The sequence below is a fragment of the Hyperolius riggenbachi genome, chromosome 1, assembly GCF_040937935.1.
Source record: "Hyperolius riggenbachi isolate aHypRig1 chromosome 1, aHypRig1.pri, whole genome shotgun sequence".
Classification (NCBI taxonomy): Eukaryota; Metazoa; Chordata; class Amphibia; order Anura; family Hyperoliidae; genus Hyperolius; species Hyperolius riggenbachi.
The window spans coordinates 130,047,997-130,192,175 of NC_090646.1; the positions used below are offsets into that span (position 1 = coordinate 130,047,997).

At 44.0% G+C, this 144,179-nt stretch overlaps 2 protein-coding genes and 1 long non-coding RNA gene across 3 annotated transcripts; 2 read left to right on the plus strand and 1 right to left on the minus strand.

Annotated features, from left to right (window-relative positions):
• Nucleotides 1-824: 824 nt before the first annotated feature.
• On the plus strand, nucleotides 825-58,669 carry SLAIN2 (SLAIN motif family member 2). Its single transcript, XM_068268290.1, has 9 exons — nucleotides 825-1,261; nucleotides 29,341-29,489; nucleotides 29,782-29,946; nucleotides 34,703-34,867; nucleotides 36,333-36,692; nucleotides 41,623-41,760; nucleotides 48,264-48,335; nucleotides 56,630-56,906; nucleotides 58,171-58,669. The coding sequence occupies exons 1-9, from the start codon at nucleotides 921-923 to the stop codon at nucleotides 58,235-58,237; spliced, it is 1,734 nt and encodes a 577-aa protein (XP_068124391.1). The 5' UTR covers nucleotides 825-920; the 3' UTR covers nucleotides 58,238-58,669.
• LOC137546188 (uncharacterized) lies at nucleotides 41,749-44,672 on the minus strand. Its single transcript, XR_011026194.1, has 3 exons — nucleotides 44,602-44,672; nucleotides 42,911-43,005; nucleotides 41,749-41,969 (listed from the first exon to the last, which is right to left on the minus strand). It is a non-coding gene; the product is annotated as an uncharacterized lncRNA (long non-coding RNA).
• A 42,963-nt stretch (nucleotides 58,670-101,632) lies between the features above and the next one.
• On the plus strand, nucleotides 101,633-142,891 carry SLC10A4 (solute carrier family 10 member 4). Its single transcript, XM_068268311.1, has 3 exons — nucleotides 101,633-102,246; nucleotides 121,978-122,188; nucleotides 141,012-142,891. The coding sequence occupies exons 1-3, from the start codon at nucleotides 101,744-101,746 to the stop codon at nucleotides 141,525-141,527; spliced, it is 1,230 nt and encodes a 409-aa protein (XP_068124412.1). The 5' UTR covers nucleotides 101,633-101,743; the 3' UTR covers nucleotides 141,528-142,891.
• The last annotated feature ends 1,288 nt before the right edge of the window (nucleotides 142,892-144,179 follow it).

The following is a 144,179-nucleotide window of genomic DNA, read 5'->3' on the forward strand; positions in this document are numbered from 1 at the left end:
TTTAGCAAGACAGCCAGTCTAGAATTGTTTAAAGTAGTTATCCGGGCATTATAAAGAAAATAAAGGCTACTTACCGGGGGCTTCCTCCAGCCCCAAGCTCCCAGGACCTCCTTCGCCGCACCTCTGCGCGCAGCCGTTCGCCGGAGTTCCGTCCCGGTCCCCGGCGATGACGTCAGAGCGACCTCCAGGTCGCTCTGTACTGCGCCAGTGGCGCTGTCAATCACCGCCACGTGGGCCGGAGCGGATTGCGCCTCCATATCCCCCTTACGTCAGTTTTATCTTGGATTGGTGCCCAGACCTTCTTCTCTGTGATTTGAGATTACCTGGTTTGCAAAGAGCACATCCCTACACCTGCATACCGTTTCTCACCTGTCAATCATGGCATATAGTGCCAGCTAACCTATCTCTGGCTTCTATTATCATCGTTATGATAATTATTCACAGCATTTTGGAGCAGCTATGAATATGAGTCCCCACTCTGGAAGACTACCACCATTTTGCAGCGCTATAGACTATATATTTGACTTCACCCCGTCTACAAACGCTACATGTCTGACATCTAAACTTCTCTTTCATGACGTCAGAAAAAGTGTCACATTTTCATCCAATCACAGTATCCCATGTTGCCCATAACAAATATGGCACTACTGGCCTCCCCAGCCTGTCGTAATGTGAATGGTTGGGAGGCTATGCCACGTTCCACCACTACGCAGCGGTCACCAGGCGGAGTCCGACAATAGCGCAGAAGGGGATTGGCGGAGGGGATCTCTGAGGCGTACGCTTGTGTGGCTGGCGTCACCGGAGCTGGCGTCTGGGCGTGGTTTGCTGGCACGGAGCGGCAGTTGGTGGAAGTAAGCTAGCTATGAGCAGCGGCCGGGGCTGAGGAGTTACGGAGTGCCAGGAGGATCATACCGGCCGCTATGGAGGACGTGAACTCTAACGTGAGCGCCGACCAGGAGGTGCGGAAGCTGCAGGAGCTGGTGAAGAAGCTGGAGAAGCAGAATGAACAGCTGCGCTCCCGCTCCACTCTGGTGACCAACTCTCCCCGAACTCCTACACTGCCTCCCCTGCCTGTCCAGCACCCTGCCCCCGCCCGCCTGCCGAGCCCGGGGCTGCAGGACGCCGCCTGGGAAGAGTTCCTGGAGGCTGTGTCTGAGGAGAGGAGAAGGGAGGTGGATAGCGGGATCCTGCTGGACCAGGTGCTGCCGCTCCGGCCTGAGGACATGGACAGCATGGTGGACTTTACAGAGGAGGAGAGCTGGTAACTTCCTTTCCAATGCTTCATACTCACCTGTGTCTCCAGCCGTCCTTCCTTCCTCGTGGTATCATGTACCTGCACTGCTGACAGCCTGCCTCAGATCATACCTCAGCCAACAAGTCTGCTGCTGTACCGGTGCCTTGTTTACATGTGATGTCATGCTGCTGTGTGTATCCCCTTGCATGAACTCACACAGCAGTCTGAGCCTATGAAGTCATCACTCAGTTATCTGTGCCTTGTGTACATGTGTTGCCACCCTGCTTTATGTGTGATGCTGACAGCCTCCATTGAGAGTCCAATGCAGACTGTGCCTGTGATGTCATCAATTTTGCTCTTGGTGCCTTGTTTACATGTGATGTCAATTTTCTGTGTGTATCTCCTTGCATGAGCTCACAAAGCAGCCCGTGATTTCATCACTCAGTTCTCTATGCCTTGTGGTACGCCCACATTATTTGGCCAATCACAATGCTTTGTGCTGCATAATAGTACTTTGATTGGAGTACCGTTCTCAATGAGATTTCCTGCTGGGTCCTCCTAAAGTCGACTAGCACCCAGTTCTCTAATCATAGCACCCACTTACAGCACAAAGTGTTGTGATTGGCTGAATAGTGTGGGTGTAGTTTACTACAAGCTACTGAGAAACCTAGAGTGCCATCCACCCAATCACGTTAGCAAAATTTCCCTATGAGGTTCCCTGCTTGGTCCCCTAAGTAGACTAGTGCTGCTTTGTGTACAGTGGCTTGCAAACGTATTCAGCCCCCTTGAAGTTTTCCACATTTTGTCACATTACTGCCACAAACATGAATCAATTTTATTGGAATTCCTCCTGAAAGATTAATACAAAGTGGTGTACACGTGAGAAGTTGAACGAAAATCATACATCATTCCATTTTTTGCAAATAACTTCAAAGTGGAGTGTGCGTAATTATTCAGCCCCCTGAGTCAATACTTTGTAGAACCACCTTTTGCTGCAATTACAGCTGCCAATCTGTTAGAGTATGTCTCTACCAGCTTTGCACATCTAGAGACTGAAATCCTTGCCCATTCTTTTTTACAAAACAGCTCCAGCTCAGTCAGACTAGATGGACAGCGTTTGTGGACAGCAGTTGTCAAATCTTGCCACAGATTCTCGATCGGATTTAGATCTGGACTTTGACTGGGCCATTCTAACACATGGATATGTTTTGTTTTAAACCATTCCATTGTTGCCCTGGCTTTATGTTTAGGATCGTTGTCCTGCTGGAAGGTGAACCTCCGCCCCAATTTCAAGTCTTTTGCAGACTCCAAGAGGTTTTCTTCTAAGATTGCCCTGTATTTGGCTCCATCCATCTTCCCATCAACTCTGACCAGCTTCCCTGTCCCTGCTGAAGAGAAGCACCCCCAGAGTATGATGCTGCCACCACCACCATATTTGACAGTGGGGATGGTGTGTTCAGAGTGATGTGCAGTGTTAGTTTTCCGCCACACATAGCGTTTTGCATTTTGGCCAAAAAGTTCAATTTTGGTCTCATCTGACCAGAGCACCTTCTATCACATGTTTGCTGTGTCCCCCACTTGGCTTGTGTCAAACTGCAAACAGGACTTCTTATGCTTTTCTGTTAACAATGGCTTTCTTCTTGCCACTCTTCCATAAAGGCCAACTTTGTGCAGTGCACGACTAATAGTTGTCCTATGGACAGATTCCCCCACCTAAACTGTAGATCTCTGCAGCTCGTCCAGAGTCACCATGGGCCTCTTGACTGCATTTCTGATCAGCGCTCTTTGTTCGGCTTGTGAGTTTAGGTGGATGGCCTTGTCTTTGTGGGTTTACAGTTGTGCCATACTCCTTCCATTTCTGAATGATCGCTTAAACAGTGCTCCGCGGGATGTTCAAGGCTTTGGAAAGCTTTTCGTAGCATAAGCTTGCTTTAAATTTCTCAATAACTTGATCCCTGACCTGTCTGGTGTGTTCTTTAGACTTCATGGTGTTGTTGCTCCCAATATTCTCTTAGACAACCTCTGAGGCCGTCACAGAACAGTTGTATTTGTACTGACATTAGATTACACACAGGTGCACTCTATTCAGTCATTAGCACTCATCAGGCAACGTCTATGGGCAACTGACTGCACTCAGACCAAAGGGGGCTGAATAATTACGCACACCCCACTTTGCAGTTATTTGTAAAAAATGTTTGGAATCATGTATGATTTTCGTTCCACTTCTCCCGTGTACACTACTTTGTATTGGTCTTTGACGTGGAATTCCAATAAAATTGATTCATGTTTGTGGCAGTAATGTGACAAAATGTGGAAAACTTCAAGGGGGCCGAATACTTTTGCAAGCCACTGTATATGTGTTATTAAGCTGGGTCTAGACATTGCGATCCGGCAGCTCGACTAGCCGCCAGATCGCCTCTTCCGCGTACCCGCCGCGTCCCCGCTCGCCCACGCGTGCGTCGGATTCGATCCCCCCTCGTCCCCGCCAGCGCCGCTTATCTTCCGCTCGATTCCCTGCCATTGTCCGCTCGTGCGGAACGAGCAGGGAATCGGCGGCAGCGAGATCGGACCTGTCGGATCTTATAAATCGAGCCGCATCAGCGGCTCGATTGATAAGACAAATCTTCACGTGTAGACCCAGCTTAATCCTGCTTTGTGTGCTGCTGACAGCCTCCTATGTGATCCAAACTCAGTCTGTGCCTGTTGGGATGTAATTGCTCTACCTGTGGCTTGTTTACACATCATTTTATCCTGCTTTGTTTACCTGTGCTGCTGTCAGCCTGCTATAAACTCATTATATAGGCCTTACCTGTGATATTATCAGGTCTGCACTAACTTTACCTTGCTTTTGTGTGATGTCATATTGCTGCGGGTGCTTCCTGTTATGAGCTCCCATTCCACTCTGCTCTGATGTCATGACACAGATTTACCCGTACATGTGATCTCATCCCATTGTGTTTACTTGTGATGACTAATGGCCTCAATTCACTAAGATCATGCTAGAGATAATAAGGCAAGAGAAAACTTACCTCCACACGTGAGAGTTATCTTACTTCTTCATTCCTTAAGTTACCTCCTCTGTAGTTAATTTACCTCCTCTGTAGTTATTTTCACATGCAGCTAATTAACAGCCTGTCTTTAACTCTAGAGTTATTTTAAGAATTGGAGAGTTAATTTAAAGACAGAAGAGTTAACTTTAGGCTTGCCTGAGGTAAAATGTTTCCTGAATACTACATGCCTTTTCACAATGGTAACAACTCTAGAAGAGTTATTAAAGACAGGAGATAAGTTTAGTGAATTGAGGCCATTAATGTGCTCTAAGTTGCTACGTTTACGAGCGATGTCATGATTGCTAAAATTAGATTGTGTGTTTAGGAAGCCTGAAGTGAGAGCAGTGTGGAATAAAAGGGAAAGTATACATTTCCAAAGAGTTCACAGGAACCCCCTCCCCCCACTTTACATAAAATATAAATTGTTAAACAAAACTGTGTATGGGAATCCATGGAGGGAGCAATTCTTAAATTATTTATTTTTTTGGAAGAGTCCTATAGTACTGCTTACCTTACTGTTGTGCTTAGTCTAACTTAAAGGGAACCTAAAGTGAGGTTTCCATATTTCATTTTAATCAATACCAGTTGCCTGGCTATCCTGCTGATCTCTTTAGCTGCAGTCATGTCTGAATCACACACCTGAAACACGCATGCAGCTAATCCAGTCAGACTTAATGCTAGGTACACACTATACAATTTTCCGGCAGATTTACTGTCAGATCGATTATTTCCAACAGGTCCAATCAAATTTCTGTTTACTACTATGGGAAATCAGATCGGACCTGTCGGAAATAATCTATCTGACAATAAATCTGTCGGAAAATTGTATCGTGTGTACCAGGCATAAGTCAGAGCACCTTATCTGCATGCCTGTTCAGGATCTATGGCTGAAAATATTAAAGTCAGAGGAACAGCAGGACAGCCAGGTAATATGCATTGTTTAAAAAGAAATAATTATGGCAGCCTATAAATCCCTCTTGCTTCACATTTAAATTTAAACCCTTATATATTGGACACTTATACTGTTCTCCTCTGCTGCAGTCTGATAGCTGTGAGGTCCCTTGCTCACCAGTGTTCACTTCCAACATGCATAGTCAAGATCTGTGCAGGGTTAAAGGGCTTGTTTGTACTACATGCAACTGTCAGTTTTTTTCTACATGCAAAAACGCATTAGAGCTGACAGCCAATGTTGACCAATGGGTTGGTTCCCATCAGAAGTGCTGTACACATCCCAGATGAAGCTCTGCCAAGGCTGCTGCTAATGACCACCACTGCCGATAATCCAGTGTGTGTACAGCAGCTTGCGACCCCTCTCAGCCACTTGGGCAGCGATCGAAACTAGTGGATCACTTTGGCCAAGAGCATGTTTTTCCCACTTACCCCACCATCCGCATCACGTCAGCTCCCCACCGCATAGAAAAGAACGCATTGCACGCTTACAAGTTGCACAGCCTCGGCACTGCAATTTCACCTGATGGATCTGGTCCCGATCCACGTCAGACAACATTGATTAAGCGTGTCTACATGACTTGATGCATTTTTTTTTTTCATGCATCAAAAATGAATAAAAGTCAACCTGTTGCTCTTTTGTTTTTCCAGTGTCCATGCAAGAAAAAGCAAGGTACTTTTCCGTTAGCCGGGCGCATCCACTAGGTGGTGACTCCACCAGAATTACATCTTTCCCTACTATCCATGGCGGCCTGGAGGGGGAATAGTAAATAACGCCACCTAGTGGATGCGCCCGGCTAACGGAAAAGTACCAAGAGCAATATATTTGACATTATGCTGCAGCTCATGGCTGTTATAACTTAAGCTGTATTTTGTGTACTTGAGGATCTGTCAGCTCTCAGGCTCTGTAGTTCAGGTAGTGCAAATACACTGATCTTTATCCTAATGTGATTATTTTAACTGATGGCGTTTTTACTTCACCTCCTAAATAAGTTCCCCCACTGGCTGTATACCTGTACAGGCTTGTGAGTCGATCAGCATGACATTTGTTAGCATTTTTTTTACATAGCAAAAAAGCAACCTCCAAATTTTAATTTTTTACTTGAAATCAGTATGCACCTGAAGTTTGTCTTTACTTTGAGTCAGTGGAAAGGATCAAAGTAACAACCAAGTACAAATGGTAGCTGTCAGTTGGATAGTAGTAGACAGCTCCCTGTCAGCTGGACAGTCGTAGACAGCTCGCTGTCAGTTGTATAGTAGTAGTAGACAGCTGTCAGTTGTATGGCAGTTATATCAGTTGGATAGCAGTAGACAGCTCTGTCTGTTGTATGGAAGACAGCTATGTCATTTGGACAGTCGTAGACAGCTCTGTCAGTTGCATCATAGTAGACAGTTCTCTGTCAGTTAGATAGCAGTAGACAGCTGTCAGTTGTATGGTAGACAGCTATGTAAGTTTGATAGTAGACAGCTCTCTGTCTGTTGGATGATAGTAGACAGCTCTCTGTCTGTTGGATGATAGTAGACAGCTCTCTGTCTGTTGGATGACAGTAGACAGCTCTCTGTCTGTTGGATGACAGTAGACAGCTCTCTGTCTGTTGGATGACAGTAGACAGCTCTCTGTCTGTTGGATGACAGTAGACAGCTCTCTGTCTGTTGGATGACAGTAGACAGCTCTCTGTCTGTTGGATGACAGTAGACAGCTCTCTGTCTGTTGGATGACAGTAGACAGCTCTCTGTCTGTTGGATGACAGTAGACAGCTCTCTGTCTGTTGGATGACAGTAGACAGCTCTCTGTCTGTTGGATAGTGGTAGTTGGACGGAAGACAGCTATGTCAGTTGGACTGTCGTAGACAGCTCTCTGTCAGTTGTATAGTAGTATTAGACAGCTGTCAGTTGTATGGCAGGTAGTTGTCAATTGGATAGCAGTAGATAGCTCTCTGTCATTTGGACAGTCGTAGACAGCTCTCTGTCAGTTGTATCGTATACAGCTGTGTAAGATGGATAGTAGACAGTTCTCTGTCAGTTAAATAGCAGTAGACAGCTGTCAGTTGGATAGTAGTAGACACCTCTCCAGTGTTGTCCCCAGGCTCTTTTAGTCAGGTGCTTCACCCAGCTAATTTTGGTAAGCACCCGGCTGACATTGGCTGTCTTCCGACTCCTCCGTTTATAAAACCTCCGACTCAGAGTACCTAAAATGGCTCGGACTCCTCGACTCCGACTCCTTAGTCTAATACTTACCAGGGCTGTAGATTTTGTTCAAAAATCATCTGACTCCAATTCCTCAGTTTATAAAATCACCAGCTCCGACTCCGCGTATCCAAAATTGCTCTGACTCCTCGACTCCAACTCCACAGCCCTGGTTTAAACTATACAGTTTCTCCAGTGAGCCATCCGTAGTTTTCATTAGCACTGCTAGAAGTGGTGTGCTAGGGGCACACAGTGTATGTATTTCATCATGTATTGTTATTTTGTTGGAATGTAGTAGTTTTAACCTATAGCTGTGATTTGAGTTGCATTTGGCTTCTTACCCATAATTGTAATAATCCAGTGGTCTATTGGTATACCTTTTTCCTTTAACTTCTTTGGAAATTTGTGGTTCGAAGCATGTTCTGCTGCCTAATAGCAATGTGTGTTCAGGTTTGGTGCTCTTCTGTAACCAGCAATTTTTCTCAATTTCAGTCTAATGCTGGGAATACACAATGAGGGTTTTTTTGGCAGATGGATGGCTCAATAGAAAATTTCCGACAGGTCCGATCTGATATAAATCGGTTTCTGGTTGATTTTTTCATAGAAGTGAATGGAAAGCGATCAGCTAGTAAATCTGCCCAAAACAAAACCTCATCATGTATTCCCAGCTTAACGTGCCACAGTGATATTTGGGGATTGTTTAAGTCTAGAGGGGCCCATACACTGGTCGATTTCAGCCATCGATTCTATGGAATTCTTTCAAATCGATTTGTGGCCGAATTTGGTGGATTTGATCTATCTGACAGGATGGAAGATCTAGGTCCATCTGCTGCTGGTAGCAGATTGATGGCCCATAGCAGATTGATGGCCCATAGAGTTGCATTGTGCTTATGGGAAATCTGTTCCTAGTGTGTGGCACACATCAGATAGATTGGACTTGACAGGCATCTTGACAGGCCAGAAATCTATCTGATGGTCGAATCTGCTGCAAATCTATAAGTGTATGGCCAACTTTACTCATTGCATAATTGTCTTCCTTTTGTATAGTTTATAGGGCATTCCTCAAGCCAAATTTTTTTTTTTTTGTAATTCTCTAATTCCCTATAAACTAGCCTCACCCACAGCTTCTCCAGTGCCTTGGCACTTTGAGACAGATGTAGCAAGGGCTTATGGGAGCTCAGTCTGGGCAAGAAGAGGAGGAGGAGGTGCTACTAGCCAGAGATTTCAGAGGGGGGGGGAGAGGGTAGTGAAGTTTTTACAGGCTGAGGCCTGGAGATGCACAGCCGCTTACCTGTGTGTAATGTGTCAAACAAAACATGGCCACTCTCGTATCACAGGAAGAAATAATCCTTTACTGTTGAAGCTGTTTGCTGTTTGCAGCTAGATTTGCTTTTTAACCACTTTGTCCTCCTTGACGTATTTATACGTCGAGGACATGCGCGCGGCCGATCGCGCGTGTGCACGCGCGATCCCGGACGCGGATTTGGTAGCCCAGAAATCAGTGAATCGGGCTATGGTGCCCGATCACTGATTGCTCTCCCCTGCAGAAAAAGCGACAGCTTCTCTCGGAAGCTTCGCATTTTCTGAATCCTATGTCCCTCTAAGCGTACATTGTACGCTTAGAGTGACGCAATGTAAACTGCCGAAAATGTTTTTTTTTTTTCAGCTTTTTTCTTATTCTTCCTGTTAAAATGCATTTACAGTAAAGTGGCTCTTAGCAAAATGTACCCCCCAAAGAAAGCCTAATTGGTGGCGGAAAAAACAAGATATAGATCAGTTCATTGTGATAAGTAGTGATGAAGTTATAGGCTAATGAATGGGAGGTGAACATTGCTCGGATGCATGAAGTGAAAACGACTGAAGGCTGAAGTGGTTAAACTTCAAATAAGATATATAGACAAGTTACTTGTTATAGTTAGCTTTTCATCTTGGATCCACTTTAAGTCCATAGTCTAAAGAAGGGGTCAGGAACCTTTTTGGCTGAGAGCCATAAACGCCACAGATTTTAAAATGTAATTACCTGATAGCCATACAATATGATAAATACTGGGACAGTGCGCATGTGCACCAGAGGGCTCATGTCCCTGTTGCCATGTTGGTATGCATACAGTTGATCCACCAGGCAGCGGAAGCGTTACACGTCTTCAGCTCTCTTCTCTTGGCTTTTGGCAACATCAGCAATTTCCCCGAGAGCCAGACAGGATAAATACCGACTAACAGCTTGTACAATTAGCTATCTGACTTGGGAATGGATTCACTTTGTAGGACAAGATCCCCCAATTAGGCCCAATAGGCTGCTTGTCAAGTGGGAGAGCGTGAGTAAATTAATAGTGCATGCTACAGCAGTAGCGTGCCTACTTTGAAAATGTTACTTGCACTGTCAAACTAAGCTGTGCTGCTTGATCAGAGTAGCTTAGTGAATCAACGCCTACTGTGAGCCAGATGCAGCTATCAAAAGAGCCATCTGGCTCCCGAGCCACAGGGTTCCCTACCCCTGGTCTAAAGCCTTATGTGCAGGCACCAGGACTTTCACCGACCACATATGACAGTCTGGGGCCCGGTACTGTACAAACATGTCGTTAACCTGCAGCCTAGGGACTCGTCCATTGCATTTGGGGGGGGGGGGGGGGGTCTGAGGGACAATAACCTCCAGGTATTCTGCCATTGCTGTGTTTTTCCATTAAAAAAAATTCATGACTCTGCATAGTGTGTAAAGGTGGACATACATTGCTTTTGTTTTGGGTTTTTTTGCTCCTTTTATCTGGTTGATTCAATCATTTTAGAAACTGATGCAGCAAGCTATTTATCAAATGTTCAAAATTGGTCAAGATCTTGCTTGATGAGCAGGAGCGCGTTTGTAACAACCAACGTAGCAGCAGGGCTAAAGGTAGCCATACACTGGTCGATTTGCCATCAGATCGACCAACAGATAGATCCCTCTCTGATCGAATCTGATCAGAGAGGGATCTTATGGCTGCCTTTACTGCAAACAGATTGTGAATCGATTTCAGCATGAAACCGATCACAATCTGTGGTGGTGGTGCTGCCTCTTACCGACCCCCCCCACCCCCCACCCAGCATGCCCACATACATTACCTAATCCGCCAGCGCGACTCCCCCGGTCTCCGCTGTCTTCTTCTCCGCACTGGTCTCCGGGTCCGGCAGGCTTCACTTCTTCCTGCCTGGGGGAAGTTTAAACAGTAGAGCGCCCTATACTGTTTAAACTTCCTGCCGGGACAGGAAGAAGTGAAGCCTGCCGGACCCAGAGACCAGTGCTGAGAAGAAGACAGCGGAGACCGGGGGAGTCGCGCCGGCGGAGCAGGTAATGTATTGCGTCTGTTGTCGGGCATTTGAACGCCGCTATCGACGCACTCCCGACCCGCCGGCGATCGAGAATAATCTTCCGCATGGACGGATCGACGGGAACAATTGATTTTGGATGGAAACCGATCGTTCTGTCAGTGTTTGCGCAACGATTTCACAGCAGATTCGATCACAGTGATTGAATCTGCTGTATATCGGCGGCAAAATCGTTAGGTATATGGGCCACTTTACTGTTATGTCTGCAGGCACATCTACTCTCCACTGCTGGGCTTTCCTTTCTGTCTCCTCTCTCCTAGAAGTAGAGGCTGGTGGTGGAAAGAAGATGCATTGGGGGGGGGGAGGGGGGAGACAGGTGATTTGCTGGCTACTCCTGCATGGCCTGGGGAAGGGAGGGACCGGGAGACATGCAGACCTGCCAGGCATTGCACACATTTTTTTTTTTTACTATAATTTGTGCTGAAATCTATTGAAAATGTGTGTACTGTGTGGAGGGTTTCAATCAGTTAGATCCCTCTCATCAGATAATGATCTAAGCGGGATCTATCTGATGTCAACCAGTGTATGGCCAGCTTAAAGAGAAACTCCAACCTAGAATTGAACTTTATCCCAATCAGTAGCTGATACCCCCTTTTACATGAGAAATATAATGATTTTCACAAACAGACCATCAGGGGGCGATGTATGACTGATTTTGTGCTGAAACCCATACCACAAGAAGCTCTGAGTACCGCGGTACTCTGGGCAAACTGCCACAATGTAACAATGTTCACAGACAGGAATTAGCTGTTGACAGCTTTCTCTAACAGCCAAAACAGCTAGGAGCAGCTACATAACCTGCCCACAGTAACAATGTCACCATGTAATACATGTCAGAATGTGAATCTGGGAGAGGAAAGATTTTACTATGAGCAAACACTGACTAAATCATTTATACTTAATTATGGTAAAAAATGAAGCACGTTTTTTTACTACATTATTTTCACTGGAGTTCCTCTTTAACTTAGCTGCATTTAAATGTGCCATTTTATTTGTAAATGGGTACAAAACCTGCTAACTATAAAATGGAAATGAAAATGATGGATTGATTATTTTTTTTTCCTGTGGTTATTCCATTCTGAAATGCATTGCATGCCAGTAGGCACAGAAATGGACATTTGTGCAACTTTCTTATGCTTTTCCATTGATATACGCTGTACATGTGTTCACTACAAACTGCGTCTAGCAGAGGTGAATTATTGAACAATTCGCATCACTAAGGACTTGTCCACTTTAACAGCTAACAGGCACTCAGGCAAGGACCACACTTATGTTCTATTTTCCTGTTAGATTTGTTCCTTGTAAAGTAAAAGTAGTGGAGTAGTTTGTGTTATGAAATTTAAGGTGCGTACACACGCCGGACTGGAGGCAACGACGGGTCCGTCGTTACCTCCCGCTGGGTGGGCGTGCCAACGACAGTCCGGCGTGTGTACGCACTGTCGGCGGACTGATACGGCTGCTTCTGAGCGATCTGCCCTGGTTAAGCAATGTAGCCTATTTTATACAGTAGCTAATGATAGAAGAAAAGCTGTTAAATCTTCTGCCATCAGGGGGCCAAGTCAGACTAATGGTTTCTGATCCTGACTAGCGGATTAGAAACGTACATGAGGTAAAGGATAATATAGGTTTGATTACCAGCGTATGGTACATGTACCTTGTACTACACCCCAGTTACAAGGCATCATGTCATCTATGAACACATAGATATTCTATATTGGCTGTGCAAAGCACTAAATGAGATGCAATTTTTTTTATACTGTTCTGTTAGCTTTGAATTGAGGGATTATCTCCTTGGGGATGAAATTGTATGCATATTTTGATTTCTATACTGTAACTAAGAGATTTTGCATTACTCAGAGATTGCTGTAAATGGTGCTTGTACTCCATTAACATAACATTTACGGAATGAGATATTACTTCAGCTAGCTAAGATATGAGATGCATTTGCATTAACTGAAGCTCAGCAATTTCAGAGAGGGTGTAGTTCTCAGTGATGTATGGTACGTTGCATGCGTTATTTATGAGCCATTGGAAGTGTCTGGTAAATTACATTGATGCACTAGTGTTTAACACTTTAGCAACCAATTTATTTGAGCACATTTCTTTATTTGTTAAATTTTCTTTGCTTCTAATTAGTACTGCTGCAATGTGTATTTATGGTCACTTGGGGGCAGTGTGGGACAATAACAGAGGACTTCTGCTTTGTTTCTATATTTTCTGCTAGTAAGAGAGAGATCAAAGCATTCCAAGAATTAACGGCACAACGAGCTCTGCCGACTGAGGTAAAAAGCGATGCACTTAGCTCAAACGAGAAGTATTGAGCCGCTAATGGGTTAAAGGTACCTTTACGTTACTCTATTTACTATTGAGCGCATTGACTTTTTTTAGGCAATCAACTACAGTTTGGTTGATCAAAAATCAATCGACTAGTGTCCCACACACTACGAGTTAGATCCTATGCGATTCTCCTTCACCAATATATGAATTGGTGCAAAAGGTATTTTCCTTTTTGCAAGAATGAAAACCTTTTTTATGAAGTGCATAAAAGAAAATTGCCTAAACTGTGATAACTAATAAAATGGAGCTCATTTCCTCAATTACATGTCCGTATGAGGTGCCAGGGCTGAGGAGTCGGAGTTGGAGCAATTTTGGCTACTTGGAGTCTGAGTATGTGGTTTCAATAAACTGGAGTCTGAGTCGGATGATTTTCCATAGCCTTTGTAAGAGTTAGACTAAGGAGTTGGAGCAATCTTGGCTACCTGGAGTCTGTGTTTTCATAAACTGAGGAGTAGGAGTCGGATGATTTTTGTACCGACTACACAGCCCTGTAAAGTGCTTTGGTTTTGATATAAAGCACTGTTCTTACTGGTACCTATTACAGACAGTTCCATTATGGGAGATTGTAAGTTTAAATTTTATTATTATTATTTATTGTATTTATAAAGCACCAACATATTACGCAGCGCTGAACATGAGTTTCGGTTACAGACAATATTTATGGGTGACATACAGCAAAATGACAATACATGAATACAAGAAATACCCGATCAGGCAGCACAGTAGGAGTACAAGGTAATGCTTAGTCAGTCACTGGAGGGGAGCATGGAGAATAGGCAAGTTAGGTTCACTCAGATGCATAGCATGGGTTCACAGTAATGGGGGTGCATGATCAGGTAGGACGCAAAAGGAGGAGGACCCTGCTCACAGGCTTACAATCAAGAGGGAGAGGTAAGGACACAAAAGGTAGGGGACCAGAGTTCAGCTGTGGGTTTAGAGCACTTGTGAGGGGTAGTAGGCCAGAGTGAAAAGGTGAGTTTTGAGGGCCTTCTTGAAGATGTTGGAGGGGGCTGCCCTAATGGGTGGAGGTAGGGAGTTCCATAGTGTTGGAGCAGCTCTTGAGAAGTCCTGGAGGCGTGCATGGGACTGGGTGATGCGGGGGGGGGGGGGGGGGTCAAGCGAAGTTCATTGGAAGAGCTGAGCGGCTAGGTGTGTACCTCTGAGTAAGATCAGAAATGTAGGTTGGACAGGTTTTGTGGAGAGATTTGTAGGTCAGACACAGTATCTTGAATCTGATTCTGGACTGGATAGGAAGCCAGTGGAGAGATTCACAGAGGGGAGCAGCCGTGGTGGAGCGATGGGAGAAGTGGATAATTCTAGCTGCCGCATTCATGATGGACTGCAGTGGGGCTGTTCGGGTCATAGGGAGACCAGACAGCAGGGCATTGCAGTAGTCAAGGCGGGAAATTATTAGTTGAGTACAGTGTTAAACATAGATTTACGTTCAGACAATTCTAGAGTTGGACATATAGTATGAACTTGTTTTGGTTGGTTTTCAATGTGCTTACTACTAACAGTTTATACAATAATGTAAGATTTAACAACTATTTAGTCAATAAACAGTATTAGATATTTTGGTTATGAAGACAGCTTTCTTTGAGTCTCTGAAACGTAACGTGAGCTGTTTGTAAGTAGGGGACTATCTGTACGTAAATATACAGTATACCTTGTATGTCAACTAATCCTTGACTTCCTGTTACTCAGACCAGAGACCTATTCTAGATCCTATTTTGGGGACAGTCTTGACAAAGTGTGTTAGGATTACAGTATTACGTGCTGTTAGTCAGCAGGATTATTTAGCCCCACTCTCTCAAGCGCGGTGATAATTAATATTGATGAGGTTGGCTGCAGCAGCGTGAGTGTAAATAAATATTCTGTATATCTGCTGAAGTCACATCAGAGATATAAAAAAAATTGCATTGCACATAATTGTCAGTATACTTTACAACTGTGATCAGCAAATAGTTTAGTTTTTTTTGTTTGTTTGTTTTTACCACCACTTTTTTATTTAGGGTAAATGCTTTTGCACAAAATATTTTTCTTTTGTCTCTGGTAAGGGGTCTACGCGGGCTGCTCCTGATTTGTATACGCAGTTACCATAGGAAACAATGTAGCTGTGGATTACTGCCACTTACAGGCAGTGCAGGGAAATAACGGAACAAAGCAAGGGGACCCGATATGAGATTTATGGATCCCAAAATTGGATTATCACATAAAAACAGCACAGTTCTTATGTGGCAGTGGCTAATTACTAATTCCAGGCTATTTGTTCAACTAAGGCCCCTTCCACACTTGCGTGCATCAGGAAACCCTAGTGGCATCGCAAAGTACGGCACTTGTGCTTCTAAGTGATTCTTCCTGATGCGGTTGTGATTTCCATACATTAGTGAATGGAAATTGAAATGCACTTGTAGGATTTTGTAGGGATGGCAATACTTGGAACTCATGGAGATGCATGTGGTCAGTTTGATCAGCTGATCGATACAGAAGGTTCTGATGTGTTTTGATGACTTCTTAGTTTAACACTTGATCATGACCAGCAAATCCGAGTCTTACAAATCTATCAGCTGGTCAAACTGATTACATGCTTCTCCATGAGTTCTCCTAAGCATGGTCATCCGTAATGGATGAGGACATCAGACAGTAAAGTCAATGCACGTCACTTCTGATATCCCTGCAGCTTGCGTTACAAAGTTGCATTACTAAAATCGTTGTTTTTCGTTTTTTTTAATGGGGGGGTTGTATTTGAAAGGAAAGAAAGGTCACTCAAGCCTATTTAACCCATTCTCCCCAATTGCCCCCATTATTACAGTAGCATCTCATTGTAGTGAACTCTGATATAGTAAACCCCTGGATATAGTAAATCCGTTCTCAGGTCCCAGCAAATGCATCTGTGTAAATGTACAATGAATGAACAATTCTGATATAGTAAACTACTTTTCCTGGTCCCTTGTAGTTTACTATAAAGAGATTATACTGTACCAGAATGCATGAGATGGACAGCATGGAGATCCACCAAGTAAACGATACCAACCCCCCATGATTCATGGTGATATGGTGGAGGCATAAATCTTTTCCTTCTTTTACAAAGCTATGTTATAGCACAGCGTACCATAGGCCTCAGTCTCGTGTGTAATAATTTGTACTGTATGTCCCCCCCCAACTTGCAGCAGGTAGACTCAGGCCTTCAAACACTTGGAGTGTTTAGGATGTTTATTGACATCAATTCAGCATGGAGTACATCTTGGTTGCATAAAGGAAGCCAAGCTAAGCATAGAATATATACTGGCGTAAGCTTTCTTACAGACTAGCAATCTTTGAGACACAGCAATAATTAGTCACATCCCATTGTAGGTGGGTTGTGGGTAGATTAATAGGTATTAAGCCCCATCTACACGATACGATTCTTTGTGCAATTCGATTACCATTCTATTTACGATCTGATTAAGTCCAACAGGTCCGATTTGCCACTATTTTGCAATGGCAAATCTAATTGAATCGAATCCCGATCGGACATGTCGGATTTAATCGGATCGTAAATAGTCGTAATCGAATCGCACAAAGAATCTTATCGTGTAGATTGGGCTTTAGCTATATTAATTGTCCATTAGATCATGCGATTGACATCAGATCCCCAACCTCGCTTTTGGGTTGTATTGACACCACCAGATCAGATTAATTGTACTTATTTAAAGAGATTCTGTAACAAAAAAAGTTCCCCTGGGGTGTATTCACCTCAGTAGGGGCAGCAGGGGGAAGCCTCTAGACCCTATCGAGGCTTCCTCCGTCCTCCTGTATCCTACGGCAGTCTCGCTGCAGCCCACGGAACGCACAGCCGACAATTTGTCAGGCTTTGCAATATTTACCTTTTCTGGCTCCAGCGGGGGCGCTGTTGCGGCTCTTCCCACGGAGATGGGTGAAAATAGCCGATCTCATTCGGGTCTGCTCTACTGCGCAGGCGACTTCCACCTATCTCCGAGCGGAGAGCCGATACTACGCCTGCGCTGGAGCCGGGAAAGTAAATATTTACATCCTCGCTGTTCGGGGAGCTTTATCTCCGCCGCCGTGGGACACAGAAGGACGGGGCAGCCTCGATAGGATCCGGAGGCTTCCCCCACCCGAGCTGAGTACCCCACAGGGGAACTTTTTTTCGTTATGGATTTTCTTTAAAGTGAAGTCCTGGAATGTGCCTGGCTTCTTATAATCCAGACTAAACCCGGTTGCAGTCAGGTAACCTTCAGCTGAAATATGAATTCATTTTTTTTTTTTTTATTCTGTTATAGATATCTTAAAGGAGAACTCTGGATAATAGTCATGTTGAAATAATGGTTCTAAATTGATGATGCTTTTTTACATTGCAAGAATCTCACAGATTCTTATTACATGCAATTATTAAACAAAACCCAAGGGGAAATTTCCATGATATATTTTTTCTATTTACTCTTGATCTTTAATATTATACCAATGGTTTATAATTCTGTTATTGGAAATTTGATGGCCTTCAGTTTTGGCAGCTTCTTTTCCTTTTCCTTTTACCAAGTTTATCTGTACTCTCCCTTAAAGTAAACCTGAAATGAGTTAACTTCCGCTTTGATACTTAAGTAAAGGGAAGGCACTGGATAGCCAAGATCCTTCCCAGTCCTCCGTCCAGCCCATCGTTCCAGTGCTGTCCCCGGTATAGCTATTCAACCCCCCCCCCCCCCTAAAGCTCTGCCTCTTTCAGGAAATGGCGGCCAGATTGCCCCCCGGGGATTTGGCGGGTCTAAAGGCGCTCGTTTAGCGGCGGGGATGCGGCGGTTTACTTGTGCTAAGAGTACTGAAGCGAATTACAGGTAAAAAGGGCAGAATTAATTCGCTTCAGTCTCTCTTTAATTCTACGTGGCATTGGTTCAACAAGGTGCTGAAAGCATTCTTTAGAAATGTTGGCCCATATTGATAAGATAGCATCTTGCAGTTGATGGGAGATTTGTGGGATGCACATCCAAGGCACGAAGCTCTCATCAAATCCCAAAGATGCTCTATTGGGCTAAGACCTGGTGACTGTGGAGGCCATTTTAGTACAGTGAACTCATTGTCATGTTCAAGAAACCAATTTGAAATGATTCAAGCTTTGTGACATGGTGTATTATCCTGTTGGAAGTAGCCATCAGAGGATGGGTACATGGTGGTCATGAAGGGATGGACATAGTAAGAAACAATGCTCAGGTAGCCTGTGGCATTTAAACGATGCCCAATTGGCACTAAGAGGCGTAAAGTGTGCCAAGAAAACATCCCCCACACCATTACACCACCAGCCTGTACAGTGGTAACAAGGCATGATGGATCCATGTTCTTATTCTGTTTACGCCAAATTCTGACTATCGATATTTATCAGACCAGGCAACATTTTTCCAGTCTTCAACTGTCCAATTTTGGTGAGTTCGTGCAAATTGTAGCCTCTTTTTCCCATTTGTAGTGGAGATGAGTGGTACCCGGTGGGGTCTTCTGCTCAAGGTTGTGAGTGTTGTGGCTTCATAAATGCTTTGCTGCATACCACGGTTGTAACAAGTGGTTATTTCAGTCAGTGTTGGTCTTCTATCAGCTTTAATTAGTCGGCCCATTCTCCTCTGACCTCTAGCATCAACGAGGCATTTTCGCCCACAGGACTACCGCATACTGGATGTTTTTCCCTTTTCACACTATTCTTTGTAAACACTAGAAATGTTTGTGCGTGAAAATCCCAGTAACTGAGCAGATTGTGAAATGCTCAGACCGGCCCGTCTGGCACCAACAACCATGCCACGCTCAAAATAGCGTAAATCACCTTTCTTTCCCATTCTTACATTCAGTTTGGTGTTTAGGAGATTGTCTTGAACAGGACCACACCCCTAAATGCATTGAAGCAACTGCCATGTGATTGGTTGATTAGATAACTGCATTCATGAGAAATTGAACAAGTGTTCTTAATAATCCTTTAGGTGAAGTTAGAGCCTTCCCTCTACTTAGGTAAGTAAGGCTTGCTGTACACTGCTAATGGTGTGTGTTGTTCCAGCTGCTTGATGTACTTCAACACCAAGACAGTCTGTTTCTACAGAGCTCTGCTTTATGTTTCTTTTCTGTCACTAAAAATGGATGCTGTCATCCTCTACAGAAAGTCTGTATTTGTCAGGTTATGCCACATGCAGCTGTAGTGAGGCTGCAGTTTATTATGTGACAGTTGCTTCAGTCTATTTCAGCATGCCAACAATATGAACATTTTGTAATCCATTGTTGTCAGTGTAAACAGTAACTTGGCAGCACAAATGAGCAGCCTTTTCCATTTGTTAGATGTCTGATGAATGCGGTCAGCATAAAGAGCACACTGAATTTCATTCTTCTCTGCTCCACAAAATGTACTTGCGGATTCCTGCTTGCCCAGCTGATGTCATTGTACTTCACTGTGAGACCAGCTAAATGAGGGCTTGTTTCCAACCTCCTTCACCTCATATGGAAATGTGTAGCTCATAGGCTAATTTATCAAGCTGAAGTGAGATGAACATGGTGGCTCCCATCTTCATTCTCTAATATACAATGGGCACAATTCACTAAACTTTTATCCTGTTTTTTTTTTTTTTTTCCATTTAAAACCTGAAGTATAAAAAAAAAAAAAAAAGTAGTAGCATTAAAGTATTGAACTGTTAGCCTTCAGTAAAAGTAAGAAGTGAGTGAGCAAGCTTTTGACTGTCCAGCTTTCGTCAGACTTAAAGGATACCAGAGCCGAAATCAAAATGAGAAACGGGGGAGCAGGCATGTATGGTGAGCTGTCCTGATGGTCACTGCTCCCCCCCCCCCCCCCCAATTCTCCATTCTGCCCCTCCACTGCCTCTAAATGCCCTCCAGCACCCTCTTCTGGGTTGCCTGGGTCGGGCATCACTGCGCCTGTGCTGGCCTGGCTGCGTGCATCCTACAGTGGCTGACCACGGCTGAGAGCGCTATGCGCATGACGTCACCCGATGTAGGACCCGTGCAGCCAGGCTAGCGCAAACGCAGTGGTGACCGGAAGAAAGGTGCCTTAGGGCAGAGTTCCCCCAACCCTGTCCTCAAGGCCCACCAACAGTGCATGTTTTGCAGGAAACCACAAACATACACAGGTGAGGTAATTAGTGTTGCAGCGATAATTAACCACCGCTGTGGATTTCCACAAAACATGCACGGTTGGTGGGCCCTGAGGACAGGGTTGAGGAACACTGCCTTAGGGCATTTAGAGGCAACGAAGGGGCAGAATGGGGGGAGCGGTTAGCATCAGGACAGCTCACCATATATGCCCCCTCCCCCCGGTTTTTATATTGATTTTGGCACTGGTATCCTTTAAATCCTGTTTTCTTACGGGCTGTTGGAACAAACAGCATAGGGAAAAAGTCACTTATTTCGGGCTTCTGCCAGCCACCCTGTGCCTGCGGTGTTACTAAATGATCCTCCTGTCCCCCGCGGTGGCTCAGTTTTGTTTTCGCTGACTTACAAGTTGACGTTCGTTGCACCTGCGCGCCGTGCACTTCCTCGTTCGTTGTCCTGCACAGGCGCAGTAGAGATCTTCTTGTACTGTCTGCACAGGATGCAAACGAGGACGCATGTGGCCAGGGCCACACAGGCCCAGTGGATGGCAACTGAAGACAGCAAAAGTGAGCTGCGGCGGGGGACCAAAGCCACTAAGAGATAACGGCCCACATGTAATTAACTTGTTATCTGCTAGGACACAATTTTCATATTCCTCTTTAAAATAACATTTAGACATTTTACAATTGAAATAGTATCTAGAAGTTACTGAAAAAGTACTATCAAAATTATTTTGCGTATTTTCTTGCTTGCTGGGAGTTTAAAGGGCATTTTTTTTTACAAGGTATGAAAATATCACCTAGGAGAAAACTCAGGAGAAAAAGTGAATTGCAAATGGGCCTATGTGTTTAAATGGAAAAAACACACACACACCCACACACCAACACCAGCTGTCTTTAATGTTGGCTTTATACCATACAATTTTCTGTTAGATTTACCTGCCAGATAGATAAAGTTCAACATGTTGGAAATGTATCTATCTAAAGGGGCCCATACACCTAACGATTTTCCTGCCGATATACAGCCGATCCGATCACAGTGATCGAATCGGCTGTGGAATTGCTGCACACACCGCTGACAGAACGATCGATTTCCGTCTGAAATCGATCTTTCCCGTCGAGCCGTCCATGCGGAAGATTTTCGAGCCGTCCATGCGGAAGATTTTTCTTGATCGCCGGCGGGTCGGGAGTGCGTCGATAGCGGGGTTCGAATGCCCGACGACCGACCCAATACAGCGGGTATACATTACCCCCAATACAGCGGGTATACATTACCTGTTCCGGCCGGCGCGAGTCCCCTGGTCCCCGCTGTCTTCTTTCCGCGCTGGGTTCCGGATCGCTGCAGCTACACAGACCTTCCTGTCCCGGCAGGAAGATTAAACAGTAGAGCACCCTCTGTTTAAACTTCCCCTGGACAGGAAGTTTAGTAGCTGCAGGAGCGGTCCGGAGCCCGGAGCGGAGAAGAAGACAGCGGGGACCAGGTCTGTTTGCAGTAAAGGTGGCCATACGATGCCTCTGATTAGATTTTGATCAGAGAGGGATCTATCTGTTGGTCGAATCTGATGGCAAATCGACCAGTGTATGGCCACTCTAACGATCTACCTGCCGAGCAATTAGGCATTGTTCTACTCAGCAGGCGATAAACAGAAGACAATGCACCAGAGATAATGACCATTCTCTACAGAAAATAATCTAATTATGCAATCTAACAGAAAATTGTATGGTGTAAACCCAGCATAATGGTGGGAATATGCGGTGCGTTTATGCGCCAGTATCGAGGCAGCGACTCGATGGCGGCGCGTCTCCACGCGGATCGATTCCCGCTCGTCCCCATGGGCACTTTCTTATCTGCACTTCGTTTCTCCCATTGTCCGCCTGCGGGGATCGAGCGCGGTATCGACCCGCCGCGGTGATCGGACAGGTTGAATATTATCAATCGAGCCATCAGCGGCTCGATTGATAATCTAAAACGAGCTGTGTATGCCCAGCATAAAGGTCCATACACACGTCAGATTTTTTTAAACGACCCGTCGCCAGGCGGATCGCTCAAGACCAGTCTTATCAGCTTAACGACGGACTGTACACACGCCCGATTTGACGTCCGGACGACTGAACGACGGGACGTCCAAACGACGGGTCGTTTAAAAAAATCCGACTTGTGTATGGACCTTTAAGCTGGCCATACAATGGCCCGATTTGCCGCCGTTTCGACAGCAGATTCGATCACTGGGATCGAATCTGCTGCCAATCGTTCACGCTACACGCCGAATTTCGATCCATTTCGTCCGATCCCGTCGATCGCTCCGTGCGGAAAAAATTACCGGCGATCGCCCGCGGGTAGGGAGCGCGTCGCTAGCGGCGTTCGAGTGCCCTGACGACCGACGCAATAGAGCCGCATACATTACCTGCTCCGCCGGCACGACTACCCCTGGTCACCGCTGCTCCGTGTCCGCGCTGGCATGCTTCAGTTCCTCCTGCCCGGCAGGAAGTTTAAACAGTAGAGGGCGCTCTACTGTTTAAACTTCCTGCCGGGCAGGAAGAAGTAAAGCATGCTGGACCTGGAGACCAGAGCGGAGAAGACAGCGGAGACCTGGGGACTGGAGTCGCGCCGGCAGAGCAGGTAATGTATGCGGCGGGGGGAGCGGCGGCAGCACCACCACCACCACAACGGATTGTGAACGGTTTCAGGCTGAAATCGGTTCACAATCTGTTTGCAGTAAAGGTAGCCATACAATCCCTCTCTGATCAGATTCGATCAGAGAGGGATCTATCTGTTGGTCGAATCTGATGGCAAATCGACCAGTGTATGTTAAGGCTCTCACAACTTTTCTTGTGAAACACCTTAAAAAAAAATCTCTTGCTATTCAAGCAGCTGATAAGACCGATAAGAAAGTCAATTCAACATTTGGATTGACTTCTTATCAGTCTTATCAGCTACTTGAACAATAAAATAGATTTTATTTTTTTTAGGTGTTTCACAAGAAAAGTTGTGAGAGCCTAAAAGACTGCTGTTGAGTGTGTGTATGGTGCATAAAGGGGCCTATACACCTAACGATTTTCCCGCCGAAATACGGCCGATTCGATCAGTGATCGAATTGGCTGTGAAATCACTGCGCTCACCGCTGACAGAACGATTTTCCGTCCGAAATCGATCATCCCCCCCCCCCCCCCGGGCGGGAACAGCGGCTGCTCCACAGATTGATCGAATCTGATGGCAGATCGACAAGTGTATGGCCACCTTAAAGGGAACCTAAACTGAGGATGTGGATTTTTCCTTTTAAAATAATACCAGTTGCCTGACTCTCCTGCTGATTCTGTGTCTTTAATCCTTTCAGCTGCAGCCCCTGAACAAGCATGAAGATCAGGTGCTCTGACTGAAGTCAGACTGGATTAGCTGCATGCTTGTCTCAGGTGTGTGATTCAGCCACTACTGCAGCTAAAGGCATCAGCAGGGCTATCAGGCAACTGGTATTGTTTAAAAGGAAACATCCATATCCCTCTCAGTTTAGGTTCCCTTTAAGATGCAAGACTGACCAGTCAGTATTTGCTCATCCAATCACTGAATGACTCATAACCCCCCCCCCCCCCCCCCCCTATTTTCCCTATCAGTTGACAGTCCAGTCTTTATGATTAGAATGTTGAGTTTTCTGTGAATATTGCATGGAGTGCACTAGACCTAACATTAGCCTGGCAAAGAAACCTGGAAGCTGAGGTTGATTGTAGGTCACCAGCTGGTTTATAAAGCATAATACAGAGCTTGCTAGAATATGCTTTAGGCTGTGCTATCCCATGATCAAGATACTAAAATGAGAAGAGACAATGCATATTCACAGAGAGGGACAGATACAGCCATGTATTTATCCAGGACAACTGGGCAACTTCTAATCGCTCATAACTATTCATGTATGTTATTAGTGTAGATCTTTTCTTCTGAGGTAGAGACGAGTGCTCTGGTTTTATGTTTTACAGATGTAGGTCATTCATTTTGAATCCTCATCCTTTGTTTGATATCATTTAACACAGCAAACCTTTTCAGTGTATATTCTTGTGATCCAGATTTATTTTTTAAGACTGTAGTTACTCTAAAATGTACTTGACCACTTCGACTTAATATATATTGTACTGATGTTTTTAAAATTCATGGGCTTATTTTGCTAAAAAGCAGCTCCACCCAAAATATAAATTGTATTCTTGACAGAGTAGGGGCTGGTTCACACGGGCGCCTGCCCTGCTTTCTGTGGCGTTGCATTTGGTGGCATTGCGGCAGCGATGCGTTTGGGCTTTCAGCGGCCTTCCGTAGCTTTCAGATGCGGTCAGCGGTTTTCTTCCCCTAAGGGAACATTACCTGTAGAGGTTGACTGCCCCAGGAGGCTACATGTAGCGCCCACGTTCGCCTTGAACGCCAGGGAAAATCGGGACCCGAACGCCGCGTTTGCGCAAGCGCTGGTAAAAGCCCGGTAGAAACGCTCCCATTCACTTGAATGGGAGCGTTTAACGCGGAGTCCCGAACGCCGGCGGTAAATGCGGGGCAGACGCCCGTGTGAACCAGCCCTAGGTTAGGATTCTAACCACTGTCAGTTTTTTTTACTGTGTTTGCACCCATTAAGGAATGTTCCTTGTTTTCTTTTTTTTTTTCTGTGACACAAAATAAATAGGAAATCAATGAAATTTGAAAAATGGGGTGACAGCAGTAAAAGTGGACTATAAGTATGGTTCTGTAATCTGGGAGGAAACCAAAGTGCTCAGAAGATCTCCACACAAACCAATGGAGAACATAGTGGCCTAATTTGAACCTGGTACTTCGGCTAGCCTCATTGCCCCCATTATGAGTATTTTATACTACCTTCAGTACCTTTTTTATTTACAAAAGCAAACCCTTAAAAGGATCTATACAAAGATGCTGACTGGTTTCCATACTCCCACTATTTTGGCAGTTGGATTGAACTGCTGTTTAGTAAGTATTTTTGTAAATAAATACTGTACCTGATAATCCTCAAATAAGGAGACGGACTAGACCAAAGCCTTTCAGATTTTCACTAGGGAGTAGGGGTTTTTTTTACTCTGGGTGAAAACTACTTTTTTATATGTATGCATTTTAAATTTTACATTTTTTTTTACAATCGTTATCTTTTAATTGTGAAGGGTGACATTGATTGAATGTGTGTATGAGGCTGTACACATGGATTGAGGACCGCTTCACACTTGCAATTGAAAACTTTTTTTAGCAATTGTACAGCAATTGCTCTTTGCGATTTAGTTCTGCAAACGTGAATCACATTGTGATTGGAGAAAAATGCAATGTAGAATTTCCAAAGCAACTTTCATCGCTGAAGTGTGACTAGTTTAATTGAAGTATATTTCCTTGACACTTTGCTTATCGGCGAAGCGCTGACAAAATGCTCCAGTGTGAATGGGGCTTAAACAATGGTCTGTCTCCCTCTGATTCCTACATAGTAAGAAGCAAACATGCGTATTACTACAATGAGTCACTCAGAATTGCTCATCTGATTATTAAATGCTGGAAGCCGTACAAGGCATTTATGAGTTGCCTTGCACTCTCACAGAATACAAATGCAGCTGCTAGCTGTTTGCCTTGAAGCTATTCACATCATTGTGCTCACACCTCATGTGAAGGTAAATAGTGATAAATGCAGCCTTGCATACCTTTACACACATAAACTGATTTACAGTGTGGTGTGACTTGGTTTGGTGGACAGGTGTGTGCTTTTTATGTGACTTGCATGAGGCAAATCTTTCAGAATACAGACAGTCATAAAGCATCTAGAAGCAACTATCAAAAGTCTGAAAGGCATTTTTAACTTGGAATAAAAAAAATATATAATCCAGCTTAGTTTAGAGAAGGAAAACAAGTCTGCTTTCTTAAAACAGAATGTATTCGTAGTTCTTCTAGGAGTTATGGTTGACCATGAGCTTGCTGGGTAGTCGGTAACTTTAGATGAGGAAGAAAGTGACTCTTGAAATGAAAAAAAAAAATGCTCAAGGCTTTGTTCACATTAGAGGCGTTTTTATAAAAATGTAAGCGCGGGCGTTTTTTCAAAAACTCAGAAAGCGGTTACACCATGTTGTGCTGTGGTGTAGTTCAGACTAAAGCGTTCCGTGCGCAGTCAGGTTTCAAAAGCGGTGCTTGAGCCATTTTAGGGCGTTTTTGCTATAATGGGAGGTATAGGAAAAATGCAAAACTCTCACAAAACCGCTTTGTGGAGCGATTGTGTACGCGTTTTTAAAAGTAAACACACTGTATTCTTTTCCCGGATCAAAGAGTTCAATTCCTGACTTGCGTCAGGCAGTGAATTACCAAAACACTCAGGAAAAACACGTTGGAAACCGCTAACCCCCCCCCCCCCACTCCCCCAAAAAAAGACCCGCCCACCCAAATGCCGGGAATCGGGGGGGGGGGGGGGGGGAAGCCTCAAAATAGGGCCACCGCGGACGGAAACGCAATGTGAACAAAGCCTAAGTGGAATAAATGCCATCTAAATGGAATTAGTGCTATATGTACACGTGTATCTAATTGTGTCACTTTTCAGTTCAGGTACTCTTTAACTAGGTACTGTGTAAAACTAAAGTAACAAAGTAAGAGTGCATGATTTTAGCACTTTTAGCTAGCTTTTAAATAAAATAATGAAACTTCTAATTGACACAAGTTTTTAGACTCTTTACTTTGGATTGGACCTTATTGATGGGGAACGTTGCACCTCAGTTGACATTCTGTATCGCGTCAAAAACAAAGCCATGAGGTTGAAGGAATTGCCTAAGGGCCCTTTTCCATGAGCAGTTGATAGGCACTGAAAAGACTCTTGCCCTCTCACAGCTGCTTGATGCTGCCTAGCAACCGCTTAACTAAAAAGAGGAAAGCCTTTGGATACCTTAAAACCTTCCCGTCCTCTCTGTGTCCCCTCATTCCACCTCAAGCACCCATTGCAGTGATCTGACTTTAATGTCAAAGAAGCCTTTAGTTCTCCACTGAAGGCTTCGGAAGTAGTTGGGTCTCTGAGTACATCTGAAGAAGAGTGGGTCCCAACTGTGAATGCAGAATCTTGCTCAGTACAGAGCCACTCGTAGATATAAACCTTCAGCGCTAATCATGTGAAAAGCTGCCAAAGTCCAACACTTCAGTGTAGCGTCCTTGTCAATTGTAGATATAAACCTTTAGCGCTAATCATATATTTCCACCACCAGGAACACCATAAAAATAGATGCGCTAACCAGATTGTTACCGACCTTAATTACAGGGTCTGTAACATAGCATCATAAGGTCAGCGGCAGGTATCTTCCCAGCTGGCCTCCTCTCCATATGCGAATGACCACAATGGTTCAGGTTCTTAATGCAGTATTTCAGCAGATTATGCACGAATGTCATTCGCATATGGAGAGGAGGCCAGCTGGGAAGATACCTGCCGCTGACCTTATGATGCTATGTTACAGACCCTGTAATTAAGGTCTGTAACAATCTGGTAAGCGCATCTATTTTTATGGTGTTCCTGGTGGTGGAAATATATGATTAGCGCTAAAGGTTTATATCTACAATTGACAAGGACGCTACACTGAAGTGTTGGACTTTGGCAGCTTTTCACATGATATATTTTGTTTCTCTGATTCATTTTATATGGTTGCGCTGATATTATTTATCATTGTAACGGAGCCACTCGGGTTTGTAGTACATGGGGACCTGGGTACTTCCGAAGCCTTCCAAGAAGACTCGACAGAGGGAAATTTAAACTGGGGACAGTAGGGGGACAAGGTGACCGAGAGGACTGGGAAGGCTCTATAGGATCCAGAGCCTTTCCTCCCTCTTCTTGGGCGAGAATGCAGCCTCCTCTTTTTTTTTTTTTTTTTTTTTTTTTTGGGCTACAGGTATCCTTTAGGGCCCTTTCACACTAGGCAAGATTTTGACAATTTTGTGCGATTTCCAAGGTGAAACGAAAGTCCATAGACTTTTACCTTTCACATCAAGCAATGCGTTAGTATGCATTGCGATGTAACGCCTCTGGGAACATTTTATCACATGGTGCAAGCGATTTCCCATCAGGTTAATTAGTACTAGTGCCACTGATTCGCACTGAAACACAACTTCCTGCTGTGCATGCCATGCTTCATAACGTGTGCACAAAATATGGTTCGTGCTGTGAAAAGACCCTTAATGCGTTTCCAAGAGAACTGCAATGTCAAATCAACTCGACCAAACCGCAGTTTCTATGTACTGTTGTGGAGCAATGTAAGGTGCTTTTGGGCAGCCTTCTTACTAATATACTGCAAAAATTGCGCATGTGCAGGACGCTTACGGTGATAGCTCCCTTTAAAAATATAGCAACATTTTCTACAGTGCAGCTCAGTATGGATTGAGTCAATTTATTGTGCCGAGGCCTCAGTTTAAGTTGTGTATCTGTGTTTGCCACTGGAATTGGAAGGGAAAAGGAAGACATTTTGAACATCAACTACATTAATACTTGTGCTGGAGCTGATGAGTAACAGTGTGTGTTATGTATGGGTTTAGGATTATTTTATGAAGTTTCCGGATTGTGATTTGAGCTTTGTATTTGTTATCCGTGGCATCTTGTCAGATTCTGTTTTCTTGTCCCTCATTGGATGAAGTACATGAAAGGGACAGTTGATTGGCTGCTCTAGGCAACAGGAAGAGGTCTGCTTCAGAAACCGTTCTGCAGCCAGAGTAATCACATTTTCCTCATTCTCTCAAAGCTTTTACTCTGAAACGATCTTCAGCTTCAGTAAATAAATGTATTATACTGACACTGCAACAACAAAAGGCTCCATCAGTGAATGAAGTTGTGCTGCTTAACGTCAATGAGTGTATCACTTGTCAATCTGAGCATCATAGTTCTAATCGCTATTTCTTTGTCAAATGTAATGAATGAACTTTTAATGAACAGGTAATGTGTACATGTGACTTGTCACTGCTGCTCACTGTGCCTTATGGGACCGGATTGCCTTCAGGATCCTCTCTCATATATTCTGTATTTAGTCCAGCACTTTAAGCGGCAGTATTCTTCCTGCTTGCCATAGAGGCATTTAGGACAGTATTTTAAGCCCACCTCCCATGTTTTCCCAGTTTACATTTTGTTTTCCTCAGTATGATATCTGTATGGTTGTATTAAATCGTTTTTACATGTTTCAGGTTGTATACTTCACCAAAGAAAAAGTTATCCTCATCACAGGAATCGGTCAGTCCCCTGATTTGGTGTCGGCAAGTTTTCGACAGTCCCACGCCTGATCTGGAGTGCGCAAAGAAATCTCTTATCCATAGGCTTGAGCAAACAATGTCAGGTGAGTGCTCTGGGTTTCATCTCAGGAGTAATGTACAGAAAGAGCTGGCGTGCGACCAGCAAGTATAGGCTTTATGCTTGGACTGAGAATGTGCAGAGCTTCAAATGGCTCATGCTTCTGAAATTCTGATAGTGGGTTCCATCCCTTAGAGTTACTATTCTCCGCTTGCTGCTGACTCCTGTACTATAGGGGCTCAGGCAGTGCAGGGGACCGCAAATGAAATGTGCATAGCATCAGTTCTGAGCATGCTCGGTCTTCATCATGTTCATGTAAGCACTTCTTTGTTTTCCAGCCAAGAGGCAGAGCATGTACAGCATTCCTTATAGTTCCTCCAGCTACACAAACTCTTACAGTCCCAACCCTAATGGAAGCCCATACAACAGTGGCCTGAGCTCCCCATCCTCCACCCTAGTGAAGCCTCCAGTAATACGGCAGCTGGTTCTGCCTAGCAGCACAGGTGAGTCAATATTACTATGTACATGGCTAGAAATCATGGTTTCATATTAATGTCTTCTTTAAACGGTTTTGTTTTTTTTGTTGTAAAAAATATTTTTATGATGTCCCACCCTCCGATCCACCTCTAAAATGAAGTGGTTCAGATCTTACAGTATGCAGAGAGCTTTGTCATGTTTGTAAATAGAAGGAAGCCCTGAATTATTACAGCAAGATGGTTACCTGTTTGTTGTTTTGAGAGGCGTAATCTGTAACCAAATAAGGGAAACCTTAGCTGGCTTTTCTCTAGTGCAGGTAGCCAGCTGTGCAAGAGGCTTTACAGTGTAATGGTGTGTGCACTTGCTTTGGTTTGTGCATTTAACACATCACAAAATATAAATAAGCTAATAATGCTGCAAAAAGCCAAGAGTTTGCATCATCATTTAAATTGATATATTTGTACCTAACAAGTCCCTGGCTTTGCAGGTACCCACAAGAGTCCCTTTACTTGACTAAGTTGAGCTAAGCACTTTTTGTAGGCATGGAAAAGTCCAGTGGCAGAACCTACATGAACAACCAAGGTGCATTGCTGGAGTTTCCTGGTCTGAAGCCAGTGGCGTAGCTAAGAAGCTGTGGGCCCCGATGCAAGTTTTACAATGGGGCCCCCCAGGCACTCTATACATAACAATTGATACGGCGCACCAAAACCTGCCAATGGCAACTACAGTGTCAGAGGTGCAAGAAGGGGATGGGGAAGAGCTTGTTAATAATTACCACTACTCAATGTATATATAGAAGTGATTATTATGAGCACAGGACCAATAGAGAACTAATACTGTAGTTGAGGGAGGGCCCTTCGGGGCCCCTCTGGCCCAAGGGCCCCGATGCGGTCGCTACCGCTGCACCCCCTATTGCTACGCCCCTGCTTGTAGCAAATCAAATGTAGAAGACACTGGGGCCGTTGTATAAAACATCAGATCTGACAAGGTTGTCTGCCTTCTTCTTTCTGGTGTTATTTAGATACTTATGTAGCCAAATAGATCAACAGGGCTGCCAGGCAACTGGTATTGATTAAAGAAAATAATTATGGCAGCCTCCACATCCCTTTCACGCCAGATTTATAATGGAGCAATCAGATTTTTTTCACTGCTATGGATGACATGCTGTAATTGCTCTTGAAAGCTTGAATGAAGTAATGGATCTCCATCCACAATGGTTACTGACCTCTATTGACTTTCATTGCAGCCACGTACTGCTACTTCTGAATATGGGGATCCATGATAAACTGACGAGCAGGGTGTTTAAAATACATACATGTAAAAAGGGTATCGGAGAGAGTTGATCGTAGAATATTGGTAAAATGATCTATATTCAACTACTGTAGTTATAGTAAAAAATCGATAATCTTTATTTATTTTACTATGACCTAACCTTACCCTAACACTAGCCCTTCCTCTCAATGCATAACATTAACTGACCCATACGCCCAGTGCTGCCTAATATTAAAACCTCCGCTGGTGCTGCCTAAGCCGAAAAACCTCCCTGGTGCTGCCTAACCATGAAAACCTCCTGGTGGTGGGCTATTAAAGTATTCCTGAACTGTAAATTGTTTAGCTTTTAATGATTTACGTACAGTGCTGTGATATGTCACTGCACCATTCGCACTCTCTACCGCCGCCTGTGGCCCCCACTCTGCTTAGCTGTATTTTTTGGCTGATTAGCAGAACGTCAATTATGGGCGGGGAGAAAGTGGCAGTTAATCTCCTAGTCTGTCCCTAGGAACACCCCAGTGATGATTCCCCATATACCTATAATTAACTGTAACCGCACACAGCGCAGGAGAGCTGCGATGTGTGTGGGCTTGGGGAGATTAAGCGCAGAATGATAGTATGCTATTATTTCCCATAGCACTGCCATTTTTGCCACAGTACCTCTGGCACCCTTTTTACCTGTTTAGGTTTGAAAATAACACCTCGAGTCTCCATTGTTCCTTATGGCATTCTTTACTTTGGAAGTGGTAAATACTGTTTGGCAATCAGTGATGTGGCGATGAGCCTGATCACCACCTTAATATGGGGATTGCAGAAAAAGGAATAGATTATTTAAGTCATGGACAAGCTGAAAGTAGCAATGTTCTCATCTGATCACCACTCTGCTAAATTTAAAGCAGAGAAAAATGTAATTGTTTCCACAGAAAGAACTCCCATTTGTCTGACAAACGGGCTATTATTCATTTTATAAATGGGCTCCACTGAAGCTTGACTTGTACTTAGCAGAGGAAAAACCTCAAAGTTTTATTAGAGGCAGAACATAATGGTTCTAACTTATCCATTCATTATTTGTTGTAACTGTTTGCACAGCTACCTATAAGAGCGGACTCACACACCCTCTGTGATTACATAGAATCCTATATGAGCTTGTGTTCAATAGACTGAGCTCTCAGATAGTAATGTGCGGCCTATGCGATGGCTGCTGATGGAATACGCCAGACATATTGTCTTAGATACTTGGATGTATTATGACTTGCTTGGTCTGTTTCCTGAGTGACATTTCCTAAACAAAAGTATATTTTTGGCTTGGCATGTTCCACAACACGGGCATCAGAGGGTTCTTTAGATGACTTCAGTGACTTTACATATTTAGTGAATCTATACATATGCTGTGCCATATTTAAAGGCAGTGCGTGCCTTATCTAATATTTAATTATTTTGGTGATTAACCCTTAGACTGCCGTGAACATCTAGAAGTGTCCTGTGTTTTTGCATCTATACGCCACAGACTTTTAAAGGCATTTTAGTATGAAACTACTTTCACCCACTGTGGATGTCGATGGGCGTCTTTGTTTTCCTATATTCCTTTGCCACTAAAAGACGTTTAGTGCAAAGTTTTGGCTCAGTGCAAACTTTCTACTTTATTTGAAATATGCTAATAATTCTAAGATGATGCAGCATTATGCAAATGTTACTGGAAATTTATGCCACTTGATATTATACTTTCCTTTACCCCTTCTACTCTGTACGGCTCCATAGTGCACTGCACCACCATTCCCTCACAACAACAAAACTCATTCCTAGCCTCTAGGCTACTGACACACCTACACAGAACTAGGCCCTGAACTGCCGCCCAAGTAATTGAGTCCCAATCCCTATGGGCAACAGAAATTGTGTGTGTGCACGCCTTAAGACTTGACAGCAGAGTGCTATTCTTCTACGGCTTAGGTATTTATACTGCGTATGCCAATGAGAACATTTTTATTTGTTTATATGGTGTTTGCGTGATGTTTTAAATGTTACTGTGGTTCTTTATTAGTCTCCAAACCTATGAACATTTCCGTACAGCTGCACCCCTCCCAGATCTACACATCACTATCGAAAATACTACCATCCACCCTACCTCCCAAGCCTGTTGTCTAGGTGTTACCCTGGACTCTGCACTTTTCTTTACACCCCACATCCAAAGTATTGCCTGATCCTGCAACTTCCATCTCCAGGATCCGCTCCTACCTGTCCCCTGACAACCCTAAACTCCTTATCCATGCCCTTGTCATCTCCCGCCCAGACTACTGCAATTCTCTTTTGTCTGGCCTCCCCTCTAACCGTACTGCCCCACTTCAATCGGTAATGAATGCGGCAGCCAGACTGATGCATTCTTCTCATCACAGCGCCTCTACGACTCCGCTCTGTAAAGTCCTACACTGGCTCCCCATCCGCTTTAGGATCAATTTCAAAGTCCTGTTCTTGGCCTACAAATCAGTGCACAAGACCTGCCCAACCTACATCTCTGATCTGGTCCACAAGCACATACCAGCCGGCCCCCTCCGATCCTCCAATGACCTGCACCTAGTCGCACCACGCATACCTCAGTCCCATGCACGATTGCAGGACTTCACTAGGCCCACCCCCACGCTCCCACCAGCCATCAGACTCACCCCCACCTTTAATACCTTCAAACAAGCTCTCAAGACTCACCTTTTCATGCTCGCATACCCCTCTACACCAGCACCATAATACGTTCTGTTAGACACCCTCTCAACAGACGCACCTATTGTCTCCACCCCCACCCTTTAGATTGTAAGCCTCTGCCAGGGCCCTCCTCCCTATTGTTTCCAGCTTGATTATGCAATCTTACTGTCAATCACCCCTCTTGCGGACTACAACACTTTCTATTTTGACCTATGACACCCTACTGTTATCAAATCATTTGCATGATCTTGTTTTGTTGTAAGTTTCCTGTATGTCCTACCTTGTATGTTACCTATTTATTGTGCAGCGCTGCGTAATATATTGGCGCTTTACAAATACAATTAATAATAATAATACTAAAAAGCTAAGCATATATATACTCTAGTATAGGCCGAGTTTTTGGGACCAAAAAAGTGGTCCCAAAGTGGGGGTCTCGGGTTATACTCGAGAGAGTATATGTGGCCAGGCATACCTCCCCCGCAGGCAGTTCGCCCCCGCTTCCCCTGCAGCACCTATGGCTGGCTACCTATACTGCAGACATTTACACCTGGCTACCTATAGTGGAGCACCTATGTCTGGCTAACCTATACTGGATATACCTCTGCTTATACTCGGGTCAATAATTTTCCCTGTTTTTTAGGGTATAAGTTGGGGAGTCTGCTTATACTCGAGTCGGCTTACACTCGAGTATATACTGTACCTTATGTAACAGCCAGTTGTTTGCCAGCTTGATTTTTGTATCCTCTTACTGTAGATGCCTTTTGTAACCTGAATAAGATTTTGTCTTAACCTGTGTAATATTGGTATATTATTCTCTAGCACACTATAAAAGCTCCTCTGAGAGGAACCCTCCCCCTGTCAGCCCCCAGTCCTCCGTGGACAGTGAGCTCAGTACGTCTGAGATGGATGAGGACTCGGTAGGTTCCAGTTACAAGTTAAATGATGTCACTGATGTCCAGATTCTAGCCCGGATGCAGGAAGAGAGTGAGTATGGGACATTTCATTACATGTATAGCCAAGAATTGTTGATGCAAGTCTCTCAAGACTAACATTCTTGTGGGAAGCAAGCCTTGTTGATAATGAGCCTTCAATGTATATGTTACTTCTCTGGGAAAAAGTCTTGTATTTCACATTTCCATGAACAACTTCAGACACAGAGTTTTTTTTCTGTTTATTGACATGGTGAGAGTGAGCAAGGGTTCTCTGTTTACCTCTGTTATTTGTATGTTTACCTATTCTAGACATTTCCATTTACTTCCTGTGATGTCACTAAAATAAGGAAACAAAGGAAATCTCTCCAATTAGAACACTAATAGCAATAAAAGATCCAGCGGTTCTGTTAACCCTTCCACTCCATTTTCAAATGTTAAAAGCACTTGTGACATTTTGTGTACTGACAGGATTGCTCCAGCTCACTCCATCAGTAATTGAACTTACCCTGAGGATGGGCTGCCTCTTATTTACTTGCCGCCTTTAGCCAGCTCATCCACCATGTGTTTTGTATGCAGTAGCATCATGTTACTATCAGTGTTGTTTTTACTGGTTATTGGATGGAATGGGGGCAGGTAAAAGGGTGTGCCAAGTTATTTATTGCCCCTATTTTGTAAATATTTCCACTATAGTTCAGTTTACAATAATGTACTTTTTTTATTTTTTTATTTTAGCACTTCATTTTCATGAACTGTAGTTCTCTCCATCTAAACTGCATGCTACAAAGCCACCTATAAAGCTGTCCACTAGATTACTGACCCCAGTCTACAGAAATGTACTGCTTTGTGATGTCACATTTCAGCACAGTGCACTAATGGGGATTCTGCTTCTATGCATTCCAGTGGTTCTGGAGGCGTGGCTAGCTTACAGGGACAGCAAAGGATGATTTGCATTTTCAGCAGTGATGCATCATGGGAAACATCATATTCTCACTCCAATCTGAATAATTCGCAAATACCTTCTGTTTTAGGAAGGCAAACTTTTGACTTTTGTTATACTGTGCACTTGCATATTAGAAGCCCTCTGTAAGGGCTCAGCCACATTGTAAGCGCTTTTCCGGACGCTCTGCGATTGATTAGTGCTTTCTGAGTGCTTTTTAAAAATTGCTTCCATTCCCATTTAATTAAAATCGCAGTAAAAATCACCGCAATTGCGTGCGTGAAAAATCGCTAATCAATCACAGGCGCTTAGAAAGGCACTTATAGTGTGGCTGAGCCCTAAATGAGCCCTTTAGGGTTTTTTCCAGACATTTAGTATTTACAAAAGGGTAGTTGCAAGAATAACTGACACAACACAGTACAGTTATCATGAAATGCAGGTTATGTAGAATTTATTTTTCATTAGCAAATTAAAAGTAATGTTGAAAGTCAAATATGATATGGACTATAATGGCCATTTTAGAGTGTAATTAATGCATGCTGACTTGCATAATAACTGGCCTTTTTCTTCATCTATGAAGGTCTTCGACAAGAATATGCAGCTTCCGCTTCCCGACGCAGCTCTGGTTCCTCGTGTCACTCCATGAGGAGAGGGACGTACAGTGACCAGGAGCTGGATGCTCACAGCTTAGAAGATGAAGAGGAAGGTACTTCTCATTCAGCTCACTTGTCTGTGAGCAGATACTCCCCCTCACCACGCCACTCACCTCGTCCCTCTCCAAGACACTCTCCAAGAAACTCTCCACGCTCCAGATCTCCAGCACGCAGCCTGGAGTATAGAGGCTCCTCACCCCAGCCTATGCTCAGCCGCCTTCAGCAGCCACGCCTATCACTTCAAGGGCAAGCCACGGACATACAGACAAATGTGGTAAAAAATGAAGGTAACGTGCTGCTTATTGAAATGCTTATAAAGCAAACCTGTTATTTTAGCTAGTACCTGACATCAGCACTGTGTAAGCCTGAGTGTTTAATGCTATTCTATCATTAGAAAGCTATGAAGGCAGCCATCATTCCTAGTTTTGTTTTTGTTTTTTTTAAATCAGGTTGATACCATTTATTAGCTAACTTAAAGTTAGCTTGGGAGATCCTAATGTAAAAAGTGTAGTTACTTACCTCGCGAGAAAGAAGTCATGGCGCTCACCCGCACTGTGTAGGTGCAAACTGCTTGCACCTGCCCACTAGTATGAAGCCACTGCTTGGTAAAAAAATAAATCGGAGCCAGTTTGACTCCATGCTTAGTGGGCAGGTGTGGTCTGTCTGCGCACTGCGGACAGTGCTTATCAATAGTGTTGAAGGGGTCTCGGCACTAGAACAGCGAGGCAGAGGGCAACAGGGGAGCTAAGTGCCCAAATTGGGGGGGGGAGGTTTCCACCTTTAGTAAGCTAATAAGCCCGCCTTCAGACACTTTTCCTGTAGACAAATGGCTAACAGGGTGCAATACTCTACTGCTATAACACTTGCTGATTAGGATAATCAGAAAAAAATCAGAACAGCAGTACTTGCTTCTTATGAGCAGTTTATAAAGTGTTCTGATCCCAGGATCAGCATTACAACTGGGAAACTGCAAATTTTTAAGAGGTTAGGTGGCAGCTGCCATAATTCTCTGACAGGTGTACTTCAAAGAATACCTGAAAGCAATACTGAAGTAAATATTAAAACAAAAGTCCCTCAGTAGTGAGAAGGCTCTGTATAGTCCAGATGCTTGCCAGGTCTTTAAGTGCCACTGCTCCAGTGTTGGTTCTCTCTTTTCCCATTTGACCCAGCAAGAACAGAAATGTAGGTTAGAACTCTAAAATGGATACTTGTATACAACAATAAAACACTTTCTTTTAGTTGAATGAGGTTTTTTATTACTGTGAAATTCAGGCCTGATGTTGAACTGGTCATCCTGACTGCTCTTTGATTCACATTAGACATGGCAGCATCACCTCATGCCTGGCATTTAAAATACATTTGTAACGCAATTACCTTTATTTTAACCTGCTAGAATGGTCCAAATAACTGCTTACTAGTTTACTGTTGTGGCCCTAATGTGTTTTCTCATCTAATGCAATAGCCTCTCACTGTTATATTTTTTGTATTAATGACCTAACCTTAGATTCAGGAAAATGTCAGTTCTGCTTCCATGTAAAAGAAGTAGAAAGGTTGGTCAGCACACCAGCTTCTCAATAAGCAAAATGTAATGTATCATATGTCAACACTACGGTTAACAATTGTTTCGGGGCCACAGAGGGTCCCCCTTCATTAGAACAGTGCAGACAAAACAAAGGTTTTGTCTGCACTGTTCTGATGAAGGGGACCCTCTGTGGCCCCGAAACAATTGTTAACCGTAGTGTTGACATATGATACATTAAATTTTGCTTATTGAGAAGCTGGTGTGCTGACCAACCTTTCTACTTCTTGGATATCACTTGGGATGATGCTTAGCGTCCCAGGTCAAGCACCCGAAAAACACTAGGACAAGTGTGCCGCTCTGCACCCTCTCACCTTACTTGACTGCTTCCATGTAAAGGTACATATACACGTCCAACAGAGTGCACAGCCCACTCCACAAACATGTATATATATCTTGTATTTTCCATGCACTGACCAACTGAACTACCAACTTTCTTGCATACTGCCAGCGAAACGACAGACCTCCTCATTTAAAACAAGTATATAGTTCAGACAACGTCGTACACACGTGGCCAACTGCACAATATCAGCCCAACAGTCGTGTGAGTTAATCCACCAGATGGATTGATCAAACCGCCTGTTATCAGTCGCTCGTCATCTAGTCATTTGCCGCGTGTACAAAGGCATTATTATTGTCCAACAGACCAAAATCAGACAACAATCAGGCAGTTTGGTTGAGTGAGTGTATGGGGGCTTGATACAACTTCATCTTGGATACGAGGATTTAACTATTTCATGTCATTGTGAAAGTTCTTCTTTTGGTGTTTCAACCACCTCAACAAAATATCAGAGGTCTATCTAGTCAATCACAATGGTGGCTTCACTCTTTGGGGCCCTTAGCTTTCTCAGTTAAGGCAATATGCTGAATAGTTGTGGCATTTCCTAGGCTGAAAGCGATGCTGCTTTGGATGAGCTGGATCCTCTTCCTGCCAGCAGCAGCGCTCCCAGGACTGTCATCTTCTGGGAAAAGGCTTCCCCTCACGCGCCCCTCATATGGCTCAGTAATTTCCTGAGCAGAGCTCTGATGCTACGATGATAGATGAAGTGCAAAACAGAACTGTGATTGATGGCAGCTCTCATCAGTATTCCAAGCAAAATGTATGCAAAGTGCTGAAGGTGAAACTAAAGATTGAGATAGTACTGTTAAATATGAGATGTGAATGTTCCTTCGTGAGAAATGCCTGAGGTGCTCTTATCCTTAAGCTAACTCTACAATTCAGCACTTTTAATTGATTACAGATATAATTAAATAAAAGCATTAAATGGAATGAAAAATCTATTGGAAAAAATCCCCTCAGATTAATTTTTGATGGTGAATGTCTGTCCTCCTTAAATCGAGAATGTGAGGAGAGCAGCAGCGCAACATTTCACATTGCTTTCTGTTTACATGCAAACTTAGAAATTCACACTTTTCTTGAATTTGATTAGAATTACACTATCATTGTCCCGGGGATGTCGGTCGTTTAGCTGATTTGCTAGTGCTAGTGTTTGGCCACCTTAAAGTGGACCTGAGCTCAGAACCTCCTCTCTACTCTAAAAGATAAGCAACTGCATAATAACCTTCACAGAAAAACATTTCCTTGTTACAGCTTATAGAACTCCTTAAGTGATGCTGCAGTGTAGTTACTTCCTGGTTTGCTGTCGGAGCACAAAAAAGGGTTAAACTCCTGCTTTTACATATTAGCTCTCAACTAGGCTGACTTGGCAGATATCTGGAAGCTCAAATAACACTAGTTCATTACTTGCTGAGAAGAGAGAATTAGACAGGCTATTCTCTATAAACACAGTGTGGATTTCTCTGTGTCCTTCTTCTGCTGTGCATGCGTTCAGGTCCGCTTTAATGAGACATTGAAGTGGGGGAAAAAATTGTGATATAATGAATTGGTTTTGTAGTACGGATAATTACTAGAACATTAGCAGCAAAAAAAATATTCTCATCTTTATTTTCAGTTATACAGCTTTTTTTTTTTTTTTTTTTTTTTTTTATACCATTGCACCATTCTCTAATAATTGCAGTTTACACACTACTCCGCATTCTAAATGTTTTTTTACAGAACACTCAGTGAACTTTTGTTTTGACCTGTCCTGAACTGTTCTCTGCAAAAGAAAAAACAATACAGTTAAGATCACAGCCTTCAGAACACAGAGCTCTCTGCGACTTTGAAAGTCGTGGATACAAATGGCAATTTGCACAGATAACTGGAGTTTCTTAACTCTCCTTGTACTGAAAACAACATTAGACTTGTGTCTCTGCTCCTAATGCTTTATTTCTTAGCTGTGCTACACATACAAATCATTATGTCATAATTTTTCGCTTCAGTGTCTCTTTTAAGGTGGCCACTAACGGTACAATTTCTAGCGAAAAATCGTTCGAGCAATCAGAAATTCTGATCGGACGAAAAATCGTTCACTACACCATCAACTAACTAACCTTTGCTTCCTATCTATCACGACCACCAAGAAAATTCAAATTTTCGTTCGACGTTTCTTCACTCGTTCATAATCTATTGTGTCCACCAATGGAGATTATTTACAACCAATCTGATCAGAATTTCTGATCGCTCGAACGATTTTTCGCTAGAAATTGGACTGTTAGTGGCCACCTTAAGGAGCACCAGGAGTGGTGGTTATCTTATACTAGTGCATAGGCTAATCCACACATAAGCCCCCCACTTTTTTGGACCCAAAAAAAGGGTCAAATTCAGGACCCGCCTTGCGCGTGGCGCCTGCCAGTAAATGCAGAGTATGACATAGAACATGCTGATGAATGCATAGGTGCCTCTCATCTCTTCAGGTTGCACCTTGTCCTGTAACCACAGTGGGTCTCGAGCTCTAGCAGCTGGTTTAGAAGCTGCTCAGCACACAGGAAGATCCAAGCTGAAGGGAGGAGAGGTAGGTATGCATTTATCACGTTTTAATGTGGGCTCTTCATAGGGGAGTCCCACACCTATACAGTGCTGCCCATAGTTCATACCCCTGGCAAATTTTGACTTTGAGAACCCGAGGTGGGTTTCTGCCATCAATATTAGGACACAGCGCACGTTTTGCATACTATCTCCAGCCTCTGTGTCCTTATAGAATGCCTTCAGCCGCCCCCCGTTCTCTGCTGTCCCCCCTTGAAAAACCGCCAGGCTAGTGACACACAGATTGTTGCTAGTCGGCTGTACACTTTTTGCTCAAATGTAAATAAAAGCTGAGAAATGGTTTTTTTCCACACGAATTCCTCTTATACATAGTCTTATTCTCTTTTGGGAGACACCTGTGTGATTTCCCGTCAAAAATGACTTGCTGTTTGAATAAAAGTAACTAAGTCAAGATTTGCCCGGGGTATAAATAATTATGGGCAGCACTGTATATCACCTGCACATAAGCGGACACACAGACTTCACATCCAAAATTGGGGTGTAATAAAGTCTGCTTATCCACTATGATATACAGTATTACTGTAAATTGCTTTTATTGGTACTAAATACTTTGCTTTCTTCTTTTAGATATTGATATTTCAGCCATATATGATGTAGAACAATTGGTGTTTCCCAATAGATTTTCATTCATTGTATGCCTATATTTATAGAGAGATATATGGCCCTGTCATATGGAAACGCATTGAATTTACCTGTGTATTTTTTATCACAGAGAAATTGAGGCGGAGTCTTCCAAACCTGTCCAGAGCTACAGGTATTCAGACCATGGAGACAGTAACGAACAGCAGAAGCTGTGAGTCAAATTTACAGGTGCCAAATGGAGGATCCTCGCGAGCACTGAGCACTTCTAGTGAGTGAACCTTCACACACCACTTTATATTATATTTTTCTGTACTGGACAATAATACAAGCTTATTTACAAATTTTGTGCAGATTTTCTGAAATGTGAAGGGGGGCTTAGCACAGCTGGTGTGTAGGTCCTTTGTTGTGCCTCTTCTTCCCATGATCAGGTTGCACATCTCCATCCAATCCTTCACCACCACCCAAGCTTGTGGCATCCTATTATTAAAATACACAGCTTTGTATATTAGTAAAAGGTATAGCAAGTGGAAGTATAGCAAGTGGCAGACATCAAACCAACAAACGTTTGATTCCGATGATACCATGACTAACTGATACGGTTCTGTATAATGCCTGAAGAAGAAACGTAACATTTCAAAAGCTTGCAATTATTAATGTACAGTTAGTCATTAAAAGGTATTACTGGAATCGGGGGGGGGGGGGGGGGGGGGCACTGTCACACAGCAAACATATAGCAAACCTTGCTTGTCAGCACTAGTAACCAGGATGTGTGAGAGGTGTGCTCACGGTTTAATTAGGAAAAAGTATGCAAAAGTGGTTTGTACAATAATGTCCAGACCGGGCATTGTCTTCTCGGTGTGTTTATTTCCATGCAGTATCACCAACAGTATAAGGACCGTTACACACAGTGCTAAATCAAACTTGGTGCTGTCTTATGTGCTCGGGTGGAAAGAAGTGGTAATACCAGGGAGAAGCAGGACTGGCACTACAGCCATTTTGTGCTGTCTCAGCGCTTGGTCACCTGCACACCTGGACAAGCATGTGACCAAGTGCTGTGACTGCACAAAATGGCTGTAGTGCCCGTCCTGCTTTTCGCTGGCTTTACCACCTTTCCACCCAAACACGAGGCAGCACCAGGTTTGATTTAACCATGTGTATCTGTTCTTCTACTGTTGGCGTTACTGCATGGAAATAAACACAAGGAGACAGTGCCCGGTCAGGACCTGTACAAGTGTCAAAGTATATTACTGTACTTTTAAAAAATTAAAGATGCCTCCGATGAAATTTCGAGATATCTGCTAGTTGCTTGGATGTCATAGTAATTTTAAGTGTATCTGCGGTTAATAACATATAAGCTCTCCTGTTTACTGTGTAAGATAAGCATAGTATATCTCAGGAAAGAAATTTGTCAGAATCACCATTATGGAGCTCATGAAAACGTATATATGCAGGGATCCTCATTCTTCTCCAGTTCTTCAGAATCTCCACTCACTCCCCATTTTTTCATTCTGTCCTATTCAGAAGATTATTATATAAACAACATTAAAGGCGATATTACATTATCAAGATATAAACACACTCAAAGAAGCAAGTGTGTGTTCACTTGACTAGTCCCATTCAGAAGTTATGCATACAGTAATCAGGTTCAGAGTGATGAGAACAGGTCATTAGGAAGAAAATTACGTAACTTAATTCTCTGATTAGCTGCAACAGTTTTTTAGTCAGACAACACTGAAGCGATAGCACACTCTTTCTGTACCCAGAGCTATACTTCAGTTTGTCTGAATTCCTGTCATTATTATAGTAACTACTGTAATTGGATCACTCCTTCAGCTAGCACATTTTATTTGAAGCAGGGATTATCTTTTTCAAATGTGATGGCATCATTACCTGCTGGTGAAAGCTGATGCCACAAACCAGCCTTTGAAATAAAATTGAAAAACAAACCTGCTGCATCTCGGAAAAGAAACACTTATTGCAGAAATGAGATTCCTTGCTGTCCGTGAAAGAGCTGGGAAAAGTAGTCCCTGTAGAATGGTGTCCAGCCCCTATCAATGTTTTGTCAGTCGTGAGACCTTATTGTTTACTTAGAACAGGGGTCTCAAACTCGCGGCCCGCGGGCCATTTGCGGCCCTTGGTACAATATTTTGTGGCCCGCGCTGGCAAAAGCAAAAGAGACACTGAAGCGAACTATTTTTGCCTATTTTACCTTATAGTTCGCTTCAGTGCTCCCAAGTAATCCGCCGTGTCCCCACCGCTAAACGAGGGCTGCAGAGCCCCCAAATCCCCCGGGCAAACATCCACGGCCAACTTGTTCGTCGTGGCTTTTGCTGTGCTCTGGGGCAGAGCTTCCAGCTGTAGTTCTGCCCCTCCTGACGTCAATCGCCGCACGGATCGCCGGCTCTCCCCACCCCTCTCTGTGAAGGAAGAGTGAGAGGGGCGGGTAGAGGCGGCAATCCGCCACGATTGACGTCAGGAGGGGCAGAGCTGAAGCTGAAAGCTCATCCCCTTCCAGGAAATGCCGGCAGTTTTGGGGGCTCTGCAGCCCTCGTTTTGCGGCGGGGACACGGCGGATTACTTGTAATGAGAGCACTGAAGCCAACTATAAGGTAAAATAGGCTAAATAGTTTGCTTCAGTTAATGACATTTGAGGACTTTTTTTGTGAAATCCCTTATGCGCCCCAGCCTCATCCTGACTTTGCCACCTGCGGCCCCCAGGTAAATTGAGTTTGAGACCCCTGACTTAGAATGTCTCGTGTATCAAAATTAATTCATTACACATGTAATATTTATTATATAGATATGTGATTGTTGTTTAATTTTTTTTTGTAGAAATTGAAATTGTATTTGCTCTGCATAATTTTGTTTCAGAAAGTTTATCATTCTGTTGCATGTGGGGCATGCAGTGGTGGCACATATACGTGATGTATTGTTTGGTGTGCATGTCTGTCATCCGCTCAGATGCATGTGCTCAGTAATGTTCTTCGCTACACCTGAATCTTCTCATATGGATCAGAACTGAGCAGGGAACACCCTTCTTAAACTTATCACAACACCATGACTTAATAAGTCACTTTCTGCATGATGTAATGTATTTGTTTATATGTACCGTACGTGTCTTGCTGTGGCCAGGAATTACTACAGTTTCTCACTCTTTAGCTGTTGAACTGTAAGGTATTCAGCACCAACTACTACGGTGTGAGGATAAAGTTGCATCATGGGAAGAGAAAGGCACAATAATGCAATGCAGCATAACATTTTTACCTGAGAGGGCTGTATTTAGTCATGTGATTAGAGCCTTTTATGGTTGGGCTGTATGGTGGCTTTTATTTGTACACACTTCTGTGTCAATGCTACAGCAGCCTCATGTGTAGAAAGTCCCCTTTGTGCTTATCTAGGTGTAATATGATGACAGAGGTTTCTCAGTTTTAAGTGGTCCACTCAGAGAGATTTACTCATTTCCTAAATCAGTTAGGAATATATCAGAAAAGGTTTTATCTTCCACCACAATTTCCCTTAAATGACAACTGTAGTGAGAAGAATATGGAGGCTGCCAAATTTACTTCATTCTAAACCATACCAGTTGTCTGGCAGCCCTGCTTGTCTATTTGGCTGCAGTACTGTCTATATCACACAAGCATGCAGCTAATCTTGTCAGATCTGCATGCTTGTTCAGTGTCTATGGCTAAAGGTATTAGAGGCAGAGGATCAGCAGGATAGCCAGGTAACTGGTATTGCTTAAAGTTACATAAATATGGCATTGGAATTGGTTAAAAGGTAATAAATATGGGAACCTCTGTATCACTCTCACTACCAGGTCACGTTCACTCCACTATATTTCTTCATATGATACTGAAGCATTTTTATTCCATTTTGGGCAAAAACTCTCCTCTTAATTATCAAACCACAATAGCATCCATGACTTCATCCTCTTTTCCAAAACTGTCACTGCAAGGGAGCATTCAGTCTTAGGAAGAGGTAATCGCCAGGTCTGGTGAGTAACTTGGTCATGAGCTTCTCCAAACCAGACTTCTTTAATGGCAGCCAAAGCAACAAACATGCCCAGAAGCATTGTCCTGGCTGGTGAGGACTTGTGAATGCAACTTGCCTCACTCCTCCTAGTTTGCTTTCCAAAGTCTTCCAATCAGGTTGGCACAGTAGTCCCCTGTGATGGTCTGTTGGGCTATAGAATGTTATTGTCATCAATACTCCCTCACAGGGGCGTTGCTAGCCCCAAAGATCAGTTGCACGTGCCCCGGATCTATTCTTGGGTGCTCTGGATGTCCCCAGGAAGTGGGCGGCAGTAATCACTCCTACCGCTTGGTCTCCAGATTCTGCAGACAACTTCTCTTTGTACTTCTTCTGCAGGGATGGTATGGGTCCTGTGGTAGTTGGCTGGCTCCTGGAGCTTCTCTTCCTGTTGAGACAACAATGCAATTGTACTGGACAGAATGTTATCCACACTTTCCCCCAACCATCATTACTTACATGTGTAGGTACCCGGTTAGGCGACAGCAGCCAGACTCTTCTTTGAACAGAAATAATCTTATCGCATCTACCTCCTCCCTCTAATGATTGATTAAAGAAAGTCAAACACTAGTCGATTTCTTTATCGATATCCGGTCGATTTGATAGATTCTGCTAGATATTGATGACTCAAACGAATCCTGAACATTTGATTTTCAGCAAAAATCAATTGATTCCATTAATCCCACCTGATTGTAAATGTTGACTTTGAGCGGAAATCATCTAATTTCATCCACCTCCTCTCACTAATGAGAGCGGTATATATAAGCAAGCTATACACGGATTTATTTATTTTTTATATAAATAACGGGCGATTGGAAAATTTGATCGATTCCAACAGATATCGATGACTTGCTGGCCTGCAGTCTGCTGATTTGGGTATTGAAATCTATGGCTATCTTTAGACAGTTTCCATGGAGATTGCACTGCATTGTATATGTGCTTGTCTATAGATGGTACTTTTTGGCATTTCATCTGCATCCTAAAGTACATCTGTGGCCAGAACCACAATTCCCCTTTTCATTTGGGGAAAAAAAAAGATAGATAGATAGATAGATAGATAGATAGATAGATAGATAGATAGATAGATAGATAGATACACACACTGCATAGGGTTTTTTTTTTTAACTTAATTTTATTAAAATGTATTTTTCCAGTTCAGTCTTCAACCAGCCCTGCCTTTCTTGACATGCTGAATAAAAGTGCCTTGGTACCCATAGCAACAGCTAGTGGTTTGGTTGACATAACATTTCTAGTTGTTCATTTTTACTATTTTACATTTTTATATTGTGATTATTGCAGGTTAACTGTTCACAGATAGTTATTTTAGTGTAACAAAGATCTGTTCACAGCCTATGTTCACAGCCTATGTGCCGCCACACCCAGCGTAGTTCCTTTAGTAACACCAGATTGTTATTGAAAGGGAGCAGAGGAAAAGAAGTAAGCCACATTTAAAAAATGCTGCTGAAATATGTCCTATCTATAGCTGTCCTGGGGGATATGTTTTTTTTTTTTCTCTAACAAAAGTGAAGTTTCACTTTCAGCTAAAAGGATAGAAGACATTACACAAGATGAGTGATGGTGCACAATTGTGGTGCAGAACTTCTTATGCAATTAGAAGACTCTGACTGTCTCCTGTTGGTGTTTGTTTAGAACAAGTTTTATTAAAGATCTCCTACAAGGGTTTTTTTTCGTTACTGAAAATGTAATGCTATCTATGGGTAGCATGGAGGATGGCTTTTGCCTCTCCTCACTGCTTGCTGGTCATGATAAACCATGTCACCTCATTGGTTTTTCTATGTGACATTGGTTATCTAGCTTTTTTTTTCTTCTGCTCTGACGTTGTTATAAGTATGTAATGGTAATCTGATTAGCTGAATTTGCGGACCTTGTTTGCCCTTCTGATTGAATTAGCTGTCTGCAGTCTACTCTGGCAGGTAGTATTTGGTTATTTATTTGTGGCCACCATTGCTACTGAAAACTAGGAGAAGTTAAGGACTACTACTTAATAGGGGAAATCTTTAGCAGCTTCTTTAAAGAACTCACGAGGTGAAAATAAACTTCGGAGAAAAACAATTATAACTATCCTACTTCTCCTAAAAATGACTTTTTTAGATATCCCACAGTTTTATTTTATATTTAAATCTAGTTTTTAAGTTTTTACTGTTTCATTGTCTCTGCTCAATGACACATTCATTGCAGTATGCCAGAGCTCAAATCTATGATTTATTGACCCCTTTTATCTCTTTCCTGCTCTTAAAAGCCATTTACTGACAGAAAAATGTTTTATGGCTGTAATTACTTATCAGTGAGAGTTATGCTATAGTCTGACCCAGTCCGACCAGGTCCCGACCCAGACAGAAACTGTCACTTTCATACCTGATTTTTAACTTTTTCAGGCAGAGAAAGAAAAAAAGGAACACAGCATAGTTATTTGTGCGCTTGGCACTATACATACACATGTCTAGCTCATCATGTCACATGTCACCTCGTAAGTCCTTTAACCTTTTTTTTTTTAATTTTTTTATTTATTTTTTTATTTGTATGTTTTTTTCTTTATTACTGCCATGCTTCTGTACACGCACCTTTTTATTTAGGCTGCACTGTGCACTGCCTTTATCACCCCTACTATGATTAATCCTAACGTTTTATGTTATGCATTCCTACTCTTTTTTACTTATTCACCTAGGTAACTTTAATGTTTGATGGTTGAGAAACATGTAATATTTCCTTGTGTTCCAACAGCATCAAAAAGGCAGATAAAAATGCCACGTACAGCCCAGAAAGCAAAACAGTCTGTTGCAGGTCCTAAAGGAGGTAATGTTCAGCCATCCCCTCGTACCCAAATCTGTTCTGAGTAGCCGAGCTTTGAACAAGTGGTGATGGGCTATGGAACGACACTGGGTGGACCAGTGCTTAAAGAAAATACAGTAGCTTTAACTGAACACTCTTTTGTGGGTGGGAAGATGTTTCTGCACTCCTGCATAATACTGATCTTCAGTGGTGACAGTACCTGTGTGTACGAGTCTTTTTGTGTGTACTGACTCCACAATGTCTAGGCAAACCTGATTAAACAGAACTGTAATGTTAATGATAAATTGTGTCAAAAGGCCATTTCCCTTTTAACTGTAAAAAATAAGGAAGTGCTCCTTGTGTTTAAAAACATAAAATAGATCCTCGCCTCTATGCAGACAGCGGTTCGCCTTATTAGATAGCTGAAAATGCCAGTATCAACAGTTAAACATACAAGCGTATCAGGGGATAAACCACTGTTGTTCTGTCCTTGATCATCCCATCTCGGAAGCACTGTACAGGAATCCAATATGGAAGCCGTTGAAGCTCTCTAGATGAGTCCTCAGCTGGATTGGCATATTGGTAAATCACGGGCTATTTGCACCAATAGGTAACAAACATTTAAGCCTCATTCACACCTACAATTCAAAATGCATGCGTTTTGTGTTTTTGTGTGCTTTTTTCCTCCCTCTCAGCGCTCCACTGCATACTGCGTTTCTGGTAAGCGCTTTTCTAGAGCGACTTTGTTATTCACTCCCTGAAGCAAGTCAGGAAGTGAACTCTTTGACCCGAAAAAGAATAAATACAATGTATTCTAAAAAAAAACTGCAATTGCCGCATAAAGCGGTTTTGTGAGCGTTTAGCGCACTTTCTATACCTTCCATTATAGCAAAAATGCCCCCAAAATGGTACAGGCACGGCTTTGCTCAACGCACGAACCGCGCTGATATGAACCTTCTCATAGATTCATTGTACAAGCGGTTTGTGGCCGTTTTTTAAATTGCCTGCGCTTGAAAAAAGGCCGAAAACGCCTAATGTGAACGAGCCCTCATTGGACAAAAAAAAAATACATGCAGTAGCCTGATGCGCTTCTCAAGGATCATCCTTGTTTCATCAGAGGCAGTTTGGCAGTGATTATTTTGTACATTGGATGGACAGCTGCATACGTGTGTTTTAAACCTTGAAACTATTTACACTGTTTGCCAAGTGGTTCCCCCCCATCCCTTTTTAGGAACTGTTGTTTCAGATTGAACTAAATCACCAAGCGGTATGGAAGAATAGATTGTGATGTGCCCATAAAAGACGCCTCTTTCACCCTTGTGGCCCACCCTTGTATCCTATTTACCTCCTTCTCTGCCTCTCAGATCTTGCACATTTGCGCCTGCGCCACTTCACTACAGTCCTCAGAAGCGAGATCTGAGAGGCGGTAACAGGATGGAGCATATCACCTGGCATCAATGACACCCGGCGCATAAGATGACCCCCAACTTTTCAGAAGATTTTCAAGGGTTAAAAAGTAATCTTATACGCAGGAATATACTGTACTTAAACATTTGTACAGCAATTTTCTCCTGTTGGATTCAAAGTGCTTTAGATCTGCAGCCACTAACTGCGCTCAGTGGGCCACTTTGCAATGTTAGGGGAGTCTCTTACTGAATAGGTGCTGGCTTACTGAACAGGAAGAGCTGAGATTTGAACCCTCGTCTCCTGTGTCAGAGCCCTTAAAGTGTACAAAAGTAGTTGCTTACCTAAAGAAGATCCTTTTGAGTCTTCTCTCTCTCTCTCTCTCTCTCTCTCTCTCTCTCTCTCTCTCTCTCTCCTTCCTAGTGAGATAGCACTGGCTGCGCTGTAGACACTTGAACTCTCATGCGCAGTAGCACAGAGCCGTGAGCTCTGTCCCATTGCATATGCGCGGTTGTGCTCACCCGTCTATTGCGCCGCCAAGGACGAGCTGCGCGGGGGAGCGTGCTCATCAATGGGGGGCTGCTGCCGACCGAGGGAAGCTTCAACAGGATCCTGAGGCTTCTCTCTTTTTAAAGGTAATATATATAATAGCAAACCCATTACACTATCCAGCCACTGAGCCACTTGGAGATTGCATGGTTTCACCAATGTACAAATCTTTGCTTAAGTAGGTTACCTCACCTGTGTTTAGGTGTTGGATCCTTAGCATGGACAAACATCAGCCTCTGTTTTTGGATGTGAATGTGATGTTTAAAGATCCTCCTGCGTTTCAGTCCAGCCATATACAAAATATATATGTAGCTCTGCTATTTTGGCTTATTTATAAGAAAAAGGTGTCCAGTTGAAGCTACTTTAAAATATAGATATCATTATCTGGATAAATAAGAACCTTCACAATAGTATTGGATGAAGGGCTATCTTACTGTACTGTGCAATATCTACAATTACCTGATATCCGATGACATTTGGGCTCTCATATATGTGAGCGTACAAGCTGATTTCAGATTGTTTTTGGTGGGATGATATACTTGGTGCAGTGCTATTGCTGGTTTTAAGTCATTGTGGGCTTGTAGCATTCTGTGCTCAGAGCATTATGTCCCTTTGCCTTGAGGAACATTTAAAATCCTACAACAAGGAGGCCTGTTTGACTCCTGCTGCTAAAAATGCATTGGTGTAAATATACTTCAGTCACAGCCTTGTGTAATCATCACATGTGATATTACACAGCACTCACTGGCTTCCACTATATTATTACCTTTGTTATAAGAGTTTGTAACTCAGTGAAATAAGAATTCCTTTGACCTCTTTAGAATAGACTTTGTTTGCCCTTCACAATGCCTTATTTAAATCTAAACAGTTGGCAGACGCCTAAATATACAGATGACATGAACATGTGAAATGTCTGCCAAAAGCCTTGTAATTCTATCCAGCCAGTGACAGTCAGCATTTTCTGTTCTGTTCCTCCGTCTTTCTACTTCTGTAGCTTAAAAACAAACCTAGAGAGTCATTCATACAACTGCTGATTGGACAAAGCAGGCCAACAGCCAAAGGAGCTCATCATTCCATTATTAAAGTGGATACGAGATGAATTTTTTCTCATTGCATAATTGTGTTCCTTTCCTTTTGTTTATAGGGCATTCCTCAAGCCAAATACTTTTTTTTGTTTTTGTTTTAATACTCTAAATTCCCTGTAAACTAAAGAAGCCACGCCCACAGGTTTTCAGAGAGCCAAGGCACTTTCAGACAGTAGCAAGGGCTCATGGGAGCTCAGTCTGGGCAGGAGGAGGGGGAGGTGTTACTAGCCAGAGATTTCAGAGGCAGAGAGGGGGGGATTAGATTTTTTTGCTCAAGATGCAGATAAGCCTGCCTCTGTTTAATGTTTACAAACATGGCTGCTATCATTGTATCACAGGAATAATCAATCATATTCTATTAAAGCTGTTTGCAGCTAGATTTGCTGTATAAACTATCTAAACTATCTAACCTATATAGACAAGTTACTTGTTATAGTTAGTTTTTCATCTCGGATACGCTTTAAACTCATACTGTTACAAAGTGTGACTGTACTTTCACAAAGTAGATCACAACTATCAGCAGGCCTGTAAAAAGATGGGAGTTCTCAGTCATGCAGTCTACTACCCATACATGAAATATTCTCTTTACTTTCAATGAACTATCATTCATGAACTATCATTAAACTACCTCTCTTATGCCGGATACACACGGTTCGTTCCCGCACTCGATTCCCATCAATGCGCCGCTCGATTCCCGTCGATTCGTTTATTTCCGACATGTCCGATTCGCGGTTCGATGGATCGTTAGGTCGATTTGCCATACTTTACATGGCAATCGACCTAAAAATCATCGAAATGCGCTCGGAAATGTTCGGGAATAATTGATTCGTCGGGAATCGAGCGGCGCATTCGATGCGGGAACGAACCGTGTGTATCCAGCATAACATACCGGTTTTTAGTGGTGGGCAGTCAGCAGTAAAGAGTAGCTGCAAGGTAAGTTGTGTGGGAAAAGTGTATTGCTTTGTGAAGAGAGATAAGTTGACTTGCATTGCTGTGTAAAATGTTGATTTTTATAAACCGTAAGGGTTTGTTCTCATTATGCACAACATACAGTGTCCAATAAGTAGCAATATGAGATACTGCATAAAAAGACTAATATGAGAGACTGCACAACTGAAGTCCTTTTATTCCATTTCCATCTGCTGGCTCATTCAGAGCAGTTGAATATAACCAGCATTGCACCAGAGATGGCCATGCATTTCAGTGTAATGGATGCCCCTGTTGTGAATGAGCTCTAACAATGTCTGCCGCCAAAGAAAAAACACTTTAAGCTAAAGTATTTTTCTTTGTGTGTTGGGTAGAGCAGAAAACAATTAGTAACTTTGTTGGAATATTGTCCTGTCTGCCTTCTGTTTAGGAAGATGCCCCAGTAACATGGTTACAATGAGAAGGGTGAGGAATGATGTTGCAGTGTGGATATTGTGTAACCTAGCCTAAGGCTCATGCCTTACATGCTACTTGGTGGCTGGATGCAGAGGGTAGAGGTAACACCTGATGTTTGGTGCCAATAATAACTATTCACATTGGAGTCGTGGAGATTCTTTTTAGAATTTTAATTTCAAACCTCAGGACCACTTTCAGCCATGCAGTAGACTACTGTACCTCAAACTGGAGGTAAGGTAGCATTCTGTGTAGTTTTCCTGACTTTCAGTGGCGTAACTACAAATCATGGGGCCCCCCATTGTTCATATTCCTTCCCTTGCTTCCCCATGTTGCCCTTCATGGCCTTGGGGCCCATCTCACGGTCACCAAACATGTGTTGCCATCCCAATCTCCACACCCATAACTAGTGTAGCTACAAAACCACCTGATCTGAAGTATCAGAATCATTTATCTCGCCAAACATGAACTGGGTCATGTCCGGAATTGTTTTTGGCACAATACATATAGCTCAGGAAGAGTACATAGATAGAGACATAGCTAGATAGCAGCGAACAACAGAGACATCAGATTAAACATTACATTGTAATATACATCACATTCCCCAGTGTGACACTGAGATGTCTAACAGTTAGACTTGTGGCCTGGTTGACTGGTCTGTCGTAGCGCAGCCGGCCCCGCAACTCGTTGGAGCTTGCTTTGATGGTAGAATGTGGAGGGAATTTAGGAGGCTGACTGCCGAGGGGAAGAACGAGTACCTATGTCTCGTGGTCTTTGTGGAGATTGCTCGTAGCCTCCGGCCCAAAGGCAGCAGGCTGAAGTAGCAGTGGCCAGGGTGTGAGGGATCATTTGCGATCCTCAGTGCCCTGGATTTAAGTCTTTTGTTGTGTAGTAGGGCAAGTGAGGGGAGGGGGCACCCAATGATCCTCTCCGCTGACTTGATGACCCTCTGTAGTTTGTCCTTATCACTGGCTGTGGCGCCAGCATACCACACCAAGATGGAAGAGCAGAGGATCGACTCAATGATGGCGGAGTAAAAGCTGGTTAGAATTTCTGTCATGCCGAACTTTCTCAGCTGGCGGAGGAAGAAGTCTCTGCTGGGCTTTCCGTTGGGTGGCAGTGATGTTGGGCTTCCAGCTGAGGTCGCTGGAGATGTACTCTTGTTACCTCACCCTGTATCAGCTGCGTCTGATCTGTGCCATTGTTCTGTGCTAATATGTAAACACTGGAGGTTAACCCTTTCTGTGCTCCATGATACCAGAAAGTAAACTTTTCTTTAAAGGTTATGCTGTTGCTTAATTTTTAGAACAGAGAGGAAGTTCTGAGTTTAGGTCTGCTTTAAGAACAGCCGATCAAGACGCATATTATTGACTGAAGCAAGGAGTCTAAATAGTTGCTCTGGGCATCTGTGACACTTTTGCTTTGCTTCTTCGCGCCTGTCTTGATCAGTCTAATTGATATCTGTTACATATCTCAAAGGCACATTATAGCCGCATCCAGTATTGCAATTGGAGTTTTGTTTTTCACAACAGTTGTCTTTTATGCCAACTCAATTGTGTGTTTTCTGCTTCAGAGCACTATTTTTTTTCCCACCATCATAATTCCTTTACATTATTTTTTAAGTTAAAGGCTATTGATCTTTTATAGAACTATGCTATTTCAAAGTAAATCAGTGTAATGTCTGTAAATATGAGCACAGTCATACAGCAAAACACAGAATAACACTTTGCTGCTGAGGCAGTGGCGTAGGCCTGAACGGTTTTAGGAAAAAATTCAATTGAGCGATTTCTGTCCGAAATTGCGATTTCGATTCACGATTTCCTTCAAATCAAGCCTTGTTCCCCCTCTGTCCCCCTGTCTTTTTGTGCCCCCATTGCCTCTTTATGCCTCCTCTGGGTCTCTCTTGCCCCCTCTGTGTTTCCTGTGTCTCTCTCTATGGCTCTGCCTCTCTGTGTGCCTCCTCCGTCCCAAGCTGCATCAGTTCTGGACATACCCCGGTAGCTTCCAGCACGAGTCCAGCGATGCCTGTCTATCCACTTCTTCTCCTGCAGGCTCTAATGCATGGCATACTAACTGTATGTCATGTGACATACAGGAACCTGGAATTTTGCCACGCACAAGAGTCGGCAGACGGCGTTAGAGGACGGGACAGTGTTGGACTCGTGCGGAAGGTATGTCCTGACTTTGGGGAAGTTTGAAGCTGTTTCTTCAAACTTCCCACATGTGGAAATGACGTGATCAGGATAATCGCCGCTTTGACTATTCTGATATTTTGATCTTGGTGATCGCGATTTTGGTTTAAATTAGATTTATCTTTCAGGCTATAGTGGCATACATTATACCGTATACAGTACCGAGGTGTTTATAGTACTAACACAAGTGACAGTGATTATTGACTCAGTCTTTGCTTATTGCCTCTCTGAAGACCCTGTATCCGCCACACTGTGCTCATGAGTTCTGACTAGCTCTACAAAGGGCATCACCTTCTTGGTCACTTTTATTGCCACTAGGCAGTTTTGTGTAAAATCTGTTTACCTTGAGGCTGCTCTGACACGTTTTTGATTTTTTTTTTCTAAACTCTGCTTAATAGTTTGGATGTTGCCTATTCATGGAAAAGCAATCTCGATTCTTTAAAGGACCTCCGTCATGAAAATCCTAAAATTTAAAATACATGTAAACATACACAAATAAGTACCGGTACGTTTCTTCCAGAGTAAAATGAGCCATAAATTACTTTTCTCCTATGTTGCTGTCACTTACTGTAAGTAGTAGAAATCTGACATTACATTTTTTATTAGGGGTTTCTCAGGGTTTTCTTTATTTTTAAAAGCACTTAGTGAATGACAGTTGCTCCGTCCAACTGCCAAAAAAGTGTGCAGGGAGGCTGGCCAGTATCTTTGTATACATATTTTCCAGAGAATGTCTTCATAAAGAATAAAGGCCATGCTGAGAATCCCCCAGAAGAGATGGACTAACCAAAAACCTGTCGGGAAGGTTAGATTTCTACTACCTACTGTAAGTGTGTCTGACCTACAAATCTGTCCACAAAACCTGTCCAACCTACATTTCCGATCTTACTCAGAGGTACACACCTAGCCGCCCACTCCGCTCTACCAATGAACTTTGCCTAGCCGCCCCCCGCATCACTCAGTCCCATGCACGCCTCCAGGACTTCTCAAGAGCTGCTCCAACACTATGGAACTCCCTACCTTCACCCATTCCCTACCTCAACCCATTAGGGCAGCCCCCTCCTTCAACATCTTCAAGAAGGCCCTCAAAACTCACCTTTTCACTCTGGCCTACCACCCATCAGAAGTGCTCTAAACCCACAGCTGAACTCTGGTCCCCTACCTTTCATGTCCTTACCTCATCCTCTAGATTGTAAGCCTTTGGGCAGGGTCCTCCTCCTTTTTTGTCCTACCTGATCATGCACCTCCATTACTGTGAACCCATGCTATGCATCTGAGTGAACCTAACTTGCTAATCTCCACGCTCCCATCCAGTGACTGACTAAGCATTACCTTGTACTCATACTGTGCTGTGTGATCTGGTCTTTCTTGTATTCCTGTATTGTCATTTTGCTGTATATTACCCCTAAATATTGTCTGTAACCTAAACTAATGTCCAGCGCTGCGTAATATGTTGGCGCTTCATAAGTACAATAAATAAATGACAGCAACATAGGAGAAAAGTAATGTATGGCTCATTTTACTCTGGAAGAAATGTACGTATTTGTGTTTTTTACATTTTAAGATTTTCGTCACAGTTCCTCCGTTAAGTAGGTATACTCTGCTTATAATTGCTTGAGACTGATCATAATAGTTTTCACTGTTTAGAAGAGTCTGCTGTAACGGTCATTATAAATGTGACACTGATCATTTTTATCCCCTTCCCCTACAGTACCTTCCCCATGCAAGATCCGCTCTCCTGCAGCACCCTCTCCTTTAGCGTTACGGCAGCCAATGAAGGCTTTATCTAACCATCAGTTTGCACAAGAAGCGGCCCCTGTTGCACAGAATATGCCTCCTGCAGGGCCGCCTCCAAGCCAACAGAGTGGCTCTTCAAGTCCTGGTGCACGAGCCAGCCCACCTGTGAGGAGTGGACTGCCAAGACCTAGCACACCTTCAGGAGGAAGTATACCAGTGCCTCGCAGCAAACTTGCACAGCCTGTCCGTAGGTATGTAAATACACAATCAATGCTTCATCACCAGGATTAACAAGTAGGGATGGTCAGTGAAATGCAATGTTGATACAGGGTTATTAAAATTGTAGATGCAAAGTTATTCACCTTGAAAATGGACCGATTGAATCCCGTCAAGGTAGACTTTGGTCCATTTTCAAGCTGCATAAATTTGTATACATAATTGTGCATAATCCTGAATCAAATTGAAATGATTTGCCCATTGATCTCATTGACCATCCCTATGAACAAGTAGAATTTAAGTTTTCCCTTAAAGCTAATGGGAACTGACCTAAAAAAAAATAGTCAGATACTCACCTAAGGAGAAGGAAGGCTCTGTCCTAATGAGACTTCCCTCTCCTCTCCCAGTGCCTGGTCCCGCTCAGGATCCCCCGTAGCAGTATTCGACCGTTTCGGTCAAATACTGTCACTTCTGCTGCCGAAGAGAGGTTTCGGGAGCACTCGGGCTCCCGAAGACGTGCCGCTGCATACTGCGCATGCGGGAATGCCCTCTGTCGCACTCGCGTGTGTCTGACGCACGTGCGCAGTATGGAGCTGCCGGTGTTCGGGAGCCCGAGTGCTCCCGAAGACTTCCGAAGTCCCCGCGGCAGCGGATTTGAACGAAGGATCCACCCGGCATCGGGAGAGGATAGGCTCATTAGGACTCAGAGCCATCCCTCTCCTTAGGTGAGTATCTAACTTTTTTTATTTTACGTGGGGTTACATTAGCTTTAAAGTTTTGCTATACTTATATTTAATTGTTTAAAGAAACTTAAAATGAAGCCAATAATAATAAAATGTACATGCTTTGTTTTACAATATTGTAAAATACAGGCATGTTAACCCCAGAATATACAGTATATTTCATTACAATACCAATAGTAAACAAGCTGCAGTTTGTGCTACTCTCTGCTTGAATAATGCACTTTGAAGTTATCCCTGCTGCTTCTAAAAGATTAAGGCTGATAATATCTACAGATACGAAGTATGGATGTATAAGCTGCTTCTGGTTAATTTTTTATCATGTAAACCTTGTTAATGATCAGCTTGTATGTAAAGGGACTTTGAGCACTAAATAAAATCAAAATCTGAACTTACCTGGGGCTTTCTCCAGCCCACCGTAGGTCGGGAGTCCCTCTGCGTCCTTCTGGCTCTTCTCCCAGGCCCTGCTCAGAAATGGCCCCTGGGTAGGGTAGGGGCAGTATGACAGAAAGCTCTGGCTCCTACATTACACAACCTTTGTTAATTGTGCTTCTTGTAGATCATTGCCAGCTCCCAAGACTCATGGTGCCATGAAGGATGACAGCTGGAAAGAAGGTTGCTACTGACTTCCTCCCCAGAATCCTTTACCGCTCAATGGACTCCGCGTCATCCACACTGTGACCACAGAGCAACCCATCCTGGTGGAACGTGTTGGGATTTTGCTGTTTGATCCCAGGGCCCTCTGTCCGTATCTAGCACAAGCGGGAGAGGTTACAATAAGGAGCACTTTATTGACACTGACCATCAAAAGTTTTACTCATGTATCGCCCCATTATGGTGTTACCCATAACTTATTTTTGCTATCTCTATTCTTAACCTTTTATAATCCAGAAGCACCACGTTTCATCTAGCCTCTCAGCAAATGACTAATTGCAAAATAACAACATAACGTGCTAACTTTTTCTTTTGCAGAATATCTGGTTAATGCCAAAGAACAATCCTGAAAGGTTTTCTTTTCTACACATCTATATATATAAAATATATATCTAAACACATGATATCTTAAAGAGCTTATTATGCATTTGAGCACTAACACTGCAAAGGTCTACAAGGGTAAATCATTTGGTAGACAGTTTTATACAAAGAAGTGGTTCCGTTGCCTTTTCTTATAATGTAATGGCTGTTCTGGCCTTTCACAGCAATCACTGGGTCTTCTGACAGTGAAAGAGGCATTACTCATTCAGCCAAAAAGCGCCAAGGTCCCTCAATTCTTTGAGAAGGCAATATCTTAGAATTAGCACAATTTGTGAGGGATGAGAAGGTATTTATTCTGAGGTTTGGATTTAGTTATACATACACTGGGAACCATTGGAAAGTTGCTGGATATCAGCATGTGACAGTAGAAAGTGTTTGAGAGTTTAGAGCATAGCTCTAGGCAGACAGACATCTGTTTTACCTGCAAAGGAATTTGTGTGTCGTACGCCCTCGTCACACACCTTGTCCCATCCATAAAGTGACCCTAGAACCTGCTATCTTGGGACTTAAAGAAGCACTATGGCGAAAAATTGTAAAATTTAAAATATGTGCAAGCATAAACAAATAAGTACGTTTTTTTTGCCAGAGTAAAACAAGCCATAAATTACTTTTCTCCTATGTTAATGTCACTTACAGTAGGTAGTAGAAATCTGACAGAAGCGACAGGTTTTGGACTAGTCCATCTCTTTATAGGGGATTCTCAGCAAGGCTTTTATTCTTTATAAAGATATTCCCTAAAAAGGATTTAAACAATGATGCTGGCCAACCTCACTGCTCGTTGCACAGTTTTTTGTCAGTTGGACAGAGCAACTGCCATTCATTAAATGTTTTTGAAAATAGGGCCTAGTGCACACCAGAGCGGTTCGGCTGCGGTTTGCAACCCGCTTGCGGGTGCGGATCCGCTAGGGTAATGTATTTCAATGGGCTGGTGCACACCAGAGCGGGAGGCGTTTTGCAGAAACTCATACTCCCGGGCTGCTGCAGATTTTGGATTGCGGATGCGTTTCTGCCTCAATGTTAAGTATAGGAAAAACGCAAACCGCTCTGAAAAACGGCAGTTCAGAGCGGTTTGCCAGGCGGTTTTTGTTACAGTAGCTGTTCAGTAACAGCTTTACTGTAACAATACATGACATCTACTACACCAAAAACGCTTCTCAAAACCGCAAAATGCCAGCTGAAACGCTACAGAAAAAAAAGAAAAAGCATTTCAAAATCTGCTAGCATTTTGCGGATCTGCTAGCGGGTTTTGGTGTGCACGAGGCCTGAATCCCTGAGAATCCCCTATGAAGAGATGGACTAGTCCAAAACCTGTCGCTTCTGTCAGATTTCTACTACCTACTGTAAGTGACAGCAAAAAAGGAGAAAAGTAATTTATGGCTCATTTTACTCTGGAAAAAAATTTACTTATTTATATATGTTTGCACAGATTTTAAATTTTAAAATTTTTCGCCGTAGTGCCCCTTTAAACTTGGTACTTTGGACTTCTGTCAGCCTAATTTATTTGTACAGGTTTTTTCAGGTGTCCGGTTTTAAGAGATTGCTGTAGTTATGCTGTTCTGCTCCAAGCCAAGCGGCATGTACTGCAGTGTGGAGAGGGGAGGGGCACTATGCTGTGACAGCTTACTTTCTGAAGTAAGTTCACACAAGGAGATCCATCTTGGAGGATCGCTGAAGAGGAGAGCATCAGCATTAGGAACTCCTGTACACATTTTACATTTCTGGCATAAACAATTATAAACTATTTGTTCCTTTCAGCTGAGGAAAAATCTAAAATGTGTACTTTACAGACCTGGGCTTTAGTTGCAGTGTGTATCACAACAAACAAGTCCTTTGGCAGGTAAACCAGTTTACTAGTATATTTTTCAGCAGCACATTTAGTACACAAAGCAGTCCCATAATGCAGCCCTGTATACAGTTTGAAGAATAAAGTTTAGTGTAAGGGCTTATCCACACCATTGCAAGCCAGACTTTTCTATGCAGATGTATATGAGCTGCTTAGGCAGGGTGGTGCACTATGGGATGTCCAGTCAATAGTATTTTAGTGTTTGTTACTTTACGGAAAGGACCTAATATTTGCAAAAAAGAGGAACTGGAATGCAATCTTGTGGTACAAAAACTTCTTTAGAAAAACTTTATTAACATATATAGCAAAAAACGGTAAACCGGTTTCTTCTATTCCACATTATCAGTCTTCATTCAATCAATGGTATATCAAGACACCAATAGCTTAGGACTGACAAATACTATATTCTGGCTTGGCTTGATTAGTTGCAACCTTTAATAGGTGTGTGTTTTAGAGGCAACGACACATGTTCATTTAAGGCTTTTTTACATAATGTATGTGCCCTTCATCAGGCCGTAATACACAATTCTAGAGAAATAGACAATAAAAAAAACATTAAAATCACAATTCTGTTCAAAACATCTCAGAGTCTCAAGTCCAGAGGAAGAAGACCCACCGAGGTGATCAATTAATGGTATGTATTGCACCAGGTTCAATTAAATTCTATGAACCAACATAGCAGAGAAATGTGGTAAGATACAGCTTTCAAACGATAAGAGACCAGAAAGTCTGCATCAGATGTCGCGAGAACTCTCCACCAAAAGATTGGAGAAAAAAGTGTCTAAAGAGCTCTCCACCAAAGATAAGAAAGGAGAAAAATAGAATTACCCCACATTCAAGAAAAAGGCATGCATCATGGGCTAGTAAATATCAGCCCATGTATCCATATACATGCCTAAAAGTGTGTTCCACAAACCAAGAGATAAATAGGATCCTTAGTAACATAGAGAAAAAGACACTGAAGTTCCAAAGCATTAAGTATAGAGCAGTACTTATTTAATAGACATAAGTTATAGTATGAAATACAAAAGCACAAACCTGTATGCCTCAACTAAAAAGCATAAAGGCCAGAAACCTATAGATAAAAAAAGTGGGATGGGCATCTGAACCCACCAGATGCACACTGTGGCCTAGAAAAAATATACAAAAACAGAGTATAAGACCATAAAATATAATACCATGCCTCAACATATCTCCAATCCAAGATTGCTCCAATCTTTTGGTGGAGAGTTCTTGCGACATCTGATGCATAAACTTTCTGGTCTCTTATCGTTTGAAAGCTGTATCTTAACACATTTCTCTGCTATGTTGGTTCATAGAATTTAATTGAACCTGGTGCAATACATACCATTAATTGATCACCTCGGTGGGTCTTCTTCCTCTGGACTTGAGACTTTTTTTCTTTTTAGATGTTTTGAACAGAATTGTGATTTTAATGTATTTTTTATTGTCTATTTCTCTAGAATTGTGTATTACGGCCTGATGAAGGGCACATACATTATGTAAAAAAGCCCGAAACTAAAATGTGTCGTTGCCTCTAAAACACACGCCTATTAAAGGTTGCAACTAATCATCAAGCCAAGCCAGAATATAGTATTTGTCAGTCCTAAGCTATTGGTGTCTTGATATACCGTTGATTGTATGAAGACTGATAATGTGGAATTGAAGAAACCGGTTTAACGTTTTTGCTATTTTTTTCTATATGTGTTAATAAAGTTTTTCTAAAGAAGTTTTTGTACCACAAGATTGCATTCCAGTTCGAGTCCTTTCTGTAAAGTAACAAAGGTTCATGCAGGCAAGGTAGATTGCCCTCTAAAAAGGACTGTTTTTGATCCTTCACTATATAAAGGACTGTACCCAATAATATCCTTATAGTAATAGTATTTTAGTGTACAGGATGTACTTCCCCATTCAGTTGTATGAAATTGGACCTCACTGGTGCTGTATTGTGACTATAGGAGGTTTCAGGATGGTGCTTCTTAGTTTTAGGTAGAGAAGATGGTGGAGGGGAAGGAATAGAGAAAATAACAAGTGTAGGTTAGCTCTAAATGGCTTCCTCAGCTGCTTAGAAGTAACACTATATCATGCTAAAAGCTTACAGGCACTGCAGGGAGTCATTAGGAGACTGGTGAGAGAACTACACCCTTGCATTCTGCTTGTTGCGCACTATCCTGCCACACATCCTATACTACAGGTCACTATACTTTACGTTCAGGTTTCTCTAATGGGTCTAAAATGTATAAGCAGTTTATCTAAATTGTAAAAAATGAAGGCCTGTATACCTTGGAAGCAGCACAAAGTTGTAAGCCGCATCTACACGAGTAGATGCGGCCACGATGCTCCTTATCAATCGAGCCGCTGATGAGACAGGACGGATCTCCGCACCGCCGATTCCCTGCTTGATCCCCGCGAGCGGACAATGGCAGGGAATCGTGCGGGAGATAAGCGGCGCTGGCGGGGACGAGCGGGCACGAGCAGGGAATCGAATGCGGCGCGCGAGCGGGGACGTAGCGGGCACGTGGAAGAGGCGATCCGGCGGCTAATCGAGCCGCCGGATCGCTGCAATGTCCCATGGTGTAGATGGGGCTGTAGGCTAATTATGGAGAGTGGATGCTGAATTTTTGGGTATCTGGGGCTTCAGTTGTGAGAGTTTCCACTTCTGCCTATCAGCCTTTTCCATTATATTGTGTAACCAGGGCTGTGGAGTCGGTACAAAAATCCACCGACTCCTCAGTTTAGGATTCCACTGACTCCTCGACTCCGACTCCTCTAATTTGCATATTACAATCTTGTTGAAAGTCTGTAACATGAAATTCGTCTCTTAACTGCCAACGCTTAGGAATTTTAAAAGACAACTGAAGTGAAAGAAGGATATGGAGACTGCCATATTTATTCCCTTTAGTCATAGACTAAAACTAGTCCTTGGTAAGCGTACTTGTAAAAGGTACAGACCGAACAAAGAACATCTATCAGGCCCTAGGCAATGTAACTGTGGGTACATGTAAGAGTGATGTGCAGGTACTCTGCAGGGGAATAAGGAGATTCTTCCTCTATTACACATTCTTCATGCACAATCTGAACCAGGTTTATGGATGATAGACAACACCTCTGTGTTCAATGTGCACAACATTCTCATTGGATTCCCTACAGCTCTGTGGGGAGTGCATATGTATGTACAACTGTGTAACAAAGTAAATCTGAGACAGATGAAATTAACGTTTTATACAAACCTGGGGCTTCCTCCAGCGCCTCTTCAGGCTAATCAGTCCCTCGCTGTCCTCCTTCGCCACTTGGATCTTCTGCTATGAGTCCAGGTACTTGAGCCAGTCTGGCATAGTGCATGCACGCACTCTGGCGCCGGGAGCGTACTACGCCTGCGCAGCACTATTGCGCAAGTGCAGAACGCTCCTGGCTGTGGAAGCAGCATGCGGCCTGACTGGCTGAATTACCAGAACTCCTAGCAGAAGATCCAGGTGGTGGAGGACGACAGCGAGGGACTTATTAGCCTGAAAGGGGCTGGAAGAAGCCCCAGGTATGTATAAAACTTTTTTCATCCTTCTCGGGTACCATTTATTTCGTAGTCACCAAACCAAATTTTAACATCATATCAAATTATTTGATTTCATGAGCAAAGAGAGTGCATACATTTGCATAAATCAGAATCAACGCAGAATTATATCAATCTCATTAAACATCTCTATTAGTGATACGGCTACACATCAGGCTTTATTCTTACAGCATAGATGTTTAGTATATATAAGAGATTCCTGTGTACACATCATATATACAGTCACAATCAGATGTGTATATCTGACTTTAAAAATACGGGGACTGCTTTATTGAAGCAGCGCAAGTAACTAATTTTGAGTCGGTGCATTTTTTTCCCGACTCCAGGCACCCAAAATTGCCCCAACTCCACGACTCCGACTCCACAGCCCTGTGTGTAACGCTCCCTGCTAAGTTCTCAAGTTCTCTATAATGTACAATAAGCATATGAATCCTGGTACAGACTTGTTTGATACATGAGTAAAGTGTGATCTGACAAGCCCCAGAAAACATTGGTGTATAATGCTGGGAATACGCCACAAGTTTTTTTGACAGATAGATAATGTCCGACAGGTCCGATCTGATTTTGATCGTTTTTCTGATTAATTTTCTCATAGAAGTGAATGAAAATCGATCTGAAAAAGATCAGAAAAATCGATCAGCCAGTACATTTGCTGAACAAACTCATTGTGTATTCCCAGCATAAAAACACTGGCTGGATGTTTACTCTTGTGGGGAGGGGAGCTCCCAGGAACAACCAATCAGATTGAGCAATGATCACTGTATAGCTGTGATGGTGACACCTTTATCATTCTCCCCTTGGGCATAAGTATTACACCACTGCACGGAAATCTCATCTTTGGGAAATCTCCTCGTGATTGTGGGAAAGTTCTCATCTGACTGCTGCTCAATATACCCATATAAAGAGACTGTAGACTTGTCTAGTGGCTACGTAGCCCTTTCACTGTCAGACACCATGTGACGTGGGAACCTCTGTGCCAAGTAGGCAGACAGCTGTTTGCGCTGTAATTTTGCAATCATTTTCTGTGCTGATGAGGTTATATACTATTTACAAGCTCCATCCTGTTCATTGCAAACCATTTACGCTTTTTTTTTCTTCTTTAGTTTTACATAACGTGTATTTAAAATGTAAATAACTATCTTTTGGGCGCCTTTCAGTATTGCAGTTACGTACTTTGCCTTACGTATCCCTTATTTAACATGATATATGCCAGCATTTCTGTCATTACTGACCTGTTTACAGTCTAAAGGTTACCGCACATATGAACTATTTTATTACGTCCTATTATTACCCTTTATATTATTCTCAAAACATTCACCCATCACCAAATACAAGTGTTTTTTTTACAAGACTGCATTGTGTCATCTTACATGTCAACAAAACAATCTCCCCAACTTCTCCTAAATGTTATAAATTGTGTGTTTTGCTTATTATCCCCCAAGTTGTGGATCACCTCAGCCATAAAACGAGTCCCCTGTCCAAAAGTGTGACTTGACTTTGAATGGAAGGTGATGGAAGCAGGCAGAGGGTGTAAGGGCTTATTAATATGGGTGGAATGCCTCCTGGGCTTCACACCCACATCTCTCTGCCTGTCTGACAGCTGTAATTGGACACAATGGTTCTCCTATAAATAGTAGCTAATACCCAGTTAAATTTTAGTCACCCAAAACAATAATTTGTGATAATCTCAGCCAGAGATGTGAGAAATGTGTGCTGAAGTAGTTGTTGATACGCCTGTTGCTCTTATGGGAGCACATATGGAGCACCTTTTGGTTTTCAAACACCCCTGTCCACCATAGATTGGAAGAGGCAGATTGCTAGGCAGCATGTGTTTACAATGATAGTTGCTAAACTGTACCTCATTACAGTGGCTGAGGAATCGTAGCTAGATGCAGACTGAAATGCAAAGGTCATTTTTAATGGCATTAAAGCGGAACTGACATATTCTATATATAAACAAACATTCACTTAGGGCTTCTGCCAGCCCCCTGCAGCTTCCCTGTGCCCTCGCTGTCTCTTAACGATTCTCCGTTCCTCCGCAGCGGCTCTGTTTCTTGACTGCCGACTTACAAGTCAACGGCCACTGTGCCTACGCAGCCCTGGCTGCGAGCGTCCTCATACATGCTCCCGTCACCGAGAAACCTTGTACTGCGCAGGACGCTTCCAGTGGGAGGAACGCAAATGAGGACACGCGTGGCAGGGCCCCACAGGTGCAATGGACGGCAACTTGTGGTCAAGAACCTCAGTCGCGGCAGGGGGCCGAAGGATCGTTCAGAGACGGCACAGGGAGGCTGCAGGGTGCTAGCAGCAGCCCCAAGTTTTTTATCATATTTCAGTTCTGCTTTAAATTTGCGAAATGGGTTGTGCAACCCTGACCTCTTGTATACATTTGTAATGGAAATGTAGTATGTTACACAGAGGTGCAGTTATATACACACTGTATCACATTGGCAAGCACGCAATGCTGTTGTCCACCTTAGCAACTGCTTAACAGGTAGGACTTACCTACGTTTTCTTCTGTGTTCCAGTACTGGTCTTGTAACAATATGTCGCATTCTTGGCTTTTGTGCATGCACAATATCCATAGAAAGTCAGGCGATTAAAGTTTTGGATTTTTTGAATGCAGCCCTTTTGGTATGCTTGCTTTAATGATTTATTTCTGTTGCAAGGCTCCATATAACAGGAGGATTATGGACTATTTTTAATATTTTCTTAATAACATGAAGTTGGTATTTTAAGTGGAACCACTATGTATACACTGGAACTATAGACCTCTTGATTATCTGGCTTGGTTACCATAGACTGGAAACACACATTGGCTTATAGTGGTGGTTGGTATGAATGATGGTGAAGTCTATGAGATGACTCTAGTGTCTGCAGGTGGTGAATATGCTTGGCAGCCACCATCCTCCTATACATTATCCAATGTACACTGTGGCTCATACACTTGAGATTGCAGTTGGAGGGACTCCATAGGGGAGAAGGGGACACTCTTGTCAGATCTCATCAGTAAAGCCACAGTGTAATGCACCATCTTTTTAAAGACTTTTTAGATCATGAGACAATATTAAAGGAGGCTTCCAGATTTTCAGGCAAATACTGGAGTTAACTGTAAGTTAATATTATTATATAAGTTATTGTGTGCTGGAAGATGTTTGGGACATATTTCCCTCCTCATCAGTGTTGCAGTAAGTGACATAGATTCTCAAAAGACAATCAGCATAGGCATGAATGCCACACTGTAGAAATTAACCCTCAGTCAGGTTACATGGGGCAAATCAATTCACAATCAAGCCTAAAGCACATGTGGCGGAAATCCGGCTATCACAAATGTTTTCCTCTGGGTTGCACTTTTACTACAGGTTTTCTAATAACTTTATATCAGAAAAGGAAACCACTTTTAATCGGACAAAATTATCTTTTAGCTTTCTAACTTAAACTATCTGGATTTGATTTTTTCAGTGCATTCTGGGAGATATTCTGTTAAAACTGACCTAATCCCACCCTATAACAGGATTCCATAAATCTAGCTCTTATTTGTTTTCAAAGTCCATGAAAATATGTTTTAGGTAATAGAGCTTTCTTGTATGCTTTGTTCAAACTTCTATTGTTTTTTGGATGTTATTTTGCCCAGAGATTACCTTCATGGGACAGAATCCACATGTCTGTGACATCATTTGGTGGTCAGCTGTTTCTGTAGCAGGTGCAGTGCTGCACCCTACAGGCTGGAACTGTAAATAAGAATGCAGATGTGCTGAAAGATGGATGTATACACCTGATCCCCACATCTCACTCTTGTGCATTTTACATATCTTGGGCTACTGTATGCCATATGTGTAAGTTATGTAGCGACCACAGTGACAGCAGCAGTCCCAGCTTGGTTGTTGAATAGGGCTTGTTAGTTTTCACATGCATTTGATAGAACATCATTTAAAATGAAAAGGCCTGTCCAGACAAGACACTGGACCGCCTCTTCCATGACATCCTCTCACTGACACAGTAATGTTCACAATGCAGGCTGTGTGGTGTGGTGCTGTGCCTTGGAAAAAAAATGCATAAAGGTGCACTTCCACACATTTGAGCTGGTCAGCCCCATTGCGCCTCACTGCTTCCGCACAGCCAGATACTTGACTGGCTGATATTTCACACATCATTGCTCTGTGTGAGAGAGTAAAGTATATAAACTGCTCCTGAGACCTGACTGTGCAGGAAATTACATCCTTAGACAAAATCTATCCCATTTTCTATGCAATGATTCATATGGACCTGGTACATTTATGAATGCTAAAACAGAAGTTGTTGTTGATATGGAAATTGTGACTATCACCCATGTACAGTGGAAGCAGGCATTCTCGTTATGACATATTAAGCTATTAACTCACACACAGCTTGAAACATCCCAATAGTGCCAGCATTACATGTTATGGATCCTTGTGCATTCATAACCTGTATTCTGTGGCATAATGACCAGCCTGTATAATGCCACCTCCACTGTATGTGGACAGCAAAGGTGTTCAGCCTATCCCTCCACAACAAATATAGTTGCATCCCTTTGAAGGTTTGTCCCCACTTTCCCTGTATCTGCAAATCAGTCCACACTGGTGGCTGTATTGCTCGTGTTGCCTTAATACTGATAATACAAGAGGCAGAGAGTGGAAGCAAGACACAGGAGTCAGATGTGGAGAATGGGATCACAGGGAGGCCACAGAAATACCCTGAACCCGATTTCTATGCCACTGGCAGAGGATCTCCTCATACTTACCATGGCTTTCCTTTATTTGCTGGAACGTTCATCCACAATGTGCAGACTTGCTTTAATTGGACGTCCTCATATGTGGTACCTCTATTCCTAAACCTTTGAAAGAAGACCTACCTGATCTATTTTACTGTGTCAGGAACTGAGTTGACTATCTATACTTTAAGATATTGTTGAGAGAAGTGTGGATATGATAAATAGTGCCTATGATTTATTTATGTTTTTGTGTATTAAAAAGGATCTTTTTGAATGTGGATTATTTTTGTGCCAATGCATCTGAATTGTCATTTGTATGTAAGCAAGCAGATGTGTAATTTACTGCTTCCAAAGTTATTTAAATTTTTTGTAAGTGTGTTATTAAAATGTACAAATGTAAAATACAGATTTATTCTTAACAAGAAACTGATCACTTGCTTTATTTCATATTCATGATCGAGGCAGGTGCTTTGATTTGGTTTCTAAACTTTTCTAATAAACTCCCTCCCTCTTTCTCACTCCATCCCTCTTCCAATCTCTGAGGAAAGTCATGTGATCACCGGGAAGATTGGAAGGAGGAAGAGGGTGGGGCTTTTACCTCAGGAACCAGAAGATGATTGACAATTCACTCCTGCAAATTTGTATCTGTTATGTAGGTATGTAGTACAGTATACTCTGCATATTGCAGAAGTTGTTTGTTGAAGGAAGTGACAGTGCTGTAACCGTTTCCATGCTAGAAGGCTCTGGCCCATTGGAATGAATACTCGGGCAGGAATAAAGGCTCCAAGCAGGGCATAGATTTCAGTTACTTACATCTACAACAATTTAAAGGACACCTGATGTGAGAGGACTATGGTGGCTGACATATTTATTCACTTATAAACAACGGAATTGCCTGGCTGTTCTGCTGGGTTTTGACTCTAAAACTTTTAGCCGATGTCCCTGAACAAGCAGATCAGGTGTTTCTAACTGAAGTCTGACTGGATTAGCTCCATTATTTTTTAGGTGTGTGATTCAGACATTACTGCAGCCTGAAAGATCAGCAAGACAGCCAGGCCACTGGTATTATTTAAAAGGAAACAAATATGGCAGCCTCCATATCCCTCTCACTTCAGGTGTCATTGAAAAACTATCTTGTAAGCAAAAACAGGATTTTCCCAGCCATTTATCAGAGAGGTTGGTTGCAGGGAAGCATCAGTAGTTGGCATGTACAGAATATTGTAGTGTATGCTGCCAGGGTTAGTTGCCTAGTATTTTTATATTGTTTGTTTATATTGCAGCTTTTCAGTAATAATGAACCTTTCTGTGAGCAGATTGTTTTGCACCAAATCTAGGGATTATAACACTGAGGCAAGACATGGGGCAACTATTAGATCGAAGCATCATGTATAATGTTTTTCACTTAGGCTTTTGGGCATATAGGTTCACCTTTATGTAAGTAAATATCTGAGTGTAGGACAGAGGGACATGCTTGGGCTTGTTACTGTGGTGCAGCGGATTCTTATCTATGTGCTTGGAGGGTTTAATCAGGTATTCAATAAGCAAGCTGCTTTGCTTTTCATGCCTGGTTTTCCTGTTCTGTCTGTACACAACCATCCTGTGAAAAACTACGCTAGAATTCATATAAAGTGGTGATCATAGTGAAAATGACAATTATTACATGACAAAGGAATTTCTGCCTACTGAAGTGGTGTAATGACAGCTGTAATCAGTAACTCCCTAATTTCAGCCTCTCTGCTTGCAATAAAATTAGCCTGAAAAACTGGTCTGGGCTCGCCAGTATGAACGCTTGGCTGCCACTGCCGGAGCGTTTATGGAGTACATACAATACAGCTGAATCTGTACAAGGTGCACCATAAAATCAATGTGTTCTATCGGTTACAGTATATCTGAGGTATTCCAGCTTTATGGCACTGCAAATGGGCACCCCTGTGTTTATTGTGAAAGAGTAAAGGTGCCCAATGCTGCTACCTGGCTGCCTAGATCAGCATGCTGGAAAGTTCTCATTTGCAAGGGTCCGGTGCGCAGCAGTAGTGGCGTTTTATTTTCAATGGACCCACATCGGTCTTCTCCCATGTATAATCTATTGCTGAAATGAATTGGAAATCTGCACTACACTAGCAGCAAGATCCCTCTCTGATCAGATTCAATCAAAGAGAGGGATCTGATGGTCGAATCTGCTGACAAAATGCCAGTGTCTGGGCATCTTAGAGTGGATACGAGAAACTTTTATTCATTGCATAATTGTGTTCCTTTCATATAGTTTATAGGGCATTCCTCAAGCCAAATACTTTTTTTGTTTTAATAATCTAATTCCCTATAAACTAAACAAGCCTCGCCCACAACTTCTCCAGAGTGCCTTGGCACTCAGTCCCAGGTAGCAGGGGCTTATGGGAGCTCAGTCTGGACAGGAGGAGGGGGAGGTGTTACTAGTTATTGATTTCAGAGGCAGAGGGGAGGAGGGAGGAGAGAGGGATGAATTTACACACAGGCAAGCTGATAGCATCTCCAGCCCTCAGCCTGTGACAATGTGACAAATAGAACATGGCTGCCCTCATTGTATCACAGCAATAAATAATCAAACTTTTAAAGCTGTTTACAGCTAGATTTGCTGTGTAAACTATCTAAACTTTAGATAAGATCTATAGACCAGTTATTTGTTATAGTTACTTTTTCATCTGGGATACGTTTTAAAGGACACTGAGGCGAGAGGGTTATGGAGGCTGCCATATTTCTTTCCTTTCAAACAATACTAGTTGCCTGGAAGTTCTGCTGATTTTTCATGCATCAGTAGCGTTTAATTCATACACTTAAAACCAGCGTGTAGCAAATCCAGTCAAACCTCTGATGTGCATGCTTGTTTAGGGGCTGTGGCTAAAAGTATTAGAGGCAGAGGATTAGCAGGGCAGCCAGGCAATGTGCATTGTTTAAAGGTGTGTACACACGCCAGATTCCTGCAAACGGCGGGTCGTCAGACCTGCCCGTGGGGTGGCCGCTCTGCCGACAGTTTGCCAGTGTGTACAGTCTGTCGGCAGGCTGATGAGGCTGGTTTTGACAGATCCGCCGAGTGGATCAGTCAAAACCAGCCTTATCAGCCTGCCGACAGACTGTACACACTGGCAAACTGTCGGCAGAACCACCGCCCCGCGGGCAGGTCTGACGGCCCGTCGTTTGCCAGAATTCCATGTGTGTACTCGTCTACAAGGAAATAAATATGGCAGCCTCCATATCCCTCTCACCTCAGGTGGCCTTTTAAGTCACGAGTCACGCTCGAGAGGAACAAACTCAATGCGTTTTTCATAAAGTGGTTAAAGGATGCTGTTGATCTCCATAGCCTGGCCTGCTGTAGTTGCCATCCTCTGGTCTTGGAAAGGCGACTAAAAGGACACAGAGTACCCGAAAAGTCTATGTGCCTCGTGCAGGCCAATAGTTACCACATTTTTGAGATCTGAGGATGTCATCAGCCCAATGAAAGGTTAGAGAGCACAAAATATTACTATTCTTTCTTCAACCTAGAATTAGAGTAGTAGTATATTTTCCACTCCAGTTTCCTGATCCCAAAAACAAGCAAATAAGTTAAGTGGTTCCCTCCAAAATTGGCCCCAATCTATGACCAGCACTGTGATGGAGCTTAAATTGTGAGAGACAATTATGTACTATGTACAGCACTGCAGTGTAAGAACCCATACGTTGGTTGCTATTGGCAACAGCACAACACACCTTTTACTCTGGCAACAGCAACTCATTAGAGCTGCAACTCACAGTGACAGCATACAGGAGATAGAGCGGAGACAGCCACCTTCACCTTTAAGGGGTTTATTCAGCAATCAGTTATACAAGTATTCCACCAGGCATCTTTTGTTACATGTTGATTTCTTCAGAGTATAAACAGTCTTTCCTATGTCCTATGTGCATCACATATATTTACAGCATACAGACATGAAGCTATTATTCTAACTAGGAAGCGTAGAGAGCAGGATAGCATGCAGAAGAAGCAGTCATCCCCTCTGCCATCCCGCCTCTTACTTTTATATGAACATCAGTTAAATTCTGACATCACCTGAGCCATACCCCCAAGCCTACAATTGGCAGACATGGGCATGTAACCCACCTCATCTAATGCGCCACTGCTTTATGCCTTATATGCACGGAATGCAATGTTTTCCAAATATCCGCTCTGTTTACCTTTTTGTACTCTTGAATTTAGACCTTATAACCCATTATGTGTCCTAGAGGAACATGCTTCTTGTAAATGACTTCATAATTTCTCTCCGAGAAACTATGCTTAGAGACCCTGCATCTCAAGTCTTTACTAGACTTTAGTACCTGAGGCCTAGAATTCAAGTATACTTACATTCTAACATGCAGAATTGGTAAGTGCTATATAAATAAGCAATAATAATTAGTAAGTAAAAAAAAAAAATACTGAATACCTCGGTAATAAAGTCTCTGATGCCTTATCTCTGACTGCTAGATAAAAGCACTAGAATTTGTCTCAGGAGTTAGGCCCCATTCCCACTAGCAGAAAAAAACTGAAAACTGACCATTTCAGCATCGGCAAAATGGACATGTTCATCATGGATACTATTTTCTTTATAGCATAGCTCCCCAACTCTGTCCTCAAGGCCCACCAGCAGTCCATGTGCTGCTGGAAACCACAAACATACACAGGTCAGATAATTAGTGCTGCAGCAGAACGAATTAACTACCTCCACAAAATTCTACAAAAAATGCACTGTTGGCGGCCTTGAGGACATGATTGGGGAACATCCATTTGATCGATTGCGGTGAGCGGAATGCAAATTTGGAACCTGTACAATAATTTGCATAATGCTGACGGAATTAATGCAAGCCTATAGGAACGGGGGTGTCCATTCTCACTAGGCTTGCAGCCGCATACATTCCTGCTCTACACACCTGTCTTCTGTGTCTACGAGCATCTCGGGTGTCACACCACTTGGCTCCATGGCACAGGACACTTGGTCGCTATATAGATTGGAACCTGGGCAGAAGCAGGCTCCCAAAAAATCTATAAATCTTGCTTGGCAGAGAGGATTTTCAGTGGTGGACCAATGAGAATCCTCACTTTTGCTAGGCAGGATTCTCACTGCAATCCAATGAGAGCCTGCTTCTGCCTGGACTTCTGTCTATAAACTGGCCAATTGTCCCGTGCAGTCGAGCCAAACTATGGTGGCAGTGGAAGCAGGGACCCAAATTGCGGGGATGACATCAACAGTGAGTAGTGGGAACTTGGCGATGGACATGCGTCAGGATATGCTGTGTGAACCCATTATTGTGCATCTGGTGTACTGGGAACCTACACTCGAAGAACAGCCCATCCCATCCCATATGAGGCTTCTCACACAGGTACTTTGCTTTGTAGCAGGGTCCCATTAAAGGCAGAGCTGATAGAGATCTGATTATTTACTTAAATCTTAAATATTACTGAACGAAATAATAAAATATTAATATATCTAGGAGCTGTCTATTAACGAGCAGCCGTGACAGTATATCTATACTCCACGGGAGTAATCTTCCCATCCCTGGTGTGTAGATAGTAGACTCTAATCCAAGAACACGGTGTACCTGCCGGCCTCAGAGGGATCATTAATCACACGGGGAGTCCAATGCGGTCAGAGGCCCATCACACCTCACCATAAAGTCCATATAACAGCAACAATCCACAAGGACTCGACCCTCCAGGAGTGTAATACAGCAAAATATTTATTTTTATACAGCGGTGTTACAGCACACTAAAAAGCACAACGTTTCGGGCAGAGGCCCTTTCTCAAGTGCTCAAGTACTCTGGTCACACATTACAATTATATAGTAAATTTAAAATACACGCCACACCCAAATCAATTAGGGGGGCGGGCACATGCTTGCTATTACATTAACCCTTCAATAAACAGAGAGCGGCCAAAAAAACTTACAAGAAGCATCTGAGGCTTTTTAGTGTGCTGTAACACCGCTGTATAAAAATAAATATTTTGCTGTATTACACTCCTGGAGGGTCGAGTCCTTGTGGATTGTTGCTGTTATATAGATAGTAGACTCTGGCTTTTCATGCGCCGTGCATGCATGCGCACCCGTGCTCGCACCCATGACCGGCAGTTACAGGACAGATTGGTCAATGGAAACATATTCCCATTCACCAGTCTAAGTGCGGTATTTATGAATAATCTCTGCTGTAACAAACAGCAGAGACCATTCATTGAAAAACTAAAAAATAAAAAACACTTTGGTTTGGTATAGTATAGGAAGCTGTAATTCAGCTTTCTGTGCTTGACAGCATCATCTAGTGGACAAATAGAATAGTGTACTTAACTATTGTTTTGTCCACACAATAATAAAAAAAAAAAACACAAAAACTCTATTAACCCCCTTTCTGTCCCCATAGTTACTATAATAAAAAATACTTGTGAAAAAAAAGAGCCACAGTGACAGAATACATAAATTGTTACGTTAGGGACTTAGCTTTTTAAATATGTATGTTATTTATTGATTATCCGAAAATTGCTATTGTACTGTTAGCATGCCAAGCTGCTTGTCACTAAGTTATTTTATTAGTTTTCAGCTTTCCCTGTAATGAGTGTCTGTATTTCATCCTGATGTGTTGAATGCCTCTGGCTAAATGATGTATGTTATCTCTATACACTATAGGGTGTCACCTGTATTTTGTACTTTTTTCTGCTGCTGAATTCTAAATAAACTTGGCGTGTTTTAAATATAAAAAAAAATATGTATGTCTTGAGGGTATATACAGTATTATTGTGGGGGTTGCAAATTAGGAATTGTAATTTAAAAAAAAAAATACAAAATGGAAAAAAATACACCTTTATTTCCAAATGAAATATTGTCACCATGCATTGTACTAGGGACAGAATTTAAATGTGCTAATAACCAGGACAAATGGGCAAATGTGTGGGATTTTTTTACAGTCACATATTTAATTTTAAAACAATGTCTGAAAACTGAGAAATAATGGATTTTTTTTTTCAATGTATTTATTATTTCTGTTAAAATGAATAAAAAATAAAATAGTTCTTAGCGAAAAATACCACTCAAAGTAAGCCCAATTTGTGGCTAAAAAAATGTATAGATCATTTTGGTGTGATAAGTAGTGATACAGTTATTGGCAAATGAATGGGAGAAGCGCTGAAATGTGAAAATTGCTCTGGTCCATAAGCTGCTGTTCATGCTCAGTAGTCCCCGACTGGCTCAGTCAGGGACTTTACCGGGGCTGACTGCGGTAGAACAGACTGCATCGTACAGACAACGGTGGAGCCCATGGACTACGGGGGGTTGGCAGAATCCTTTTGTTGTTGCTCTCTGTGGCATGTGTAATTATACAGTCTTCATACCACTAAATGTGCACTTTAAGTTGCCCTCAACCTTCTGTGACTTTTTCTTGTCAGAAAAAAAGGGAATGATGAAGCTGAGTAAATTGGGGTAAAGTAGAAGCTGAGTTTGAAGCATTATAAAGCACAACTTCAATGCTTTTGTTTAAAAAAAAAAACAAAAAAAAAAAAACCTCTTTTAAAAATCATTTGGAAACTCTTGAAAAACAATTTTTTTAACCTCTTCTTTAACATCTAGATGGCAGTGTTGTAGTGGAAACAGCATAGATGTGAATGAGCTGGGTTTTTTGTTTTTTTTTATGTAACTTTTTATTGACACTTGTTAGAAGACAATTACAACAGTATCGAGGTTGCGATACTTCACATCTCCTGGTAGATGCAAGGAGTGCCTGTAAGTAGGAAGGAGCGGGCGTAATTTAGGAGCGCACTACTGCATATAGCGTGTGTACACTGTATTTAACTCGCGCTGGTGGCTTTTAACTCTTGATTAATCAAGCTAATTTTGAGTTAATAATTAAGGGGCAGCACTGTGGCGTAGTGGTTTGCACTCTCGCCTTGCAGCGCTGGGTCCCTGGTTTGCGCCATCTGCATGGAGTTTGTATGTTCTTCCCATGTCTGCATTGGTTTCTTCTGGACACTCAAGTTTTCTTATACAGATAAGTTAATTGTCTTCCCCTAAATTGGCCCTAGACTATGATACATATATTACACGATACATACATCGATATGACTATGGTAGGGATTAGATTGTGAGCTCCTCTGAGGGCAGTTAAGTAACAAGACAGTATACTCTGTACAGTGCTGTGAAATTATGTCAGCGCTATATAAATACTAAATTATATTAATTCAACTGAAATGCTTTGTAAATCAGCCTCATTGTCTCTATTCTTTTCCATGTCCAAACGTTTCACTTTGGGTCTCACAGAGGAAGCTGCTTCTCTTGGCTCAGGAGAATTCTGCCTCTCTCTTCCTGGCATTCTGCAGCCTCTCTCTCTGCCTGGCATTCTGCAGCCTCTCCCTCAGTCTGGCATTCTACAGTCTCTCTCTAACTCAGCCTGGCATTCTGCAGCCTCTCTCTCTGCCTGGCATTCTGCAGCCTCTCTCTCAGCCTGACATTCTGCAGCCTCTCTACAGTCTCTCTCTGACTCAGCCTGGCATTATGCAGCCTCTCTCTCTGCCTGGCATTATGCAGCCTCTCTCTCTGCCTGGCATTATGCAGCCTCTCTCTCAGCCTGACATTCTGCAGCCTCTCTACAGTCTCTCTCTGACTCAGCCTGGCATGCTGCAGCCTCTCTCTCTGCCTGGCATTATGCAGCCTCTCTCTCTGCCTGGCATTATGCAGCCTCTCACTCAGCCTGGCATTCTGCAGCCTCTCTCTCAGCCTGGCACTGTGCAGCCTCTCAGCCTGGCATTCTGCAGCCTCTCTCTTTGCCTGGTAGTCTGCAGCCGCTCTCTCTGCCTGGCATTCTACAGCCGCTCTCTCTGCCTGGCATTCTGCAGCCGCTCTCTCTGCCTGGCATTCTGCAGCCGCTCTCTCTGCCTGGCATTCTGCAGCCGCTCTCTCTGCCTGGCATTCTGCAGCCTCTCTCTCTGCCTGGCATTCTGCAGCCTCTCCCTCAGTCTGGCATTCTGCAGCCTCTCTACAGTCTCTCTCTAACTCAGCCTGGCATTCTGCAGCCTCTCTCTCTGCCTGGCATTCTGCAGCCTCTCTCTCAGCCTGACATTCTGCAGCCTCTCTACAGTCTCTCTCTGACTCAGCCTGGCATGCTGCAGCCTCTCTCTCAGCCTGGCATGCTGCAGCCTCTCTCTGCCTGGCATTATGCAGCCTCTCTCTCTGCCTGGCATTATGCAGCCTCTCTCTGCCTGGCATTATGCAGCCTCTCACTCAGCCTGGCATTCTGCAGCCTCTCTCTCAGCCTGGCACTGTGCAGCCTCTCAGCCTGGCATTCTGCAGCCTCTCTCTTTGCCTGGTAGTCTGCAGCCGCTCTCTCTGCCTGGCATTCTGCAGCCGCTCTCTCTGCCTGGCATTCTGCAGCCGCTCTCTCTGCCTGGCATTCTGCAGCCGCTCTCTCTGCCTGGCATTCTGCAGCCGCTCTCTCTGCCTGGCATTCTGTAGCCTCTCTCTCAGCCTGGCATTCTGCAGCCGCTCTCTCTGCCTGGCATTCTGCAGCCTCTCTCTCAGCCTGGCATTCTGCAGCCTCTCAATCAGCCCGGCATTCTTCTCTCTCTCTCAGCCTGGCAATCTGCAGCCTCTCTCTCAGCCCGGCATTCTTCTCTCTCAGCCTGGCATTCTTCTCTCTCAGCCTCTCATTCTGCAGCCTCTCACTCAGCCCGGCATTCTTCTCTCTCTCAGCCTGGCAATCTGCAGCCTCTCTCTCAGCCCGGCATTCTTCTCTCTCAGCCTGGCATTCTTCTCTTTCAGCCTCTCATTCTGCAGCCTCTCACTCAACCCGGCATTCTTCTCTCTCTCAGCCTGGCAGTACTCCACAGCCTCTCTCTCAGCCCAGCATTGTTCTCTCTCACAGCCTGGCATTCTGCAGCCTCTCACTCAGCCCGGCATTCTTCTCTCTCTCAGCCTGGCAATCTGCAGCCTGACATTCTTCAGCTACTCTTTCAGCCTTGCATTCTTCAGCTGCTCTCTGTCTGGCATTCTGCTGCTTCTCTCTCAGCCTGTCAATTTGAAGCATCTTTCTCATCATTTTGTTGGTGTGAGTGGTGTACTGGTTAAGGCCACTGCCTCTGACATAAACCAGAGTGTGAATCCTGGTTTAAATCAGTACCTATTCGGTTAGGAGTCCTTGGGCAATACTCCCTAACACTGCAGGTAGTCCTGGTGTTCAGTGGCACGCCCTTAGTGGCTACAGTTCACAAGTGCCTTGAGTCTGACATGTATAGTAACCCTTTTCTTTCATGTGTACCTTACCTGCCCAGCAGGTTTTTTTTATTCCATGTGTTCATACATCCCAACTTTTTGAGATGAGAAAGAGGCACACTATAAGACACGCCCCTGCCACACCTCCAACCACGCCCCCACCCTACCCCTCACCATGCATATTACAAAGAAATCAGAATCAAAAGATCTAGTTTTATCATTCTGACCAAATTAATGTTTCTTTATAAAAATAAGAACTATATCACTTTATTTGTTGGGAATACAGTTTACAGTCAGTTAAATAAATGTTTCCATTGAAAAACACATACCGTATATAAACACAGATCTGTACACCAGTCTTAAGAGGCACAAATAAGGAAGAAAGATGGATTTGGTTCCAAAAGCAGGACAGTTGGGAGCTATGTTGTTGCTCTCCACAGTTAAAGTGAATCCGAGATAAAAAAACTAACTATAACAAGTAACTTGTCTAAATATCTTATCTAAAGTTTAGATACACAGCAAATCTAGCTGTAAACAACTTCAATAGTATATGATTATTTATTCCTGTGATACAATGAGGGCAGCCATGTTCTGTTTGTAACATTGTCACAGGCTGAGGGCTGGAGATGCTATCAGCTTGCCTGTGTTTAAATTCAGTCCCCTCTCTTCCTCCCCTCTGCTGTTGAAATCAATGGCTAGTAACCTCCTCTTTCTCCTGCCCAGACTGAGCTCCCATAAGCCCTTTCTACAGTGCCAAGGCACAAAATGAGCTGTGGGCAAGGCTTGTTTAGTTTATAGGGAATTATTATTAAAACAAAAAAAATATTTGGCTTGAGGAATGCCCTATAAACTAAATGAAAAGAACACAATTATGCAATGAGTAAAAGTTTATCTCGGATCCACTTAAAAAAAAAAGTTACGTTTACATGCAGCAACGCAGTGCAAAGCAAAGCTGTACATGCCCTAAGTGTAGTAATTGTATGTGAGATATCATTTTTGATAACACTTATGGAGTTTTTCTAAAAGCCAAAGTTGATTAGTGGCAGATGATCCGTGCTTCCTTTTCAGTACAATTATATCATCATTGCTGGTCTAAAACACACACTTCTCCATAGCTGACAGAAGTGATGCATTACAAATCACCCCTGTAACCTGAAACTGTCTGAGCTGCTCCAAATCATCAAGCAGGGTCAAACTATTAGATCCTGACTGCCAGGAAAGATATTGAATCTGATTAGTTGCAATGGGCAAATCAAAATAATGAACTAAAAACTAGAAATGTATTTATTTATAAAGCGCCAACATATTACGCAGCGCTGTACATTAGTTAAAGAGAGTCTGAAGCGAGAATAGATCTCGCTTCAGACCTCATAGCTAGCAGGAGCATGTGTGCCCCTGCTAAAACGCCGCTATCCCGTGGCTTAATGGGGGTCCCTGTCCCCCCAAATCCCCTCCGTAATGCGGGGGAGCGCTTCCACATTGGGGCAGGGCTAACCGCCGCAACCCTGCCCCACGCGCGTCTGTCAGACGCGTATCTCCGCCTCTCCCCCGCCCCTCTCAGTCTTCCTTCACTGAGAGGGGCGGGGGAGAGGCGGCAATGCGTGTCTGATAGACACGCTGGGAGGCAGGGCTGCAGCCGTTAGCCCTGCCTCCAGGAAGGAAAATTCTGCGACCAAAATGACGACCAAGGTTTGCGGGGGTTGGGTTGGGGGTGAAGGGACCCCCGTTTAGCCGCGGGATAGCGGCGTTTTAGCAGGGGCACTCGTGCCCCTGCTATATATGAGAGCTGAAGCGAGATTTAGTCTCGCTTCAGTGTCTCTTTAAGGTTATAGACAATATTTAGGTGTGACATACAGCAATAAAACAATACAGGAATACATGCAAATCAGATCACGCAGCACAGTAGGAGTACAAGGTAATGCTTAGTCAGTCACTGGATGGGAGCATGGAGATTAGGCAAGTCGAGTTTACTCAGATCCATAGGATGGGTGCACAATAATGGAGGTGCGTGATCTGGTAGGAAACATAAAGAGGAAGGCCCTTCCTGAAAGAGAACCTGAGGTGTGTTTGAAGAATGTTATCTGCATACAGAGGTTGGATCTGCCTATACAGCCCAGCCTCTGTTGCTATCCCAAACCCCCCTAAGGTCCCCCTGCACTCTGCAATCCCTCATAAATCACAGCAATGCTTTGAGGCTGTGTTTACATCTGTAGTGGCAGTCTCAGCTGCTCCCCCGCCTCCTGCATAGCTCCGGTCCCTGCCCCCATCCCTTCCCTCCAATCAGCAGGGAGGGAAGGGATGCAGGCGGGGACTGGAGTTCTGCAGGAGGCGGGGAGAGCAGCAGACTGACACTATAGAGATAAACACAGCCAGCTCTGACAAGCTGTTTGTCAGCAGCGTGGCTGTGATTTATAAGGGATTGCAGAGTGCAGGGGGAGCTTAGGGGGGTTTGGGATAGCAACAGAGGCTGGGCTGTATAGGCAGATCCAGCCTCTGTATGCAGATAATATTCTTCAAACCCACCTCGGGTTCTCTTGAAGGCTTACAATCTAGAAGGCTTACAACTCCTATCTGCCCTCTCCAAACTCCATGTCTGCCCTCCTTGGGACAGGAGCTCAAAGGGAAAAGTTGTTTTCATTGATAGCGTTTGTCAGTCATAGAGCAGAAGACATGGAACACACATTGCTGGAATCTTTAACCCCTTACCACCATCTGAATAAGAATCTTTCAGCAAGGTGATTATTAAACTATACACTGAGGAGTTGATAGCAACCAACCCCCCCCCCCCCCCCCCCCGCCCCATGCTGGAGCATGGTCTAGCCTTTAAAGAGAACCCTCCGCAGTGCTAGCGACACTCAGCGTGTTGCCAGCACAATGTTTACCTATGCCGTGTCGGTTAGCGCCGCTCCCCCACCTCCTCTGTATCGGCGCTACCCGCCCGCGTCCCTTCCCTCCCGCTGATTGCGGGCTGCGGGGGGTATAGCGGCATGCAGGGGGGTCCTGGAGGCACACCATGGGGCAACAGAGGCTGGTGTTAGTGTGCACAACCAGCCTCTGTGCCCCACTAACATAATTAAATCCCACCTCGGGTTCTCTTTAAGAGCCAGACACTTTTGTATCTAAAACTGATGGAGGATTTTAAGCCCCATCTACACAATACAATTTTTTGTGCGATTCGATCGAATCAATTCAATTCAATAGTGTGGTCGAATGTCATTGCAAAACGATGGCAAATTGATCACACAACCAATCGAATGGAATCCCAATCGGACATGTCGGATTTAATCGATCAATCAAATTTGATTTAACCTGCTGTCGCCCACGTTACGCCAATGGGCGTGGCCACGGCGGCAGCCCCAGGACCGCCTAACGCCAATTGGCGTAAAGTCCTGGGGCTGTGTTTTGTGGGAGATCGCGCGCAGGGTGTGCGCGCATCTCCTGCTTGGTGGGCGCATTCAGTCTCCGAGCGGCGGTTGCCACTCAGGAGGCTGTTAGACGGTGATTACGCGCTGTACTGGGGACAGCCCTGTGACACGGCTGTCCCTTCCTGAGCAACAGAGGTGATCGTCTGTCATAGGCTGAAGCCTATGACAGCTGATCACGGGGATTGGCTAGCGGGGGGAGGAAGGTAGAGGGGATTACAATTAATTTAAAAAAAAACTACATTTTTAACAAAAAAAAAACAAATAAACACAAATAAACAAACAAACATGGGGGGGGGGGGCGATCAGAGAGAAAATGGGGGGGGGGGGGGGGATAGAATCACTTTTGTGCTGTGTTGTGCCGCCCTGCAGCTTGGCCTTAAAGCTGCAGAGGCCAATTTAATGAAAAATTGCCTGGTCTTTAGGGGGGTTTAACACTGCGGTCCTCAAGAGGTTAATCAAATTGCACAAAAAATTGTATCATGTAAATGGGGCTTTACAGCAGAGAGGCAGCGCTGTGTGAGGAAGGAAATTGCTCCTAGTACTTGTGGTAATGTGTGCCCTAACATACAGCATTTAAAAAAAAAAATGCATTAATCAATAGTATTCCTATAAGACCCCAAATGCAGCCACAGTGCCCTGTGGCCCCCTGGTACAGCCATTAACGTGGCCAATATCAGCAGTACGGTGCCTTATTATTATGTACATGTGTAAAACAGGAAAGGGGTTAAAGAAGTTTTAGCATATTATATATCGTATTAAAAAAAAAAGCTATTAAATGTGCCAAAAGTGCAAAGTTAACCACTTTACGCCCACAGTGCTACCCCCCCCCCCCCCCCCCCCCCCCCCCCCCCTAAAGACCAAGCCGTTTTATGCAGTGCTGGGCTGTGTAGGCTTTTCAGCCTCCTGCACAGCCCAGCTTAGGAGCCCAGCGATCGGACTCACCTCCTTTTTTTTGTCCCTAAGGGGACTGCCGTCGGAGGGGTCCGATCGCTGCGGCAGTTTGTATTTTCTTTTTTCTTTAGCCTCTACGAGGCTCTCTCTCCGCCCTCCCTCCTCCCCTCCGGCATCTGATTTGGAACAGGACGGTGATCCGTCCTGTTCCGCCTCTCATAGGCATCAGCCTATGAGAGGACGGCGCTTCCCTGCCAATCAGAGGCCGGGGATCGCCGATCTAATACAGCGCTGCGGCCCCCGGCAGAGCTGTACGCTTGTAAACAAAGGCGATTTATTTCCCCTTACGTTTACAAGCAGCCTGCTAGCCGCAATCGGCGGCTAGCAGGCTATTCACGGAACTCCGCTCCATGAAGCGGCATGCGCACGGCCATTTCCTGGGAAACTGCAGTCCCAGGACTTGATGCCAATTGATGTTAGGCGGTCCTGGGACTGCTGCCGCGGTCACGCTTATCTTTAAGTAGTTAAAGTGTACCTGAGATGTAAGAAAATAAAAGTTTTATACATACCTGGAGCTTCCTACAGGCTCCCTCCTCACCAGTCGCTACCACGCCATCTTCCTCCGCCTCCTCGTTTGCTTGGTAGAAGCCCCAGTAGATTGGCAAGTCAGAGCCAGTCGGCGCAGTCGCAGTTTACCAGCGGTGCGCCTTGCTCACGTGGCTCACGCGGCTGGGAGCATTCTGCGTCTGCACAATAGTACTGCGCAGGCGCAGAGCTCTCACGGTCAAGCCACGCATGCGCAGTACGCCCCGACTGGCCAAGCTAACGGAGCTTCTACGGGGCAGAGGAGGACAGCGTTGGAGCGATTGGTGCAGAGGGGGCTGGAGGAAGCCCCAGGTATGAATAACATTTTTATTTTCTTACATCTCAGGTTTCCTTTAGGCAGGCAACACACTTGTCTTTCAGTTTTCTACACACGGTTTTCTGCGTACTTTTTCTGCACACCAAGTGTGTTTCTATGCAGGAAATCGTGTGCGTTTTTTTCACAGCAGCTGATGTAATTGATAGAGAAAACTGACAATGTGCAGAGTCATCATGCAGAATATCAGGTTTTTTTTCTGTGTGCTAAATTTATTATAAAAATGTTAAACTAGCTACTATTAAAAGTGAACTAGCCCATTGATTAACATGAGTTCTCTGTTTTTCTGTGCAGAAAACGCACATGAAAATAGTCAAGTGTGTTCCCTGCCTTAAAGAGAACCCGAGGTGGGTTTGAAGAATATTATCTGCATACAGAGGCTGGATCTGCCTATACAGCCCAGCCTCTGTTGCTATCCCAAACCCCCCTAAGGTCCCCCTGCACTCTGCAATTCCTCATAAATCACAGCCGTGCTGCTGACAAACAGCTTGTCAGAGCTGGCTGTGTTTATCTCTATAGTGTCAGTCTGCTGCTCTCCCCGCCTCCTGCAGAACTCCAGTCCCCGCCTGCATCCCTTCCCTCCCTGCTGATTGGAGGGAAGGGACGGGGGCAGGGACTGGAGCTATGTAGGAGGCGGGGGAGCAGCTGAGACTGACACTACAGATGTAAACAGAGCCTCACAGCACGGCTGTGATTTATGAGGGATTGCAGAGTGCAGGGGGACCTTAGTGGGGTTTGAGATAGCAACAGAGGCTGGGCTGTATAGGCAGATCCAGCCTCTGTATGCAGATAACATTCTTTAAACACACCTCGGGTTCTCTTTAAAGTAGATACACACATTCAATAATGAGGCCCGTAAAACCCTGAACACAGCTCTGCCATATAGAGGTGCACCTGTACACTAAAGCATCTCCTGCATTTATCTTGTACTTTTTGCGACTTTGTAAATGTAACAAAACATTAGCACTAATGCTGTACTTTTAACAATAGTGTTGGAGCAGACCTCTATACAGCAGCACATGGAGGTACCTGCTAGGCTGCTCTGCATGCACTATGCTGTCAGATTCTTCAGGCACCAGCAACACTGATAGGAAACACACTAATGGAAGGGGGTTCCGGGGAAGGGATGGGTTTTAGTAGTGCAAATTGCCACAGTAGAACCTGCATTTTACGGGACATTGGGCTTATTTCATCAAGCTGCGCTTAATGAGAGGAGCGCAAGCTATGCTGCGGTAGTGCAGCTTAGCGAGCGCTGGTAACTTATGTGCACTCCTTGTAACTAACGGCTGCTCCACTCCCACCACCCTGAGCCCCGGAGGGGTCCAGTGGCTTTCTAGGACGTGATCTCAGCACGTTGATTGGGCCAATCGAAGATTCTGGAGCCAGAAGTCAGATTCTGTATGCAAATGTATGCAGCAATCAAATCCCACTGAGCTGGGCATGGGTAATTAGTTTCAGCACTGCAGGAGGCCACCTGCTGGTGGACAGTAGTTTACAACTCTACTCTGCAGGTGCATATTACCACCAGGAGCAGAAACAAGGCAAGTGCAAATAGTGCAGGAGGCTCCTACTTTTGGGAAATCCACTATGGTACAGGCACATAATGCCACTAACCTTGGGATTACATACAGTATCTCACTTTTGTTGCCAGCAGTTTAATGGCTGTGTGTTGAGTTATTTTAAAGGGACAGCAAATTTACACTGTTATTCAAGCTGCACACTGACTACTTTATATTGTATCTTCAGTGTTTTCCCATGAAAATTACAACAATGTGAGAGGCGTACTAACTTTGTTTTAGATACTGTAGTTTGAATGCCAATATTTTAAAGCTTACCTTCACCACAGCTTTACTTTTCTCATCCCTTAAAGGAGAACTGTAGTGAGAGGGATATGGAGGCTGCCATGTTTATTTTCTTGAAAACAATACCAGTTGCCTGGCAGCCCTGCTGGTGTATTTGGCTGAAGAAGTGTCTGAATCACACCAGGAACAAGCATGCAGCTAATCTTGTCATATCTGTCTAATTTGTCAGAAACACCTGATCTGCTGCATGCTTGTTCAGGGTCTATGGCTGAAAGTATTAGAGGCAGAGGATTAGCTGAATAGCCAGGCAACTGGTATTGCTTAAAAGGAAATAAATATGGCAGCCTCCATATTCCTCTCACTACAGTTCTCCTTTAAATCCTCCCTGCCTGGCTAATTACTAAAAGCAGCAACCTGTGAGCCCTGGCATGTATCCTTTATGCCTGCCTTGTGTTTTGTCATAAAGCCACCAAATCCCCTCCCTACAATGCCATCCTCTTCTCCTACCTCTGCACTAGTGCAGAGACCAGAATACAGTCACGGGAGTAGAGTGGGGCCAGATTGGCAAATCCTTCTTTGAATTCCCAAGTAAGGCATAGATAGCTCCCAACTATCCCTAGTTCAGAGGAACCCAATCCCCCATCCTCTTTCCTCCTCATCTGTCACTCCTTCAGGACTCATATATAGATCTGTGTTATGTATTTTTTCTACTGAGACGTGTTTAATTAAATTGAAACTTAATTCTGCTCCTTTAAATCTATATATTTCTTTGTCTTAGGCTAGGGTCAAAGTGGTCAGTTGCATAACGTGAGGATTCTAATGCGTGTGAACTGCAAAGAAGACTGGACATTGACTTTAATACAAAGCCTACATGCCGTGAGTTAGAATAACATGATGAGTTATGACGCAGTGCTATGAACAGGCCCATAGAATTGTATGGGCAGTGAGTTGACATGCAGAATTATTCTCTAACGCAACTGAGCACTGTGAACTAATGAATATTAGTAGGAAGGAGAACAAATAATTTACAGAAAGAATAGTACAGTACTCTTATTGTACGTTTAGCGTTTAATGTGAAATGCATATCATTCCCTTCTGCAATGTGGATGATAGTGTTTAAGGACCATGGGCCTGATACTGCCTACGTTTCTTGTACAAAGTATTAAGCAGCATTTAGGATATCATTTTATACCTGTCATAGAGCTAAGAAATGCTAACAAACATTTCTGGGAAGCACAAAGCGTTTTCCACCAGCAATTGGTTGAATGGCCTTCCACGCAAGCGTCATTCCTCAAGTGGTAATTGGATAATTGTTATCAATGTACCACCTTTCCCCACTTGGGATTGATCAGATTTCAGTAGTGAACGCAATACAACACTAAAGGGTCCCCAATGCTTACTGCTGTACCCGGTCACCCTGTCAGATGATAAACGGAAATCTATTGGAAGTATATAAATTTAACACATAGGGATTAATAGAACACTGGCAGATAGGATGAAAGTGCCACTAACTCTGCTGGAAATACGAACTTGTGCATGGCCAGGTTACGTAGGTTGGACAGTGGACTAATGTTTGATCTTCTGTCCAATCACCTCACAGATGACGTACTGCTCACTGGCCTTCTGTGGTCAGTGTTTTTCTGACCTGCACCTTCAGGAGAAGAAGAGATTCTTTATTAATGAGACCATTTCACCTGCAGTTGTTGCTGTATCACTTGAGCCATCTTCTCTATTCCTGTAGACATAACGTCATATTCTGCTTTATATTCATCTAGCAGCACATCTTAGGAAGGCTGTATTTAGGTGGATATTAAATCTCTCTGTGCTGAGATCATTATCAAGCTTTTATTTCTCCGGAGCTGGAGCTGCATGAGCATACAATCATTCCGAGAATCAAGGACACCAGGCCAGGCATTGATCATTGTTCTTCCTCGTACCTAGTAACCTCGTCATGTGCTGAAATTGTGCTTCTCATTTCCTGGGACTTTTTAGACGTACAGTATTTATTGTAACAGTGCAAACAGCAATGATGCTCTGTGATGAGCTGTAAAGCACAGCAACCAATCAGATTTCAGATTTCTGGGGTCTAGTGTAGTTAGAACAATGCAATAGAACTGCTTAGAGCAGAATTGAGGTCAAATACAGAAATCAGAGCACTTGTATATAGCAAAGTCACACTGAAGACTGGATTTACCGCTCAAGAGCCTATGGGAACAGTCTAAGGCCTGGGACCCACTACGTAACTGGAATAAAGTGCCAAAGCTACGTGACTAAACCCTAATGTATGTAGCTGAAGAGGTGGGACTACATAGTTCACAGGAAGCAGGTATAAGACCTCATCTCTGGTAACAGGACATAGCAGGTACTGTGCCCCCTGGGGGCTGGGGACAAAACAGCTGCTGGCTCAACTGGTGCTCTTCAGACAACAATGTAGCAGTCTTATGTCTGAAGGCTTAGCATAATAAAAGGTAATACATTTTTTTTAACAGGTAAGATTTTATTATATTTTGTACAGAAGGAAAGGTACAACAGTACAACAATTATCAGCAAGGGAGGGGAGGGAAAGGTGATACATAAAAAAGTAATACTTATAATTTACACTAATCAAGGTGATTGATTTCAGTTTAGTTCCACTTAGCATCAATAAATACTGTACAGGAAATAAATCACAAATACGATTTCTAATAAAGTACATAAATATTGACGTTAGACCAAAAGACAGCAAGTGGTTAACCAGCATCATTGGCTGCAGACTGCAGTAATGACAGCACTGGTTCCACACTGAACAGTGCATTGGTTGTGTCAGCCCATGTCCACTGCGATCACACGTCAAGCTGCATTTCAGTGTCTATCAGAGGCAGGTCAGAGATGTGCGGATACACTCTGGAATTTGACAGGGTTATTGAACTAATGCAAATAGCTGCAGATCACATCCACATAGCATCCATCTTCTGGCAGGGAGTGGGAAGACAGAGAACTGACGGAGCATTATGATAAAACACAACATGTAAACAGATGCGTTCTGTCAGTCTGCTCCACAAAAACATCCCATTAGAAAAATGTCAGAACTCAGAGTCGTGATTAACGAGGATGTGGATGAGAATGTAACAATGGCACACAGTAGTCTATCCATCATAGCACATGGGGATCACAGTTACTGGTGTAGCTGTCAGGGATCTGTGTGAATAATACACAGGATATTTGATATTGTTACTAATACAGCATGATGCTTTAAAATACATTTCAGTTTTAAAAGTGTGTTAGTATTAATGGTGCTATGGGATGGGGCATTTACCAAGTAAAGCAGGCCATACACTGGCTCGATTCGCGTCCGTTTCGACAGCAGATTCGATCCTGGGATCGAATCTGCTGCCAATCGTTCGCGGTAAACGCAGCCGCCGATCCGATTTCCTCCCGAAATCGGATCGGTCCGTCGATCGCGCCGTGCGGGAAATTACCCTCGATCGCCCGCGGGTAAAGTGCGCGTCGCTAGCGGCGGCCGATCCGATCAAGTATACATTACCTGAGGCTGGCTCCCGGGCGTCTTCTCCGCGCTGCACGGCTCTGTTCCGGCTCCATCAATCCCGGCGCTTCCTGTGTCACTGCAGTGACCAGGAAGTTCAAATAGAGGGCGCTCTATTTGAACTTCCTGGTCACGGAGTAACACAGGAAGCGCCGGGATGGAGCCGGAACAGAGCCGTGCAATGCGGAGAAGATGCCCGGGAGCCAGCATCAGGTAATGTATACGGGGGGGGGACAGGCGGCAGGAGCAGCTCAGCAGATGGTGAATCGGTTTCTGGCTGAAATCGATTCACAATCTGTTTGCAGTAAAGGCAGCCATACGATCCCTCTCTGATCAGATTCGATCAGATAGGGATCTGTCAGCTGGTCGATCTAATGGCACATCGACCAGTGTATAGCCACCTTAAGGATAAACTAGAGTCTCGCGCTTACCTAGTGCAAATTAATTTAGGGTACGTTTCCACTAAAAGCATGCAAATTTGCATACTATTTTTTGAACATGAAATCGCATGTGAATACAAACTTGCATACGTATATGTCTGTTTTTTACATGCAAATTTGCATGCACAATCGCTAACTTTTTTCTTATTTGTATTGACATAAAGGTCTGGAACACTACAACACTTTTTTGAGGGTTTTTGGAGCTCCAACAAATGCCGGCACTTTCAAAAACACTTTGCTAATGGAAGTCTATGGTGTAGAGCCTACTAGAGTGATTGTGATTAGGGCTAATGCAACATATATGGGCTCAATACAATACCTAACACTACGGAAAATGCCTCTCAAATCGCTTGCAAAATGCTTACATTATTAACTGTTGCAATACCACTTTACAATTTGTAGTAAGTCCCTGGCCTCATTATTGTGAATGCAAAAAGTCTCACAAAAGTATTCAAAAACAGTGAATGCAAAAAATGGTGCAAAATGTCCATGGGTGTGAATAGGAAGTCAAGTGATCGCTGTACTTTGTACGAAGTTGTCAGGGGTCTTAAAGATCCGATCCGCCGTGATGGTCATTGCCACACATCGCCAAATGTCGTTTGTGTAATTGTGCACCTGTACCCATGTCGCAAGATCATGGTAACGTAAGCTCAACGCTCAAAAAATCGCTGGTCATTGGGAAAATTGATGTAGAAATCGCATAGTGGGTTTGGGCCTTATCAGTTGCTCTCAGTTATAATTGAAAGGACAACTGATGTGCAGTCCAGTGTCCATGCTCCCCTATGGTCTTTTTCATACCATACGCTTAAAAACGGAAGCTTTTTTTTTTACAATGCACTGCTATGGAGAAAAAAAATGCATTTAAATGCATTAAGTGTAAGGCCCTTAGGATGGGGTCCTCAACTTACAGCGCTTGATTAAAACTTTTTTTGAAATAACATGATGGTCCAAACAGTTTGCATTGTTTTAATGGAAATAGAATTGAACCAATGGTAATCTAACAGAGTAACATGCCCCTTGCTCACTCCATATCTTTCTGATCAAAAAACTGTTACCCTTCATATTTCCCTGAACCCCAAAAATCACACTTCTGGCCTGCTGGCTTTCCACTGGTCATCTTGCTGCTAATGGTTATGGATCATCTCTCCAAAGAGCCACTCTGGACTTGTTAGAGGATTGAGGAACTGTATTGGATTTAAGCAGAAGGGCTGCTGAGTAAAAATGTATTTTATTATTTTATTTTTTTTATTATTTTTTAATTTGGTAATTTTTTAAATGTAAATATTCCCAAATTAATCTTTTTTTAATGATTTAGTTAAATATAATTTAGCAATTTAGAATTCTATCTCTGTACAAAAAAAACAAACGCTTGTTTGTTTGCAGCTCTGCACTCCACTGTCAGGGCGTTTGCAGTGGGTTTCACATTGCTTGAAAAAAGGGTTAGCACCACAGAGGCGCTCTGCACCTGGCTTTTGAAATCCTTCGGCACTTTATCTGGCCTGAGGAAGTGGGCAGAGGCCCACGAAACGCATTGCCTGTGCTTATTAAAAATTAATTTGTCATTATTAAGGTAAGAAAATGACACTTTGTGAAAAAAAACAATTAAAATCAATTTCCGCTAACTTGTGACAAAAAATAAAATCTTCTATGAACTCACCATACTCCTAACGGAATACCTTGGGGTGTCTTCTTTCTAAAATGGGGTCATTTGTGGGGTTCCTATACTGCCCTGGCATTTTTACAGGCCCTAAACCGTGAGGAGTAGTCTTGAAACCAAATGTCGCAAAATGACCTGTGAAATCCTAAAGGTACTCATTGGACTTTGGGCCCCTTAGCACAGTTAGGGTGCAAAAAAGTGCCACACGTGCGGTATTGCCATACTCAGGAGAAGTAGTATAATGTGTTTTGGGGTTTATTTTTACACATACCCATGCTGAGTGGGAGAAATATCTCTGTAAATGGACAATTGTGTGTAAAAAAAAAAATCAAAAAATTGTCATTTACAGAGATATTTCTCCCACCCAGCATGGGTATGTGTAAAAATACACCCCAAAACACATTATACTACTTCTCCTGAGTACGGCAATACCACATATGTGGCACTTTTTTGCAGCCTAACTGCGCTAAGGGGCCCAAAGTCCAATGAGCACCTTTAGGCTTTACAGGGGTGCTTACAATTAGGCACCCCCCAAAATGCCAGGACAGTGAACACACCCCACAAATTACCCCATTTTGGAAAGTAGACACTTCAAGGTATTCGGAGAGGTGCATAGTGAGTCCGTGGCAGATTTCATTTTTTTTTTTTTTGTCGCAAGTTAGAAGAAATGGAAACTTTTTTTTTGTCACAAAGTGTCATTTTCCGCTAACTTGTGACAAAAAATAAAATCCTCTATGAACTCACCATGCCTCTCAGTGAATACTTTGGGATGTCTTCTTTCCAAAATGGGGTCATTTGGGGGGTATTTATACTATCCTGGAATTTTAGCACCTCATGAAACATGACAGGTGGTCAGAAAAGTCAGAGATGCTTCAAAAGGGGAAAATTCACTTTTGGCACCATAGTTTGTAAACGCTATAACTTTTACCCAAACCAATAAATATAGGCTGAATGGATTTTTTTTTATCAAAGACATGTAGCACAATAAATTTGGACAAAAATGTATACAGAGATTTTACTCTATTTGAAAAATGTCAGCACAGAAAGTAAAAAAAATATTTTTTTTTTACAAAATTCATGTCTTTTTTTGATGAATATAATGAAAACTTAAAATTTGCAGCAGCAATCAAATAGCACCAAAAGAAAGCTGTATTAGTGACAAGAAAAGGAGGTAAAACTCATTTAGGTGGTAGGTTGTATGACTGAGCAATAAACCGTGAAAACAGCAGTGGTCTGAATGGAGAAAAAGGCTCTGGTCCTTAAAGGGAAGGTTCAGGGAACTCTTGAAAAAAATAAAAATCCCTATCCACTTACCTGGGGCTTCCTCCAGCCCGTGGCAGGCAGGAGGTGCCCTCGCCGCCGCTCCAGAGGCTTCCGGTCGTCTTCGGTGGCCGACCCGACCTGGCCAGGCCGGCTGCCAGGTCGGGCTCTTCTGCGCTCCATGGCCGGGCTCTTCTGCGTCCCACGCGGGCGCGCTGACGTCATCGGACGTCCTCCGGGCTGTACTGCGCAGGCGCAGAACTACTGCGCCTGCGCAGTACAGCCCGGAGGACGTCCGATGACGTCAGCGCGCCGGCATGGGACGCAGAAGAGCCCGACCTGGCAGCCGGCCTGGCCAGGTCGGGTCGGCCACCGAAGACAACCGCAAGCCTCTGGAGCGGCGGCGAGGGCACCTCCTGCCTGCCAAGGGCTGGAGGAAGCCCCAGGTAAGTGGATAGGGATTTTTATTTTTTTCAAGAGTTCCCTGAACCTTCCCTTTAAGGGGCGAAAAGACTGTGGTCCTCAAGCGGTCAAGTAGCTAGTGGTGCCTCCGAAGGGAACTCTGGCTAGAGCAATGCGCAGACCTCATGTACTGTATGCTTAGGATTGTGCACAGGTAAGGAGGGAGGCACTAGGGGAGGGAAGTAGGTTGCTTTTCCATCATCAGGCGCCTGTAGGCACGTGCCTATAGTGCCTTATGGTAAATCCGACTCTGGCAGTGTTCCAGGCATACATTGGCCATCATCAGTCCAAGACATGGATTCATATGGCTCTATGGCAGGACTTGGGAAATAGGAGTTTTAAATCATACCCAATTAAATCAAGGTGAACCAAAACCACCAGAAGGACTAACAAACTGAAAAGCCCATTTAAAAAAAAAAGTGTTAAATATAAATGATCCTTTTTGTTATTAAAGGGATTATCCAGCAAATTAATTTAGTTAAATATAATTTAGCAATTTAGAAGTCTATCTCTGTGCAAAAAAAAAAAATGCTTGTTTGTTTGCAGCTCTGCACCCCACTGTCAGGGCGTTGGCAGTGGGTTTCGCAGACATTGCTTGAAAAAAGGGTTAGCACCACAGAGGCGCTCTGCACCTGGCTTTTGAAATCCTTTGGCACTTTATTTGGCCTGAGGAAGTGGGCAGAGGCCCATGAAACGCATTGCCTGGGCTAATTAAAAATTAATTATGTATACATTTGTCATTACTAAGGTAAGCCACCTCCCCTTTTTCTCTTTTATTGTTTTTAACTCTGTTTTATACACTCCTGGGCACCTCTTACCCCCTTTGTGATCATACTGATTAGGGATGGTCAATGAGATAATTCTGAGTTGATGCTGGATTATGCAAATTGTGTATGTAAAGTTATGCAGCTCAAAATAAACCAAAAAAATCCTGTTGAGGTCGTATTTTATTAGTCCATTTTCAAGACGCATAATTTTGCATACAAAATACTGCATCATCTCGTAGTAATTTGCATCTCATTGACCATCCCTAATTCTGACAACCTCTAGTACAGGCATGGGCAAACTTGGCCCTCTAGCTGTTAAGGAACTACAAATCCCACAATGCATTTGCCTTTATGAGTCATGACTGTGGCTGTCAGACTCCTGCAATGCATTGTGGGACTTGTAGTTCCTCAACAGCGGGAGGGCCAAGTTTGCCCATGCCTGCTCTAGTAGGTTGGTAACCCTGAGGCCATCTTGTGACATTTTGATGGGAATTTGCACTGTCTTGTACTAGTTTGGCTCTTTTGGCGTGTGGGGGCCTGCATTTATATGTGATTGCTATTTCTTGAGCCAGGAGACCTGGATCATAAGAGACATGTGAGAAAATTATAGAAGGGATATGGGTACCATTTCTAAAGAAGCCTGCATAGGGCATTGGTGGGTTCCCAAGAGCTTATGGAGACCTGCAACTCACTTACCTGGCTGGGGCTTCTACCAGCCCCATGCAGTCATCCTGGTCCCCCTCCGCCAGCTAGTTTTGTTTTTGCTGACCTCGGGGTTGGTGGGCCGCATTGCGTACATTTTTACGCATTCCCGCTAATGCAGGAACATTAACACATCCGTTTTTACGCGTTACTGGTTCAACGCGTAAAAATTTAACAACGTAGGTGTTAATGTTCCTGCACCGGCAGGAATGCGTAAAAATGTACACAATGCGGCCCACCGACCCCGAGGTTGGCAAAAACTAAACAAGCTGGCGGCAGGGGACTGGAGCAGCAGTGAGTGACTACGAGGGCACAGGATGGCTGCAGGGGGCTGGTAGAAGCCCCAGGTAAGTGAAACTCAAATTTTTTTTTTATTTTTTTTTTTTTTGCTGGACAATCCCTTTAAATAGGTAATAAACTGACTACAAGAAACAAACACTTAAAACAGCCAGAACATGTTATACTACATTTATATTATACTTCTATGTATAACTGTACACTACATTATTTGCTTTTTTCTCTCATAGTGGCAGATTCATGAGGAGGTTATTCTTTTCTTCTTCTGATCTTTTCAAACAAGAAATATTAGACGCCTCCAAGCTTGTTTGCTTTATTTGTGCTCATGGAAGGGTGATAAATGACACAGAAGCACAGACTGGGCTCTCCTGCATCACATAAAGCAGCTCCATAGATTAACCACTGACAGGCCTTTGCCGGCTGGCTCTGGAAAATTCATTTTCAGATCTTTCTCTGGCTGGCTTAGCTTAGCTATATCGCAGGAATATTTCTGGATGTCAACTAGTCACCAGCATCTCCGAGCAGTTCTGAGTCGCCCCACCCCATAGTAGATAGGTAAGAGCAAGACAGCCAGACAGAAAAACCTTGTTGAGTACAACACTATTACTCCATATACATGGCATTAGCATAATAAGGTGAAGAGCAATGGTGTAGAAAGGGGATGCAGAGGTTGCAACCACACCAGGGTCCTGGGACCAGAGGAGCTCATTAGGGGCCCTTCCTCAACTGCAGTGTTAGCTCTTCAATGGTGCTATGCTGGTAATGAGCACTTTTATATATACTGTATTTTTTGGACTATAACACTCACTTTTCCCCCCCAAAAGTGTGTGTGTGTGGGGGGGGAGTCGCTGCATCTTATTGTCCAAATGCAGAGAGTTCCTGACTTGTGAACGCCTGCCAATATGAACTTCCAACCCGCCGCAATGTACTGTGCCCATGCAGAGGAGGACACAGGGACAAAAGGAGAGCACTAGGGGGACACAGGAGGACACAGTAAGATACAAGAGGTACAAGGAGGCATGAGGAACAAAGGGGGTATAATCCACAAGATGCCCCTTCACCATGGATGCACCAGGTTTAGTAATTTTTTTTTCTGTTTTTTGTTTTTCTAAACCTATGTGCATCTTATGGTCAGGAGCATCTTATAGTCTGAAAAATATGGTACTTTGAATAGTGGTAATCATTAACACACTGTTCCCCTCCTCTGCTTACACCTCTCATGGATGTTCTTGGTACCCACAGAGGAGGGCATACGCTAGACTTACTGTTCCACCTTGGAATAGACATTAGTAACATAACAGTAACCCCAGTGGTGTGGTCAGACCATCACATAATACAGTTTACTATTGAACATCACCCTATCAAGCAGCTCCCTAAAGAAACAATCAAAATCCGTCCCCTGAATAAATTAACACCGGAGAGGATAACTGCCAACCTGGATTTTACAAATCTGCTCCACAGTCAAATGGACCCAAACACTCTAGTAACCCAGTACAACAACACGATATATGAAACACTTGACACTATTGCCCCATGGCGCACCAAATCAGCAACCAAAAAGCAGAAAGCTAATTGGTTTGACAAAACCATCATGGATCTAAAAAAGAAAGGGCGCAGACTTGAAAGACAGTGGAGTAAATCAGGGTCTGAGGAGCACAAATCTAGCCTAATTCAACACCTCAGACAATACCAACAAGCAATAACCAAGAAAAAATCAGACTTTATCTCGCACAAAATATCTACAGCCAACAACAGAGCTGGTCAACTCTTCCACACAGTGGAATTACTCTGCAATCCTTCCTGCCTAAAAGCCCCAACCACATTCTCCAGGGAAAGGTGTGAAGAATTCTCTGCCTTCTTCACAAACAAGGTGTCTACCATCCGTGCCAGCATTACACCAACATCAATTGACCACTGGACTTTGCATCTGCCTACTACCGTACCATAATGGCAAGTCTTTGACATTATGAGTGAAGATTTTGGAATTCTCATTCAAAGTCTCCGCCCCACTACCTGCGACCTGGATCCTGGCCCAACTGGATCCTTAATGCAGTGCCCAGAGCTGATCAGGCCAGCACTTCACAAAATCAGTCAGTGCTCCTTGCAAAGTGGACTTTTCCCAGAAGAACTAAAGAAAGCAATCATAAAACCCCTCTTGAAGAAACCATCACTAGATCCTGATTCTGTAACCAATTACAGACCTGTGGCGAACTTACCATTCCTATCAAAAGTTATCGAGAAAGTAGTCGCCAACCAGCTGGAAGCCAGGCTTACAGATAAAAACATTTTTGATACTTTTCAGTCAGGATTCAGGAAAAGGCACAGCACTGAAACGGCATTAGTCCGAGTAATGAATGATCTACTTACTGCAAGGGACAAGGGTGATTGCTCAATTCTGATTCTTCTTGACTTGTCTGCAGCATTTGAAACTGTGGATCATGAAATACTAATCCAGCGACTGAAGAATTACTGTGGCCTAAGGGGTACTGTTCTTAGCTGGTTTCAGACCTTCCTATCTGGCAGGACACAGCAAGTATGTCTGGGCACACACTACTCTAATCCAGTGCCACTTCCCTATGGAGTTCCACAGGGTTCTGTACTATCACCATTACTCTTTGCAGTCTACATGCTCCCACTGGGTAAAATAATCCAGAACTATGGCCTAGGATACCATTGTTATGCAGATGACACACAACTGTATCTGTCCTTCAAGCCTGGTACCCAAGACCCATCAGCATCCATAAATGCGTGTCTAGTGGATTTACAAAATTGGATGAACACCAGCTGGCTGAGGCTGAACTCTGACAAAACAGCTAGTACAGAATGCTGCAGCCAGACTCCTAGCCAATGCCCCCCGCAGCTCACACATCACCCCAGTACTGCAAACTCTTCACTGGTTGCCAGTAAAATGGAAAATCAATTTTAAGATCTGCCTACTGACATTCAAGGCTCTACACCACATGGGACCCAAATACATAGCGGATCTATTGGAACTTTATGCCGATCACTGTGCGTGTGCGCGAGTCTCTGCCCCAGGCTCTGATGGATAGGTTGAGGGATGTGCTGCCGCTGCTTTTCTCGTGCACGGGGGAGCAGATGAAGACACTGGGGGCAATACAGGGAGTCCCCGACATCACAGTGGGGTCTCCCTGCATTTGGAATAGAACATGCAGTAACCTTCTCTTACCTTTTTTGGGGGGAGAAAAGGTGCATCCTATATTTCGAAAAATATGCTATATTTATCCTTACATTGCAATCTGTGCATCGTTGTTTATTGTTACATCGCTATTTTATGTACCACTGGTTAATGCTATAATGACCCTGTATGACATGTTGTGATGTCTCCCCTATCTAATGTACAGCACTGCGTAATATGTTAGCACTTTATAAATAAAGTTTAATAATAATGTATAAATATGGTTTAAAAAAAACTGCCGCCTTGTGATCCTAAGTTTACTTAAAGGAAAGGTTCAAGCAAAATAAAAAAAATGAGTTTCACTTACCTGGGGCTTCTACCAGCCCCATGCAGCCATCCTGTGCCCTCGTAGTCACTCACTGCTGCTCCAGTCCCCCGCTGGCAGCTTGCCGACCTCGGAGGTCGGCGGGACGCATGCGTACATTTTTACGCATTTCCGCTAGTGCAGGAACATTAACACATACATTTTTACGCGTTACTGGTTCAATGCGTAAATTTTTACGCATTGAACCAGTAATTCGCAAAAATGTATGTGTTAATGTTCCTACACTAGCGGACATGCATAAAAATGTACGCAATGCGTCCCGCCGACCTCCGAGGTCGGCAAGCTGCCAGCAAGGGACTGGAGCAGCAGTGAGTGACTACGAGAGCACAGGATGGCTGCATGGGGCTGGTAGAAGCCCCAGGTAAGTGAAACTCATTTTTTTATTTTGCTTGGACATTCCCTTTAAGATGACCTGATGCAAAGTGGAAAACTATCCTGTGATCTCATTAATAAAAATGTAAACAGGATGAGGACCATTTAGCTAAGAGTACGCCGTTCAATAAGGAAGGGCATAATTAATTCTGAACAATACAGCAATCTACGGTGCCACCCAGATGACCTCTTTTTCTTTAGGGAAGGCCTTGCTTGTTTTCGCAAGACAATACCAAACCCCATTATGCCCGTATTACAGAAGCATGACTTCTTAATAGAAAGGGTCCAACAGCTGAAATCCTACATCAGGCAAGAATGAAACAACCGTTCACTTTGAAAACTACAACAATTCATCTATTCAGTTCCGACATTTTCAGCATCAAAGACCACATGCTCCTATCCAGAGATGGATTAAGATGTAAAGGGGCCCTTGGCAACGTAGTAGATTTGGCTCTCCCTTTAGGTCATCTGAAGAGGAGAGAGCTCAGAGAAGTTGTCAGATGGGCCCGAGATACCCCCTAGGCCCCAGGCACCTGCTTAGATTGCCTGGTGGATGATCCTGCTCTGATCACAACTTTTATGAACTGTGGTGCGGACATCAAATTCAAAATGAACATATAATTACCACTTCACCCCAAAGGGGTTTTTACCCTAACGGACAAGAGCGATTTTCACCTTTCAGTGCTCATCCCTTTCATTTGCCAATAGCTTAATCACTACTGATCACAATGAAATGATCTATATCTTGTTTTTTTTCACCACCAATTGGGCTTTTTGGGGTTGATATTTGTTTTCAGTAATTATTTTATTTTCTATGCATTTTAAAGGGAAAAACAAGGAAGAAATTAAAAAATACACTATTTCTTCAATTTCATCCGCTATAGTTTTAATATAAACACTGCTACTGTGCATAAAACCCACACATTTTATCTGCCTATTTGTCCTGGTTATCACAACATTTTAATTATGTCCCTAGTACAAAGTATGGTGACAATATAGTATTTGGAAATAAAGGAGTATTTTTTCTAGGGTGGTTTTTTCTTCCCCACTATTTTCACATGCACGGGAATGCACGTGCACGCGCGGGGCTGCGCACGTGCACAGTGGCAGCAGCACTGTCTGAGTCCCAGTGCACACCAAAACCGCTAGCAGATCCTCGAAACGCTAGAGGTTTTTGGAGCAGATTTCAGAGCGATTCTAGGCATGTTTAGAGACGTTTTCTTAACATGCCTAACGTTTTTTGGAGCGTTTTTGTGTAGCAGATTACACATATTGTAACAGTAAAAGCTGTTACTTAACAGCTTCTGTAACAAAAACGCCTGGAAAACCACCCTGATGTAGCGTTTTCCAGAGCGGTTTGAGCTTTTCCTATACTTTACATTGAGGCAGAAACTCTTCTGCAAACCGCAAAAGTGCTGCAGGACCCACGTTTGCGGTTTGCTAAAAACCTGAAACCGCCGGTGTGCACCAGCCCATTAAAATACATTAGCCAAGCGTTTTCATAGGCGGAAGCGGTTTGGAAAACGCTACAAAAACCGCTCTGTGTGCACCAGGCCTGACTTATGAAAACATCCTGGAACCATTAAGAGGCTCTAGCAGGACGTTTTTATAAGTCAGCTTGTCATTAAGTGGTTAAACAAATAAGATAAAAAAACAAACAAAAACATTTCTGTTTTAGCATTTGCAGAGCTGTCTTAGAGCTTGTTCACACTATGACCGCTTTTCAATGTTGAAAAGTGCTGGCAATTTTTAAAAGCGCCTGATCAATGTTTCTCAATGTGAGTGTTCTCACATGAGCAATGAGCTTTCTTTCCAATCGCAAACTCGGGTCCTGCACCATTTCCTGAGCGTTTGCGTTTCAATGTAAGATATAGGAAAATAGCTAAGCACTTGAAAATCTTAAATCCCCTAACAAAAGTGCTTAGAAAAGTGCTTCTAAAAATTGGAAATCGCTTAGAAAGCACTGGGAAAAAGCACTTACAAAAGCGCCTGTGATTGCATTGGCGATTTATAATGTGAACTAAGCCTTAACATTATTAGCAAATGATCACTTTTTTTCATTAAAAAAAACCAGAAAAAAAATAAACGATTTGTAACATCAAATGGAATGCAGAGGTAATTAATATCACTTTGTACAGGTTAAATATGTTATTTGGGGATCCCCAGCATCCATGATTAGGGTCACCAGAGTTTCCCTGTCAATACCAGACACTGAATTGTGAAACCCAGTGAATTGTCAAAGTATCCAAAGCACTGAAAAAGCTTACTGGCAGAATTGTATTAGAAAAAAAATGTTGCTTTGCTGTATATCGGATTGTAATAAAAGCATTTGACTTGTTGCATAATTACTAGTATCACCAAGCAATCATCTGTATAACTAAATTAGGGTGAGTACTCCAGTTACTATCTTGCTGAGAGGATGGGTAGCTAGTGAGAGCAGCACAGTTGCTGGAATAGACCATTCAGTGTGTCAGTGTGATGCTGAACTGGGGGTGTGGTGAGGAGGGTGAGGTGGATGGCTGCATGAGATGTGATAGAGAACAGTGAGGTTGTGCCTGGCCAGATTACTGTCTGTGTGCTGCTTGAGGATGAGATAGGGACAGCCTACCTCCTCCTCCTCCTTTTCTTTGCTGGTACTACTTCATTCAGAAATAAGGGTGAAAGGCTGACCACAGCTGCAAGAATGGAAAACTCAAGTATCAGCTCAGAGGATTTATCTAACTCGTCATCTACACTCTGGAACTTTGTGGACAACTTAACAGAAAGCTCATCTATGGAAATGGTTACTACTGATATCCCCAGGGATGACAGCACTGAAGCCAGCAGCCTGGCACAAATGCTTCAGAGAGCTTTGCCTGAACAATTAGCCACTTCTGCTCCTTTTTGGGATAGCCCATTGAACCATTTCCTGAGTGTGTTTGTTGGGGTGGCTCTGTGTGTCACCATGCTGGGTCTGGGCTGCACAGTGGAGATCAGTCAGTTAGGGGAACATTTACGAAGACCCATTGGGGCCCTCCTAGCCCTCATCTGTCAGTTTGTCCTCATGCCCTTTGTGGCTTTCCTGTTGGCTCTGATCTTCTCGCTCAATGAAGTTGCTGCTATTGCTGTGCTGCTGTGTGGCTGCTGTCCTGGGGGGAACCTCTCCAACATCATGTCACTGCTGGTGAATGGAGATATGAATCTCAGGTAAATGAGCCCAGCTCAGAGGAGTAACAGGTGGGAAGGGTGTGATAAGGGGGAGGGGCCTTGGTTAGCAGATGTTCTTTCATTCATGTTAGTTACCGTATTCATTCATTGTGTTCTTTTACCCATCTATTCATCCATCCGTCTGAATGTAAATGCTTTTTGTTTCATACAAACATCACTCTGACACTTGCGGAACTACAAGTCTCAGCATGCCATGCAGATCTTGTGCCACTAGCAATTCTATCAGAAGCAGCACATAGTTTCAAACGCCATTCAGTATAGTCTGGTCTTTCATGCTGTACTGAAGGCTTCTGCCTTTTAATTAAGAATAATGTGCTTCAGAATTCTACCTTGAGTTAATTAATCGTTTGTAAATTTTATGTGGCTTAAGTATTTTTTAAAATTTTACACAATTTTTATTTTACATGTACGCATATACCTTTCACAATTAATAACAAGTGCTTTTCACAATCATTGTGCAATTCTAGCATATGAGGCTATTGCTGGGATTTAGGGTAGCAACACACTAGGCAGAGTCGCATATGCATTTTCCATAGCACATAGTGGAAAACACATAGGCGATTCTGCATATTCTGCACATGTGTTCCTACCCTTAATGTGTCATTAATAGTTCCCTTTGCCCACAGAGGATGAATATCACAGGTGCACATAGATTATTATTAAATCTTCTTGTTGTGTATTTATACAGCACTGATTACTCCCCCATTACTTTACAGAATATATAGCCACATCATTAACAGTCCTCAGAGGAGCTCACAGTCTAGTCCTTGCAATAATCATAGTCTAATATCCCTACAACAGTATAAAGGTCCGTACACCTTTGCAAGAGATGTTGCCCTGAACAATGATTGCTTGATTGTTAAAACATCAGTCAAGGACATGACAGCTGTACGAGCTGCTTGGCTATAACTGAGGACCATGTACTGTTAAATGGAGAGGGGAGGAGGGATAATCGGTAGCACATGAGCAAGCAGTATCCAATGAGGTAAGTAGGAGAGCAATGCATGTGTTTTTCCTTGCTCAACGGTTGTTTTTTAGCAATGTGGCATTTAGGTCATTTTAGAAATGTGGCTTGCTGGATGACCAAATGTCATTGGAAGACAGCTGAAGACACATTCGATTTTCAGCTGAGATGGAGCCTCAAATTGCAAATGGTTTCATGTGTGTAAGATGCTTAAGGCTAATTTTGAAGGGAACCATTTAACTTAACAATATGTTTGTGGAATATTGGAGGAAACTGAACTGCCCAGAGGTAGCCCACACAAACCTAGGTTGAACATACAAACTACATGCAGATAGTGTCTTAGCCGAGAGCTTTTGAACTCTAGCGTTGCAAGGCCAGAGTGCTAGCCACGAGCCATCCTTATGTTTGAGATAGCAGTCATCCACTGTGGTTGACTGTCAGATGCATTGGACGATAGCTGAAACTGAACAGCTGCTGGTAGCTATAGACATCCGTGGTTGACATCTTGGGGAAAAAACCACCAGACATGTTGGAAATCTGTATTGCTTTTACTTACTTTACGATAAGGTGGTATTTAAGGTTTCTGTACATGTCCCCCTTCTCTTACCACGGATTTCAACACCCTCTTACGTTTGCCCACAGGTAGGCAAATCTCTTGTAAGAGATCACAAAAACATTTCTACTCTCCAATACTCACCAACTAATCACAACTGTCTACTTTAAACACATTTAGTAAAAGACGATGGACCTTCTGTAACAGATTTAGTATTTCAAACACATGCTCCAGCTATTGAGCTGTGGTAGATGCTTGCATTCAGTGGCGTAGCAATAGGGGATGCAGCGTTAGCGACCACACCAGGTCCCTCCTTCAACTGCTTTATTAGCTCTTTATTAGGGCTACTCTTATACTGATTACCTCTATAGGTGCTTTGATTAGTTGCAACCAATAATAGACTGTTCTCCTCCCCAGCCCACAGCTCTCTGACACTGCAGATGTCCTTGGCAAGTTTAGGTGCTGCATACCAATTGTTATGTATAGAGTGCTTGAGGGTCCCAATGCAAAACTCGCACTGGGGCCCAATGCTCCTAAGCTATGCCACTGCTTGCATTGGCAGCCAAACTGTACTAGTTATGGCCAGCCATGGTACAGCGCATAATCCAAGTGGATCTGACAAATTTTGCATCTACCTAAAGTGACCCCGATGTGTAAATAAACCGATGAGATAAACAATTATATTTATCCTTACTCCTAAAAATGACTTTATAAGTATCCCATTTTTAAAGACGGTTGAATGTTTTACTGTCTGTCTTTAATCAGTGGCAGCCTATTAAGTGTCCCAGACTTAGAGAAAGGTCAATAGTTCATGTATTTTTTCTCTCCCTGCCCTCAGAAGTTGTATTCTGCCAGGAAAACCTTTATATCTGTAATTTGCTTACCAGTGATGTTTACTATGTTTCCAGCACGTTACTGACAAGACAGAAGCTGTCACTTGCATGCCTAGAAATTAACTCTTTCGGGCAGCAAAATAAAACAAATAAAACAGCCTGGTTATTAATGTTTCATACTGTACATACACATATTTATCTCATCATGTTACATGTCGCCTCGGGTACACTTTAAGCAGCTGGGTGCTGCTTAATGTTGACTAGAAGGGTTAGAAAACTGATGGGTGATTCCTACGGTTGTCTGTTGACAGAGCAGCATTACAGGTCAGTTGTCCTGTGCAGAGTTTGTCTGATATACACTATGCAGGAACGGTGAGAATGATTGTCTGCGACTCTGATCAGTCCCCATGGAACAAACAGAAGCTTTTCCGTATGGATACCTTAAGCCTGATGAACTCCTGTGTACAGAACTCAGCACAGTAATTGGTCCTCTTAATCTAATGATTTTGAGATTATTAGTTTACCGACTTCTACAGGGACGTTGAGATCACTGCATTGTTTTAATTAACTTTGATTCATACATGATGTACGTTTCAAATGTCAAACAAATAACCAACCAACCACAGAGTATTTCTACCATAGGCATTAGACATGCAGGTGTACTCTAACCGCTCTCATGGCCTTGTGCTGGGGAAATGATGCAAGCACAAATAGCTCAGCATTCACATTCATATCAACTGAACAAGCAGTCCGCTACATACCCCCTTTACATATAGGCGGTGCCGGGCAATACTGCCATGGGGCAGCAGCACAGAATAAGAAAAATGCCAGCAGGACTGTATGAAGATAAAATCCAGATTACATTATTGACACATCCAATAGACAGACTGATAGCTGACCAGAGCCGGGACAAGGTCCTCCAGCACCCAAGGCTGAGACACCAAAGTGCGCCCCTCCATCCCTCCCACCCCAGCCGTCACACACTCAGGGCCCCCAACACCTTAATCTCTAGTTATCTGGCTTGCAGTCACTGCCATGAATCCCCTTTTCTTATTTCTCTCTGCTTCAAACACAATAGGGGAATGTTAGCTGAGTGAGTTGTATGCCCCCTCCTACACTGCGCCCTGAGGCTGGAGCCTCTCTTGCCTCTGCCTCGGCCCTGTAGCTGACGCGTTTCAGACATACAGGTCCTTAGTGATAGCTCGGAGATATGACTAAGGACTCATGTTTTTGAAGCACGTCAGCTACCAGCCTGTCTGTTGGATGTGCCAATAACGTAATCTGGATTTTATCTTCTTTCGATCCTGAGGGCATTTGTATTTTTTCGTTCACATTTATACCTTTATAGAGGGGTGGGGAGTAAGAGGGAAACATGCAGCATTTACATCTAATATCTATGCTGAGACAGGTTCTCTTCTTTGATTTAGGCTTTTTGGCTTAGCATTCCCACTTGCATACATGGCATTTCGTCGCCCATCATTTTGGTGCAGGGTTAGGCAAATAACATCTCACCCTGCTGCCACACAAATTCCAGGCGGCGTTAATTACTATTCCCCCTTCGAGTTGTAGCAACTCGGAAGGGTGAAGTAATTCAGGGGGACATGTGGGAAATTATTTATCTAATCAGCTCAGAATCGAGCTGTGTATTCCTAGCATTAGAATTCTGATTCACCATGAGCTTGCTGGGCTGTAATTGGATTATTGGGGTGGGGGGGACACACAGCCTTATAATGTTGTTTGTGGGGACTTCCTGCCTAATTATATTATTTGAGGGTGCTGACAGCCTGATTGTAATATCTGAGGGTCCATACTGCATTATTATCTTTGGGATTGAAGTACTCTACCTACTCATGTTATTTGGGAGTCATGCTTTCTAATTATGTTACCTAGGGGAATAATCTGCCTAATAGTGTTGTTTTAGGGGTAACATGCTACCTGATTATGTTATTTGAGGGAACATGCTACCTAATTATGTTACTTAAGGGAAAACTCTAATGATGTTGTTTATGGGAATAAATTGCCTGGTATAATATTATGGTATCTGGGGGAACGCTGTGGTTTTTTTTTGTTATTATATGTTGTTTGGGGCGATATGTTGCCTAAATATCATGTAGGGCAAATTACCTCAACACCTTACACAGGTACGACGGTTAGGCTAACCTTAATAATGTAACTAAAATATGCTTTCAGGAAAAAGAACAATTTGCACATCAGAAGAATACATAAAAAATATATTATGATTATATATAAATATATTATATTTAAATGTATATAATATATTATATTAAATATATATATTATTATTTCTAAATGGAGACTAGGGTAAAAGGAAACCTATGTTGTCCTTGGGAAGCCAATTCTCAGAGGAAGGAAGAACAGTTGTTAAAGGCAGGGCCCAAGCATAAGATACTGCTGGTGGTAGACTGTGTTACATTTGCAGTGGGTGCCACTTAAATTTGAGTATAGCTGTTTGCCTGAAGATCAGTTCAGTTTTAATCAGATATGCCTACTGATGTAATAATGAACTTTGATCTATTTGTTTTGTTTAAGTATGAATTGAAAGCAATTCCATGAATATTTAAATCTTCTAGTGAATAATGACCTTATTTAGTAAGATGAAGTACTGTTGGGTAATTGATATGACACAGTGATTAAACAAACACAGAGAATATTATTAAGTGGGCCATAAACTATAAGACATAGACAGATTAGATGTTAGACTCCATATAAACATAAAATATCATTAAAAGCTCAGACACCCTTGACTAATAATTGATCGAAATACTGATCACGCATGTCTGTTCTTTAAACAAACCAGCAAGGGAGAAGCCCAGGGCGGCCACATGCAGGTAGGGCTGTGGAGTCGGTAAAAAAATCATCCAACTCCTCAGTCTATGAAACCACCAACTCCAACTCTGACTCCAGGTACCCAAAATTACTCCGACTCAGACTCCTCAACTCCGACTCCTTAGTCTAATACTTACCAGAACTACAATTTAGTACAAAAATCATCCGACTCCTCAGTTTATGAAACCACCGACTCCAGGTACCGAAAATTGCATCGACTCCTCGACTCCGATTCCAACTCTGACTCCATAGCCCTGCATGCAGTACAGGTGGAAGCAGGAAATTTGGGCGCCCATCGAAATATCTGTGAAGAAGGGCGCCCATCGAAATATCTGTGAAGAGGGGCGCCCTGTGAAGAGGGGAAATTTGGGCACCTGCAGTGCCTAATAAATATCACCACTTTCTCCTGGTGCATCTTGCCTGTGTGCTGTGTCCAATGGTAGTCTAAGTGGTAGTCTAAGTGGTGTTTCCTGGCTTGATTTTGTCCATATGGTACCCGTTCCAATTTTTTGTGAAGGCCTGAAGAAGGTTACTCCGAAGCAACTCGACGTTGTCGCCTTTTTACACAATTGCATATTTCAACATGAGTCATTTGTACTTGATAATGGGATGTTGTTTGCAAAGATGAATTCGCTTGAAGATTTGTGAACTCTGTTTTTACAAAATAACTTTTTGACACATTAAAATTTAAGGATCATCTTAAAACTTCTTTGTCTCTTCAAAAATACTTTTTTATGATATATCCTTATATGGTTATATTATTGGTGTTGTGGCGCACCATTGAGGATATGGTTTTTGGTCTCCCAATTTTTCCAATTATGATAAATATCAAGGGTCAGGGATGCCCATGCAAAATACTATTTATCAGGCTCCGTGGGTGCCCAGATGTCCCTTAATTACCGATATTTTAATGGACATCTGCAATGGCACCCGAAAATTTACATTTTCCATTTTTTTCATCTATTGGCGGTGGAGGGAGGTGTGGTGGTTAGGGTTAGCAGTGGCCCTTAGGGGGGGTGATGGATCAGGTTAGCCATGGGAAGTGGGTTAAAGTTAGCTGTAGGGGGTGGTGGTTCCGGTTAGCCTTGGGGGGGGGGGGGTTAAGCTTAGTCCTTTTTTTCCACTGTAACAGTAGAATATTGGTAAATGTACTCATATGCTAAGTAATATTGGCTTTTCTAGATGCTCAAACACCCGGGCACGCTTTTTGATGTATGCAGGACAGAGTAGTATAAAGGCAATAGTGACGTGATTAGTATTAGACATGATTTCTTCATTAATCTGGTGTAATATTTATTTGTGTAAGGGGATAGACTAAATAACCAATCAGTATCTGCTAAATATTAATAGTTATGGGAGATAAAGTCCAAACTCTTCATGGGAGGGGTGGATGGTGGCTACACTTGTTATGGGATGATTAGATTGTGTCTACACTTTCAATGAGAGGGATGGATGGTGGCTGCACTTGTTATGGGAGGGATGGATGGTGGCTGCACTTGTTATGGGAGGGGTGGATGGTGGCTGCACATGTTATGGGAGGGGTGGATGGTGGCTGCACATGTTATGGGAGGGGTGGATGGTGGCTGCACATGTTATGGGAGGGGTGGATGGTGGCTGCACATGTTATGGGAGGGTTAGATTGTGTCTACACTTTCAATGAGAGGGATGGATGGTGGCTGCACTTGTTATGGGAGGGATGGATGGTGGCTTCACATGTTATGGGAGGGGTGGATGGTGGCTGCACATGTTATGGGAGGGATGGATGGTGGCTGCACTTGTTATGGGAGGGGTGGATGGTGGCTTCACATGTTATGGGAGGGGTGGATGGTGGCTGCACATGTTATGGGAGGGGTGGATGGTGGCTGCACTTGTTATGGGAGGGATGGATGGTGGCTGCACTTGTTATGGGAGGGGTGGATGGTGGCTTCACATGTTATGGGAGGGGTGGATGGTGGCTGCACATGTTATGGGAGGGGTGGATGGTGGCTGCACATGCTATGGGAGGGATGGATGGTGGCTGCACTTGTTATGGGAGGGGTGGATGGTGGCTGCACATGTTATTGGAGGGGTGGATGGTGGCTGCACATGTTATGGGAGGGATGGATGGTGGCTGCACTTGTTATGGGAGGGGTGGATGGTGGCTGCACATGTTCTGGGAGGGATGGATGGTGGCTGCACTTGTTAAGGGAGGGGTGGATGGTGGCTGCACTTGTTAAGGGAGGGGTGGATGGTGGCTGCACATGTTATGGGAGGGGTGGATGGTGGCTGCACATGTTATGGGAGGGATGGATGGTGGCCGCACTTGTTATGGGAGGGTCGATGGTGGCCGCACTTGTTATGGGAGGGGTGGATGGTGGTTGCACTTGTTATGGGAGGGATTGATGGTGGCTGCACTTGTTATGGGAGGGATTGATGGTGGCTGCACTTGTTATGGGAGGGGTGGATGGTGGCTGCACTTGTTATGGGAGGGGTGGATGGTGGCTGCACTTGTTATGGGAGGGGTGGATGGTGGCTGCACTTGTTATGGGAGGGGTGGATGGTGGCTGCACTGGTTATGGGAGGGGTGGATGGTGGCTGCACTTGTTATGGGAGGGATGGATGGCGGCTGCACTTGTTATGGGAGGGGTGAATGGTGGCCGCACTTGTTATGGGAGGGGTGGATGGTGGCTGCACTTGTTTATAGGAGGGCTGGATGGTGGCTACATTTATATGGGGAGGGTGGATGGTGTCTGCACTTGATTTGGGAGGGGTGGATGGTGGCTGCACTGGTTATGGAAGGGGTGGATGGTGACTGCACTTGTTATGTAGGGGGTGGATGGTGGCTGCACTGGTTATGGGAGGGTTGAATAGTGGTTGCACTGCTTGTGGGAAGGTTAGATGGTGGCTGCACTTGTCATGGGAGGGATGGATGGTGGCTGCACTTGTTGTGGGAGGGATGGATGGTTGCTTCACTTATATGGGGAGTGTGGATGGTGGTTGCACTTGTTATGGGAGGGGTGGATGGTGGCGTGGCTGCACTTGTTATGGGAGGCATGGATGGTGGCTGCACTTATTATGGGAGATTTACTTGTCATAGCTATAGTAACAGTGGTCTGATTGATTCCTGGACTTATGTTATCCTATTCATGGCTGTAGTGCTGCTGCTGCTTTAGTCTGGGCTGATACCTTGAAGCATACGGCAGCAGTTGAAGGGGCATCCTAAGATTGTCTATCAAACTCCTCGCCTATAGCTCTCCCTGCCCCTCAGCATATATGTGAGCTGGAAGGTATTTGTGGACCTTCAGAACTGATGTGCTACACTTGGCTGCCTCCTGATGTCTGATGAGAAGCGAGCTTATAAATACAGATACAGTGTGCCAATCATAGCTTTTAGCTGGGGGAAATTCTACTGCTTAGAATTCGCTGCACAAGTTCCTGTATTCCCTCCATATCAGTCCATTACATCTATTTGTAGAAGCCTCAACTACTGCTCTCAATAACCTGGGAATACTTGGGTGATTTGAGGTACAATAAAAACATAATAATAAAGTAGTACTTTTATGTTCCATGGCAGTGTGCAGGACATATTCAATTACACCCAGTGGTCAAAAATTAGAGACACCCCTTATTTGAGGCGGGGAACACACTTGTCTTTCAGTTTTCTGTGCGTGTTTTTCTGCGTTGTTTCACAGCAGCTGATGTAATTGATAGAAAAAATTGACAATGTGCAGCGTCAACATGCAGAATGTCAGTTTTCTTTCTGCGTGCGAAAAACACATTAAGTGTGAACTAGCCCATTGATTAACTTGAGTTCTCAGTTTTTCTGTGCAGAAAACGCATATGAAAACAGTCAAGTATGTTCCCTGCCTAAAAGTAAACCAGTCCAACATTGACTTAGAGTGACGTAACAACGCAGAGTTGCTTATATAAGGAACGCTCAGTTTCGGATGACGTAGCTACCAGGAAAGTTAATGTCAAAATGGGTAAAACGAAAGATTTAACCACTTCCGGGTTTTTAGTCCTTTGGATGATCTGTGCTGCGGGGGCTCTTCAGCCCGCAGCACAGATCAGATAGCAGGCAGGGCGATCAGACTTCCCTCCCTTTTTTCCCCACTAGGGGGATGTCCTGCTGGGGGGGGGTCTGATTGCCGCTGCGCTGCTGTGCCTAGCGGGGGGGGGCTCCTCAAAGCCCCCCTCCGCAGCGCTATTCCTCCCTCTGCCTCCTTCCCTCCCTCCCCTCTCCATTATGGGCTGCGCAGGACGGAAATCCGTCCTGTGCCGCCTCAGATGGGCTTCAGCCTATCAGATGCCGGCGATCCCCGGCCAATCAGAGGCCGGGGATCGCAGATCTCCTTTACGGCGCTGCCGTATGTATGTAAACAGCGGGGAAGATCTTCCCCGCGTGTTTACATTTACCCTGCGAGCTGCGATCGGAGGCTAGCAGGGTGTTCACGGAGACACCCTCCGTGAACTGACATGGAACGTTTCCATGGAAACCGCTTCAGGATTCAGGGGTGTACTTAAGCGTACGCAGAATCCTGAAGTGGTTAAAAGAGGAACTGCAGTGAAAATAACATAATGAAAAAAAGTGCTTAATTTTTACAATAATTATTTATAAATGATTTAGTCAGTGTTTTCCCATTGTAAAATATTTCCTCTCCCTGATTTACATTCTACAATTCATCACAGGAGACATCTTTACTGCTGGCAGGTGATGTCTGTGGAAGGAGATGCTGCTTTTTTGGCATTTTCCCACAATGCAACAAGGCTCCCACAGTGTGATGTTAGTACCTAGGCGCTGACAGCACACTGTGGGAGGGGTTTCACCACAATATCAACCACACAGAACCCCCTGATGATCCGTTTGAGAAAAAGTCAAGATTTCTTGTGGGAAAGGGGTATCAGCTACTGATTGGAATGAAGTTCAATCCCTGGTTACAGTTCCTCCTTAAGTGACTTTGAACGAGGGATGATTGCGGGGGGGGGGGGGGGGGGGGGGGGGGCTTGGAGAGGTGGTGTTAGCATCTCTGAAACGACAACTCTTTTAGGATTTTCTCACTCAACAGTATATTGGGTGTTTAGAGAGTGGCAGTTGAAAAAAACATCAAGTTATAAGGACTATTCTGGTCCAAAAATGGCTGATGAACGAGAGAGGTGAAAGGCAAGTAGCATACATAGTCTGCAGCAACAGAAGGGCAACAACATGACAAACTACAGCTAAATTCAATACAGGTGCATCACAAAGTGTGTTCCAACACACAACAACTTACGCTTTAGCAGCAGGAGACCATCAGTACCTTTGGTATCACAGAAAAATAGGAAAAGACCTGTTGTGGGCCCAGTGGCGTAGCAATAGGGGGTGCAGAGGTTGCAACCACACCAGGGCCCTGAGGAGCCATCCCTTAACCACAGCATTAGTTATTTATTGGTCCTGTGCTGGTAAAAATCACTTCTAAAGATGCTTTGAATAGTAGCAATCACTGGCAAACTGTTCCCATCCCCTGGTTACACCTGTCTGACACTGTGGCTCTCCTTAGCAAGTTCTAGTGCACTGTATCAATTGTTATGTATAGAGTGTTCGGGGGGGAGGGGGCCAGGGGAGGACTGGCCCAGGGGGACGGGGGGCAATTGCCCCCCGGGCTGCCCGAATCTTAAGTAATTAGGGCTGGCCACTGCTATACGCAGCGGCCTCAGACATACCACAGGTGACAGGTTCGCAGTGGGGATCGCAACCTCGCGCGATATTTCCCAGCAAGTTGAAGTATCCAATTAAAGAAGGGGCTGAGGCGGCCGGCCGTGGTGTGCCCTTGTGCGTGGCTGCTCCTGCGGTGGATGTGAGCGGCACAAGGACACAAATAGCTTAGGTCCTCTCCGGCCAGGTGGGTTGACCCTGCTTGACTCCGCCCCCCGCCTGGAGCCATTGCCGCCCGCAATATGCTGCTGTGCCTGCGGTGTCATCGGAGTGAGCTGTCTCACTCTTCAGCTTTCTGTGCTGGGGGGGCTGGGGGCCTGGAGCTGTGGCTACGAGTGGCTGGCTGGAGGAGTCGGACACAGTCCTCCCCTGTGCTGCTGTGCCTGAGGTGTCGTCGGAGTGAGCTGTCTCACTCTTCAGCTTTCTGTGCTGGGGGGGCTGGGGGCCTGGAGCTGCGGCTACGAGTGGCTGGCTGGCTGTCCTGGCTGGAGGAGTCGGACACTCTGGGGGCTGGGAGTCGGAGATGCCACCTATAGCTGCTTGCTGCTGTGGAGGAGGTGTAGGACTGAGGAGACAGGAGGATAGAGGAGGTCGGGTCCAGGTTGCCAGAGGAGAAGGTGGTTTTTAAAAATTTTGTTTCTGTACCTCTTCTCCCTTCTTGTCACTGAGTTACTCACACTTTGCTGCCTGCCTGCTACTGCTGTCAAATTCAATTCTCTGCCCAGGCCAGTGCCCTCTAAAAAAAATTTTCTGTGATAATCATCCCCATTCTGACCCTGGCCTGAGGGGGAACGTTTTTTCTTCTTGTGGTGTGATTGGCGGCAGGGGAGGGGGGAGGCAGGCAGTTAGGCACTGTCAAACAGGTAGTTGGAGGGGGGGGGAGTAGGTGTCAGACAAGTAGTTTGTATGGTGGGTGGGCAGGAGTGGGGTTAGGCATCACCAGGTAGGTAGTTTTGTGTGTGTGTGTGTGTGGGGGGGGGGGTGTTGTTTAAAGGAGTTATCAGGCATTGTTAATGAAATAAGTGCTACTTACCCGGGGCTTCCTCCAGCCCCACACTCCCAGCATGTCCCTCGCCGCAGCTCTGCAATCAGCCATTCGCTGCCGCTGCCTCCCAGTCCCCGGCGATGGCACCAGTCCGACCTGGATGTCGGCCTGTACTGCGCCTGTGCGAGCAGCACTGTCAATCACCGCCACGTGGACCGGAGTGTACTGCGCAGGCGCAGTAGTTCTGCGTCTGCACAGTACGCTCTGGTCCATGTGGCGGTGATTGACAGCGCCGCTCGCACAGGCGCAGTTGGCCTGACGTCATCGCCGGGGGCTGGGAGGCAGCGGCAGCGAACAGCTGACTGCAGAGCTGCGGCAAGGGACATGCTGGGAGCTTGGGGCTGGACGAGCCCTGGGTAAGTAGCACTTATTTTCGTAAAAAAAAAAAAGCCTGATAACTCCTTTAAGGTTAGGCATCAGACAGACAGGTAGATTGTGCGGAGAAATGGGGTTAGACATCAGGTACATAGTGTGTGTGTGTGGCTGGGGCTGTTAGTCATCACAATTTGAAGATTTGCACACAAGAAAGATATGGCTTTGGGCTGGGGATGCCGTGAAACGGGCCTCTAGTTTGTGTTGTCCCCCCAGGCCAAAAGGTCCCAGTCCTCCCCTGGAGGGGGCAATGTAAAGCTTGCACTAGGGCGCATAGCTCCTTAGCTACACCACTGTGTGGGCCCTTGCCACCGTGCTCGATCGGTCTGAGATTGGTTTGACGAATATCAGAGTTAAATCTGCTTCCATGGCCAGTGCGATCCCCGACCTCAATCCTATTGAGCATTTGTGGGACAAAGTCGAAAGATCACGCCAAAGCTTAGAAACGTTACCATCCAATCCGACCCAATTTAGAGCTGGCATTATGTCATAATGGGCCAACATTTGTCAGTAACGGTATCAGCATCTACTTGAGTCCATGCCAAGAAGAATACCGCCTGTGATCAGCTTGTTATTAGAGGCGGTCTCTAATTTTTTGGGCCATTCAGTATATGTTATTTGAGTAGTATCTAATAACATATATGCAATGAGTAATATATAAGAAGCAGATTATATTATCTATACTCATCACAGTCTTCTAACTCCAAATTCCTTGATCTCTCAAAGAAATGTGCCAAACCAGCTTAGTAGCCCAGGTGGTGATGCTGGGCAGGGGTAATAATTCCCTTCCCGTAAAAGAGGCTGTGTTACTAGTATTTGTGTGTTACTGGAGTCTGCTTCACATACCAAGTCTTCACTGGCAACCAATCACACCTCACACATACTGTCTTGTATACATGAAAGTCTATGACCTCTCTTACCCAGTTTCCCACAAGTCCCCTTGAGCTTGTCTTCTTGCATGTCTTACTTGCCCTCAAACTTGTGGTCATCTTCCCAATGTTGATGATTATGAATTACTGCCTGCCACTACCTCACAGTTTACAAAGTGCAGCAGCTATAGTATAACAAGTCTGACTGTGAGAGGACCTCTCACCTGAGTTCTAGCCAACAGCACTCACTGTACCCTCTAAGGTGCCCATTCATGGTACAATATTTTCCTAAGATGCAATCAGTCAATCACATTTTTACAATCAAATTGTACAGAAAACCGTGTCTAGTGAAAAATGGCGCCGGCAAAATAATGGCGCCCCCTTCTGCCCGATATATGTTTAAAACGATATTTATCGTTTTAAAGGTTAAAATAGTGCAGACCTTTTGAACGAAATTTATCATTTTCAAACTTTTTTTTTGTCCTGCCTGAACGATATTTATTGTTTTAACCCCTGCTTTGCTGCCATTTGGAAAATATCTGCCCGCTGGCTTTAATGTTTAATAGCAAAGCCCCCTTAAAAGTTAAAAACACCAAATTTGCAGGGAATGTTCAGAAGAAAATTGTGAACAAGAGGAAAACATTTTTTTTTCAAAAAGACCTTATAGTTTTTGAGAAAATCGATTTTGAATATTCTTCTTCTGACCGTGGGAAAATTAAACGCCCGCCGACTTTAGCGGTTAATAGCAAAGCCCCTTTAAATGCCAGAAACACCAAATGTGTAGGGAATGTTAAGAAGAAAATTGTGAACAAGAGGAAAAAAAAATTTACAAAAAGACCTTATAGTTTTTGAGAAAATCGATTTTAAATCTTCAAAGAGGAAAATGTATCTATTTAAATCGCGTACTGACATTTCCGCAGCGGAAACAATTCCCGCCGACTTTAGCAGTTAATAGCAAAGTCCCCTTAAATCCTAGCAACACCAAATTTGCAGGATATGTTAAAAAGATACTGGGAAACAATATTTAAAAAAAATTGAAAAATTTTATTTATTTATTTTTTTTAAATTTAAATTCTTGGGTTATGTTCAGAGTGTGGGAAATTTTTTGAAAAAAATGACGTGGGGTCCCCCCTCCCGAGCCTCTGTAACCCCTTGTCCCCCATGCAGGCTGGGATAGCCAGAATGCGGAGCCCCGGCCGACTGGGGCTTCGCACCCTGAGCTATACCAGCCCAGCCCGCATGGTCCATGGTATGGGGGGGCTTCGGGGGGAGGGGCGGCCAAGCCTTCCCCTCCCCCCCGGAGCCCTTGTCCAATCCATGGACAAGGGGCTCTTCCCCACCTCCGGTGCCCCAGGAGGAGGTGGGCGCGATGACTCCCTGGGGGGGGGGGTTCATGGTGGCATCTGGGAGTCCCCTTTAAGAAGGGGAACCCAGATGCCTGCCCCCCTCCCAGGAGAAATGAGTATAGGGGTGCACCCCTTACCCATTTCCATAAAGTTTTAAATGAAATAAAAACGCAACAACGAGAAAAGTCCTTTAATGTTCTAAATTAACCAGAAATACTTACCTGTACCTTTAAGAAAAAAATCCCAAGCCAATTAGGTCCCACAACAGTATCCTCCATCTTGCGATCTTCAGAAATACTTACCTGTACCTTTAAGAAAAAATTCCCACGCCATTAGCCTCGGAAAAGGTCCTGCGCTATAATCTGTTATGTCCCACGACGACAGTATCCTCTGTCTTGCGATCTTCAGAAATACTTACCTGTACCTTTAAGAAAAAAATCCCACGCCAATTAGGTCCCACGACAGTATCCTCTATCTTGCGACCTTCTATTACATGTTGATTGAAGATCTCCGCCGCCCCGACGCCACACACGCCGCCTCCGCCGAACTGCTCTCAGCTATACTTAGTATAGCTAAGAGCAAAAATCATCTTTAAATTTTAGCTCCAATGGTCCCCATTGGTTCCTTAACAGACCAATGGGAATCAGGAGGATCCCCATTGGTTGCTTATCGACCTTGGAGCCAAAATTTAAAGATGCTTTTTGTTCTCAGCTATACTAAGTATAGCTGAGAGTGCATCTATATAGACGCATTAGCGCTGGCTGCCGCTGCCCTCCCTGCCTTTCTCACACCTGTCACCCTCACCCTCACCCATGCTGGCACCCATGGGTGCATTGGGTGCCAGCATGGGTGAGGGTGACAGGTGGGGGAAGGCAGGGAGGGCAGCGGCAGCTAGCGCTAATGTGTCTGTATAGACGCACTCTCAGCTACACTTAGTATAGCTGAGAGCAGTGCGGCGGAGATCTTCAATCAAGATGTATCAGAAGATCGCAAGATAGAGGATACTGTCGTGAGACCTGATTGGCGTGGGATTTTTTCATAAAGGTACAGGTAAGTATTTGTGGTTAATTTAGAACATTAAAGGACTTTTCTCGTGGTTGTGTTTTTATTTCATTTAACCCTTTGTGGAAATGGGTAAGGGGTACTTTGTACCTCTATACTCATTTCTCCTGGGAGGGGGGTGGGCATCTGGGGGTCCCCTTCTTAAAGGGGACTCCCAGATGCCACCATGAACCCCCCCCCCCCCCCAGGGAGGTGTCGCCCCCCGCCTCCACCTGGGGCAAGGGAGGCGGGGAAGAGCCCCTTGTCCATGGATTGAACAAGGGGCTCTGGGGGGGAGGGGGAGGCTTGGCTGCCCCTCCCTCCCAGAGCCCCCCCATACCATGGACCATGCGGGCTGGTATAGCTCAGGGTGCGAAGCCCCAGTCGGCCGGGGCTCCGCATTCTGGCTATCCCAGCCTGCATGGGGGACAAGGGGTTACAGAGGCTCGGGAGGAGGGACCCCACGTCTTTTTTTTTTTAAATTTGGTATACATTTTTATTTTTTTAATGTTCTGAGTGTGGGAAATAAATTTAAAAAAAAAACGACGTGGGGTCCCCCCTCCCGAGCCTCTGTAACCCTCATCTCCCATGCAGGCTGGGATAACCAGAATGCGGAGCCCCGGCTGACTGGGGCTTCGCACCCTGAGCTATACCAGCCCGCATGGTCCATGGTTTTGGGGGGGCTCCGGGGGGAGGGGCAGTTAAGCCTTCCCCTCCCCCCCAGAGCCCTTGTCCAATCCATGGACAAGGGGCTCTTCCCCACCTCTGCTGCCCCAGGAGGAGGTGGGGGCGACGACTCCCTGGGGGGGGGGGGTTATGGTGGCATCTGGGAGTCCCCTTTAAGAAGGGGACCCCCAGATGCCCACCCCCCTCCCAGGAGAAATGAGTATAGAGGTACAAAGTACCCCTTACCCATTTCCACAAAGGGTTAAATGAAATAAAAACACAACCACGAGAAAAGTCCTTTAATGTTCTAAATTAACCACAAATACTTACCTGTACCTTTAAGAAAAAAATCCCACGCCAATCAGGTCCCACGACAGTATCCTTTATCTTGCGATCTTCTGATACATCTTGATTGAAGATCTCCGCCGCCCCGACGCCACACACGCCGCCTCCGCCGCACTGCTCTCAGCTATACTAAGTATAGCTGAGAGTGCGTCTATACAGACGCATTAGCGCTAGCTGCCGCTGCCCTCCCTGCCTCCCCCCACCTGTCACCCTCACCCATGCTGGCACCCAATGCACCCATGGGTGCCAGCATGGGTGAGGGTGACAGGTGTGAGAGAGGCAGGGAGGGCAGCTGCAGCCAGCGCTAATGCGTCTATATAGATGCACTCTCAGCTATACTTAGTATAGCTGAGAACAAAAAGCATCTTTAAATTTTGGCTCCAAGGCTCCCCATTGGTTCCTTATCGACCAATGGGGATCCTCCTGATCCCCATTGGTCTTTTAAGGAACCAATGGGGACCATTGGAGCTAAAATTTAAAGATGCTTTTTGCTCTTAGCTATACTAAGTATAGCTGAGAGCAGTTCGGCGGAGGCGGCCTGTGTGGCGTCGGGGCGGCGGAGATCTTCAATCAACATGTAACAGAAGGTCGCAAGATAGAGGATACTGTCCTGGGACCTAATTGGCGTGGGATTTTTTTCTTAAAGGTACAGGTAAGTATTTCTGAAGATCGCAAGACAGAGGATACTGTCGTCGTGGGACATAACAGATTATAGCGCAGGACCTTTTCCGAGGCTAATGGCGTGGGAATTTTTTCTTAAAGGTACAGGTAAGTATTTCTGAAGATCGCAAGATGGAGGATACTGTCGTGGGACCTAATTGGCTTGGGATTTTTTTCTTAAAGGTACAGGTAAGTATTTCTGGTTAATTTAGAACATTAAAGGACTTTTCTCGTTGTTGCGTTTTTATTTCATTTAACCCTTTGTGGAAATGGGTAAGGGGTACTTTGTACCTCTATACTCATTTCTCCTGGGAGGGGGGTGGGCATCTGGGGGTCCCCTTCTTAAAGGGGACTCCCAGATGCCACCATGAACCCCCCCCGGGAGTCGTCGCGCCCACCTCCTCCTGGGGCACCGGAGGTGGGGAAGAGCCCCTTGTCCATGGATTGGACAAGGGCTCCGGGGGGGGGAGGGGAAGGCTTGGCCGCCCCTCCCCCCCGAAGCCCCCCCATACTATGGACCATGCGGGCTGGGCTGGTATAGCTCAGGGTGCGAAGCCCCAGTCGGCCGGGGCTCCGCATTCTGGCTATCCCAGCCTGCATGGGGGACAAGGGGTTACAGAGGCTCGGGAGGGGGGACCCCACGTCATTTTTTTCAAAAAATTTCCCACACTCTGAACATAACCCAAGAATTTAAATTTAAAAAAATAAAATAAAATGTTTCAATTTTTTTTTAAATATTGTTTCCCAGTATCTTTTTAACATATCCTGCAAATTTGGTGTTGCTAGGATTTAAGGGGACTTTGCTATTAACTGCTAAAGTCGGCGGGAATTGTTTCCGCTGCGGAAATGTCAGTACGTGATTTAAATAGATACTGTACATTTTCCTCTTTGAAGATTTAAAATCGATTTTCTCAAAAACTATAAGGTCTTTTTGAAAAAAAAAATGTTCCTCTTGTTCACAATTTTCTTCTTAACATTCCCTACACATTTGGTGTTTCTGGCATTTAAAGGGGCTTTGCTATTTACCGCTAAAGTCGTCGGGCGTTTAATTTTCCCACGGTCAGAAGAAGAATATTCAAAATCGATTTTCTCAAAAACTATAAGGTCTTTTTGAAAAAAAAAAATTTTCCTCTTGTTCGCAATTTTCTTCTTAACATTCCCTGCAAATTTGGTGTTTTTAGCTTTTAAGGGGGCTTTGCTATTAAACATTAAAGCCGGCGGGCAGATATTTTCCAAACGGCAGCAAAGCAAGGGTTAAAACGAAAAATATCGTTTGGGAGCAATACAAATATAAATATAAACAAATTTCGTTTTTAAAGCCGGAGCCGTTTTTTAGCTGTCAAAAACGAAAAATAACTAGCGATAGTGGTTCTCTACGGGGCGCCGGTTTTTAACTACGATAACTGGCGCCATTTTTAACGGACCCCCAGAAAACCACGTAGTATGTGAAGAAAATTGAAATGAAATCATTCTTTACTTGTTTGGAATACAGAATTTTGTTGATCGAAATGTTGGCTTTTAGGATCCTATCTGAAATGAAAACGTGCGCTAATCAACCCGTTTATGTAAAGAATCAATAATTACCTTCAGATTACTTACAATCCCGCAAATCTGATCGAATGATCACATCTGAGAAAAATATTGTACTCTTAATAGGCACCTTAATAGAAACAGCAACTGTCTACATACTGACACAGATCGTCTGGCAGACTGTCACATTCTCTAGTGATTAGGAGGCGGAGCACATAGGATTGGAACAGGAAGGAAGCATTCACAATCACAACTAAAGGCAGGTATAGCACACACACATTAACAACGTAGGATTCTGCCTTGTCACTTTCTGTATCTGTAGAGTATGGGGAGACCACTTAATTTTTTTTACGTTAACAACAGTGGATCAGTAAATATGTACAAAATAAGTATTACAGTTTGCAAATATTCAACTTTATTGGAGCAATATACATATCCTATGATCCATCACTACTAAATGTGCAAATCATTACTTATGAAAGCCAGACAAACATCCTAGCTGCTGCTGCGCAGTGTGCCTATAGCCTATCCATTTTACAGGGCCTTACAAATCCAACATGCACATAGCTCCTCCTCCTCAAGGCATGGATTAATACGGCTCTATGAGGTGAGACTTGGTAATACTGTACAATATTATAGAGTATCCAGGAAGCTCACAGCAAACCAAAACTATTAGGGGGATCAGGGGACAAAAAGGAAAACCAAAAATCCCCCTTACTAAAAAAACAAAAACTATGGTAAATAAAAATTTGCCTTCTTAAAAAATAAGTTATTTGCAATTATTCAGCTTTATGTGAGCATACGTTTTTGTATATGTAAAGCCACGTATGCACAGTTGTGTACTGTTATGTTTTAAACACAATATATTAAATGTCTAGCTGGCAGCAATATATGACACTTAATTTCAAGGTATCTTCTGTATAACGTTATTGTATTGTGCTTATGTGATATTGTTTTTGCCTCTGCAGCATCATCATGACAACATCGTCCACCCTCCTGGCTTTGATATTGATGCCTCTGTGCCTGTGGATCTACAGTCGACACTGGATCAACACCACTCTGGTCCAGTTCCTACCACTGGGAGCTGTAACTCTAACCTTATGTAGCACATTACTACCTATTGGCCTGGGAGTCTTCATACGTTACCGGTACAGCAGGATTGCCGACGTCCTGCTGAAGGTAAATGTCACCAGTTGCAGTAGAAGTTGTGCAAAGTGCTAGTTACACAGAGATCTCAACAGTCACTAATATAACTAAGATGAGAAGTTACAGACGATATATTTTTGTGCAGTGGGGGAATGAGAGAATGAAGTGGGTGCACACAAAGCCTACAGGGAAGAAGAGATGAGTGTTGTAGCATCCCTCCTGATTACAACGTACCCGATTGTGACAATGTGATAACCACGGTTACTTTACAGTGGCCAAATACCCTTTGTCAAGGAGCACTTGACAAAGGATGTTTCACCCAAAATGTGCTGTTTAGTGTGCTGTATCACCGCAGATGTATTAATAAAAATATGTTGGATATTCATCCTTGAAGGGTTGAGTCCTATGTGGATGTTTGACATTATTGGTTACTTTTGTGAGGCTTTATGGACCTCACTGGCCTCTCCATGTCATATTGGCATAATCCTATGGCCAGCAGAAACCTCTAGTACACAGTACTTGACAGTGGCATCATTAAGCGCTAGCCCCGGACCTCTGCCACTGTGTCCTGATTGTCTGTCTCCACTTCCATAGTGTCAGGCCCCAGAGACAGACAGTGTGCAGCTGGCTGGGAGGTGGACATACCTGATCCACAGACCTGCGCTCCTTGGCTGTACTAGTGCAGAGCTTCCATCTTCTTTCTTCCTTGCACGGTGCATGCTGCCCATAAGAGTGGCTGGTCTCTACCTGATGATGCAGCCGCTCAGAATATATTTTCACTGCTGCATCAGCTTGGGATAAACCCCTAGTACAGGCAGTGTGCATCATGCAGGGATGGAAGAAGACGGAAGCTTTGCACTAGTGGAGCCAAGTGGAGTGGGATCAATCAGGTACAGTATGCCCATCTCCTGGCCAGCTGCACACTGCCACTTGCTGTCTGTCTCTGGGGTCTGCTTGTGTTTTGTGTAGGAAAGGCAGGGCCAGTTCTATTAACAATAGGGTCCATGGGCAAAATTAACCTGGGGGCCCCCGAGACAGACCCCCATCCCTAAAGCAGCATTAAGGGCCCTTTGTTGTTGCCGATTTCACCTGCAGGACCCTGAGCCAGCTGCCACTCCACTCTCCCCAACTTAAATGGGATTCCCGGGGCCTCTGCAATGAGTAGCGACTCACCTGTCCCGGCGGGCTTTTTTCTCAGTCCATGGCACCATGCTCCTGCTCTTCATCCACCTCTGGCTGCATCCTCTCTGACACTCTGTAATTACGTAATAACATGCCGCGGGACACAGATAAGATGCTGACAGCAATGGACTAAGATAGGGAGCACAGTGCCATGGACTGACAGAGGAATGTGCCTTCTGGAACGCGTACGAGAGGAATCGACGCGGGAGACTTGGGCGCAGGATACAGCCGGTATATGGCTGATCCTGCTGCTGCACAAGTCCCGGCCATGTTAAATACTATTCCCACTCCAGGCCGCCATGGATGGTGGGGAATAATATAATTCAAATGATTGGGTTTTAAAAGTAACTTCAGCTCCGTCTTCTGACGGCGCCAAAGTTACTTCCCGTGCACCCAAGTCTCCTGCACTGGATTCCCTGTGTTCGTTCTGGAACAGGTGAGTCCCTACTCTGCCAAAGATACTGCAGGGGCCCCTGGGAGCACAGTTAAGATGGGGGGGTGACTTAGGGGGCCTCGAAGCCAGCTTGGTGCCCTGGAGCAGCTGCCAATTTGCCTATATGGTAGCCCTGACCATGGGGGTAGTAGGAATAGTAGACTGATGAGAAGCCACAGCGAGGGCGTGGCAAACAATGACAGAGGATTAATGAGAAATTACAATGAGTGGGTGATGGATACCAATAGCGGATGATGAAAAGCGACAGCGAGCGGGTGAGGAGCATAGACAGCAAGGGTGTTGATGGGTACTGACAAAGGATTAATGAGAAATGACAGTGAGTGGGTGGCCTTTTTATACAGTAGAAGAATAGATAAGTAATACATTTTTCTTTAAGGACCCTTTTACTCATGCAGGTTAAACCTGCGTTACGTCACCCTATTTTGCCCCATGGGGCCACAAAAGCAATTAAAGTCTATGGAGGCTTTCACACTCATTGCAGTTCCTTGTGGTGCTCTGTAAGTGTCCAATCTGATGCAAGGGCAACAGTCAGTGTTGCCAACCTTTCACATTATTTTTTACTGACAAATACCTAAAAATTTACTGGCAAAAGATTGTTTTTACTGACAAAATCGTGCCAAAATGGGCGTGGTCATGCAACAGGATGTGGGCGTGGTCATGGGTAGGGTGGGTTGTCTAAGAGAATATTGGGAGCAACAACCCCCGTGAAGTCCAAAGAACACACAAGACAGGTCAGGGATCAAGTTATTGAGAAATTTAAAGCAGGCTTAAGCTCAACACACACCATACAATCTTGGTTGTACAGATTTACCAAATCGATGTAGTATAAGGGCCAACAGATTGAAAATACCTTGAATGCTTGATTGGATAAGCTCTTATACTACATGAAAGTGGTAAGATTGAACAATCAAGATTGTATGGTGTGTGTTGAGCCTTAGGCTGCAAAAACATTTCCAAAGCTTTGAACACCAAAAGGAGCACTGTTCAAGCGATCATTCAGAAATGGAAGGAGTATGGCACAACTGTAAACCTACCAAGACAAGGTCGTCCACCTAAACTCACAGGCCGAACAAGGAGAGCGCTGATCAGAAATGCAGTCAAGAGGCCCATGGTGACTCTGGACGAGCTGCAGAGTTCTACAGCTCAGGTGGGAGACTCTGTCCATAGGACAAGTATTAGTCATGCACTGTACAAAGGTGGCCTTTATGGAAGAGTGGCAAGAAGAAAGGCATTGTTAACAGAAAGCATAAGAAGTCCCGTTTGCAGTTTGCCACAAGCCAAGTGGGGGACACAGCAACCATGTGGAAGAAGGTGCTCTGGTCAGATGAGACCAAAATTGAACTTTTTGGCCAAAATGCAAAACGCTATGTTTGGCTGAAAACTAACACTGCACATCACTCTGAACACATCATCCCCACTGTCAAATATAATGGTGACAGCATCATGCTCGGGGGGGTGCATCTCTTCAGCAGGGACAGGGAAGCTGGTCAGGGTTGATGGGAAGATGGATGGAGCCAAATACAGGGCAAACTTGGAAGAAAACCTCTTGGAGACTGCAAAAGACTTGAGACTGGGGCGGAGGTTCACCTCCCAGCAGGACAATGACCCTAAACATAAAGCCAGGGCAACAATGGAATGGTTTAAAACAAAACATATCCATGTGTTAGAATGGCCCAGTCAAAGTCCAGATCTAAATCCAATCGAGAATCTGTGGCAAGATCTGAAAACTGCTGTTCACAAATGCTTTCCATCTAATCTGACTGAGCTGGAGCTGTTTTGCAAAGAATGGGCAAGGATTTCAGTCTCTAGATGTGCAAAGTTGGTAGAGACATACCCTAAAAGACTGGCAGCTGTAATTGCAGCAAAAGGTGGTTCTACAAAGTATTGATTTTCGATCCACTTCTCACATGTACACCACTTTGTATTGGTCTTTCACATGGAATTCCAATAAAATTGATTCATGTTTGTGGTAGCAATGTGACAAAATGTGGAAAACTTCAAGGGGGCCGAATACTTTTGCAACCCACTGTACCTAGCTTATCTTTGGTGGCATCTACCTACCTTATCTTTGGGGGCATCTACCTAGCTTATCTTTGGGGGCACCTAGCTAGCCTACCCTGGGGGACACCTACCTAGCCTATCCTGGGGGACACCTACCTAGCCTATCCTGGGGGACACCTACCTAGCCTATCCTGGGGGACACCTACCTAGCCTATCCCGTGAGACACCTGCACCTAACTAGCCTATCCCAGGGGACACCTGCACCTAACTAACCTATCCCAGGGGACACCTGCACCTACCTAGCCTATCCTGGGGGACACCAGCACCTACCTAGCCTATCCTGGGGGATACCTGCACCTACTTAGCCTATACTGAGCGGCACCTGTACGTACCTATCCTATACTGGAGCCTGTACTGGCGGACACCTGTACGTAGCTATCCTATACTGGGGGCACCTAGACCTGGCTACCTACCTACAATAATCTGCGGGGGATTCCGAAGACAGATGGGCACCACGTGGTGGGCGACACAGGACAGGTAATGTATAAATGCACACACGGGAGTACATTTTTACATTGAGGGGGCAGCGACGAGGCAACAGGCGCGGCCAATTCCCAAGCGATTTCAAGTTGAAATTTATTGGGAAACAGCCTGTGGAGTATGGGTAGCCAACCGATCTCTCTCTAATCAGATTTGACTAGAGAAAGATTTGTGTTTTGGTCGAATCTGCCCATCATCACTAGATGTATGGCCACCTTTACTTTTTGTATTAGTGCAGGTTGAGCAGCTGCAGCTTGGAAGTATAAATGATCAGAGATTTTGGGGAGTAATTTTGAAATTTAGTTTAGATTTTGTGTTTCAAGCTTTTATTGGACTCAAAATGTACACTAGACCGTTGCTTGACACATTTTGTTAAGTTACAGGATTAAAGGTTATGAAAATTAACTGGATCACTTCTTGCACAGAAATCCAGCAGAAATTGAACCCCAGGGAGGTTAAGGGGCAAGAGACTGCTGGTACTGAAGTTGTTAACTGATTAATTCCAGAGGAGCCTTGTATATTAGTTCTACACACGAGTTATAAGTTAGCCGGTAATATATAGGGTGGAGCTAACAACATTGCAGACTGTGGCTACTTAGATAAGATAATCAGCTATTGCTACTTTACAGAACCTGAATAAATAGCGGTTAGTGCCAGCCTAACCACAGTGTATTTAGAAAGCATTCAGACTGCTTCACTTCTTGGTATGTTGCAGCCTCATTTCTCATCAGGCAACAACACTAATGCTGGGAATACACGTTTCGTTTTTGCCTTCGTTTTAGCCTTCGTTTCGATTGTGCCTTTTGTCCTTTTCGTTCCCTAAATAATCGAACGTACGGTTAATATCACCACCCACGGTTTCGGGTTTTTTTTCGATTCTGATGGTTTTGTTTTTCCAATGATCGAAGGATGCAAAGAAACGAAACGAAAATCCCTTTTTACAGGGACGGACTAACATAAACGAACATATAATCGATCTGAACAGCCATCAAGCCTACCAATGGCTCGATTAGATGGATAAAGAGAGATAATATCAAACATGTTCGATCACTAGTCGTTCGTTTTTGGGGTCTATTAATCGAAACTATAATGAGATTATGACTATTTTCACATACGTTTTCAACACTCGATTCGTTTACTGAACGAATCGAAGGCTAAAACGAAGGCAAAAACGAAACGTGTATTCCCAGCATTAGACTTTGTTTAAATCTAAAATCGAAATCGCTGACTCAAGATTTTGTGTACAGTGCGTCTCAAAGCGCTTTTGCAGAGCGATTTGTTTTTTCACTTCCTGATGCAAGTCAGGAAAGGAACTCTTTGACCTGGAAAAGAAGGAGTTTTGAATCAGGATGATACAATTTATTCAAACCCTGAAGATCCAAAGACCAGCCCTATAGGTACAGTTAAAAGAAATGTACTCTTTATTGTAAATAGATAAAGTATCTAAAAAAGAGGAGTGTGTCTATCAACACCAACCTCTAGTGACTGTAGGTGCATGTCTACATAAGTATTAGCTAAAATAGCTGTAAAGGTCTGATAGGGTGTTGTTGCTGATCCCCTCCACTCAAGAGAGTGGGGTGTAGCTAGCCCAAATCAGTCCTGCAATACTATGAAGGTCTAAGGAGCATTTGAGGGTGGAAATGCTGATAGTGCTTGCAGCATGTCACTCCACAACTATAGAAATAACGCCCTGAGTGCAACCATAGTATCCCAGACATGCACACATACAAATAAGGAGAGGAGAGAGCTCTATATACAACAGGTAGTGCTATACAATATAATACAGTGCTACTACGGTATTGACTGGTGTCCCCCCTCAACCCTCAGAATAGCCCAAGTCAGAGCTAGCACACGCTATAAAAGCATGGTTTAAATGAGGCAGCTAATCTCCCTATGCCCACCCCTCGGGGCGGGGTCGCGTCAGGAGCACCTTCTGTATATGCAGACCCTTGCTCCCAAGAAGGTGACCCCTGAACAGGTGCCAACCAGCCGAGTGGCACCACGGTTGATAGGTACTTTCAATAATCAATCTCACGCTATATTCCAGATCATGGAACATTACTGGCCGGTCCTCCAGCAGGATAAAGATCTTGTACGTTTTCTGCCACAACGTCCATCAATCACATACAGAAGGCCTGCCAGCCTAAGAGACATCCTAGTACACAGTGCCTTTGTGGACAGACCACCGTCTCCCTCCCCTACTTGGATTCCACAAAGACCTAAGGGGTCCCACAAGTGTGGGAAATGCAAAGCATGTAGATACATGCAGACAGTTAAATCCTGCATCTCCCCGAGCAATGGGAGAAAGTTTGAGATTTTATCGTTCATCAATTGCGACACCCCCGGCACTGTATACGTAGCGAGTTGCAACTGCTATCTGTGGTATGTTGGCAAAACCTCAAGACCCCTAAAGGAGGATCCTTGTACACATTGGTAATATTAAAACACAAAAGTGAGACCTCTATTGCCAAACACATGAACTCGGTCCATTCATCCAATCGGTTCGACATCAGGTTTTGGGGGCTGCAACAGTGGAAGAGGGGATTCAGAGGGGGCGATTTTGACAAAAAACTTACCCAATTGGAATCACAATGGATTTTCTGACTTGAGACGTTAGCCCCGAAAGGCCTTAACGAAGATTTCAATATCGCATGTTTTTTGTTGTCCCGATTTATTTAAATTTATTTCACAACACACAGACATACATTGCCTGTAATATAGGGACATAGCTGACCAAATGTCCCCCTCTGCTCCTGATAGCTCCACTCACCCATCACTGTTGTTGCTTATCTCAAATTATTTTATTCTAGGGTCTAATCGATGACCCTACAGTGCATGTAGTGTGCTTATATGTGAGACTGTTATCCCTCCTTCTCATCTCCCTGCGCCGGGTATTTCCTTCTGGTCCCTCCAGTTATGTTCCTCTGTTAGCTTCCCCATATTCATGTAATACCTCTCTAATAAGAGTGCTGTGTTAATTCAATATTGTTGAGGGGACATCACCCCTCTCGATCACAGTTGAGACACTAATTTTATTTGTATGGGACAGGGCCTCTTTAAACTCCGAGTGCCCGTTACCCTAAGTACCCCACTCCTATATATCCACCTTAAGTACACTTGTGACTACACGCTGAGCGGCAATGCAGTAATGCATTGGCGCCGCTGATGCAGGCGGATATCTTTACATAACAAGTGACATGTTGCCAGGTTGCTATGACAACCTGGGCAACACGCCGGTCAGGGCACATATTGCCATAGCAACGCGTCCCTGAATGGGAAGTGACGTCAGAGGAAGTGATGTCACACCCTAGAGAAATGCCTTGCCGTAGATATACGGCTGTCGCTCTATTCATACACAGGGATGGGCCTCACTGCTATTACTGGTCATACATATGAGCTACTTAAGGAGGGAACTGCAACATGCATGTACAGAAGCAGTAGGAGAACAGAGGCGCCAGCAGAATAAAAATTGATAAAACCTTTAAAATGTGCTTGGAGGAAGTGGTGGACTTACCTCCATAAAGCAGACACGAAAGACTGTCTGAATAGTAGCAATCACATTTATTATATAGTACCCCAAAAAGTGCAGTGCAACGCGTTTCGCAGGCCAAGCCCGCTTCATCAGGCAATAAACGTGGGGACAAAACAGAATTTCGGCAATAGCAGGTGTAGCGCCTCAGTGAGCCTCACTAAGGCGCTACACCTGCTATTGCCAAAATTCTGGAGACAGACATCCCAGGCAGCAGCAGTGAGAGCAGAACAAAAAAGGCTTTCCAGAATACCCAGGCTGTGTTTTTTAAATTCTTGGGTACCTGTTTTTAGATATACTGTATTTCACATCAGAAAGCCTGCATGTGTAACATTTCCTGAGTTCTTCTAAAAGCTGTGGCAATTAAATAGATTGTAAGACTAAGGGCCCATTTCCACTATCGCGAATTCGCATGCGTTTTTCCCGCATGCACATTCGCATAGCAATACAAGTGAATGGGACTGTTCCCACTTGTCAGGATTCCTTTGCATTTTTCTGTACAGAAAAAATTTGCATGGCAGAGCCATCAGAATTCGCATACTGCATACCGCTATGCGAATCGCATACAATGCATTTAATAGGTAATTCGCATGCGGTTTGGGTATGCAAATTTTTATGCGAATTCGCATAGAAACAATGGAAAATCACACCAGCACTGCCATGGTTAAATTCGCAAACATCATCATCCATGCGAATTCGCATGAAAATTCGCATAGACCCGCATGCAAAATTCGCATCAGCATGCAAATTTTTCCCGCGACGATTCCCACCGCACAAGTGGAAATGCCGCCTAATAGACAGATTCAGTGCAGATTCAGGGCAAACAGAGGCAATTTTTTAAAAAATGCACATCTAAAGGGAAGCTGGGGCTGCCTCTGTAAGTGTAATGCTGTCTCTGCACTCTGCAGAAAATGTATCAACTCGGGCAGCTTCTCATGTTATTCCAGCCTACCGCCAGCCTAGTTCGGGAAATCACTGCACTGCTATCGCAACTGTAAACATTTTTGTGAATGAGCGCACATCCCGCCTGGATTTGTTTTACCGAACACACTTTTATGGATGATAGCCAATGCGTATCACACGTGGGTGAGTTTTAAAAATCGCCAAACGCTTGTGCAATGAATGTCTATGAGAAAGTTTATATCAGTGTGGGTCGTGCGCTGTCCATTCAGTAAAGCGGTGCCTGGACCATTTTTGGGGAGATTCTGCCTCAATTGAAGGTATAGGAGAAACACAAAATGCTTGCAAAATTTCTTTGTGTATCGATTGCGTTCGTGGTTTTCAAGAATGCATACATTGTATTTATTTTTTTCCAGGTCAAAGCGTTCACTTCCTGACCTGCGTCAAGGAGTGAATTACAAAACCGCTCAGAAAAACGCTTAGGAAACCGCTAAGCACAAAAACGAGTCGCCCACCCAAACACCGGGAACATGAAAAAAAAAAACGCCTGAAAACAGCCCAACACGGACGGACACGCGAGCCGAATGCAATGTGAACAAGGCCTTAGGGCCCTTTCACACTGTGGCATTGCATTGGCGTAATCGGCCGCAGCTTAAAGCCGGTCTAATGAAAGTATATGGGTAAAATCATATTACCCATGGTGCGGAGTCCTGGAAGGCCTCAAACTGATGCGCTTCCAAAATTACATTAGCACGAGTTTCTGCATCAATGTGCGGCGGACCGGAAGTCATGTAAGTCTATGGCAATGCGTGTCAGTGTGAATACATGCCACAGGTTTTACACGTCGCGCATGCGCGGAATTGTATTTTTTGCAATACGTGAACGTCATCGATTGGCTGGCAAGAAGTGAGTGTCACTTCCTGCTTGGCCGGATACCAACAGGGAATACTGCATAGTAACACGGTATTCCCTGAAGGCCTGTCTTTGGCAGTGTGGTGCAGCAACAGAGCTGCTCCGCTAACACCAATTTGCAATTTGAAACCAGCCTTAGGCCCCATTTACACTAGAGCATTTTGCCGGCGATTTCGGCAAAACGCTCAAGCACCACCGCTTTTTAAAGTGCTAGTGCAATAATAACCTATGGGCTCGTTCTCACTTGGGCGATTTGCATTAAGCGCCGGCGATTTTGCATTAAGCACCGGCAATTAACGCAAATCGTATCCTGCACCATTTTCAGGCGATTTCCCGGCTATCTCGTTTAGTGCTATAGAAGCACTAATCGCAATCGCAGAAAATTGCCCCAAGTGTGAATGGCGGTTTGTTTTGGCGTTAATCACCAAAGGTCGCCAGAGCAAAACGCTAGCAAAAGCACTAGCGTTTTGCGTTTTGTAAGTGTGAATGGGGCCTGAGGCTAAGTTTCTCTATGTGAGTGTTTTTAAACCAAAAAAAAAAAAAAAAGTGCATTGTAAAGCATACTAATGATTGTGAATGGGCTTGTTTCCATGTAATGCAATTTTTTCAGCGTCTAAATAATGGCGCTCTTCTTCTGCCCGATATTTGTTTAAAACGATATTTATCGTTTTAAAGGTTAAAATAGTGCAGACCTTCTGAACGAAATTTATCGTTTTAAAACTTTTTTTTTTTGTCCTGCCTGAATGATATTTATCGTTTTAACCCCTGCTTTCATCAGGTAACAGATAACGTCCAGGGAACATCAGACGTCGTGAAGATCCAGTGGACATCCGTGTGGAGGTAAAGTTTTAGGAATTTATATAGGAAAACAAAAACGGCAATATCTAAGCGTAACCCGTTTATTTAGATAAAATTTCTTTAAAAGGCAGTAGACATAAAAACGATAACTCACATACGGGGCCCATAAACAGGGAACCCCAGAAGATTAGCGCGCATGTAATGGTCAATCGAAGATCAATAGACAATGGTGCCGCCTGTTACCTTCCCGACCGGTTTCGCAGTCTTGCGTCATCAGGGGAGAAAAAAATTCCTGAAACTTTACCTCCACACGGATGTCCACTGGATCTTCACGACGTCTGATGTTCCCTGGACGTTATCTGTGACATGAGCCATTTCACAACCTTATAATGTGGGTTGTTGGGAGCTGGTAAGCCTTTTCTAGTTTTGATGTTTGGCGGATACCTACCTCTGAGCATTTGATATATTGTGGTGAAGAATTTACCATTCACTACATACAATGACTTTCTAAACCTGCGCTGACCTTTGATGTATGCCTGACTTCTGAACTTTTGGACATTGTTCTTCTCAGCGGCGGTTCCATTGTCCCTTGGCGCCGATATATTTGCTACTATATATTAACCCCTGCTTTGCTGCTGTTTGGAAAATATCTGCCCGCCGGCTTTAATGTTTAATAGCAAAGCCCCCTTAAACGCTAAAAACACCAAATTTGCAGGGAATGTTAAGAAAAAAATTGTGAACAAGATAAATTTTTTTTTTCAAAAAGACCTTATAGTTTTTGAGAAAATCGATTTTGAATATTCTACTTCTGACCGTGGGAAAATTAAACGCCCGCCGACTTTAACGGTTAATAGCAAAGTCCCTTTAAATGCCAGAAACACCAAATGTGTAGGGAAATGTTAAGAAGAACAGTGGGAACAGGAAGAAAATGTTTTTTTTTTTCAAAAAGACCTTATAGTTTTTGAGAAGAACGATAAATATAGTTTGATAATGTAAGTGAATGGGGCGCCATTTTTATCTAACGGTGCTGGGCGCCATTTTTCACTGACCTGATTTTTTTATATGTGATTGGATGCGGGGGGAAAATGTACAGCCTGCTGCATTTTTTTTTTGCATTCCAGGTGCAAACTGCATGCGATGTGCATATAATAATTCTGAATAGTGCTGCACATGAATGCGGTTAATAGGCCATTGTGAAAATAAATGAATAAATAAAAATCACATGTGAAAATTTGCATAAATATGCAAATAAAACTTGCGTTTTTCGCCCAGATTTTAAAAGCTCTTGCTAATGCAATCCTATGGGGGATTTTTACAAAATCACATTGAGAACACACACATAAGATAATATTAGCAAGAGCTTTTAAAATCACAAAGTGCTTAGAAAAGCTCTTGTAGTGTGAACGAGCCCTAAGGCTGGATTTACATTTGTCTATCAGTTTTTGGTTATTCTACATTAGTTGTCTGACAATTGTTTTTCTGCATGTGAAAAATGCATTCAAGTGTGAACTAAACCAATGATTTTCATTTGGTTCTCAGTCAGTTTTCCGATGCAGAAAATGCACAGAAAAGTGTGTATCCAGTCTAAGCCAGTAGGCTCACCATCCAACAGGACAATGGCCAGGGCAGTTTGTAGGTTAGCTCTAAATGTGGGATGCCAGCACTTTTCCCTACTCAGTAATGTTCTTGATAGTAATACATATAATCACGGTGCATCCACACTGGCATCTAGTAATGCCTGAAAGGTTAGAAAGATAAGAAAGAGGGACACTTTAAGACACACCCCTAACCACGCCCCCAATGCACTCCTAGTCACTGATACCAGAAAGAATGGGGGATTCAGTTCCCAAAGAGGGACTGTCCCTCTGAAAAAAGGTCAGTTGGAAGCTATGATTTACCTAGCCGCAAAACCCTTTCATGGAAAGATCCATTCTTCCATTATACTGTATGTAGTTATGATTCAGGCTACAGCACACTCTCCCTATGTTTCTAGAGGGTTCCTGTATGATGTCTGTGGAGTCATTCTTTGTTCCGTAGCCTGGGTTACATTAATCTCCATTTGTATCTAGCTTGGAGAACGTGTTATTGTGCAGCAGAGCACAGCAGATCCCCCTCTTGTCAATAAACAACACAAAAGCCCCTTGATTTATAGATTCCAGACATATAAGCGACATATGTATGAGTAACGATTGGCCCTGCACATAATACGCCTCGGTCATAAATATCCATCCACTAAACTGCCAATTTACTGAGAGCACCAACACTCTCCCCAGTCTCACTGCAGAGCTCTGTAGCCAGGGAATGACAAGAGCAATTATTGGCCTAGTTACTTGCCCTGGTACACCGAGCGCTCCTGCTTACAGCACATAAGCTTATTTTCTGCATCAGTGACAGAGAACTGGAAGTGCAACATGTTTCTCACACTGGGCAAGTTTCCTCATGTGTACGTTCTATTTAAGCATAGTGCTGGGGGTTCCATAAGATGGCTCTGGGGTGCTGGAAAATTGACCAGTTTGCCCCTATGGAAGTATCGGCCCTGAGTGGGAAAGGGTCCTTACACTTGTGACTTATTTAAATCATGTGACTTCAGGCTGCCAATCAGTGTTATCAGTGTTGCTACAGTTGCTAGAGATTAATAGAGCTTACCTTTGCCGATAGCCAGCATTTGGGTTGGCACAAGTTGAGGGCAGGGTATTTGAACACTGTCAGAGTACCCATTTTATACAAGACACAAACTGGTCTCTACAGCAGCACAGAACAACACGTATATTTGTAAATTACATTTTGTAAAACATGATGTGCGTGTGCATCCTGCTGTAATTACATAGCATGTTGCCACTTGAAAAGTTACATTTACAAACAGTTAAAGTGGATCCAAGGTGAACTTTTACACATTGCATAATTGTGTTCCTTTCCTATTGTTTATAGGGCATTCCTCAAGCCAAATACTTTTTTGTTTTTGTTTTAATACTCTAATTCCCTATAAACTACAAAAGCCACGCCCACAGGTTTTCAGAGAGCCTTGGCAGTAGCAAGGGCTCATGGGAGCTCAGTCTGGGCAGGAGGAGGGGGAGGTGTTACTAGCCATTGATTTCAGAGGCAGAGGGGAGGAGGGAGGAGGAGAGGGTATTAGGCTGATGGCTCAAGATATAGATAAGCCTGCCTCTGTGTAATGTTTACAAACAACATGGCTGCTGTCATTGTATCACAGGAAGACATAATCATATTCTATTAAAACTGTTTGCAGCTAGATTTGCTGTGTAAACCATCTAAACTTTAGATAAGATATATAGACAAGTTACTTGTTATAGTTAGTTTTTCATCTCGGATCCACTTTAAGTGATCTATTGTCAAAATCCAGATATGCAAAAACAGTGTGTATGTAATACCGTCTTATAATGACCTAAATACTCCATGTCTGGCTGCAATGCAGCTTTTCTTTGCTCTTGAAGTACCTTGTTACCTAAGTGCATGGAGCGAGCCCCCATAAATTGTGGCCGCCTCTTCCTTCCTCTGCTCTTATTGGCTGATTGTCACCACTAGGGATGCGAATCAGAATGCAAAAAATGACCCCCCCGGGTAAACAATTTAGGGTAACCAGCAGTCATTGTAACATATATGGAGGAAGGTAAAGCAAGGAAACAGACTTCTGTGGTAATAGACCTTTCAGATCATGAAATGAATTATGAAAGCTACAGGCCACAAAAACAGACATGTGGTAATTACTATTGATCACTCATACCTGTAAATGCATTTGATTTATTAAGCAAAATTTTTTAACTTTGTTTCACTTTAAGTTTAGAAACCATTTCAGTTAGAAATCTTGGGGTGTGTTCACACCATGCTCATTGCATTGCATGATAGTCGCACATGTGAACTCGCATGGTGTAAACAAAGACCAGGTTTTGAAATAACGTTTTTTTTTTTATAACTCACACAAAGGGGTTAGTTCACAAAACTGTACTGTGCTTTTAGCACACAATGTGACGCGCGTGAAGGTTTACGCGCGTAAATATTTACTTGCGTGAGCTGACAAAGGTGTTCGCACATTAATGCACGCACTTTGCCACGGTAGTGTGCATATGTAAATATTTACACGCATAAACCTTCACGCGCCACACATTGCGTGCTATGCGTTAGCACGGCTTTGTAAATCAAGTCCAATGAGCTCTATTCACACTCATTTTCCGCATGTGGAAATGCAATAGCGGTAAATTACTGACTGACATGAGACCATCTTGACATTCACTAAATATTACGCATGTTTTACCCGCATGCATAAAAAGTGCGGTAAAAGTTTGCAAATAATGTGGAAAAATGTCGACAAAAGTCGGTAATTTCCACACAAAAAATAAATCGACATTCACAAAGAAAAAGAGGCGCATTATTTCTGACTTAACTACCGATTTTATACAAGTACTTAGTGATATACAGTGGGATGTGAAAGTTTGGGCAACCTTGTTAATCGTCATGATTTTCCTGTATAAATCATTGGTTGTTACAATAAAAAAAAGTGTCACGGGCTGTAGGTCTCTTCACGCTGGCAGTGAGTGCATGTGCGCTCCTGCCCGCAGCCGCACGCACACATCTGACCCCTGCCTGTCCCAACGGCGGCAGGGCTTGACATGCGCAGTAGCGCAAAGCACTGACACAGGGACAGACGCAGGGAGACTTGCGTTTTATTGTATAGGATAGGAGACACACACACAGTGATATTTGAGAAGTGAAATTAAGTTTATTGGATTTACAGAAAGTGCGCAATAATTGTTTAAATAAAACTAGGCAGGTGCATAAATTTGGGCACCACAAAAAAGAAATGAAATCAATAATTAGTAGATCCTCCTTATGCAGAAATTACAGCCTCTAAACTCTTCCTGTAGGTTCCACCGAGAGTCTGGATTCTGGTTGAAGGTATTTTGGACCATTCCTCTTTACAAAACATCTCTAGTTCATTTAGGTTTGATGGCTTCTGAGCATGGACAGCTCTCTTTAACCTCTCTGGCGGTCTATTAAAACTGCCAGGGGGCAGCGCAGCACTTTACATTTTTTTTTAAAATCATGTAGCTAGCCTTACACGACAGATTTTTAATGATATTCAGGTCTGGGGACTGAGATGGCCATTCCAGAACGTTGTACATGTTCCTCTACATAAATCCCTTAGTGGATTTTGAGTAGTGTTTAGGGTCGTTGTCTTGTTGAAAGATCCAGCCCCAGCACAGCTTCAGCTTTGTCACTGATTCCTGGACATTGGTCTCCAGAATCTGCTGATACTGAGTGGAATCCATTATTCCATATTATCGGCAGTGATAATTTACGCATTTTTTCACATTCACTAAAAACTTTCTGCATGTTTTCCACATGTGGGAAAAATGCATAAAAAAAGTGCGGGGAACTTGTAAACATGCGGAAAAAAAGTCACATAAAAAAAAAAATTGTCAAAAAAATAAATAAAATCCAGCAAACAGCGGTCAAGGCTCCAGACTCCATTTAAGTCAATGGGAAGCGAAATACAGTGGGATGTGAAAGTTTGGGCAACCTTGTTAATCACCATGATTTTCTTGTATAAATCGTTGGTTGTTACGGCATGTGTGATTGTGAATAGAGCCCAATCTGCATTGCAGTACACACATATGTGCACCTTACGCAATGCCCAGTGTGTGAACTCAGCCCTCCAGTTTCAGATGCGCAACAGGTATGCAGGCATTTTAGTGAAGTAGCTTTAAACTACCTTCAGGCTGCATTCACAGTGGGAAGTTGCGTTGTAATGTGACATTAAAGTCACAAAGCAGCATTAAAACACAAGGCAAAAAAAAGGTGGTAAACATTCGCTGCGTTAGCGTCGCATACAGTAGGTACAGTAAAGCATTCAGGCAATGAAAAGTATGCTTTCCTGTACCTAGTAACATGTGCATTAAGGGCTAATGCACTGCAAGCAGTAAGTTTCCATAACGCTACATTTACAATGCAACGCTAACGTCGCACTGTGAACGTCCCATAGGAGTAGCATTGCAGTGCAGTAAGCTGCGTTATAAGACTTTTTAACGCAGCTCCGCAACGTCCCACTGCGAATGTAGCCTCATAGCACAAACTGATAATGTCTCCTCTCCACTTCACTGGTGCAGGCTAGGGATGAGCTGAAAATTTGACTTTAGGTGATTATTTCGCTCTACAGAAAGCGGAAAAACCATGTCCAGAACTACTGAAGTAATCGTAAAGCATACCAGCTATAGCTTCTAGATACCTCCAGCTTGTTTTACCACGTACATAATCCACGAATGTCATTCCAGCACATGCCTGGCCTCGGTAACGAAGTGGGATTAATTTATATATGGCTGTTTTTATATGAACATACTATATCAGGTAGGACCTATCCATTAACAGCCGTTACCACTTGCACAGCGAACGCCATCTTCTTCCTGTGTTTTAGAGTTTGGCCAACCTGCTCCAGTTATCATTTTATTACTTGACTAGCCCATTTAAAAACAGGCTCTAGGTCTTTTTCCGGCCGTTGCCAGTGCGCACCGCGCACCCGCACACGACCACCTCGCTTGCCCGCCCACCTCTGTCGCCCGCCTCGCTCCCTGGTCCCGTCCAGCTGTCCGTTACTGCGCACATGCGCAGTAACAACAAACCTGGCACCAGGGGCGTAGCAATAGGGGGTGCAGAGGTAGCGACCGCATCGGGGCCCTTGGGCCAGAGGGGCCCTAAAGGACCTTCCCTCAACTACAGTATTAGCTCTCTATTGGTCCTGTGCTGGTAACAATCACTTCTATAGATACTTTGAATAGTGGTAATCATTAACAAACTGTTCCCCATCCCATTCTTGCACCTCTGACTCTGTAGTTGCCATTGGCAGGTTTTGGTGCGCTGTATCACTTGTTATGTATAGAGTGCTTGGGGGGCCCCATTGTAAAACTTGCATCGGGGCCCACAGCTCCTTAGCTACGCCACTGCCTGGCACACAGGCACAGCTGCTGGACACAGCGACAGTTAGGGTTTTATTATAGAGGATTGCTCATCCTAATAGAGTTACTCGTATCTCTGGACTGTATCTTTATGAATGAGAGTGCATATGCACTAGCACCCTCTGCTAGGGCCCCGGGCAGGGACGGATCTAGACCAAGTTGCCCCAAGTTGCGCCTGGGGCAAGGTCAGGTTTTGGCGCCTAAACTGCCATTCCCCATCCACATTTTGCCGCCTTTTTCAGAATTTAACAAACTGCGCCTGGGGCAAGAGACCCGCTTGCCCCCCCCTAGATCCGTCCCTGGCCCCGGGGAGCAGTGTAGCTTAGGTGATAGACAGCTTGGGAGAAGAAGCTTTACAAGACATCCCTGCACCATGGATGCACCAGGTGTAGAATATTTGTACCCCTGGTATTTGTCCTCTAAACCTAGGTGCATCTTATGGTCCGAAAAGTACAGTTTATAGATTAGAAAGGCCCCCTGTAGTATCCACAAAAGTGGCAATCTACAGGTCACCCTATGTAGAGGGGGGTAAGTACTTATGAAGTTAGCTTCCTCCCCTCGATCCTCATTAGTATTGTAGTATTGACTCCTCCGGTAACCTGGGCTCCTATTTGACCATTTAGGAGGTTTATACTATAAACACTAATGAGGATGGGAGGAGGAATCACACGCAATGTAAGTACCTGCCTTTGATGTCCTAGTTGTGCTTGATTCCTTGGATCAGGGGCAGGCTGGGGCAGAAGCTGTATAGGCTCCAGTCTCTGGGCGCATGGCTGCAAGGGTCGGGGACCAAAATACTTCCTCTCTCTCCTCGGCCCCACTGTGCCCTGTCCAGTATATGCAATCCCCCCTCATCCTGCCACAAGTATACAGCACAGCGAGCAAAGATTACAGGTCCTACTTATCTTCTCCGGGATCCAGGCGAGCTCCAAATACCATCTGTCTCCTCTATAATGCTGCTGCTCAGTCTACTTCCTGATCTGTGAACCAGGAAGTAGACTGAGTGGTGGCATTACGGAGGAGACAGACGGGATTTGGAGCTCTAATCCTCTAATCACTTGGATCCTGGAGGGGACAACTAAGATGGGAGCTGTAATCTTCACCTGCTGCACTCCTCTGCAGATGGGGAGATTACTACTGGGGAGGGGGGGGGGGGATACCTTATTGTTGGGGGCACATCCGGCTATTTACTGGGAGGGCCTACTTAATTCCGGGGGGCACATCTGGCTATTACTGGGAGGAGGCTACCTAATTCTGGGGGCACATCTAGCTATGACGTGGCAGAGAGGAGGCTCCTAATTTGGGGGGTGGGGGCACATTACTTACATTATTTGGGGCAGGCTATTACTGGGGAAGGGGAGTCTACCTAATACTGGGTGGCACATCTGGCTTTTACTGGATGAATGTAGATTTTCTTTTCACACTTGCTTGATAACAAGAGGCTTCGCTGCCTGTCCAGCAACATGAGTCACAAAGCTTCAGTACTACTATCAATGTGGCTGTCTGAAATAATGAATTAAATAATAACTTCCATTTATTAGTAAGTGACAATTTTTTATCTGTCTTTTTGTTTAGGTTTCTCTCTGGTCTCTGGTGGTTACTCTCCTCCTCCTCTTCATCCTCACTGGAGCCATGCTGGGCCCAGAGCTCCTGGCCACCATTCCTCCCACCGTGTATATAGTTGCTGTAATAATGCCTGCCATAGGCTATTCCATGGGATACGGCCTGGCCACGTTATTCAAACTGCCACCTAACTGCAGGAGAACAGTGTCACTGGAAACTGGCTGCCAGAACGTCCAGCTGTGTACAGCTCTGCTGAAGCTGGCCTTCCCCCCTCACCTCATAGGCAGCATGTACATGTTCCCATTACTGTACGCCTTGTTCCAGGCTGCTGAGGCGGCCATCTTTGTCTTAGTCTATAAACTCTACAGGAAGGACGTCCTTCATAAGACTGAACCTCTGGAAGACGAGGACACAGACATCTCCTATAAAAAACTGAAAGAGGAAGAGATCAATGAAGTATCCTATGGAGCAGTCACCATGGAGGAGCAAACATCTGTGCCACAGGAGCCCACAGCAGGGCTGCAATAATTCACTGTATCTCTATACATTCCTGTCAGGGATGTTTACATCACAGTGCAAAGTTGCCAGAACTTCACCGTCATTCTGTGGGCCTCTTGGATGGGTGCACACTATACTAGATGAAATCAATGTTAATATAATGCATTATATTTTCCTGTGAATTGTGGACATGGTTTAGGGCTTTGCTGCACTTGGTTTCTGCACACTCTGAGACCTCAACATGTTATGTGCAGAAAATTGCACAACTGTGAATAACAGGGATATATAGGTTATATATAGGATATATAATAGGGCAAATGTACAAAGGCTGTGCCCACCTAAATCTAATGTTTCCGTTTTGGTGGATGCAGATGGGTTGATTCAGCCACTGAACCCTTAGGAGTGAGATTCTCACATTATTTCTGACTCTTCTCATCATTTGCTGTATAATTACCAGAGAGAGGGGGAAATATAGAAGAGAGATCTCATTACTGGAATCCAGTCTTCCTCACACACACAATCAGATTTGGTTTCTGAGTCAGTTGGGCAAATTAAAGGGCACCTGAATTAACATGATGAGAGAAATGTGTACATACAGTCCCAAGCCTACTTAAGGTGCCTGTACATCTAGTAGTGGCTGGAAAGTGTACTGGTTAAGGGCTCTGCCTCTGACACAGGAGACCTGGGTTCGAATCTCGGCTCTGCCTGTTCAGTAAGCCAGTAATTCAGTAAGGAGCGCTTTGGGCAAGACTCCCTAACACTGCTACTGCCTACTGAGTGCGCTCTAGTGGCTGCCTTGCAAGCGCTTTGAGTCAGACAGGAGAAAAGCGCTATACAAATACTGCAATTATTACATCTATTGGTGTATGGGCTGATCGAATAAGAGATAGATCTCTGATTAAATCTGATTAGAGAGAGATCTGTTGGCTACCCATACACCACAGGGAATTGGCCCTGTGACGCTGCCTCAACCGTTGTCCCCCCAAATGTTAAGCAGGATCAGCTGGACACTCGCTGCGGCTGGACAGGTGAGAGTTTTTAAAGCACAAGCAAAGCAAATAAAAATGGCGCAGGAGGAGCGCCGGTCAAAATGGTGCCACAGTTGGTGGCAATAGTAAAAGTGATAATTATGCCCACCCTTCCCCGCTATTTATTGGGCGCCATCACTATCAGTTATTGCCGCTAATTGCGGCTTTTACTAATGCCACCTACAGAGGCAAAAATATCAGGATTAAGTTAGACTTGGTGAGGTGGTTTTAGTGTTAGGAGTAAAGGTGGTCCTAAGGTTTAGGCACGGGTGGTTACGTTTTGGCACCAGGGATTGGTGAAGGTTAGGCACCAAAGGGGAATGGTTAAGGTTAGGCGCCAGAGGGAAGTGGTAAGATTAGGTAGCACCAGGGGGTGTATTATGGCTAGGCAGAGGGAGGGCTGTGGGTGAGAGTAGGGTTAGGGCATAGTAAAATAAATATTACCAATATTTTACTATGAGAATTTAGTAGAATATCTGTAATTTAACCGATATTATACCAGCGGCTATCTGAGGCGCTCTTTTTAGCGGGCACCATTCTTATAGGCATGTGGGCACGGTGAAGTGGGATTCACATTAACATTTGGGGAGAAAGTAGCCAGGGGTTCCATCACATTCATGAGTCTCGCAATATGGCACGCTGTTACCGCCCCGCACCATATTGACCACGTCAGCCCAAGATTTTTCAGCTTGCTTCATAAATACATTTGAGCGATTTTGGGCCGAAATTGGTTGCTCTCTACACATAGAACTGGAGGGAGGATGCTGTGCATGAAATAGGAGGGAGGCTAGTGCCCCTGGAATAAGAGGGAAGATGCCGCACATGCAATAGAGATGGAAAGTGAGGTATACAGTATAATGAAAGCATGCTTCCCTCCCACCGTAAGCACACTCACTGCACCGTGCAGCACTTCATGAGATAACCTTATAGGAATATCATTACATCGCATTGCAATATTGTCCATTACTGCGCAACAGACATGGTGTGAAAGGGCCCAATGTTTCATTCTCTCAGTTATATGGTGGCTGCATTCAGTGGCATCTCGGAAACAGTTCCTGAGGGGGACAATTTTCTTTTGTGAACCACAAAAGTCAGGAGCATTCTTAAAAAAAAACAAACAAGAAATTAAAAATTAATTTTAAGAATGTGCTTTATTATAAAATTATATATTATGAGTCAAAAATTATTAAGAAGGTGTATTATTGCTGTCTTACTGTTTGTGCCCTCAGTGGACACCCATGGTCAGAGGCCTGTGAGGGCATTTGATAATTCAGCCATAATTCAATCCCCCAGAGGCATGTCTATTGGCCTGTGGTGTCTTAAATGCAGTATATCCTGCTTCACTTTTCCCCTGAGGCCTAGTTCACAGTACTCAGCTGTGTTGCAGAATAATTCTGCATGTCAACTCACTGCCCATACACTTCTATGGGGCTGTTCACAATACTGCATCGTAACTGATCGCGATATTCTAATTCACTGCATGCAGGCTTTGTTTTCAAGTCTATGTCTAGTCTCCCTTGCAGTTCTCATTCATTATAAACTTGTGCATTATGCAACTGACCACTGTGAACCAAGCATAAATCTGAGATATCAGTAATGGGTAGACTATGGGCAGCTAGCATGTATGCACAATGTAGAGCCAGATTATATCATG

Coding starts and splice junctions, on each gene's coding strand:
- SLAIN2 (XM_068268290.1), top strand. CDS start 921: ATGGAGGACGTGAACTCTAACGTGAGCGCCGACCAGGAGGTGCGGAAG. Junction 1,262..29,340: donor TTTACAGAGGAGGAGAGCTG/GTAACTTCCTTT, acceptor TACATGTTTCAG/GTTGTATACTTCACCAAAGA. Junction 56,907..58,170: donor CTTGCACAGCCTGTCCGTAG/GTATGTAAATAC, acceptor TGCTTCTTGTAG/ATCATTGCCAGCTCCCAAGA.
- SLC10A4 (XM_068268311.1), top strand. CDS start 101,744: ATGGAAAACTCAAGTATCAGCTCAGAGGATTTATCTAACTCGTCATCT. Junction 102,247..121,977: donor AATGGAGATATGAATCTCAG/GTAAATGAGCCC, acceptor TTGCCTCTGCAG/CATCATCATGACAACATCGT. Junction 122,189..141,011: donor TTGCCGACGTCCTGCTGAAG/GTAAATGTCACC, acceptor CTTTTTGTTTAG/GTTTCTCTCTGGTCTCTGGT.